Genomic DNA, 112,838 nt, shown 5'->3' on the forward strand with positions numbered 1-112,838 from the left:
CAGCAATGAGTAGAGGGCTTTCAGATTGAAGAAACGCACCTCCTTGATCGCCACATGACTGTAGGACTTACAGGTTTCTTCCATTATGTTGAAGGGCTGCTTGGCACATACAGTCCTGCAGTTATCCTGGGAGATGATGGCCTCCCTCTTAAAGAGGGGGCATGAGGGTGGGGAACACAGTGCTCTACTAGCCTCCCATTGGAAGACTTTGGACAGTGTTCTTGGACCCTGATCCATATAGGCATCAAAGACAGTCATGTCACAGAGGAAGACTGAATGAATCAGGTCTCTCACAGCCATCTGCAACTGCTCAGCATTGCCAGAGGAAAGGGTCCCCCACACGTGCCAGGCTGGCTCCATCAGGTAAAAGACATCTGGGTGCTGGCTGAAAAGCTGGCCCACAAAGGAAGAACCTGAGCGCCAAGAGGACAAGATCAGCACATGCACAGGACCTGATTTCTCTGCTCTACCAGGGCAGTAACTGGGGCCATACAAATACTGGAAGAAGAGGAGGAGAGCAACAGCTTGGAGCATCAGAAGGACTAACAGTCTCATTTTCTTTACCCAGAACATTGTGCAGGAAGTAAGTAGTGAGCCTGGTGGGGACAAGAAAAACAGATTGTATGAGACCGTTGGGTATCCATCCATCTGCCTGCACATCCCCATTCCAGTCAACCTAACCTCCCTCTCTCCAACCCCTACTTTGCCATGGCTCAGCCCCACAATGTCTGAACACAGCTCTACCTTACCACCTTTCCCAAGCATATTCTACAAGATGTAAATATGTCTCTTTGATCTCATTTCTTATAGTAAGAATTCTTAACTTAGAATCTATATATCTTCAAATGGTATAGGGATACATTTCAGGGGATCTATGAATGGGGATCATTTACAAATTTTATCTTTTCATAGAATTGGTTTTCTTTGTAATCTTGTGTATTTAATATATTTAAAATGATTATTCTAAGAAGTGATCCACACTTCTCAGGAAAATCTGCCAAAGGGATCCAGAATACCAAAAAAAAAAAGGTTATCTCTTAGAGTTTAAAGGAAAAATGTCAATCTTGACCGCATTTTTCACTCAAACTCTTGGTAATTACTAATCAGAGATTTTAGATATTATTTCTTCACTTAGTTATCTCATGTGGTGAAAAACCAAAGAGAAGCAAGTGCCTTCACAAATACTAAAACATACCCAAAGTCCCAGCCATGAACCCAGTTTTAAGACAGAAGAGAGATATTGTGCTTCTTGGAATGCTCTGGAATTTGCAAATTCCAAGAAAGGCCATTTATTGAAGACTGCTTTCTTCACATCAGATTTCCCCTTCATTCTTTTTTCTTTTAAACACATCAAAAATAATAATCAAACTAAATATGGTGTAAGTTTCCAAGTACAGTTCTTGAATGCAGCATGTTTGCATTCCGATAAGAAAAAATATGAATAACACAAATTAAGACAAAATATGAGTAATAACAATATGTATGTTTATGTCCCTTTCCAAATCCTGTTGTGTGAGCAAAGATCTCCTTTTCTTGCAACTGGTGAAGATATTGTTATACTAAATATATAAGCTATTCTAATTTTGCTGATCTCACTTTGTAAGCATTTCATACATATTTTTCTATTGTCCTTCACCTTCATTTTTTTAAATTTATGCAACTTTTTCTCATTCATGCTGTCAAAGGTTTTTTTTTTTTTTATGAATCCTGGCTAACCATTCCTCTAAAGTCAGAGAATAGAAATTTAAGAATATGAAAGAAAGAATGGATTTTATAAGAGCAAACAGGAAGAAGACAAAGGAAAATCTAATAATCAGGAAATTTAGTGACAAGATGAGGTAGTCACAAGATTATGACTTTAGTTATGACATGAGAGGTTGTTATCTGACTCCTGAAAAGGTTTGTTTATGTTTAATCTCTTCTTAGACTTCCCTTGGAAATCCCCCCCAACTGTTTGCATCCTGAAGAAATGGCAAAGTTGTAGTCTTACCCCGTTCAGAATATTATAATGATACAAAACTTTACATTCCATTAATTCTAGTATTTTTCACTCATATATTTTAGAGAAATGGAGGAAGACCAATATCTCATTTTTAAAAAGTGAACAGAAAGCCCTTTGTTTGGTTCCCATATTCTTCAGAACCCTAGCCTAACAAGAAAGTCATAGAGAAACTTTTCAAGGGTGTGAAGTCACTAGCAATGATAGAATAAGGAAGAGCTCATCCAAAAAAAGTAAGAAGTCTTTAAAACTCAAGGGTCTTTCCTAAGAGAAATACAAAGAACAAGAATGAGGAGAGAAAACAATCAAGAAAAAGGGCTAGAATGTTTTATATGATAACACATGTATAATTTAGATCAAATTGTTCAGAAAAATGTATGTTGAAAATTGTTATTGCATGTGATTTGGAAAACAAAATGAAGAGAGGAGAGAAGAGGAGAGGACAAGAACTAGAAGGGGTTGGAAAGGAAGGAGGTTAACCTATAAGAAGAGGAGAGAGAGGAGGGAGAGGGGAGGGAAGGGAAAAGAAAAAGAACTAGAAGGGATTAGAGAGGAAGGAGGTTAACCTATAACCCACTGCAATAAACCTATGAAATATAGTAACTGGATCTGTTAAAAGTAGGTGACTAGAGCATTACTCAGAAGTGCTTGAGAGCAAGAGAACCCCTTTTAACTTCTCAGTTCCTAGCCCTGGGTCTTTTCTATTTCAGTTTCTACTCATGGGCTCTCAACCATGCTTACCTGAAGACAATGCCTGGCCTCAAGCTCTTCCTGTGCTGGAGCCTCATCTCCCTGACTATGTTCTCCGATTCATCTCAATTGCCTAACACATCTGACAATGAAGTTTTTCTTTTCTGTTCTTTCTTTCCATAGGCAAGTTCCCTAGCTCCAGTGAAGGAAGACTAAATTCTCTTGATAATTGAATCCTCTTACTTGTCCCTGGCTTCTGAAAAATGTATTGGTGCCAGAAGACTTGTCCATGAGAGGACTTCTCCCAGCCAAATTCTGGGGGAGTCATTCTAGACTTCCCTCTGAGTCTCTCAGTCATCCATCATCAAACCTGGGGGGAAAATGTTTGATGACCTTGCCTAGCCACAGAAGAACCTTTGAAGGCAGAAAAGGGTTACCTTCTAAGCAGAACCTTCCTATGAAGACTTCAGATCAGACCCCTTGCCAGAAGAAAATCCACAGGGCATAGGTGGTCAAATAAACAGGAAACAACTTGGTGTATGTGTGAAAATATTCAGTGGTATAGAAGATATAGGGATATATTAGGGTGCAGGAAATGGAATAGTAGGGCTACAGGAGATGGAAGAGCAAGGAAGATAGGTGTGTCTCTGGTTGTTCCCAATTGAGTTAATTCCCTAATTCATGAAACTTCAGTTAGGTGCTTGAGAAAGAGACGTTGTAGAGATTAGAAAGACTAGAAGTGTCTAAATAACCACCAAATCAAGAAAAGTTTTTCTAGAAATCAGAGATGAATATTTTTCTGCTGTCCTACAATTACTGCTCAGCTGGATTTATAGTTCTCCATAGAATGAAATGAATGAAAAGTACCTTACTCTATTAAACCCCTACGATATGTCAGGCCATTGTGCTAGGCACCATACAACTCTACAAATGAGACAGGTGTAACAATATAGCATTTACAAAGGAGTGGTGGTCTGGGGTGTCAGGGATTTGGGGTAGAGTTGTAAGGCAACTGGGGGAAAGAAGCAACAATGGTCTCTGGAGGTCCAAAACATTAAACTCAAACTCCTACCAGTAGTTTCTGTAAACCTTAAAATTTCTTAGACTTATGAATGTTGGAAATTTCCCCATTGGGAAATTTCATACTTGAAAAAATTTCCTACTGATAGTAAGAACTCTATTGGAATATGAAACTCCTTGGCATGGGAGGATCCTTCTCCTCCCTACCTAAGACTACTTTAGGACAGAAACCTTTTGCTAAACAATGGAAAGGGCTTTGACCTATGCTTAAGCATAGAACAGGAAGTTCTTTGAGTCATGATTGATTTTAGAATTGATACAATAGAGATACTTGGAATGACAGAACCAGGTCTTGGAAACTACAATCTCCACCCTACTCAGAGTAAAAGGATTTAGGAAGGGCTGCAGCAACGATCAAGATTTAATTATTTAAGAATATGACCTTCAATAGACATGTGCAAAGGGGACAGACCTCTGGGCGGTCCTGGGTTAAGCTAGAGCCACCATTGGCACAGGGGAGACATCGACAGTGATTGGTAGATGTGAGAACTGAGGGGAGGGAACTTAGATTGTTTGCTTAAAGATAGCGGGGTCTGAGGACTAAGGGGGAGTTTTTGCTCTGAAGGAGGGCTGAGAGGAGAGAGGTCCTGGAGGGAGAACTCATGGAGAAGTCTTGAAGGAGGCTGTGGAGGAGAACTCAGGAGGAGAATTCTCTGGAAACATTTCTTGAAAGGAGGCTCTCTTGAAGGTGGAGCCTGAGGTTGGCATGAGAAGCCTTACCTAGAGAGATCTTAGGTGAGTGATAAAACCAACTGACTGATTTATCTCTTAGGACTGAGGTCTAGGCCTTATTGGCTTGAGACCCTTCATTCTTATTCCTTTCTTACTTTCTCTCTTTTTCTATGATTAATCAGTGTATTATAAATTAAATTTCTCTATAAAACCCACTTGGCTTGGGCATATTCATAAATTGGGAATATATTCCCTGGCGACCATCTTATATTTATAAACCCAAGACACAGTATAAAACATATTTCAGCGGTCATAATTGATATATATATTTCCCTTGCTCCCAAACATTTCAATTATCACAGTTTATGGCTCCCACTCTCTTATCTACAACTATTTAACGCTCAAAACTATTTTAAATCTAACATTTCCCATATCTTGTTCTAGCCCGATCTACTTTTAATAGGTATATATAAATGGAACCTAGTCCAAAAAAATCCCTTATTGTGCATGCTCAGGGAGACTCTTCATTTTCACTTGGATTTTAGAAAGACAAATGCACACTGTAAAATAGGAAGGTACTCTTTTTCTGCCATGTACTACTACAATGAACCAGAAAGAGAATTGTTTTCTGGGAAGAAAGGAAGGAAATGAGCTTTTATTAAGCATTTGCCATGTGCCAAGAACTGTGCTAAGTACTGAGGATAAAATTAAAAGCAAAAAGATGGTCCCTCCCTTCCCATTTCTCATGTGCTTTGTCAATATAGAACTAAGAAAGTTTATAGCCTATGTTTTACTTCTACAACACCAGGTGAGATTTAGTTCATATAGTTGTTTATCTCATTTTCTGGTTAGGTTAGCAGATTTTCAATCTAAAGAATGTCTTTTTAATCATAGATAAAGTACAGAAAAAGGTAATTATGCAGCAATGCTGGAGTGGAAATCTAAAGATCTGAGTTTAAAATCTCATTTATGACAGCAGTTATGTGACCTTTGGAGAAATCCTTTAACCTTACTGAGGTCTAAATGTTCTTCTGGGTAAAATGGAGATTAAAACACTTGCATAACACCTACCCTATAGGGTAATTACAAAGAAAGTCTTGTTGTAAATCTTAAACCTCTGGATAGGTTAATATTAATAATACTCTGTTACTGGAGTTAATATTGCTGTGTAAATGTTCATGAGAGTTATCATTGTATAAATGTTCCCAAGGTGCCGAGCATCTGGTAGATTGAAAAGGAGAGTTCTCAATAAGTATCACTAGTTATCACTCACCAGTCCAGTTTGATAAGGGGCCATCAAACATCTCTAACTTTCAAAGTCAATTTAATTTCTAGGTAGCTCTGTGGGTAGAGTGCCAGGCCTGGAGTCTGGAAGACCTGGGTTCAAATGAGATCTCAGACACCTCCTAGCTATGTCACCCTACTTAGGTCACTTACCCCAATTGCCTAGTCCCTGCCACTTTTCTGTCTTAGAACTGATACTGAGACAACAGGTAAGGGTTTCATTAAAAAAAATCAAAATCTGAGTGCCTACTAAATGTAGGATAATAAGCTAACTACTTACTGAAGGGGATACAAATAAGTATACAGTCCCAACCCAAAAGCTCATTAGGATCTAATAGAGGATACAAAAAACTCACAATGATTTTAATACTTCAAGAATCTATCATTTTCGTTTGAAATTGAGAGGAACTTATTATTCACCTATCATGTGCCAAGCACTATGGGAAAGACAGGGAGTATGCATTTATATAATATCAACTATGCATCAGGTACAGTGCCAACCCTTTACAAATATTATCTCATTTCATCTTCACAACAACCCTGGGAAGAAGGTGCTATAATGATTCCCATTTTACAGTTGAGGAAACTGGGACAAATTAAGGCTAAATGACTTATAGCAATTAAGTGTCTGAGACCACATTTGAACTGATATCTTCCTGACTCCCAATCCAGAGCTCTAACCATTGGGCAATTTAGCAGCTCCAACTGTGTGCTAAGCACGAGGGATATAGAAAAAAGGCAAAAACAGTCTGTCTCCTCAAGGAGCTCCCAGTCTAATGGAGGAGACAACATGAAGATGACCATGTATATAAGAGACATATATTGGGGAAATTGGAGGTAGTCTCAAGAGGAAGGTATTAGTATAAAGGGGGACTGGGAAAGGCTTCATACAGAAGGTAGGACTTTAACAATGAAAATACAGAGTTAGAAAAGGTAGTAATCTTTTTTTAAGGACAACAAAGAGGCCAGTGTCACTAGATCACAGAGTAGTGGGGGATAGAATGGGGTATATGTGATAAGAGGGAATGGAAACTATAAAAAGACTGAAAAAGGTAGGAAGAAGCCAGGTTATAATGGGCTTTAAAACCCAAACAGAGGATTTCCTACTTGATCCTGGAGATAATAGGGAACCCTGGTCACTGAAAATGACATGGTAGATCTGTGTTTTAAGAAGATCCTTTTGATAGTTGAGTAGAAGATAGACTGAACTGGGGCAGAGACTTAAGGCAGGGAGATCAGGCTTTTGCAAAATCCTGGAATAAAGAGATGAGGGTCTGCACCAAAGTAGTGGTAACATCAAAGCAGAGGAGACATATATGAGAGATGGAATAAAGATAGAATCGATAGATTTTGGCAACAGATTGGAAGTATGGGTGGGATAAGAGTGAGAAATTGAGTATGATGTGCAGATTATGAGCCTGGGTGACTTGGAAGATGGTAGCACCTTCCACAATAATAGGGAAGCTAGGAAGAGGAGAGAAAGACAATGAGTTCAATTTTGGTCATGGTCAGTTTTATGGGACATTTGGGTCAAGATGCCCAATCAATAGCTGAAGATGTGAGACTGGAGATCAGAAGAAAGGTTAGTTTCCATTATGGCTCTATGTGTATGTGTATCATATTATAATAGATCTAAAGATCATCTGCATACAAGTGTTAAAGGAATTAGATCACCAAGTGAAATAGTATAGGGGGAAAAGGGATCCCAAGACAAGGACTTGAAGGAGCCCACAAGTAGTGGGCATGACTTGAATGAAGATCTAGAAAAGGAAACTGAGTCAGGAGAAGTCAGACAGGTAAGAGAAGAACCAAGGGAGAACAATGTCATGAAGACCTAGAAAGAGGGGACCATCAAGGAGGAGAAGATGATTGACAGTGTTAAAGGCTGCACAGAAGTCTAGAATGAAGACTGAGAAGTCATTAGATTTAGCCAGTAAGAGATCATTGATAACTTTACAGAGAATAGTTTCAGTTGAATGATGAGGTCAGAAGCCAAATTGCAGAGAATTGAGAAAAGAATGAAAACAAAGGAGCAGTTAGATGGTACAGTGGATAAAGCACTCAGCTTGGAATCAGGAAGACTATTTTTCTTGAGTGCATATCTGACCTGACATTTGCTAGCAGTATGACCCTGGACAAGTCATTGAACTATTTGCCTCAGTTTCCTCATCTGTAAAAATGAACTAGAGAAGGAAATAGCAAACCATTCCAATATTTTTGCCACATTTTCTGAAACAACTGAACAAGAGAACAAAGAAAGTGAAGGCAGCAATCATAGATGACATTTTTAAGGAATTTATCCTCAAAAGGGAGGAGAGATATGGATAGGTTTTTCATCAAGCCCAGAAATTCCATAAAAGAGGTACAATGTGAAGCACCCTTAGTTAGGAAAGTGGCCAATAATAAAATTTTGTGATTGGGAGAAGAGACAAAGATATTTATCATCGTAGATGGGACATGGAGTCACAATGACAGTCTCTGGGAACCCATAGGAGAGATAAGCACCTCCATAAGGGAACAATTGAGAGCTATTGATTGCTGACATTTTTAATGTCCCTTTTTGACACAACTCATTTCATCTTCACAGTGTCTCTCTGAGGTGGACAGGGCAGATACTGTTATGGTTTACAAATATAAAATTATTCTCAAGTGGTGATTGATATAGAACTTGGAATCATAGAGCTTTAGAAGCTGGAAGGGATCTAAGAGTTCAAATTTTTCACATAAGGAAACTAAGGTCCAAAGTGCCTCCACAGTAGACCCTGACAAGGTCTCCTGCTATGGCTATGGGAGCCTCTTCACTTGTGCGTCTCAGTTTCCTCGTCTGTAAAGGATCCCAGCCAGCTCTGAAAAGCTATTATTCCAGGATTCCAAGAGCTCTCCTTGCTGTGTTTGGAAATAGCTTGCTAAAAACTCAAACAACACTCCTTTCTCTCCCCTCACCTCCATCCCACTCCTCCACGCCCTGCCCCCGGGCACAAGGGAAGCTCTAACTGCCCCGGGGGACTGCCTTGCAGGCGATGGACACAGAGGAGTTGTGTTCTTACCCTCTTCCCCCGGGCTGCTGCTGGCTAGTGCTGGCAGCGGTCTTCCTCTGACTCAGGACCTCCTCTCCTTCACCTTCCAGCCTCCTGCTACATTTTGCATAGCTGTTCCTCAGCGAGCCTCTTTTCTAGGCGCACTTTTTGTACCTTCTGGCAGCCCAGCAATGGCCCTTCCTCCTCAGGCTGCTGCGGGACAGACGGCAGAGCCTGTCAGTGAGCGGTGCTGGGGACAGCTCTGAGAGCCACATGCCAAACAGGGTGAGCAGTGCGGCCACAAGGCTAGCTAAAGCCGGGGGGGGGGGGGGGGGGGGGGGGGGGGGAGTTTCCAGCGCGGAAGCTTCCCTGCTACTGGGCAGGGAGGAGCAGAGGGGGAGGAGGAAGCATTCACTCCCCTGGGCAGAAGGGCGACTAGCTCGCGGACTCCTCCTGGGGCAGGAGCTTTCCCTGCTTCGGGAATGGGTGAGAACAGAAGGAACGTGGGCAGACTGGGGGAATGAGGCCAGCGAGAGGGAAAGCCACAGACCCACCCAGGACATTAGGATGCCCCAAGCTCCATCCTACACTGATCATAGAGAGCTCTTCTCTCCCTGAGATCTTCCCAGAGAAACAGAAAAGGGGAAAGCGGGGCTCCACTCTTGGGTCTACGATCACTGAAGTCTGAGCGGGGAGGAGAGGGGAGAAAGGTTAAAAATCTCCTGTCTTTGGCAGAGTGGAGAACAGAGCTTCTGCCTTCTTCCTAGAAGGGAGGACACTAAGCTCCCTGGAGAGGAGGCAGATTGGGTGTGTTTGGGGCAGAGATAGAAGAAACACCTTATCTGTTCTTACTCTTTTTTCTGCTGCTATTGGCTGATGTCATCAGGCCTAATGAATTGTATTTCACATTTCCATCCCTTTAAGAAGAATCCTGGGTCTTGGAGGAGCTCATTCTGGGTTCACCTTAGAAGCCCTTTTCTTTGGCCTCTATCAATGAAGATTTGGTTCACCTACCAGTACAGGTGTGCAAGCCTCCTCCTCATCAGCACAAATCAAAAGAAGCTGAGGTCATAGTCCCAGTTATCCATAAATCTCATTGGCCAGGCCTCCTTAAGGAGAAGTTTGGAAAACACTCCCTCTTTATTCCCCTTAAAGCTTGTTAACATTTGCTAAACCCCTCCTAGAGTAGGTTAACTTAATTCCCATGTTCCCTATAGAGAAACATTATTTCTTTAAAAGATCTGTTACCTTTCAAGTTTATAATTCAAAGTGAAGATAGACTACAATTCAACTAACTATATGTTGCAAAGGAGAACATGAAGGAGTAGAAGACAGATACCAATGAAATGTCATTCAGGATCTGAGGATAATGTCTGATTCATCCTTTTGTGAACAACTGACCTCAAAATAAATTATAAAGATTAACCTTAATGCCTATGACACCAAAGGTTTGTTAGCTTCCTCTAGTGCTCGCTTCAGAAATCACATCAGGTTCATACCAGGCATTCTAGAATGATTCAACAACAGGAAAACAGTTTTTAAAATGTTGACGTTGTTTCTTTGATAGATACTAACCTTTTATATTTCTTCCTATGCTTTCTGGCATTTTAAATGGGAACAATTGTATCTTATAAAAAGTATTTTCTGCATCCATTGATTTAATTTTATGATTTTTGTTGTTTTGCTATTAAAATGGTCAAGTATGTTTGTAGTTTTCCTAATATTGAACCAGCCATGCATTCTTGGTATACATCCAGCATAGTCATACTATATAATCTTTGTAATAGGTTGCAGTGGTCTCCTTGCTATGTTATTTAAAATTTTCATTTTGAATATTTTATGAATGAATATTTTAAATGAATGAATATTTTAAAATATTCATTAGGGAATGTTGGTTTACAGTTTTCTTTCTTTATTTTGATTCTCACAATCATATTTGTGTCACAGAAGAAATTTGATGGGACCTCTCAGTTTCCTATTTTTTCAAACAGTTTAATATTAAAATGAATTGGTTTTTTTTTTAATATTTGGTAGTATTCACTTATAAATTCATCTGCTCTGGGTTTTTTTTCCCTTTGGGAATTCATTTATCATTTGCTCATTTTCTTTTTCGGAGATGGTGTTAAATTGCCTATTTTCTGACCTGTTAATCTGAGGAATTTATATTTTTGTAAATATTCATCCATTTCATTTAGATTGTCAGTTTTATTAACATACACATAAAGTTGAACAAAATAGTTTCTAATTGTAGCTTTTAGTGTTTCTTCATTGGTTGTGAAATAACTTTAAAAACTTTGATAATAGTAATTTGATTTTCTTTTTTAAATCAGGCCAACTAATGACATCTATTTATTAATCCAATGTCTTGTTTTTGCTTTTAATTTTGTTCATCTTTCCTTTGATTTTCAGGATTTCTATGTTGGTGTTTAATTGGGAGGTTTTAAGTTGTTGGTTTTCTAGGTGCTTTTAGTTACATGCCTAATTCATTGATCCACACTTTCTCTTTTTCATTCATAAAAATGTTTGAAGAAACAAAATTTCCCCTAATGACTGCTTTGGCTCAGTCCTAAAAATGTTGGTATGTTGTTTCATTTAATTGAATTATTTATAGTTTTTATGATTTTTCTTTGACCCATCCATTCTTTAGAATTAAGTTCATTTCTAAGTATATGTTATATTTGCTTCATAGGTTCATTATATTCAATATAATTTTATGGCATTATAGTCCATTAAACATGCATTTAATATTTCTACTTTTTTGCATTTATTTGTAAGATATTTGTGTTCTAATAAGTGGCCAATTTTTTTGTAAAGGTACCATGCACAGCTGAAAAAGAGGTCTACTCCGTATACTCCAGAGGTCTAGCATATATATTCAGATACTTCTTGTGTATTTTGTAGTTAGATTTCTGAAAAGAGTAAATTGAGATCTCCCAGTATTATAGTTTTACTGCCTATTTCTTCCTGTAATTAATTGATCATTTCCTTTAAGAATTTAGATGCTATGTCATTTGGTGCATATATGTTTAGCATCAATATTAATTCATTGTCTTTGTTAGTTTTCATCAAAATGCAACGTATAACTTTTAATTAGGTTTATTTTTGCTTTTACCTTGTCTGAGATCATGATTCCTATATTTACCATTTGATTTCAGCTGAGGCATAATAAATTATTCTATTGCCCCTTATTCTTACTCTGTGTATATCTTTCTGTTTCAAGTATGTTTCTTGTAAATAACATATTGTTGGAGTATAGTTCTACTCCATTCTGTTACCCGCTTCTGTTTTATGAGTGAGTTCATTCCATTCACTTTCATAGCTATGTTTGTTAATTGTGTATTTTCCTCTTTCCTGTTTTCTTCTACTTTTCTTTTTCATTGTTTCCAATCCTGCTATAAGAGTTTATTTTGTCTCAGACCAATCCTTCCTTAATCTGTACTATTTCTTAGCTATGTTTGTTAATTGTGTTTTTTCCTTGATACCCTTTCCTTCCTGTTTCCCTGTTGAGTTAAATGTATTTCTGTGACCAACTGTTATATGTATTCTTTCCCCCTTTGATCAAATGAGATGAAAATGAGGTAGAAATGGCACCCCTTCTTCAGACTCCCCCCTTCTTGCATAGACTTCTATTTGTGTACCCCATTTACATAAGATAATATCCCCCAATATTCCTCTCCTCCCCCAAGTCAGTAGATTACTCTTCTCCTTTTCCATTCTTCTAAGGTAATCACAATATAAAGAATCACTCCCAATGCCTCTGAGTTGGTTGGTTCTTGTCCTTCATACTAGAAGATGACCAAAATGATATCACTGTTGGAGTAAACATACAAAATGTATCCTTCTGTGGCTGAACAGACCAACACAAGTTTGGGAGGCTCTCTGGAGAATCTTCATAGGGCAATAAGATAACCAAATTTATGGAAGACTCACTTTATGTATAAATCATTAGGCATGAATTAACATGGTCTGTGCTCTAAAATTTATGATATCAATGGGGGAAAATACATGAGCTAAAAACTGTTTTTGTGTAGGTTAAAACAATTCTGAGGTACCAATTCACACCCATCAGAGTAATTAACAGTACAGAAAAATAAAATAACAAATGTTGGAAGGGATGTGGAAAAATGGGGACACTAATGCATTGTTGGTGGAGTTGGTAACTAATCTAATCATCCTAGAGAACAATTTGGAACTATACCTAAAGGGCTTTAAAACTGTGCATACCCTTTGATCCAGCAATGCCCATTAGTAGGTCTGTAAAACTAAAGAAAAAAAGAAAAAGGACCAATTTGTACAAAAAATATTTATAGCAGTTTTTTTGTGGTAGCAAAGAAATAGAAATTGAGGGAATACCTATCAATTGGGGAATGATTAAACAAATTAGGATATATGGTTATGATAGAATCCAATTGTGTTTTAAGAAATGACAAGCAAAGTGGTTTCAGGAAAACCTGGAAATTTTTATAAGAACTGATGTAGAGTGAAGTGAGCAGAACCAGGAGAACATAGTTCACTTTTGAGAACAAGATAGTACAATGATGAACTGTCACTGACTTAGCTACTCTGAGTAATACAATGATCCAAGACTGATCCAGTTCTGAAGGAATTGTGATGAAAGAATTGAGGGAGTCTGAGTATAGAATAAAACATACTTTTAAAACTTTATTTTTTTTTCTGGTGTAGCTGACCAGCAGTTACAAAATATATTCTTACATGGGTTGACCACCTGAAAGGGAAGCTAGGAACTGAGGGAATTTAGGTTGAAGGGTTTAAAGATTAAAGAAGGGGGGACAGAGAGAGGGAAATGAGGCACAGAGATCCAGGATTCATCAGCATAGTGTCCAGCCTGTCAAATGCTACTCTGACAGTATGAGAATGAGTGAACTACAGATGGAAGGTAAGGGGAAGAAAGGAAGGAAGGGAGGGAGTACTGGAGGAAGGAAGGAAGGAAGGAAGGAAGGAAGGAAGGAAGGAAGAGAGGGAGGGAGGGAGGAAGGAAGGAAGGAAGGAAGGAAGGAAGGAAGGAAGGAAGGAAGGAAGGAAGGAAGGAAGGAAGGAAGGAAGGAAGGAAGGAAGGAAGGAAGGAAGGAAGGAAGGAAGAGAGGGAGGGAGGGAGGGAGGAAGGAAGGAAGGAAGGAAGGAAGGAAGGAAGGAAGGAAGGAAGGAAGGAAGGAAGGAAGGAAGGAAGGAAGGAAGGAAGGAAGGAAGGAAGGAAGGAAGGAAGGAAGGAAGGAAGGAAGGGAGGGAGGGAGAAACTTTCTAGGTAGAGGGAATTGCGAAAGGCAGAAATGGCAGAGTAATTCTGTATGTGAAAAACTTAATGATAGAAAATAAATTTCCTGTGGAACGAAAGACAAAAGCAATTGGACTAGAAGTTTGGAAGTACAACTATTTCTTGTATTCTTACTGTGTGCAAGTTGCACTGTTGTCTTACTTTTTGGAGATAGACTCTTCCCAAATCCCTCTTGTTCCTCATATTCACAAATTTTTCCTCAGGTCTAAGTTGGGTTCCTCCCTGTGGACACGTGCTCTTCTCTTCATATTGGAAGGGAGGAGCACTGGCCAGTGGCTTTTCACTAGCCTGATCTAAATTCCAGCTTGGGAAAGGGAGAGAAAAAAAATAATGAAAGAAGGAAGCAAGGAACTTACCAGAGGAGAGTGTGAGTTTTCTTTCTCATAGGAAATATTTCCTCATCTTTTAAGTCATAAGGAGACAACTGTCCACATCTCAGGAATATCAAACTATGGAAATCAGGTGTAAATGGACATGATTTTAGTTAGAAGTATAGCTATCATCTATGCTAGCAGCCCATTTCCTCAAATCTTTGAGTCATTAGAGGAAATATTCTGCTAGTCTAAAGAGGGCCCACCTGGTCAGGGGCAAAAGCTCTGATAACTCTGGCAAAGGGTTCAAGCTCATATGGGCCAAAGATGGGCAAATAAAACAACAGAGTCTGCCAAGGTTTCAAGTCTCAGGAAAGGAATAGAATAGATAGGGAAGTAGTTTAACTGGGGAAGAAACTAGGATCAGGATAGAAGTGGGGATGAGCTCTGAAGGAGTTGATAAAAAATATTTTGAAGACCCTAAATGTATAATTAAGTGGACCCTGGGTGACTAGAGCCCTTCAGCATCTACTGCAAGGGGTGTTCCTGTACCTAATGATACAGAATGATGTAACTTGTCTTTAGAATTGCTGGGTAAATGTGTATGTACAGTTTTATAGCCAATGGTGAGACTAGTTCACAATTTTTTCACATCCCTTCCAGCATTTGTTGTTTTTCTTTTCTGTCAAGATGGATATAATGTATCTCCGAGTTGGATGGATATGATGCATCTCAGAGTTGTTTTAATTTGCATTCTTTGATCGGCATTTTTCATTTGACCATTGATAGATTTTATTTCCTCTGAAAACTGCATTTTCATATCCTTTGACCACTTGTGAACTACAGAATGGCTCTTATTTTTACAAATTTGCCTCAGTTTCCTATATATTTGAGAAATGAAGCCCTTTATGAGAAAAATTACTGTAAAATTATCTTTCTGTTTACTGTTTTCCTTCTCATTTTTGGTTATATTAGGTTTGTTTGTACAAAAGCTTTTTAATTTCATGTAATCAGAATTATCTATTTTACCACCTATAATTTTATCTCTTGTTTGGTTGTGAACTCTTCCTTTATCCATAAATCTGTCAGGTACATTTTTCCATGCTATTTTAATTTACTTATGATATCACCCTTTCTGTCTAAATAATATAACTATTTTGATTTTATCTTGGTATATAGTGTGAGATACTGGTCTATGCATAGTTTCTGCCACATTGCTTTCCAGTTTTCCCAGAAATTTTTGCCAAATGTTGACTTCTTACCACAGAAGTTTGGATCTTTGGGTTTATCAAACATTAGATTACTGTGATCATTTACTATTGTGTTTTATGCACCTAATCGAGTCCACTGATTTATTACTCTATTTCTTAGCCAGTCTGTAACAGTTAAATTAGTTTCTCTACTAAAAGTATTATATTTTAGAGGTTTATTAAAGATTATTAGAATTAAGAATTAAAGAAAATACAAAATAAGAAAAAGTGTGTCTAGGAGGGCTGAAAAGCCCATTCACAGCCACTTACTCTACATCTTGAGAGCCGTGTGTGCTTTGAAGCAGAAGCAGAGAGAGCAAGTAGGCGGTACAGTTTAAATACCCATTTTCTTCTCTGCCCAGGTGAACACTCAGGTGAGATTTGGGGGAATTCTGGGAACTACCAAGGACTTCTGGAAATTGAAGTCCTAGGTTCAAATCTCCATTTTTACAAGTACCAGATTGTTTTTTATAATAACCACTTTGTAATATAGTTTGAAATCTGGAACTGATAAACTACCATCCTTAATTTTTTTTATTGATTCCCTTGATATTCTTGACTTTCTGCTCTTCCAGATTACATATGCTACTATTTTTTGTAGCTCTATAAAATAATCCTTTGGTAGTTTGATTAGTATAACACTGAATACTTAATTAACTTAGGTAACATTGTCATTTTTTATTATATTGGCTCAGCCTACCCATGAGCAATTAATATTTCTAGAATTATTTAGATCTGTCTTTATTTGTGGAAAATGTTTTGTAATTGCGTTCATATAATCCCTGGGGTGTCTTGGCAAGGAGATTCCCAAGAATTTTATATTGTCTGCAGTTGTTTTAAATGGAATTTCTCTTTCTGCTTGGTTTTGTTAGTTGTATATAGAAATCCTGATGATTTATGTGGTTTCATTCTCTATCCTGACACTTTGCTGAAGTTGTTTCAACTAGTTTTTAGTTGATTCTCTAGAGTTCTCTACATAGGCCATCATGTCTGCATAGTGATAGTTTTGTTTACTCATTGTCTGTTTTTATTCATTCACTTTCTTTTTCTTGTTTTATTGCTAAAAGCTACCATTTCTAGTATAATAGTGATGATAATGGGCATTCTTGTTTCATGTCTGCTCTTACTGAGAATGCTGCAAGTTTATCCCTATCACAAATCCTGGTTACTCTTAGTTTCAGATGGGTCTTACTTATCATTTTTTAAAGGGCTCCATTGATTCCTATGCTTTGTAATATTTTTTAAACCCTTACCATGTGTCTTAGCTGTCTTAGCATTAGCAACTGAACAAGTATCAGTTCCAAGGCAGAAGAGCAGTAATGGTTAGGCAATTGGAGTTAAATAATTTGCACAGTCACACAACTAGGAAGTGTCTGAGGCCAGATTTGAATCCATGTCCTCCTAACTCTATTCTATCACCTGAGCCACCTAACTGCCCTTTCTAGTGGGTTTTTTAAAAAATAGGAATGAGTGTTCTATTTTATCAAAGACTTTTCCTGCATCTATTGACATAATTATATGATTTTATTGTTTTTGACATGGTCAATTGTGCTTATACTTTTCTTACTATTAAACCAGTCCTCCATTCCTGGTATAAATCTCCCTTAGTCATAGTATATGATCTTTATGATATATTGCTATAATCCAGTTGCTAATATTTTATTTAAATGTTTTGCATAATATTCATTCAACACACTGGTCTATAGTTTTCTTCCTCTGTTTTTGCTTTCCTGGTTTAGGAACCCAAATTATTTTTGTGTAATAAAAGGAATTATTGGTAAGACTCCTTTATTTTTTCAAATTGTTTATATAGTATTGAAATTAGTTGTTCCTTAAATGTGATAGAATTCATTTGTGAATCCTTCTGGTCCTGGGAATTTTTTTCATGGGAAGTTCATTGATGGCTTATTCAATTTCTTTTTCTTAAGTAGGGTTATTTAAGTATTCTCTTTCCTCTTTTGCTAATTTGGAATGTTTATTTTTTTTTAAATATTCATCCTTTTCACTTAGGTTATCAGTTTTGCTGGCATATAATTAGGCAAAATATCTCCTAAAATTGCTTTAATTTTGTCATTATTGGTACATTCACAATTTTTGCTTTTAGGACTAGAAATTTGGTTTTCTTCTTTCTTTTTTAAAAATAAAATTAACCAATGGTTTTTATATTTTATTGGGTATTGTTTATAAAACCATCTCATAGTTTTATTTATTAGTTCAATAGTATTTTTAGTTTCAATTTTTAAAAATCTCTTCTTTGATTTTCAGGATTTCCATTTTGATATTTAATTTGAGTTTTTTCATTGTTTCTTCTTCTTTTTTTGTTGCATGCCCAATTCATTAATCTGTGCTTTATTTTATTGAAATATTCCTTTCCCCCCCAAGTACTGGTTTGGCTACATTCCTCAAATGTTGGAATAGTATCTTGTATGTAGTTTGTGTTATTGAAATTACTTATTGTTTCTGTGTTTTGTTCTTTGTTCTACTCATTCTTTGAGATCAGATTATTTTGTTTTCAATTAATTTTAACAACATCTGTTTTATTGTATTTTTATTTATTTTGTTAAATATTTTCCAATTATATTTTAATTTTTTTTAATTCATCATTTACTTTTGACATTCTTTTCTCTTTAAATTTTGAGTTCCAAATTCTCTCCTCTCCCACTCTCACTCACTGAGAAGACAAGCAATATGATATTAATTGTATATGTGAATCATATTCACAAACTGTATTTCCATATTAGTCATATATTTTTTAAAAAACAAGAAATTAAAGAGAGAAAATTATACTTCAATTTGCACTCAGAGTCCATAGTTCTTTCTTTGGAAGTGGACAGCATTCTTTCATTATGAATCCTTTGGAATTGTCTGAGATCCTTATATTGATCTGAGTAATCTTTCTCCATTGATCACAGCATTTCTGTGACTATGCAAAACAATTGCCTGGTTCTTCTCACTTCACTTTACATCAATTTATATTCATCTTGCCATAGTCTGAAATCAACCCCCCCTCACTATTTTCCACAGCACAAAAATGCTCCATCATAGTCATAGATCACAATTTGTTCATCCATTCCCCAATTGATTAGCATCCTTTCAAATTCTAATTCTTCTCATTGGAGAAATCAGATCTATAGAAACCATACTTTAGTGGTAGTATGTCTTTTATTTCTTTTGAAGTGATTATATTCATTTTGATATGTCTTGTATCAAGCTTAGCTTCATTTGGGAGGACACTCTTTAGGCTCTTTTAATCCACAGTATTTACTCATCATATTTTTTCATTTCTTCATATCTTATTTTTCCTTCTCTGAGAGGCTATTCACTTTTGAGTATCCTTATTTGTTCCCCTTCTTTTCTCTTAATTATTTGGGGAAACTTTTACTCATTCCTGAGGGGGACTGAGTGGGAAATTGAGATTTGGTACTTTATGACCTCTCTCTTCCATTTTGTCTGCATGCTGGTCAGAACTTCTTAGAACAGGAAAGTCAATGGATCTTTCATTGAATCTACTTAGCCACCAAATTAGGGTAGTTGCCTCTATCATTTCTTTATTCCATCATTTGGCCCCAAATTACTTCACTGATCCTTGAATCAGTTTAAATTTATGTGTTATGATATTTCAGAAAATACTCATTCCTGTATTTTAGAGATGATAGTTTATTCTCTGCCTCAGGCATTCCCTATTTGCACCTTCAGATTCTGTTTTGGTTCTATACACATCTTCAAGGCACTCTGCCTTCTTCCCACATTTAAGTGCCCTTGTATATTTTAGGGATACCTTAACTTCAAACTCATTTCCTGCTTCTAATTTCCCCTGCTTATTTCACTCAAGGTTCTTGACTGTTGGAATTCAAATGCTTCCTAGACTAAGGATTATCTTCAAATTGTTTCTGTAAATCCCTTGGAAAGATCAAGGATTACATTATTTTTCAAGTTTTAAATTGTTTCCTGAAAGATGTTTGTTCTCTAAGAACTTCCTCTTTAGTCAGCAAACCTTCATGGTCAAGGCAGGGTTGACTTACTGGGTGTGTGCTAATCTTAGGGAGATCTATCCTAGCCTTCCAAATAAAGAAAGATGTACAGATATTGACCTTTAGTTAAAAAGAAGGTTTTGTTTTGTTTTAAATTGGGATCAAACTATCTCATTGATATATGCTATATTAATGCTTGTGGAATAGTCTCAGACAGTATAGATACCTACCATTTGGGGAGCACCTCTCTCAGGATATCACTGTTCTTAGGGAAAGAAACATAGAGATCATCTAATCTAACTTTATTTTACATATGATGAAATTAAGGCTCAATGTAAAATTTGAACTTGGGTCTTCTAACTCCCAATCTAGTATTCTTTTCTCTATACAATGTCATCTCCCTCTTAGAGGTATACTTTAGAACTGCTTGCTCTTCGGGGCAGCAGGACGGCTCAGTGGATTGAGAGTCAGGCTTAGAGATGGGAGATTCTGGGTTCAAATGTGACCTCAGATACTTCCTTGTTGTGTGATCCTGGGCAAGTCACTTAACTCTCATTGCCTAGCACTTGCTACTCTTCTGCCTTGGACCCAATACACAGTAGTGATTCTAAGATGGAAGGTGAGGGTTTAAAAAAACACACAACTCAGGTTTCACCTCTCACCCATCAGATCATCAAAGATGACAGAAAAAGAAAATGGCAATATCTGGGGGACTCTGGGAGCATGAGTCATGCAAGATCCTGGCATGGGGTCAGTTCAGTTCCTAGTAGCCAGAGTAAGGGACCACAGTGCTTTGATATAAAATATATTTAGAATAAATGATTCATTAAAGTATTTCACCAAGAGGTTGGTCCTCTTAATTACCAAGCCAGAACTGGAGTCCTAGCTAGGATATTCTTTAAAGTATGAAGAAAAACCATCTTCTCAGTGCCATCTCTCCACATATCATATTGGGACCATTTCACTGCCATACTCAGTCATTTTTAAGCTTAACAAAAAACACCATTGTCCAGTGAGAGAGTGGTGTAATGGGAGTATAAAGTTCTAGCCGGAAAAGTCCTCTACTGTTTACCTGGAGAGGAGGGAAAAGAGGAAGAGGAAAATCACCTTTGCATGACTATTTGCCTTTGAAACCAAGGGATCAACAATCATGTCAGCTCCTCTGCCTATTGTAGATATCTATTCTCTTGGAACTCTCTCCAACTGACTCTTTGTCCCCCATTTTCCCAACTGCAAGCAGTGAGCCACTGAAAGATTTCATATTCTCTCTTCCACAAATCACTGAGACCTGCTAATCAATCTTCTCCTCAGGAAACTATCTCTTCTAAGTTTCTGGAATCTTTCTGGAAGATTATATGCACAGGAAATGGCATAAAGAATAGCTCTGTGAAAATGTATGATCAATGAAGAAAGAGGGTCAGTCTACGTACCCTATGGGAGCATGGTAGAGTTGGATATCCTGAATGCAATTTAATTGAGGGACCTTGGTATCACATGAACAGCAGGAGGGAAGACCAGTAACTTTCTCAACATCACTTAAATTCTCCAAACAATTTTCCCCACAAGTGAATCTGTCAACTAAAATGATAGATAAAGCCACAGAATAATAAGAAGACAATCCCTGACAAGGTTTTTACCTTTCATATAATTCATAAAATCCTTTATGAATTAACACCAGAGAATTATAATACTTAGAACGCTTACTAAGCACTCCTCTCCTACCAGTCTTTCCTCTACCAGCACAAACAAATTAGCAGCTCACACAGGGAACAATTCTATGGTAGGGAGATTCTGTGCCTTCAATGATATTGAACAAACTTCCCTTTAAACACATAAGAAATGGCAGACATTGACTCAGCCCAGATACATGAAGGAAAGGAGAATAGAGGAAGAACTGGGAAGCCTTAAAATATATCATTTCCTGACCTGGGCACAGTTTTAGAATAAAGACTACCCCCCAAAGCTGAGCTGAGGCTCAGTGTTAGGCTAAGAAATAGCCTAAGTTCAGAGAGGTTCAAAAGCAGGCTTAATTGCAGGCTGTTGAATTTTGAGCTCTAGTAGTTCCTGGAGACTATTTCAATTTGATGGAAGAAGTGATCACACCAATTAAATCACTGGTATTTTAAAGAATTATGATAATAATTAAAATACTTACCTACTCCACCTCTGTGCCAAATAGGTATTTGCTCTTTTATCCTTAAGTCTGTAAAAATAGACTCGAAGTCAAGAGGGTGTGAGATGTCACAGCTCCCATCAAAATGGAAGTTAGCAACGAGTAAGTCCTTAGTCTGGTGATTTTGAAGAAAGGCATTATCTTTGAAGAGGAAGACAAGCTTTTTGTTTTGTACAAGGGTAAATTTGTAGAAGGGACTAAAGATGTCAAGCTTAATATATCTACTTCCTGTTAACCAACTTTTATTATAGACAAGAGTAAGTCAGTCAAGCTTTTGTACATAGCAAACCACTTTAAGCTTTTAGTAGCCACTTCCTCATGCCTGTGAAGGTTTCAGAGAGCTAATATCGTGAGATCGTTTTTCTTAGAGGCTCCTTTTCTAAGTTTAATAGGTTTCGGATTATGTGCCCAGGCATCTTAACTGGAAGACTGGGTTGATTTGGATTCAACTGCTCACACCACCTTAAGGTATACTCCTTTATATAGATACAAGATTCTCAACCATTGTCAGTTTCCCAACAAAAATAAATTAGATCCTAAATAACTTGGGGGGAGATCCCAATGGATTTCAGACTCAGTGTCTTTTGGAAGACAGAAGGAAACTTGATTTTACCAGAAGTGCATTCACGACCTTTTTCTATTCCGTATCTTTCATAAGGACTACTGAGAATGTGTGTGTGTGTGTACACATGCACATGCATGTGCATGGGCTATCTGGCTTCCAGACTCATCTAAACCAATAATATATAATAATAATATATATTATATATATTATATTAAATATGATAATATGATATAATATGATATAATATGATATAATATGATATAATATGATATAATATGATATAATATAATATAATATAATATAATATAATATAATATAATATAATATAATATAATATAATATAATATAATATAATATAATATAATATAATATAATATAATATAATATAATATAATATAATATATATAATGCTATAAGGTCACCAATGATCTCTTTATTACTAAATTCCATTATCTTTTCTAGCTTCCATCACAAATCACTGCTTTTATAGCTACAAATAGCAGCTTTAAGGATTGCAAAGGGCTTTACAAATGTTATCTCTTTATCCTCACAACTATTATTGTTTTACATTTTATAGATAAGGAAACTAAGGCAAGCAGAGATCAAATTACTTGCCCAGGTTCAAACAAGGATCCGAGACTGGTCTTCTTAACTAAAGATTCAGATGTTCACCCATACCATTTAGCTGTTTCTTGTACACTAAATTTATGGGATAGGAAAAATAACAAATAATAGTACTATTTTGATAGTGTTCTACATTCCTGCAGACATTCCAATAATTACTAACCTCTGCTTTAAAAAACAAAAAACAGATACTAATTAGCATATTAGTATATGGTTTTCCCAACTAGACAAACCCATCCTGCCTAGACCATTATTCTATCATGTGTGCAATGCAATACATGCACAAGGACACTATGGAACCCATGCTATGATCAATTCAGTGAGACGATTTTGGACTGCACCAGGAATATCCTCATATGCCACAAGAGTCTGTAAAAAATGTAAAATTTGTATGCAGTTCAATCAGGGAGTTTATAAGACCAAAGGGTTAGGAGGTCATCCCTTAGCATATACTCCATTTGAATGCATACATATAGATTTTATCAATATGCCAAAAGACAAAGGGCTTAAGTATTACCTTGTCATCATAGACAGACTGACTAGATGACCAGAAGTTTTTCCTGCCAAAAAGAACAATGCGGTATTTGTGGTCAAAATCCTATTAAAAGAAATCATACCTAGATTTGGGATTCTCACAAAATTGGACTCAGACAGTGGGAGTCACTTTACTCAATCAATATTAAATGAAATTTATAAAAAATCTAGGAATACAAGCAGCATACCACACACCATATCATCCCCAAAGTTCAGGGCAAGTGAAGAGATTAAATAAAGACATCAAAACATTGATAGGAAAACTTTGTGCAGAAACACACCAAAAATGGACATTCTACCATTAGTTCTGTTCCATCCTAGAACAAGATCCAGTAGAGATCTGCACATCTCTACATTTGAGGTGCTAGATGGACATGCAATTTGGCAAGGAAGGACTGGACCACATGAAGTATTGCTTACTATCCCGACAACTATAAAAATTGCAGGGAAAGACTCATGGTTCCACTGTTCTCACATAAAACCAGAAAAATTCAACAATCACTGTAACAGACATAGAAGAAGAAGAGAGTTACACAAAAGATCATGCTGAGAAATGAAAACAAAAACTGAACAACATCAAAAAGTACACCACAAAGAAATAATAGTGACACATAATGTTTGAGACAAGATCCCAGCAGTCAAGCATACCACAGCAACAAGGAGAAGATAACTTTCCAGCCCAGAGGAAAAGATTTTAAGGCACCTCATAGGAAAAGCATCTAGAGAGAAGAAACAAAGAGAAAAAGCTGAAATGGACAGCTAAGACTTTGAACTCTGTAAATGTGTTTATATAAGAGGACAGACAGAAAACAGGGCATATATGTAAGACTGAGTGTGGTGAAATCATAAAACAAAATCAATTTCACATATTAGGGAAATAGCATGCAACACTACATAACTTGGAAGAAAGAAGAGAGCCATCAGTCAGCATGAGAAGTGGAAATCTGAAGAAACTTGATAAGTATTCATTCAACACAACACTATTAGACACAAAACACAAAATCACAAACTGAAATATATTGGGAGACCTCATGTAAATAAATAGATGAGTGTCTGAAATTGCATTTATGCAAAATGTAAATATGTATATAGTTAGTTCCATAAGGTCTTCGGCAAATAGAAAGATCAATAGATATTTCTATTTGACTAACATCAGGATGCAGGAAAAATGTATATTATTGTATTATATGTAAATAATCTGTATAAATAATGTATATACTATAATTAGTTTAGTAACATAGTGATAGGGTCTGTAAATATGTAACAGAGTGTAAAAAATAGACTCAAATACAGGACTACAATCCCCATGAGTCTTTGCTCCACTTCCCCAGAATGCCTTGTAATCTCACCTGGGCCGAGGTCGAGAAGGTATTTAAGCTGATCCAAAGGCTTTTGAGGGGCTCGGGCTCTTGGACTTCTGCTTTGGGGCAGGCGTGGCTTTTTTTCATAATGTAGGTGAGGTTGTGTCTAGGCCTTTCTATGGCCTGGACACGTGTCTCTTATCCTGTATTTTCTTTAATCCTTAACCTTCAATAAACCTTTAAAAAATATAATACTCCTTGCAGAGAGAAACTAATTTCTACCTGCCTCAGATGCCTCAGTCTCCCCATATTCCTAAATTTTAACTGTTAGAAGAGCACATATATATAGATAGATATATGTTGTACATAAGATTAGGTTATAGATTAGACTAGGGACTTAGAGAATAGTTATAATCAATAGGGAATAGATTATAGTAAGTTAAGTTAAACATAGCATAGACTTATACTTAGGAATAGACGTAAGCTGCATTTGCAGATAGTAAACTTTTAATGGTTTTTGTAAAGCTGATGCTGAAATTGTGTTTAATAGAAATATATAGATAAAATAGTTTGCAAATAATCATATATAAAATAGGAAAATGTTTGTATTAGTTTAACTTAGCAAGAGTAAGTAGTATTAGCACTAAGATTCAAATTTCTTTGTAATGGTTCAAACATTTATTGTACTGAATTTATTCTAAAACCCTAAAACTACCCTTACCCAAACTTTCCTGCATAGAATCCCTTAGAATAGATAAAGATAGCAGAGAATAGTGATAGTAATTGAGGGAAGTTTATTTGGGGGGAAATAGTTAGAAATTAGATTTAGTAGCTTGGTAAGTATGATAAATAAAAGTGGCCTTGGAAAGGTCCCCCAAAAAAAGGGGACAATTGTGGAAAGGAAAACTGAATCAAGCTCTGGACTTTCTGCCACTAGAGTTGGAACAAATAGCAGTTGGAAAGTAGAGGGAAATTGATGGACAGTAATGATAGTTGGTGGAGGTAGGGGCAACTTGGAGAGTGACAGTTGCTCTTGAAGGTCTCGCTCTTTCCAGGCCCTAGGACTAGAAAGAGCACTCTCTCCCTGTCTCTGTATAGAAGTACCTCTATTCCTGGATTTTCCCAACTGTGTGCTCTACCTGGATTCCTGTGATTGTGTCATCGAACAAAAGGATTTAAGGGGAACAGTTTGAACTGTAAGGCCAGTCTTTAGGGACATCAGCCCGAAGAGACAGGCCCAACCAGCTCTGAAGATCAGAACCTTTTCTTCCTCTTGCGGCCTACTGCTAAAGACTTTGAACTTAAGAAAACTAGCACATATTAGCACAGACAGGCATAAAAGAAACCTCTACCAGCCTGCGAGGCCTGTCCTCAGCTCAAAAGCTGAGACTCCAACCCAATCTAGGGAAATCCTGGTTCCCTCTTCCCAACACAAACTTGTTATTAAATTCATCTTGAGTTAAATAACCTGCAGTCAGATAAGAGGACTGTCATTTCATGGGGACATAGAGGGAGCTGAACCTAAGGACAGCCATCCAACCATAAACGGTCCTTATCAGACCCCTGCTGGGCGACCTTGGTCTTGGATGTAAACCTTAAAATTTCTTAGACTTATGAATGTTGGAAATTTCACCATTGGAAAATTTCATACTTGGAAAAAATTTCCTACTGATAGTAAGATCTCTATTGGAATGTGAACCCCCTTGGCACGGGAGGATCCTTCTCCTCCCTACCTAAGACTACTTTAGTACAGAAACCTTTTGCTAAACAATGGAAAGGGCTTTGACCTATGCTTAAGCATAGAACAGGAAGTTCTTTGAGTCATGATTGATTTTAGAATTGATACAATAGAGATACTTGGAATGACAGAACCAGGTCTTGGAAACTACAATCTCCACCCTACTCAGAGTAACAGGATTTAGGAAGGGCTGCAGCAAAGGATCAAGATTTAATTATTTGAGAATATGACCTTCAACAGACATGTGCAAAGTCACAGACCTCTGGGTGGTCCTGGGTTAAGCTAGAGCCACCATTGGCACAGTGATTGGTAGATGTGAGAACTGAGGGGAGGGAACTTGGATGGTTTCCTTAAAGATAGTGGGGTCTGAGGACTGGGGGGTTTGAGAGGTTTTGCTCTGAGAGGTTGCTCTGAGAGGAGGGCTTGCTCTGAAGGAGGCTGGAGGTGGAGGCCCCTGAGACTGTTTCTCCATTTTGGTCACATGAGTGATAGGGACTGATCTCTTTTCTTTGCCTCAGCTATCTAAGGGCTTGGGCCTTTTGGCCCAGCCTAAACAGAGGGAGTATTTAAGCCCTATTCCCTTCTCTCTCTCTCTCTCTCTCTCTCTCTCTCTCATACCTTTCTTCCTCCTGTTTGTAATTAAAAACTCCATAAAAGGTTGACTTCAGACTTGAGTTTTCATTTAGGAATTACATAGCTGAATTCCTTGGCGACTTTAAATTAATATATATCAGTCTTTTAAAGTGATTTCCTTGTCACATTGTGGCTGACCACACGGGAGTCTAAAGAATTCTCTCAATAAACTTCTGAAATTCCTTGCCTTTTTACTCTACCTTCTCACCACTTAGTCCCTTTTAACAGCAAACTTGTCTTAAAGACATAGCTGCTAGAACATGTGAGTATAAAAAACTTTTTCTCTCTTCTCTTTTCTCCTTAAGTTAACTTGGAATCAGCAGTTTTTCTTTTTCTTCCCTTTAATCTTAAGGGACAGCTGGGTAGCTCAGTGGATTGAGAGCCAGGCCTAGAGACAGAAGGTCCTGGGTTCAAATCGGATCTCAGATACTTCCCAGCCGTGTGACTCTGATAGTTAGATAGAAAACAGCTGTTTTGAATCTCAGCAACAGGACCCTAAAGTCCTGGCTGGAAGAGCTGTTTCTAAATATCCTTTCTCTTAAGGAAGAACTTCCTAGATTAGAAAAAAAAGCCTGTGGAAAGTTTGTTGCTTTGCCCTGCTCCCCACGTGTTTTGTGAAGACTGTTAGAGAAATAATTACAAAATATATATATATATAAATGAGTACTACATTCTTTGACATTTATATGGCAGCTGAAGAATTAGGGGCATTGAGGAATGCAGGATACCTCCAAATTTTTATATTAATAGGTACTGTCATTTTTGTACTCCTCAATACTATATTTAGAGATGCTAAAATAAAAAATATTGAGGATAAAATAGAAAAAATTGAGGATAAAATGCAAGCCCAATTAGAAGATCTAAAAAGTTTCTTACAGGATCAATTGGCAAACACCCACTCTACCAGAAACAGACTTGTTTCTGAACCTTTGAATGAGGAAATTTCCTTCCCTGAAATAGAGATGGAAAACACCTTCCCTATAGCCCAGTTAACAGACTGCTTATCTCGTGCAGTGCAAATCTTGACTGAATTTAATCCCCAAAACCCTTCCCCTGCAATCCCAGTTTCTCATGTTCCCTCTCCTACAGAAAACCAAATTCCAACTCAAAGGAGATCTTGTCCTCCTAGAGGAATCCTTGTCCTTGTCAAACTGTCCCACAGGTACAAAATTCAACTAGAAGCCTGTTTCCTCTAAGAGAAGTATCTGAAATAGGATGGAATGGGGATGTGGTGACTTTAAGATATAGGATACCGTTTACTCCCCAAGAAATAAATGAATTTACATGAAATATCCCCACATATGAAAAAGATCCTTTTCTAGTAGCAAAAAAGATGGGAGACATATTTTTTCAGTATAATCCGTCTTACAAGGACGTTGAGAACTTGCTACAGGCTTTTTTAACTGAATGTGAAAAAAATAAAATAATTGCTCATGTCAACAAAACCCGGGGGCGTAATGCAGCACATTGGCCATCTCAGGATCCCAAATGGGACTATAACAATCCTGAGGATTATCTACAACTATACCTTTGTAGAGAGGCCATCCTCACGGCCATGAAGGAATGTGCAGACAGTACAGATAAGTGGATGGAACTGGAAAAAATTAAGCAAAAGTAAGAAGAATCACCCTCCAGATTTATGGATAGAATTATCGAGTTTGGGGACAGATACTTAGATTGGGACCTAACTAAAGAGAGTAGTTTAAGACAAGTTAGAAGGATCTTTGTAAATAACTCTTGCAAAGCAATTAAGAATTATTTTAGAACACAATGCCCAAGATGGTCAGATATGGACCTTGAAGAATTGCAAAAAACAGCTATATATGTTTTAAAGGGAAACAAAGAAAAGGAGGAAGAAAATAATGATGACATGGAGGAAATGAAGAAAAAAATGAGATATTTAATAGATAGGATAACTAAATTAGAAAGTGGGCATGATAATGAACCAACGACAATTGCCCCTCTCCAGAAATCCAATTATCAATCCATTGCTTGCCACTTCTGTGAGAAGAAGGGCCACAAAATGATGGAATGTAGAACCTTTCTTAAGATGATTGGAAGGAATACACAGTTTAATAATAGCTTTAGAAATAATAACTATAGAAATGATGATAATGGTTATAGAAACCAGAATTCTAGAAATTATAATAATGACCATGGAAATAACTATAATGAATATAGAAATAAGAACTTTAGAAACCAGAATTATAGAACTAGGAATTGGGAAAATAATGACAATGCTCCAAATGAAGAAAATTATAATGATAATGAACAAAAACAATATATGAGAAATGGTGCTCATACAAAAAATACTCGAGGTACTAATGACCCTCAGAGAGGTGCCCTTCAGGGGGGTGCCCAAGGAATATCCCAAACACAATGATGGTGTCCGGGTGAGGGGGGGGCTGGGGCACAGGAATCAGAGGATACAACCTTTGATTTCCCAGACCCTGATGTCCTACTACCCATTGTCCCTATCCACTGCCCCCCCATACTAATGAACCCCATGTTACCTTAAAGGTGAGTAACACCTATTATGATTGTCTATTAGACACCGGAGCTTCCTGGTCTGTATTAAAGAGAACACCTGATTTACAATGTTATTCTGTTGGCTCAGAGAATATAATGGGAGTATCAGGAATAACCCAAAGAGTTAAAAGACTTCCTCCTAGAATGGTGTCTGTAGAACCCCTAGAGGTACAACACTCCTTCCTTTTGATGCCTGACTCCCCTTTAAATTTGCTGGGGAGGCACCTTCTATGCAAACTCAGAGCCACAATAACCTGCTTCCCAGATGGTTCATTATCATTAGAAGTACCAGAGGAATCTTTAAATTTACTCCCTGTAATTCTCTCAGAGAGTCAGGAGAAAAAAGAGCATCCTGTCTTTGCAATACCTAAAGATATACCAGAGTCTCTTTGGGCCACATCTTCTTCCGATGTAGGTTTACTTAAGTCAGCTGTTCCTGTACAGACAAAAACTAAATCTAGCCCACCTCCTTCTATCCCTCAGTATCCCCTCTCAAAGTAGGCAATTGAGGGTATTACACCAGTTATTAACTCATTAATAGAACAGGGAATAATAATCCCTTGCAAATCTGAATACAACACGCCCATCCTGCCAATTAAAAAACCAAAAAGAGGGCCCAATGGCAAGCACCTCTATAGATTCGTACAGGATCTAAGGGCAGTGAATAATCACATTATAAAGAGACACTCCTTAGTTTCTAACATACATACTATTATTTCATCTATTCCTAGCACAACTACATACTTTACTGTAGTAGACGTGTGTTCAGCTTTCTTTTCCATACCTATACATGAGAACTCCAGGCATATTTTTGCTTTCACCTGGAAGGGCTCACAATATACCTGGTGTTGGCTTCCACAGGGTTATGTCAAAAGTCTGAGCTTATTTGAGCAAATTTTGAGCCAAGACACAGACAATATAACATTTATAAATAGCAAATTAATCAAATATGTAGATGATCTACTCTTTGCTTCAACAGATGCAAAAACATGTCAAGTAGCAAACACCTTCTTTTGGAATTGCACAAAAGAGGACATAAAATCTCTAAGGATAAAGTTCAGTGGTGTCTCCAAAAAGTAGAATATTTGGGATTCATCTTGACTGCGGGTGCTCATTATATTTCTCCAAAACGAATTGAGAATATTCAAAAATTGAGTGCTCCTACCACTAAGAAACAGCTGAGAGCAATTTTAGGAGCAACAGGGTTTTGCAGACAATGGATTCCTTGCTATGGGGAAATTACTAAACCCCTTATAGCATTAACAAACGATTCGGTTCCTGAACCCCTCAAATTAGAGCCTGAACATCTGTCAGTTCTATCAGATCTAAAAAAGGCTATCATATCTGCCCCTGCTCTAGGCATCCCAGATTACAACAAGCCATTTACTTTATATGTGCATGAGTGAAGAGGAGTAGCCTCTGACGTGTTAACTCAGACTTTGGGACCTTCTCAGCGCCCAATTGCTTATTATTCTGCCCAACTAGACCCAGTAGCAGCAGGAGCACCACCATGCCTTAGAGGAGTAGCTGCTACAGCCTTACTAGTAACAAAAACCGTTGATTTAGTATTGGGATGTCCATTAACAATAATGTGCCCACATAAGATAGAAGCATTATTGTTAAAACATAGAACACAGGCATTCTTGGATCAGAGAATTACAAGGTATGAAATAACCTTATTAAATAGTGAAAATATTACCTTGAAACGCTGTTCAACTCTTAATCCTGCCACCTTGCTTCCAGATTTACCTACTTCAGGAGAACCATTACATAACTGTGAAACATTAGTGTCCATGGCAAAAAAGCCTCAAGATAATCTCTTGGACACTCCCTTAGACAATGCAGATCTGATTTTATTTACCGATGGTTCCTCTTTTATGAGGGATGGCATATGTTACACTGGAGCTGCCGTAGTCTCAGAATTTGCCACTGAATGGTCAGCTTTACTACCTTCTAACATTAGTGCTCAAGGAGCAGAACTCATAGCTCTAAAACAAGCTTATATAATTGCCAAGGATAAAAAGGCAACAATGTATACGGATTCTAGATATGCTTTTGGCATTTGTCACTCAGTTGGGATGCTATGGCTCCAGAGAGGATTTTTAACCTCAGCTGGAAAATCCATAGCTGATGCAGAAATTATTAATGAAGTTCTTTCTGCTCTCCAGCTTCCTGAAGCCCTAGCTGTAGTTCATTGCTCTGCCCATACAGGTGGCTCTGACCCTGTCTATAGAAGAAATGACCGAGCAGATGCCGCTGCAAAACTAGCAGCCATAGAAGGACCTGGATTAATTTTAACATTAACAACCACTGATAATTTAATTTATCACTTTCCTATAATGAAAAGGAAGTGGAAAAATGGAAACAAAAATTTAAAGCAAAACAGATTAATGGAGTATATGGGTGTCATCTGAAGGAAAACCCCTGCTCCCTAGAAGTTCCTATAACCAAATTTGCCAATCTATTCATAAAAATGGTCATTTTGGCACCCAGGGCATCGTGGACTCTGTCAAGAGACTATGGATAGCCCCTGGTATAACTACTATAGCCTCTAAAGTATGTTCAGCCTGCTCCATTTGCCAGGCATATAACCAACATGCATATCGTGGAAAAGCCTTTGGGGGACGTCCTCTGGCTTACACACCTTTTGAACATCTACAGATAGATTTCATAACGATGCCAAAGGCTGGACGTTATAAATTTTGTCTAGTAATTGTAGATCAACTAACCAGATGGCTAGAAGCATTTCCTATGACCCGAGCCACAGCAGATTTTGTTGCAAAGATACTTTTAAAGGAAATTATTCCTTGTTTTGGCCTGCCAGCACGTATTGACTCCAATAGAGGGAGTCATTTTACCCATTCTGTCTTAAACCAAATATATTCTTGCTTGGGGATAACTCCAAAAGTCCATGTTCCATATCACCCCCAGAGCTCACGCCAAGTGGAGAGGATGAATAAAGAACTTAAGACTATGATTGGCAAATTATGCACTGAGACCCATTTAAAATGGCCTGAAATTCTCCCTCTGGCCCTATTTTATCTTAGAAGCAGGCCTAGAGGAGACTTACATATTTCACCATTTGAGATGCTTTTTGGACATCCGCCTATACAGGCTAAGCCTTTCTCCCTGGCTTATACATCGCTATTAGGGGGAGATATTACTATTGCTTCCTATATACAGGAGTTACAGCACAAACTACGTGAACTTCATGAATCCGGAGCTGCAGTATAAGCTGGACCATTAGACTTTTCTCTGCATGACCTGAACCCAGGAGATAAAGTTTATATCAAGAATTTCAAGCGAACTGGAGCAACTCAACCTTCATGGGAAGGACCATTCCAAATATTATTAACTACTCCAACATCTATAAAGATTGGAGAAAGGGATTCTTGGATTCACTGCTCACATGTGAAGAAAGCATCTTCTGCTGAGACTGATTGACTCTATCCTATCATATGAATTGTGACTCTATCTTATCATATGGAGATAATAATCCATAGACAAATGGATGCTGTTTTTTCAAGAACATATTGAATTACTGATTTTTTTCTCCTAATTTTATTATTTCTTTTATTTTTTTATCAGAATATTTGATTTTTTTCTCATTTTTTGTACTGAAGGCACACATAATTAATATTAATATTATTTTTTTCCTGCAGTAATACAAGTTAATATATATATTCTTACTATAATATCAATATATGCCTAAAAGCTTTAAACTATGGGAACCTGCCATTTATTGATAAAATATTATAGGACTGTGATTAATGTTTGTGTCTGATTCCAAGAAAAGGGATAAAAACAAGGAGCACAGACTAAACCTGAATAGTGCCAATAGAGCACACAAGAAATATTAAAGTGAGACTCGAGGTTGGGACACTTAACTTATGTTTAAGTTGTAGGACTTCCTTGTATCTACACTCTTTACGAAGTACTCAAACAAGTACAAAGCTTGACTATCATGCTGGCTCCCTATATCCCTGAAGAAAAAAAAAATCAGACAAGGGAATGACATTTCCCCATCAAAATAGAATTCTAATTCTTTTCTTCTTATATTATGGCAACTTCCTGTAGTCTTGGCTACAAATGGCTAAGTGAAATATTACTGCATTCTGTCCTACATACTTGTGGGTTAGAAATTACTTTAAACTGGACCTATACAAGGCCTATTTTGAATTTTTCTTATGTTTTTGATTATTTTTCTATTCTTTTGATAATTGACACATACACCCCCATAACTGAACATTGCATTCTGAGCTAAACTTGATATTTTTTAATATTTACTTCAGGGGGGATTGTATTTTAATTTAAAATCTAAGAATTTTTGAGGTTTTTTTTTAAGATTGTATTTTTATAAAAATCTAAGAATTTTGATTTTTGTTTAAGATTTTACTGTTATAAAAATTCAAGATTTTGATTCTGTTCAAGAAAAGATCTTCAAGAAAGAAGCTTGAAACTTTTATATCCAGAGAATGAACTGTTGCAGAAAGATGCCGAAAACCTACACTTCATCAAGAAGATCAAGAATGAACTTTGGATATGATTGATTGGACTGAACTTTTGATTGAACATTTATTCTAATTGTACACATTTATGCCAAAAGGGACTGCCCCTAATTTGGCTTTCTGTCAATGCGCCTAGCAAAACATTGGTTTTGCTTTCTTTTCTTTTCTATTTCCTCTCTCACTATTCTAATTTCTCTTAGAAAATTGAATACTGTATATCTATAGTTAGAAGTGCATTTAGAACTACAAAATGATTATGTTAAATGATCAATGGGGAGACTAGTCTCCCAATGATCATCAGGGGGGATTGTAAACCTTAAAATTTCTTAGACTTATGAATGTTGGAAATTTCACCATTGGAAAATTTCATACTTGGAAAAAATTTCCTACTGATAGTAAGACCTCTATTGGAATGTGTTACAAGGGAATCACTTTAAAAGACTGATATATATTAATTTAAGGTCGCCAAGGAATCAGCTATGTAATTCCTAAATGAAAAACTCAAGTCAGCCGTCAGCCTTTTTTTGGAGTTTAATTACAATAGGAGCAAGAAAGGAATTAGAGATATATATAGAGAGAGCAAGGGGAGAGAAGGGAATAGGGCTTAAATACCCCTTCTGTTTAGGCTGGGCCAAAAGGCCCAAGCCCTTAGATAGCTGGGGCAAAGAAAAAGAGATCAGTCCCTATTACTCACGTGTCCAAAATGGAGAAACAGTCTCAGAGGCCCCCACCTTCAGCTTCCTTCAGAGCAAGCTTCCCCAGAACCCAGGAACCACACCGACCCAAAAACTCCATCCTCCTCAAGTCTCCAGACCCTCCTATCTTTAAGGAAACCATCCAAGTTGCCTCCCCTCAGTCCTCACATCTACCAATCACTCTTCATCAATTTCCCTGTCAATGGAGGCTCTCGCTTAACCCAGGACCGCCCAGAGGTTTCTGGCTTTTGCACATGTCTGTTGAAGGTCATATTTTTCAAATGATTAAATCTTTACTCTTTTGTTACAGCCCTTTCTAAATCCTGTTAACTTGAGTATGGTAGAGATTGGAATAATTAAATTTTGATCTAGGCTGCAGCCCTTACTCAATCCTATTAGGACTGAATAGGGTGGAGATTTATTCCAAGTATCTCCATTGTATCAATTCTAAAATCAATCAAGACTCAAAGAAATTCCTGTTCTATGCTTAAGCATAGGTCAAAGTCCTTTCCATTGTTCAGCAAAGGGTTTCTGTCCTAAAGTAATCTTAAGAAGGGAAGAGAAGGAACCTCCCATGCCAATGGAGTTCCCATTCCAATAGACTATCAGTAAGAAATTTTCCAAGTATGAAATATCCCAATGGTGAAATTTTCAACAATTATAAGTCTAAGGAAATTTGAGGTTTACAATCCCCCCTGATGATCATTGGGAGACTAGTCTCCCCATTGATCATTTAACATAATCATTTTGTCAATGTTCAGTTATGGGGGTGTATGTGTCAATTATCAAAAGAATAGAAAAATAATCAAAAACATAAGAAAATTTCAAAATAGACCTTGTATAGGTCCAGTTTAAAGTAATTTCTATCCCACATGTAGGACAGAATGCAGTAATATTTCACTTAGCCATTTGTAGCCAAGACTACAGGAAGTTGCCATAATATAAGAAGAAAAGAATTAGAATTCTATTTTGATGGGGAAATGTCATTCCCTTGTCTGATTTTTTTCCTTCAGAGATATAGGGAGCCAGCATGATAGTCAAGCTTTGTACTTGTTTGAGTATTTTGAAAAGAGTGTAGATACAAGGAAGTCCTACGACTTAAACATAAGTTAAGCGTCGCAACCTTGAGTCTCACTTTAATATTTCATGTGTGCTCTATTGGCACTATTCAGGTTTAGTCTGTGCTCCTTGTTTTTATCCCTTTTCCTGGAATCAGACACAAACATTAATCACAGTCCTATAATATTTTATCAATAAATGGCAGGTTCCGATAGTTTAAAGCTTTTAGGCATATATTGATATTATAGCAAGAGTATATATATTAACTTGTATTACTGCAGGGAAAAAAATATTAATATTAATTATGTGTACCTTCAGTACAAAAATGAAAAAAAAATCAAATATTCTGATAAAAAAAATAAAAGAAATAAGAAAAAATAAGAAAAAAAATCAGTAATTCAATATATTCTTGAGAAAAAAAAACAGCATCCATTTGTCTATGGATTATTATCTCCAATTCATATGATAAGATAGAGTCACAATTCATATGATAGGATAGAGTCAATCAGTCTCAGAAGATGCTTTCTTCACATGTGAGCAGTGAATCCAAGAGTCTCTTTCTCCAATCTTTATAGATGTTGGAGTAGTTAATAATATTTGGAATGGTCCTTCCCAGGAAGGTTCAGTTGCTCCAGTTCGCTTGAAATTCTTGATATAAACTTTATCTCCTGGGTTCAGGTCATGCAGAGAAAAGTCTAATGGTCCAGCTTGTACTGCAGCTCCGGATTCATGAAGTTCACGTAGTTTGTGCTGTAACTCCTGTATATAGGAAGCAATAGTAATATCTCCCCCTAATAGCGATGTATAAGCCAGGGAAAAAGGCTTAGCCTGTATAGGCGGATGTCCAAAAAGCATCTCAAATGGTGAAATATGTAAGTCTCCTCTAGGCCTGCTTCTAAGATAAAATAGGGCCAGAGGGAGAATTTCAGGCCATTTTAAATGGGTCTCAGTGCATAATTTGCCAATCATAGTCTTAAGTTCTTTATTCATCTTTCCTACTATTTGGAGAGGAGAGAAAAAAAAACTGAAAAAGGTTAATTAATATCAACAAAATCAATACAATCTAAGAAGAATCATCTTTATTATACTGGGAAGTTCCCTGGGCACCCTCCTGAAGGGCACCTCTCTGAGGATCATTAGCACCTCGAATAATTTTTGGACGAGCGCCATTTCTCATATATTGTTGAGTATTATCATTAAAATTTTCTTCAATTTGAGCATTGTCATTAAATTCCCAATTCCTATTTCTATAATTCTGGTTTCTAAAGTTCTTATTTCTATATTCATTATAGTTATTTCCATAGTCATTATTATAATTTCTAGAATTCTGGTTTCTATAACCATTATCATAATTTCTATAGTTATTTCTAAAACCATTATTAAACTGTGTATTCCTTCCAAACATCTTAAGAAAGGTTCTACATTCCATCATTTTGTGGCCCTTCTTCTCACAGAAGTGGCAAGTAATGGATTGATAATTGGATTTCTGGAGAGGGGCAATTGTCGTTGGTTCATTATCATGCCCACTTTCTAATTTAGTTATCCTATCTATTACACATCTCATTTTTTTCTTCATTTCCTCCATGTCATCATTATTCTCTTTCTCCTTTTCTTCATTTCCCTTAAAAACATATATAGCTGTTTTTCGCAATTCTTCAAGGTCCATATCTGACCATCTTGGGCATTGTGTTTTAAAATAATTTTTAATTACTTTGCAAGAATTATTTACAAAGATTCTTCTAACTTGTCTTAAACTATTCTCTTTATTTAAGTCCCAATCTAAGTATCTGTCCCCAAACTCGATAATTCTGTCCATAAATCTGGAGGGTGTTTCGTTTTCCTTTTGCTTAATTTTTTCCAGTTCCATCCACTTATCTGTACTGTCCGCACATTCCTTCATGGCCGTGAGGATGGCCTCTCTACAACGGTATAGTTGTAGATAGTCCTCAGGATTATTATAGTCCCATTCGGGATCCTGAGATGGCCAATGTGCTGCATTACGCCCCCGGGTTTTGTTGACATGAGCAATTATTTTATTTTTTTCACGTTCACTTAAAAAAGCCTGTAGTAAGCTCTCAACGTCCTTGTAAGACGGATTATACTGAAAAAATATGTCTCCCATCTTTTTTGTTACTAGAAAAGGATCTTGTTCATATGTGGGGATATTTCGTGTAAATTCATTTATTTCTTGGGGAGTAAACGGTATCCTATGTCTTAAAGTCACCACATCCCCATTTCGTCCTATTTCAGGTACTTCTCTTAGAGGAAACAGGCCTCTAGTTGGATTTTGCACCTGTGGGTCAGTTTGACAAGGACAGGTTTCTCTAGGAGGACAAGATCTCCCTTGCATTGGAATTTGGTTTTCTGTAGGAGAAGGAACATGAGAAGCTGGGATTGCAGGGGAAGGGTTTTGGGGATTAAATTCAGACAAGATTTGCACTGCACGAGAGAAGCAGTCTGTTAACTGGGCTATAGGGAAGGTGTTTTCCATCTCTATTTCAGGGAAGGAAATTTCCTCATTCAAAGGTTCAGAAACAGGTCTGTTTCTGGTAGAGTGGGTGTTTGCCCATTGATCCTGTAAGAAACATTTTAGATCTTCTAATTGGGCTTGCATTTTTTCCTCAATTTTTCCTATTTTATCTTCCATATCTCCCATTTTATCCTCAATATTTCCTATTTTATTCTCAATATTTCCTATTTTATCCTCAAGTTTTTCTATTTTATTCTCAATATTTCCTATTTTATCCTCAATTTTTTCTATTGTATCCTCAATTTTTTCTATTGTATCCTCAATTTTTTCTATTTTATCCTCAATATTTTCTATTTTATCCTCAATATTTTCTATTTTATCCTCATTTTTTTCTATTTTATCCTCAACATTTTCTATTTTATCCTCAATATTTTCTATTTTATCCTCATTTTGTTTTATTTTATCCTCATTTTGTTTTATTTTATCCTCATTTTGTTTTATTTTATCCTCATTTTGTTTTATTTTATCCTCAATATTTTTTATTTTTTCATCTCTAAATATAGTATTGAGGAGTACAAAAATGACAGTACCTATTAATATAAAAATTTGGAGGTATCCTTCATTCCTCAATGCCCCTACTTCTTCAGCTGCCATATAATTGTCAAAGAATGTAGTACTCATTTTTATATGTATATTTTGTAATTTCACAAAACACGTGGGGAGCAGGGCAAAGCAACAAACTTTCCACAGGGTTTTTTTTTTTTTTTAATCCAGGAAGTTGTTCCTTAAGGGAAAGGATATTTAGAAACAGTTCTTCCAGCCAGGACTTTAGAGTCCTGTTGCTGAGATTTAAAAACAGCTGTTTTCTGTCTATCAGAGTCACACAGCTGGGAAGTATCTGAGGTCCGATTTGAACCCAGGACCTTCTGCCTCTAGGGCTGGCTCTCAATCCGCTGAGCTACCCAGCTGTCCCTTAAGATTAAAGGGAAGAAAAAGAAAAAACTGCTGATTCCAATTTAACTTAAGAAGAAAAGAGAAAAAGTTTTTTATACTCACGTGTTCTAGCAGCTGTGTCTTTAAGCCAAGTTTTTTTTTTTTAAAAAAAAGGACTAAGTGGTGAAACAGTATAGTAAAAAGGCAAGGAAAAAGTTTTATTGAGAGGATTCTTTAGACTCCCATGTGGTCCCTTCGTGGTCGCCACAATGTTACAAGGGAATCACTTTAAAAGACTGATATATATTAATTTAAGGTCGCCAAGGAATCAGCTATGTAATTCCTAAATGAAAAACTCAAGTCAGCCGTCAGCCTTTTTTTGGAGTTTAATTACAATAGGAGCAAGAAAGGAATTAGAGATATATATAGAGAGAGCAAGGGGAGAGAAGGGAATAGGGCTTAAATACCCCTTCTGTTTAGGCTGGGCCAAAAGGCCCAAGCCCTTAGATAGCTGGGGCAAAGAAAAAGAGATCAGTCCCTATTACTCACGTGTCCAAAATGGAGAAACAGTCTCAGAGGCCCCCACCTTCAGCTTCCTTCAGAGCAAGCTTCCCCAGAACCCAGGAACCACACCGACCCAAAAACTCCATCCTCCTCAAGTCTCCAGACCCTCCTATCTTTAAGGAAACCATCCAAGTTGCCTCCCCTCAGTCCTCACATCTACCAATCACTCTTCATCAATTTCCCTGTCAATGGAGGCTCTCGCTTAACCCAGGACCGCCCAGAGGTTTCTGGCTTTTGCACATGTCTGTTGAAGGTCATATTTTTCAAATGATTAAATCTTTACTCTTTTGTTACAGCCCTTTCTAAATCCTGTTAACTTGAGTATGGTAGAGATTGGAATAATTAAATTTTGATCTAGGCTGCAGCCCTTACTCAATCCTATTAGGACTGAATAGGGTGGAGATTTATTCCAAGTATCTCCATTGTATCAATTCTAAAATCAATCAAGACTCAAAGAAATTCCTGTTCTATGCTTAAGCATAGGTCAAAGTCCTTTCCATTGTTCAGCAAAGGGTTTCTGTCCTAAAGTAATCTTAAGAAGGGAAGAGAAGGAACCTCCCATGCCAATGGAGTTCCCATTCCAATAGACTATCAGTAAGAAATTTTCCAAGTATGAAATATCCCAATGGTGAAATTTTCAACAATTATAAGTCTAAGGAAATTTGAGGTTTACAAATGTGTGAATTTTAAAAGTCTCCATCTTGGTATAGCACCCAAAAATTGTGCACACCCACACTACACGGGCATGTGCTAGTCAATGACAAATCAGAAATAACTAACTGCCCACCTGGGCTGTCCTAAGCCAAGCTAGAGCCAACCATTGGCACTTGTGAGACACAGGAAGTGAGGTAGGGAACAGCCTCTGAAATTTGCTCACTTCCTGTGGAGAGAGCTAGACGGGAGTTCGTGTTAGAAGCTTGGACAGGGAGGATGCCCGCAGACAGCTTTCCTTCAGATCACTCACGTGAGTTAAGGACTGATTCTTTCCACCTTGGCCCCTTGGGCCTAAAACTCCCTCTGCCTTGGTCAGAGGTTGAGTAGCCCCTTTCCCTTTTCTCCTCTCTCCTTCTCTCCCTCTCCTTTCCCTACTCCCATTGTGATTAAACTTCCATAAACTCCATTCTGACTTGAGTGTTTCATTTTAGGAATTTCATAAGTAAATTCCTTGGCGGCCATTGTTCAATATTACAACAATCTTAAAAGGGTGAAATTTTCACCATTACAAATGTGAACCCCCTTGGCACGGGAGGATCCTTCTCCTCCCTACCTAAGACTACTTTAGGACAGAAACCTTTTGCTAAACAATGGAAAGGGCTTTGACCTATGCTTAAGCATAGAACAGGAAGTTCTTTGAATCATGATTGATTTTAGAATTAATACAATAGAGATACTTGGAATGACAGAACCAGGTCTTGGAAACTACAATCTCCACCCTACTCAGAGTAACAGGATTTAGGAAGGGCTGCAGCAAAGGATCAAGATTTAATTATTTGAGAATATGACCTTCAACAGACATGTGCAAAGTCACAGACCTCTGGGCGGTCCTGGGTTAAGCTAGAGCCACCATTGGCACAGGGAAGACATGGACAGTGATTGGTAGATGTGAGAACTGAGGGGAGGGAACTTGGATGGCTTCCTTAAAGATAGCGAGGTCTGAGGACTGGGGGGTTCGAGAGGTTTTGCTCTGAGAGGAGGGCTTGCTCTGAAGGAGGCTGGAGGTGGAGGCCCCTGAGACTGTTTCTCCATTTTGGTCACATGAGTGATAGGGACTGATCTCTTTTCTTTGCCTCAGCTATCTAAGGGCTTGGGCCTTTTGGCCCAGCCTAAACAGAGGGGGTATTTAAGCCCTATTCCCTTCTCTCTCTCTCTCTCTCTCTAATACCTTTCTTCCTCCTGTTTGTAATTAAAAACTCCATAAAAGGTTGACTGCTGACTTGAGTTTTCATTTAGGAATTACATAGCTGAATTCCTTGGCGACCTTAAATTAATATACATCAGTCTTTTAAAAGTGATTTCCTTGTCACAAGGGGGAGGCTTGTCCCTCAGAGGGGGGTCTGTGCTTACCTGCCCTGGGGTATATTCAACATCAATCAATAGAGAAGACATCCCCTCAGGCTATCATAGTTGGCCCATTTCTCAGGAACCCCATTTTTTCCAAAGATAGCCTCTCAGCAGGGGATATCGCTCTTCTGTTACCTCACCAGCATCCATATTCCCTCTATCCCTTCAACTCCTCCATTCTGTTACAAAACCTTCTTTATCCCCTGTACTTCTTCAATCCTCAACAATTCCTTCAACTATTACACCAGTAAAGCTTTCCTTTTCTGTACTAAGGGAAATTATGATTGTTACACAATCTTCTCATGCCCCTAAATTGTTTTATCGGTCTCAAAATGTTATCAAGGTATAAGCTTTAACAAAAAACTACCATTAAAAATTCTTTTGGGATAAGATTTTTGTACTTGTTAAAATCAACAATCAATTAAGTATGTGAACATGAGAATAAAGTACAGTTATTTCAAATAAAGGAAGTAGAGATCTAAGCATAAAATTGAAATTCTGTATATGATTTTTAGGTATCATGGTCTTCAGCATAAATCTATTGGTAATCAATAATAAGACTTTCATTGAAAAATTCAATTGAAGTCCTGAGTTCTCTTTTTAGTAAGACTATGTGTCTCATGGTTACAGAGGGAGGTAGGGAATAGGCTTGAGTTGGGCAGAGAGAGTTAAGTCTATAAACATGTCAGAACAATGTATAAAGAAACAGGATCCTTTCAGAGAAAAGTGAAAAAGATGGGGAAAATTTTTTAAATATATTTTTATTTTGTTTTTATATCACTTCCATTTCTCAATGTGTACAGGTATCCCTTACAACAAATGAAAAAGGGGGAAAGACAATAAAATCAAATTAGTCTGGCATTATAGATAGCATTCCACATCTCTTCAAAGAAGGGTGGGAGAAGGTAACTTCCATTATCTTTTGTAGGTCAAGCTTGGTCATCAACATCTTGGAAGTGCATTCAGATTCCATGGTTCTGTTGCTGCTACTCTCATTTCCATTACTGTGGTCACTATTACCAATTTCCTATTTCTGCTTTTTTCTCAGTGTTCCCCAGCTTCTCTGGATTCATAATTTCTTACAAAGCAGTAATACTCCATTGCAAATAATGAACCATACCTTGAGTCATTCCTTGAATGATGAGCATCTCAGTTTCTTGTTCTTTGTTACTACAAAAACTGCCACTTTATTTTTATCATGGTATCTTTTATCATTATTATCTATTAAATTTTTATCTTTTTTACTATCAGCTACTTGAGAATAAGGGCTATCCTTCGTCATTCTTTCTATCTCCAGAGCTCAGCACTAGGCCTGGCACACAGTAGGCACTTAATGTTAGTTGACTTGCAGCATATTCCTAGCAATGTAATTTATTGATAAAAGAATATGGGCATTTTGGCTAATTTCTTCATATTCCAAAATTGCTTTCAAAAACTGTTGGATCAAGTTACAGTTAGGTGGGTGATTTCAAAGAAGTCAGGAAATCAAATTTTGTTGCTGTTTTCTTTGGTAATTAGCAAGATGCAGGAGTTTATTAGTTAAATCTTTATCAAAGGTTCTTAAGGTGGATCTATGGATTAATTTCAGGGATCTATGAACTGGGATGAGAAAAATATTACATCCTTATTTTCACTAACCTCTAACTGAAATTTAGCGTTTCCTTCAATTATCAAAAACATTACTCTAAGGGCAGGTAGGTGGCTCAATGGATAGAGATAGAGCCAGGTCCTGGACTCAAATCTGGTCTTAGACACTTCCTAGCTGTTTGACCCTGGGCAAGTCACTTAATAGCAAATGACTAGCCTTTAGCACTTTTCTGATTTGTAATCACTACTTAGCATAAATTCTAAGGTAGAAGGTCAGGGTTTAAAAAACAAACAAAAACTGCTCTGAGACATGGTTCAAAGGCTTTACAAGACTTCCAAAGGTGTATATGTAGCAAAAAAGATTAAGAACCCGTGGTCTTTACCAATTGAAGCCTGTAAGAACTAAGCAATTTTTAAAAGGCTTTTGATGTTATTGGGTTTTCAAAGATTTAACTAATTTATATTACCTTTTGCCAAGGGACACTGTGGTACAGTGTAAGGAACACTGCCTTTGGAGTAAATCCCACCTCTGACATTTATTACCTGTATGGCTTTAATCTCCCTGGGCTGCAGTTTCCTCATCTGTAGAATGAGAGGGTTGAAATAGATGGCCTCTCAGATACAAAATCTCCTTGGGTTTTTCCAAGTCCTACATCTAACAAAGGTAGTTGATCCCTACCCTCTCCTTCATTACCCCCCACCCCCACAGTAGCCTATTACTTTTTTTTTTTTAATGAGACTATTACCACATAATGGATAGTGCACCAGACTTGGAAGTTAAGAAGACCTGGATTCAAATCTTACCTCAGACATTTAGTAAGTGTGGGACCCTGAATAAATCACCTAACCTCTGGGCCTCGGGATCTTTTTCTATAAAATAAAGAGACCAGAATTGATGGGTTGGGAGATCCCTTCCATTTCTAAATCTATGATCCTATGAATCTATGACTAGGCAGAACACACGCTTAACAGTTTAGAGGTTACCTGTTGTTGGTCATTTTTTATGTAAAATGTAACTTCACATTTTAATTCCCAGTTTTCACCAAATGGACTTCATAAATACTTAACTGCCACTACCAAAATAGCACTAGATTAGTATTCTTTGAGGAACAGAGATTATAGGTTAAAATAAGCTGAAATTCTTACTTAAGACTTTACACTAATAAATACTTCAAACAGTTCTTGGAAGACAATGTATTATAGTAGGAAAAAAGCTGGACATGAGAGCCAAGTAAAATGATTCTGGATATTCTACCTCTGATACCTAATTCTAAGTATTAATGGGAGGGTAAGACTCTTAATTTGATCTTAAGTTTCTTCTATAGTGATAAAATGACAAAACCACCCAACTCATGTGACTAGTGTAAGGACCAAGTCAGAGGGAATAGATGTAAAAGCATTCCTGGGACCTTGAAGCATTACATGGCTATCAGGTGTCACCATTTTTTTTCCTTCAGATTTCTCTGCTTTTTATTTTCTTACATGGTCACATTTGCTACCAAATTCTACATAACAGTGCAATGCTAGTACTGGTTAGTAATCATCAGTCTTTCCCATGCCCCATCCTCTATAAATACTCATTCTATGAACCCTAGAATCTGGCCTTTCCCTGACATCTTGACCTAATTACTTCTGAATTCAATCCTTCTTGCTACATTCTTAGCACCAAATTTTTTTATCAATTTACTTCTGGTATTCTCATCATCTTTCTGCAAATCCACATCATCCTGTCGGGTCCAGATTGGATATCCATCAGACCTCTGGCCTGTCTGCAAGAAAGAACAAGTGGCCTCCAGTTCTCCACTATTCTTCAAGAAAGCTTGTGTGACTGTTGCTAGATCCACACTAAATTCCTCCATTAAATGTCTGATGACTTTGATGGCAGCTCCCACATCAGGAGAAAGAGAAGAAGGGCTTGAACTGCTTTCCTCTGCTTCAAGCTGAGTTTCCAATACAACAGCATCTTCAATGACCTCATCATCCTTTGAAGCCTCTTTTGAATTAGAGTTATTTTTTCCAGGACTAGTCAGTTCTCCATTCTTAATCACAATTAATTCAAGGTCAGGGGTCTGATCATGAACCTAAAAGTAATGAAATAAGAAAACTGAGATATTTCATATTACCTAAAACTACCAAAGGAAAAAGGTACTTAGTACCTCCAAGCAGTTGTTATAGGATATTACAGCTAAAAAGGCAAGTCAGAGATGACCTGGTACAGTCTCTGTTACACATCAGAGGCCCACATGCAAAGTGATTTGAATCCCAGATCTTTAGTTACTAGCAGAATCAGGAAAAAAGCAGATTCTCCTAATTTCAGTTCAATATTCCAAATCATACAGCCACTTCTATTTGAAATCTGTCATGACTACAATAGGGTGGAAAAATCAATGTAAACTACACATGTGAAAAAGTATTAAAGAGTTTCTATAGTGGAAATAGAAAGTCCAAAGGCAGATCACTAGCTGGTAAAAAGCAGCTAGTTCTCATAGACTTAATTATTTTATTCAATTATTTTTAAAACCCTTACCTTATACTGTGTATTGATTCTAAAACAGAGGAACAGTAAGGCCTAGGCAATGGGAGTTAAATGATTTGTCCAGAGTCACAAAGCTAGGAAGTGTCTGAGGACAGATTTAAACCCAGGAGCTCCCAATCCATTGAGCAACAAAACTATTTAGTTTATTTTATAGCTATATTTTATGTGTGTGTGTATGTATATGTGTATATATATACATATACATATAACTAGTTTATTTTTTAAATTGATTTAAAGATATATATATTTTTTGTGTCTCAAAAATAAACTAGTGGGATAATTTTAATTACTAATATTCAGTGTGATATAGTGGATATACAGCAATTCTCATAGATAGGATAGATCCACCTCTGACACATGAGGATGGCTGTATGATCTGAGCACTCAAAGCAATTCTCAAAGACTAGGTCCTAGTCTTTGTCCTAGTCACTAGGAATTGCAAAGAATGTGATGCTCTATGTTGGTAAAGGTACCTATGTCAATGAAAGCTTAGGTCCAGCCCTATCCCTGTCCCTTATCTGCTTCACTTTCAAATTCTTATATCTTTCCACATATTATTTTCTAATTTGCCATATCAATACATGTTTGAAATAATACTGAAAATGACAAACAACATATAAAGTCTTTGAGCTGAGCAGTAGCTCAAAGAGGATGACTGGGAGGTGGAAAAAAAAACACTCTCTACAAACCTCACACTCCTTAACCTCCTGGTTTTTGGAGCATAAAACGTCCTCCTCTGTTATTTCACTGTCTTGCACTTGCTCTTCTGGACTATCTTCCTCAGGTAGATCAGGGTTTTTTTTCTTTTGTGGTTCTATAAAAGACAAAATAAAAAACAAAAGAGACCCCCCCAAAAAATGAGCAGTTATTAGCTGTTTTTGCCCAAATACAAAATGTATTTTCATCCAATGTGCTTTGATCCAAGGATTGATCCCACTAATTTCTTCCAATAGAATACATCTTTTGATTCAACTGATACATGAGGAAACATATATAACAGCAAGGACGGCTACTCATACTTCTGAAAAACAATAGCCTAGAATGGTACCCTTGACTCTGTAATACACACCATAGTCTTCTATTTAAGTAAAGGCCTAGAAATAAAGTTTCTTAATGTCAATTTTCTCAAATAAACTAATCATTTTAAAGTCAAAGTTTTTCCAGAGAACAAAGTTCTCTAAAATCCTTCCTTAAACTACTGAGAAGTTTAGACATACTGGAAATCCTTTTTATAAAAAAATGTAAAATCCTTGTAGCTTTTCTTATACATGCTATAATATCACCATCAGGCAATGAGGACCCAAATAGTCTTTATAAGCAAGAGGCTAGAAAATGTGAGTGTTCTTTTGCTTTGACCTCCCAAGTTTGATAGCTTCTTTTAAGGGATAATGATTGTCCAAGTAGCTTTTTAGGGCTGGAATATAAAAGTTCCCCCTTAGGGGGTTCACCACCAGCTTATCTGGGGTGAAAAAGGAAAAAAGTTAGTTTTTACTCTGGGGAATTTAACCTTGAGGCACTAGTGATTGTTACTGTTTTGGGTGATGAGTTAAAACATTAATAGGATAATCTTATAGTTGCATTGAGCCATAACTTACTTTTTAAAAGTCCTTTCCAATACACTACCTCATTTCATTCTCACAAGCCTCTGACTTAAGCAAAAAGACATGTTTTTTATTGTATTGCTCATAAGAAAAATGAGGCTTGGAAGGGCTAAGAGATTTACTCAATGACACATAACTCACAGAACTAAGATCTCCCCATTCTAAAGCCAGTGCTCTTTCCACTATATCTCATGTCAAATGGATAAATATATATATCTACATCTATAGAGAATTTTAATTTTCAGTTTTTATGGCTTGACCTGCTTCTCATAGATATTAATTCCCCTGCAAAGTCCTTCTTTCATCGCCTGCCCCCTAGTGGAATGAGGAGTAGCAAGGCTAACATCTGGAGGTTAAAATAGAAGGGCAGTTGTTCCACCATTCCACAAACTCCACCTGGGAGTTAATGACTTATAAATCTCTAAGACTCTTGGTTGGTTCTAAGGCAGTAAACAAAACAAACAAAAGCAACTGGGTTGAGTAGTTTTAAAAAAATGGAACTGATTCTATTCTTGCTGTCGTTTTAGTGGCTGCCTTAGGGTAGAGTGACAGATTAAGCAGCTCCTTTAATGTTTAAGACAAATTAAGATTCCTGCTAGGGCATTTATCAGCAGGTATTTCTGGGTAGGCAAAAGAATAGCTATAACACAACTCTCAGGCAAAGCTGGTTGTTTGGCTTGCCTGTGGGTCACAATGGTAGTAAAAGTCGCACAGCACGGATCCAAACCTGCTTCAATTTTGCCCTTTCCTCCCACTTGGAATCATTTATTTGCATATTTTGTATGTCATATTCTTCTTCAATTCCTTTATAAGCTCCTCACGGAAGGAATTCTTTTTACCCTTACCTTCCCGCTTGGAATCAATACTGTGTATCAGTTCCAAGGCAAAAGAGTGGTAAAGTCTGTTAAGTAACTTGTCCAGAATCACACATTTTGGAAGCATCTGAAGCCACATTTGAACCCAGCACTTCCCATTTCTAGGTCTGGTGCTCTATCCACTTAGCCACCTAGCTGCCTCTTTCTACCCTTTTTTTGTGGCCCTGTGTACTACCTGACACAAGTGTTCTGCACACAGTGCAGAGGAATATTTGTTGAGTTTGGTTTGGAAATCTTAAGGAGTGCAAAGTGGCTTGGAAGAACTTGGCTTCCACAGAATCAAGAGACTAAAAATTTTACCTCCCAAAAAATTAAGATTTGCTTAAAGTTACCCCCAAATGGATCTTTGGTGGGAATGAGGGCAAAATCTGGATCTGTTTCTTTCCAGTGCTAGCTGACTGGCATTTCTGCCCGGGGAGGGCACTGTCCAGTAAAAGTGGCCATTACCCCAGTCTGCAGGTTCTGTTTCATCTGCTTTTCTCTTGAGCTTCTGGCTCGGGCTGGCAGGCTCTTCCCCCTCAAGGTGCTTGTACTCCAGCCCCTTCAGGTGCTTTAGATAGCGGTCTTTCATGGCCTGCCAAGGATGCTGTGTGAGGGCGGCCTTTTCCAGGGCCTTCCACAGAGTATTGCCGGTTTGCGAGCTGGGGGAGCGGGAATTATCCTTCACATATCGGACGATGGCCAGGTCCTCGGCCTCCGTGAAGGCATCCCCAGGCTCCCCAGAGGCTGGCTCTGGGCTCTCGGAATCCCTACGGCCCAGGCGGTAGTCCTCCAGCTCCAGTCGCTCGTTGCGCTCCACGCAGTCGGTGATGTACTGGGTGGAAATGAAGTCCCCCGAGGCCTCAGCCTGTAGCTCCCCAGGCTGCGCCAGGAGCACAGCCTCGGGCTCCTGCACCCGGCACAGGCTGCCTCCACCATGCAGGATGAGCGACGACAGCCGGCGCTTGGCAGGGCCCGGCCGCACGTAGAACGAGATGGAGCTGCCGTCCTCCCGGACGAACAGCGACCGCGAATGGGTTGAGTCATTAGGGTCCTTACCCATCTCTAGGCCCTCGGTCATGGCCCTCTCGGTCCACAGGGCCGAAGGCTGAGACTCCGAAACGCCCCCGGGGATGCCGGTCAGCCCCTACTGCGGATGCGACTTCTCAGCACTTTAGCTCCCTCAAGAAGCCACTGCCGCGCGTGCGCACTCACTCCACAACACAAGAAAACAGATCCTCACCAAGGCTTCCCTCAACCATGCCCATCGCTAGCTCACGGGAAAACGGCTTCGGCGCGTGCCTCGCTTCTCCAAGACCTGCAACCAAGGGAAGCTGAGGCACTGAGTGGGATATAGATGACCTAACGCGGGGAAACGTCCAGCAAGCCTCTAAAAAAGATGGGGGTCCTCCGTACGCAGTTAAGAGATGGAATGGGGCAGGTGAACGTAGCCTGGAAACCTCTATCCGGAAGTTGTAGGCTTGCTGGGAGTGGCCCGGAAGTAGATCCTCGACATCTTTTTTTTCAGGTTGGGCTTTCCGAGTAAGGTGGCTGTGGTGAAAGGAACAGCTGTACTTGAAGATAACACCAGAACGGAACTGAGGGCGAATTTAGGGAATAAGCGCTGCCAGGTGAGACGTTAGGGACTGTGAAGTCCGTATGGTCTGGAACTCGGAGCCGCTTGGGTTTGGGATAGTCTGGCCCGTGCTACTTTGAAGGAGCTGCCTTCGCCGCTGGAAACTACAAATCCCGTGATGCTCGGTTGTTTGGCTAGAGTTCGTTCTAGGAGATTCCGCTTCTGGGGCAGCCCCTCCTAAAACCTGGTCTTTACCTAAATTCGTTTCTTATATGGTGGGAGTGGAGAAAAGAACTTGGGGAAAATGGACTGTGTTCTTTCGTTATTGAATTAAGCTTAGAAGATACCCAAGTGAGTCTTAGAGTTCACGAAGTACGGGTTTGAAAAGATAGAATCATTGATCTATCGAGGATCCAGACAGGATTTCTCCTAAAAGAAATGTTGAGGTTATTCACTTTTTTAAAAAACATCCCTACCATAGGTCTTAGAATTAGAACTGTGTATTGGTTCCAAGGCAGAAGAGTGGTAAGGGCTAGTCAGTGGAAGTTAAGTAACTTGTCCAGGCTAACACAGCTAGGAAATGTCTAGGAATCTAGATTCGAACCCAGAACCTCCTGGCTGCAGACCTGACACAATTCACAGAGCTACCCACCTAGTTGCTCCCAAGATAGACTTTTAACAGTAGGATAAATGCCATATTTTTCAAAGCAGCCCTCAATAAAGGACTATAAATGAGCATAAAATCTCTAACTCTTCATAATTCATTCCAGTTTGCCGTAGAGGCATTTCTGGGCCACAAATGTAAAGAAAGTGTATCGTTGAGCCATCAGTTACTACTTTTAGTTTTTCCTCTTGCTTGAGTGCTAATTTGATGAAAAGATATCAAATTGAGAGGTAATCTCTTATATATTCAAGCTTAGTCACATCCATTGAGTTTGTGTGTAGCATGTTGGCTAACCATTCTTTACTAAATTAGAAAATTATATGAATTGAATCCAAAAACAGTTTCTTCCCAAGCTTTCACAAATTTTTTTTTCTTATTTATCCTATTATCTTTAATCACTAAATAGATACTCTAGTGTTGAGGTAGAGGCACAGGGGTGATAATTTCCAAAAGACAGTTTCCCTCAGTGTGGCAGGGAAGACAGTGGAGAAAGATAGTTTCCAAAAGTTTCTCATCTTTAATTTGTTATTGAACTATAACTTGATTGGATTAGTTATTAGTTGGCCTCTCTGGAAAGCCTAGGACTGAAAATTACTTTGTGGGTTGGAGGGAGCAATACGAGTCTCCTAATACCAGAATGAAACTTTGTTTATGCATTCACCAGGTGCCCCTTCTGATTTACCATGTTTGCGTTTTCCTTTAGGCAATAGTAACCATTAGCCCTGGGGTGTTCTGCCATGTTGAAGCAAGCTGTAGGTAAGCTTATATTGGGATCTCTGCACCAAGCTCACTGGACAAAATGGTGTCAGAGGGAATTTCGGCTAGGTCAACTTATATCCGTCACCCCACTTCACAAGGACAAGGTCCTTTCTGATAAAAGAAGGTTGGTGTGGTTATTACCTTTTCTGTTGTCTTATGAACAAAACTGAACTTTTCTGATTTGGGGAAATCTTAGGCTGTCTAGGCCCATTACAATAGAAAAAGAAGTCTTGTTGTCAACACCAGAAGCTTAAGGAATTCAGATTTTTTTTTTTCTCCCAGACCTCAAATTAACTGTTTGGGAATACAGAAGGTTTTGTTTTGGGGGTGACTCTGAGATCATTATTGCCCTTAGAAGAAGAAGTAAGTGTTTGTCAAGGTGATAGTTGTGGCTTTTTCTTTCCTAAGCTGCTACTGAGGGCCTTCTTATTCTCTGCTTAGACATTTTGTTTTTAATCTTATTACCAAACCATTAGAGAAGTTCTTTAGGAGTATCTTCTTCTTTTTTTTTTAAACTCTTACCTTCCAGTTTAGAATCAGTATTGTTTATTAGTTCCAAAGCAGAAGAGTGGTAAGGGCTAAGCATTGGGGGTGAAGTTACTTGCCAGAGTCACACAGCTAGGAAGTGTCTGAGACCAGTTGAACCTAGAACCTCCCATCTCTAGACTTGGCTCTCAATCCACTGAGCCATCCAGCTGCCCAGAATATCTAGAGGGGGAAGTTAAATTTTCTTCATAACTTAAAGGAAAAGAAATTAAGTCCCCAAATGGCAGTTATCTAAAATGGAGCATCATAGAAGTCCACAATTGGTGGAGAAAATTGATATCTTGAGAGTAATGTGGTATAACCAATAATTAATGGGAAGAAACATGGACTTGGAATCATCATTCAGTTTTCCTTAAATGTAAAGTGAAGGGTTTATATTAGACTATTAATAATATCATTTTTAACTTTAGCATTCTGTGATCCTATGAATCTGGCTCTACTTAAAAGATATTTGCTTCACATGACAAAGTAAATGTTCTCCAGTAGAATAGGTCATATATATATATATATGCATATAGATTCAATCACTGTACCCTGCAATTGAAAAATCCAAGCCTGGATAAATGTTTTACTATGGCTAAAGGCTTAAATTACCTTCTAAGTAAAGACCTCATTCTCTGTGATTTTGAAAGGAAAATGAATTCTATCCTGCATTCCACTGCAAATGGGATGGAACTAAGAGTAATGCCCTGCTTAGAAAATGTCTAGTTTTCTTGCAAAGCCAATTTCTCTTGGTGGATGGAACTCCTTTTTGGAAATACAGAGGTAAAGGACTCACTGAGCCAATCTTGGCTTGAAATAATTTGAGGACTGCTTTAGTAGAAAAATCTATTTATTTAGATTTGCAGCTCAAAAGGACCATGGGTTTCCTTTGCTTTGTTTTCTTGGTAGGTTTTAGCTAAGTACTGAGAACTAAATAGCTTCTTATCTTTTTCAAATCTTTTTCTTTCACACACTGGTTGCTTGGTCTAGACTTTTTGTGGTTAAATGACTAGATTGTTAAACGATATTGTTTCTGATAGAAGACTGCTGGAGTGAGAGTGTCTTGGAAGTAGATGGTATAGTAGAGTATAATATGGGGTGATATAAAATGCTTCCTTCTCTCAGGCAACTGCCACAATGATTTTTGTTATCTCCTTTACACAGTGAGCTGAAGAGACATTTGAAGGATGAGAAGCAGCTGAATCAACCACCTGTCTCTAATCACTCTATTGATGATGAGCTGCCCACTGATGAGGAGAGCCTGGATCCACATGTGAGTTTCCTAAACTCCAGCTCACTAGTGTTAGAACTGGCCACCTCTCTTATTCCATTCTTCCAGATAAGTATTTTTTCTTTTTATCTGTTCTTGGAAATCCTGAGAAAGATTGGCCCAGAGAAATAAACAAAAATCTTTTTAACTTGTCATTGGTTCCTTGAGATATTTTTAAGTCCATTGATTGGATGAATGATGGACATTTATTAAACATTTACTTGGAGGTGTAATGGATGGGGAAATGGAGCCACCCACTATGTTTACTTTGAGGTTAGATAGTGAGAGAGATGGAATGGAACAAGAAGGTGGAGAGAAGGGATGGATTGTTCCTCCTCTCTCTTTTCTTAGTAAAGCCAGCACTAGTTGTCTTCAGAATTACAGAATATATCTCTTCAGAGACTGGGTTGAATGTAAAGTCAAGGACTGAAACTGATTCTTCTTCCTTGAGGAGAAAGTAGAGCTCTCCTCCTCAAACTTGAGGTCTCTCACCCTGGATATTATGAGGCAGGCCCTTGATCTAAGGAATAACTATTCTAAAGGGCCACACATAAGATAGGGTAAATAGGATTGTTGGGTAAACAAGTGGGAAGTAGGAGAATCCCTAAGGTTAACAACTGACCCCCTTTCCAAATCCAGCCTGACCCTCCAAGGTCAGTTGTGAGAACTGTCTTGACTTCTGTCTATGTTGGTTGTAGTACAAAGTTCGAAGACAGACTTTAGGAGATTAGAGAGGAAAATCTTCTTTGGATGGATGGCTTTATAATAAAAGTCCTATCCACTCCTTTTCTCATTAGCTGGATCCAAGGGGTTTGAGTTCACAGAGAGATGGTCAAATACTCAGAAAGTCTTTTTGCTTCAGAGATTTCTCTTAGACCAACCACCCTTGAGAAGCTCCCAAAGAGAAATGAAGTAACTGCTTTGAATCTCCTCAGCTCTTCTGTTCTTTTCCAGAATTCTCTGTCTTCTCTTGCTCCTCCCCCGCTTAGGTTACTTTTCTTGCATGCTGAGTCTTATTTTACTCTCTTACAGAGGGGAGGAAGTGTCCTATAGAAATTAACTGACAGAAATGATGTCCCAGAATATTTTTATTAATTTACCCAAACTGAACTTCATGTGATTAAGATTAATTCTGTTCTCCAAAATTAAGGGCTTTTTCCAGGACAGGCAGTTTTTCTCTCTTGGTCTGTAAATAAACCAAGACACAATAACTACTCAAAATGGGGATCAGTGATTTGTTTGTTTTTGTTTTTTTTTTCCATAATTGGTAGAAGATTTTACCACCAAAAAGCAAAGGGACTGATGGTGTACATAGAGGATAGAGTAGAAGGTTAAGAAGGAGAGAAGCACAAACTGAAGAACAGGCTAAAGCTATATGAGTTTTAGAATTGAAATAATGACTCTGAGATATGAAAGGATGCCCATAGCAATCCATAGAAGAAGAGAGTTGAGAGTTACTGATCTTAATAATAAACTTTTTTTTTTTTAACCCTTACCTTCTGTCTTAAATCAATACTAAGTGTTGGTTCTCAAGCAGAAGATCAGTAAAGGCTAGGCAATTGGGGTTAAGTGACTTGCCCGGGTTCACACATCTAAGAAGTATTTGAGGACAGATTTGAATCTCTTGACTGCAGGTCTGGTACTCTGTCCATTGAACTACTTAAATGTCCTTAGAAATAAATATAATAAATGATGGGGGCAGCTGGGTGGCCCAGTGGATTGAGAGCCAGACCTAGAGACTGGAGGTCCTAGGTTCAAATCTGGCCTCAGCCACTTCCTAGCTGTGTGACCCTGGGCAAGTCACTTGACCCCCATTGCCTAGCCCTTACCACTCTTCTGCCTTGGAGCCAATACACAGTATTGACTCCAAGACGGAAGGTAAGGGTTATTAATTAAAAAAAAAAAAGAAAGAAATATACCCTTTGGAACAGAACCAGGAGAACATTATACACAGAGATGGATACACCATGGCACAATCGAATGTAATGAACTTCTCTACTAGTAGCAATGCAATGATCCAGGACAATTCTGAGGGACTTATGAGAAAGAGTGCTATCCACATCCAGGGAAAGATTTGTGGGAGCAGAAACATAGGAAAAAAACATATGCTTGATCACATAGTTCAATGGGAATATGATTGGGGATGTATACTCTAAACGATCACTGTAGTACAAATATTAATATGGAAATAGGTCTTGATCAACAACATATGTAAAACCCAATAGAATTGCTCTTTGGCTATTGGAGGGGTTAAGAGGAGGGGAGGGAAAGAGCATGAATCATGTAACCATGGAAAAATACTCAAAATTAGTTAAATAAATAAACTTAATTAAAAAAGGAAATATACCCTTTGGTGGACCCATGAATGAACCTCAGGGAAGTAGTTAGTGGAGAAGAGAGAACCCATGAGCACCAAACAGAACCTGAGTTGCTTGAGGATAGGGGCTCCCTCATTTCTATATTTGGCGTCCCCTACCACCTGGCACATAATAGGTAGTTCCTGCTGATTGATTGCTCATAGTGTGAGCTTGATTTAAATAAATTTAACTCGGAGCTGGGTTCCTTTCAGTAGGAACAACTTTTGTCTTGGTTCAGGCCCTTATCACCTTTCTCCTGGACTATTGTGGTAACCTCTAGTCTCTTCTCAAGCCAATCTGTCATCCAATCTGCCACATTTTTCCTAAAAATATCAGACCACAACATTTCTTATGTGCTGATCATTAGGGATAAAAATACAAAAGTCAGTTTCTGCATCAAGGAACCTCTGCCTGCTGGGAAGCTATAATGTGTTCCCAGATGAGTAAATACTAGATAAATATGAAATACCCAGTGCTTTGCAGGTATTTGGAGTATTAATAACTGGGGAATCAGGGAAAGCCTTTTGAAAGAGGGGGTATCTGAGCTCAGACTTGAAGTGAGCTCTGAGTTTCAAGAGGCAGAAAGTAAAAGAGAGAGAACTAATAGCCTCTGTAAAGGTATGAAGACTAGAAACAGACAATGCCTTGGGTGGTCCAGGCTGGCTGCAATGTCACATGTGGGCGAGGGAAAGGTGGAAGGAGGCTTTCCAAAAAACTTCTAGTGCCAAACAGAGCAATTTATGCTGTCTCTGAAAGTCAATGGCCAGGTCACACTCTTTATTCAGAAATCTTTGGGTGATCTCTTTCCTCTAGGATAAAGTACAAAATCCTTAGTTTGGCATTTAAAGCCCTCTGAAACCTGACTGATACTGACCTTTCCAGTCTTATACCATGTCACACCCCTTTGTATTCTGTTACCAGTAAATAACATTTCGTCTCCTACCCCTCAGCCTCAGAAGGTCTTCCTTGTGCTTGGAATCCACTCTGTAAGGATTAAAAAAGGGGGGTTTTGTGTCAATAAAGAGTTATAAAGTAATATTGTGGTCGCCATTTTCAAAATATTATAGCTTAAGTCAAAATGACTTTTAGCAGCTATTATTTACAAAGAGGTAGAAAGAGTGAAAGTGGTAAATGTAGATAAAGAGACACTCTTAACAAGCCTTCTAGCTGGAAGAGCTTATCCAGCAAAGTAAAGTCCAGTTCAGCACCTTGGCAGGAGGCTTCCTCAGGTCTCAATCTCTGCATGGAGTCTTCAGTCAGAAGTCCACCAACGCAGCCTCCTCTATAGCCTGAGCCACTCATCTAGCAAGCTGACACAGGACCCAGGGAAAGAATCTCCTCCAAGGCCAACGCAGGAATCTCTGGAACCAATCACTCTCAATGCCAGGAAAGGAATGGTAGAAGACCATCCTGGTCTCTTTCTTTTCCACATCATTTCCTGTCTCTCTCTGCCTTTTTCACAGAAACCAATTGCAGTCTTTCAGTTTGCTTAGTCCTACCCCCAGAGCTGGGCACCCTTTGGAGGTGAGAGTTTTTGACTTGTGAACTCTCTTTTAAGTGTTGTGAAAAGTGTCTCTCCAGCCTCTGACCCTCACCTGACACCCAGCTCTCAATTGTGGCTCGCAGTAGCTGCTAGCATGCAGCAGCGGCCACACCCCAGGCAACAGCTTTGACAGGCCGGCTAAAACTTGTGAGGGTAGCCATCGGGTCGTAGACCCCTGGTGAACTAGGGCTTTGCTCACCCAGCATGTGAAGACTGTTTCGGCGGAACAGGTGGAAGAAACCAACAAGAAGGTTCAACGGCTGAGATGGCGACGCAGCAAGGCACTGTGGAGTGCTTAGGGCATGTTGGAGCACAAAAGACAACACAGTCATCCAATGCAGCTGAGGAAGGCTCCAGGAAAACGACTTTTCATGCCAATGGGCCCAGGCTTCCAACACCGAGAGAGTGGGACTATCTCTGTGCATCGACTTTTCCACTTAAATCTTCACGCACAAGTATCTTTGTGCACACTCATCTATACACCATAGATGAAAACGCACAAAGACAATCATCATCCTCGGTTACTGAGAGACTACTACACAAGGTGCTTTGAGTTCTTGATTGATTGAATTAAAGGTTGCTGATTGATTTCATTAAATAGACAAAGAGAGAGAATTCTATCTTCCCAACTCTCTCCTCCTACCTCACAGAATTCTTCTATGCACAGTAGGAGCCACCTCCTGCCAGTAGTCCTTTCCAGACCTCCCTAGTTTGAAGCCCTGTGGGCCTGCTTGAAATACTTTATAATGATTCATTATGCACCTGTACCAACCCCCTATCCCTGGCATAATGTTTATTGCTTCAGCATATGCTCAATGGCTTGCATATTGGCATTAGTATTTAGTGAATTTTGGATTGAGTAGTTAAGTGTCTTGAAAGATAGGGTCTGTAAGTAACCCAAGATATATTAATTCTGTTGGGTTCTAGTTTTTTTTTTTTTGCACTAATTTATGTAGAAACTCACAGAACTATAAAATAGGAGGTACTGGTGCCTCATAGGAAAGTTAGAAGAGCTATTTACATATGTCAGGTATACTTAGAATAATTTAAAGAGGAAATATATTTGTTGGAGCAAAAAGAAAATGTATAGACGGTACATATCTAAGAACTGAAAGAGTGAGTCAGGAATTTAAGGAGATGCCCAAAGCTGCCCATAGCAGAAAAAGCTCAGGAGTCCCTTATCTTATACTGTATTGTCACACTGAAGAATGATGACTTCTGGCTCTCAAGGGAATGGCTGGGAAAGAAGATAAAGCCTATCTATAAAGAGTGATGACACCTGACTATAAAACACTCCAGTTCAGCCCACACCCTCCCACAGGACATCAGAGAAAATATCAGCTATTTCTTTGGACAAGTTGGGACCAGACCATTTGCTCTTCATCTCCTTGGCTACAGCTTCAGATTTGTCCACCTTATAGATTTCCTTTGGTAGTGATGTCTTCCTCCCTTTCCAACCGCCATGCGTTTGACTCTTTCACCAAACCAAACCATTCTCCATCCACCTCACCACCACGGAAACTCACTGTGTGCTCTTATATCTATATCTCTGATGTTCCTCTACCTAAAATGCCTTCTTCACTCTCGTGACCTGTTGCAAATTCACTTTATACAGACTAATTCTAAGACCCTTCCTCCTGGGTGGCCCTCTTCCTAATCTCTTCTACTATTAATGATTTCCCTCCTCAGACCTCATATAGCTTCATGTTGCATGCTAGGTGAATTGCAGAGTGCTGTTAAAACTGATGTTCTCATCTCCTGTTAGCTCCTTGGGTACAGCAGCTGGGGCATATCTAAACTTTTTATCCCCGCCTCCCAATTTAACATAGTGTTCTGTATCATGTAGTAAATGTTAGTTCTGTTTGTATTTTGTATTGGTATGAATGCCCTCCGTTTTCAACATTGGGTTGAATTCATTCAATAAAATTGTGAAGAGTACAACTTGAATACAGACTCTTCAAACAAGTGCTAGTTTATGGGCAGCCTTTATGCTTTGAAAGGAAGTAATGCTTGATAGAGCAGACAGTAAACTTAAGGAGTTCATTACTTTAAGAAAGTGTAAAATCTGAAAAGAAGTTCAAGAGCAGCTGATGGATTTTCACACAAAAGTAGATATGCTTAGAACGAATCCCAAACCTTTTAAGGTTGATATTATGGAGAGCAGCTATGCTCAATCATAAGCTCTAACTTGATGCTCTTAAGGAAGAGAAAACACTGGGCTAGGTAAGCCTTTTGTATCACAGAATGGGACTCATCTTGGGCTCTTATGTTTTATCATAGCAATATTATAAGATCCGCAGCCAAGCGATCCAACAGCTGAAGATCAATGGGGACAACCCTTACCCACACAAGTTCCATGTGGATGCTTCACTTGCCCACTTTATCAAGCAGTACAGTCACTTGCAACCAGGGGACCACCTGACTGATGTCACCTTGAGAGTTGCAGGTAGATATTTCTCTCCTGTCAAGTAATTATATATTCTGAATTCCCATTATGGAGGCAGGTGGGCCATTGGTTGCATAGTGTGCAAAGTGCTAGGCTTAATCAGGAAGACCTGAGTTCAAATCTAGCCTCAGCTAATTACTAGCAATATGATCTTGGACAGGTCCTCTACTAGCCTTCATTTCTTCAATTATAAAATGAGGATAATAGTAATACCTACCTCATGATCAAATAAGATATTTTTTTTAAATACCCAGCATTTAAAAGAGGCTATATAAAGGTTTATTCCCTCTCTCCCATTTTAAAGTGCTGTGACCATATATTGTGGACACAGTAGAGAATATCTCTCCCCTGGAGTTTCCCTTATAGTCTAAAGACTAATTTGGAGAAAAGAAAGGATCTGTGTGCTGGGATTATCTGTTTCCTTACTCTTCATAGATGAAGGTAAGGTAGTTCTAAGGGATCAAATTATGTTAAGAGAGGAAGTGAAAAAAAGGTATACAAATGAGAGCCCTAGATCCATGGACAGGGGCATTGTCTGTGGCAAGCTCATTGCCTAACACATGATGATAGTTATCCTTTTATGAGGAATTATGTTCATTAGTGAGACGATGGGCATTTTATACCCTTTAGATCCAGACATACCTTTAATGGCTGTAGTTTATGAGAAGTGGGACAGATTGATTGGTACAGCCTCTAAATGAGACTAGTATCACTGGTTGTGTTGCTTCTAGGTAAGAGCAGTTGATACTTGCCTTAACATAAGTGAGAATGCTCCTGTAGGACCTCAGAAGGGGAAAATGTTCCCCTCCATGTCATGTTCTGCAGGGAGAGGGAATTCTTTGAAATTAAGGTCACAGGATAGACTTGGCTTTTGTCAGTGATGGCAATAATGAGACAGTAAGAATTTTCTTCTTACAGGTCGTGTCCATGCAAAGCGGTCTGCAGGGAAGAAGCTGGTCTTTTATGATATTCGAGGAGAGGGCAGCAAGCTGCAGGTCAAGGCCACATCCAAGTATGTAGAGCAGTCAGCCCAATACATGGGGGGCTTGGAGGTACTCTTGGTCTTATGTTTTCCCATCCTTATTCTTTAAAACTATGGTAAGGTAGTGTTGGGTAGTGTAAGGGTTAGAAATGTGAAGGGTTTTACAAAAGGTTGGACTGGATTATTTAAGAATAGGGTCTCCAGGAATTTAATAAATTCCAAAGAGACTTTGGCACTTTATTTATAAAATATAGAAAGAGTGAAAGTAAGAAAATCAGAGAGAGGATAGGTTAAGATATCTAGGCTACCCACTAAGTATTTTGCTCTGGCTCAAACCAGGCAGGGCTAATTACTCCTTAGCCAGAGGGGCCTCGGCCTTGACCTTGAGCTGAAGACCTGGGGATTCAGGGAGCCTCTCTCAAGAGGGTAGGTCTCTCCTGAAACTAGTACCTTCAGAAAATCCAGGAAAGGGAGTCAGCCTTTTTCACTCACCACCTGTCAGTCCAAAGGGAAGCAGTCTGAGATCTCAAGCCCAAGCTCCTCCAAAGTCGAGTTGAAGACTGAAGAGAGTAGAGCGCTCGCTCTCACAGGAAGTTTCTTGCATTTTTAAAGATCATTTCTTTTCATCACTTCCTGTGACTTCCTTCATTTTGACACGTACCAATTACAGCTAAAGCTTTGCTTAGGACTGCCCAGGGGGCAGTCAGTTGATTCTGATTCATCACCCACTATCACACACATGGGTCACAGACCTCCCCCACTCAATTGTGAGTGGGGTGTATACACTTTTGGTGATTAAATCTAAAAATGGGCAGGGAAGAGTTAATTTAATCTTCACAGTAGTCAGAGTTCAGGTTATTCAGTTAACTGGAATTTATTGGATACCCAGATGGAGAATCAGTAAACAGTAGAGGGGAAAGTCCTGGCTTCACTTGACTATAATAATAATAATGATAATAATGCCTGGCATTTATATAGCACTTTAAGTTTTATAAAGCACTTTGCAGAAGAATACTACAAGGGATAGCCTTACATGTTTGTTTAGAATTTTAGTGAGGGGACCTAGGGTGAAAACATTGAACTTGGACTATTGTGTACTAAATTTAAACCTCTCTTCTACTCAGGAATTATAAATCAGAAGAAGAATTTTTTCACATAAATAACAAACTTCGACGGGGAGACATTATTGGAGTGCAGGGTAATCCAGGGAGGACCAAGAGGGGAGAGCTAAGCATCATTCCCCATGAGATTACACTCCTGTCACCATGTCTTCATATGTTGCCTCACCTTCATTTTGGCCTCAAAGACAAGGTGAGCTCTTAGTGCCTCCTCCCTCTGAATATAGCCCTCCTTGATGCCTATTTTGTTCTTTTTTTACCACCTCTCAGCATTTATGTTCTATAGGTCTTTGGTCTCATGTCTGCATTTTATGGATCAGGATATGACTTGCTAATTGCTGTGTTTATTTCTTAAAAGGAAACACGGTATCGGCAGAGGTACTTAGACTTGATCCTGAATGACTTTGTGAGGCAGAAGTTTATCACCCGCTCCAAGATAATTACCTATATAAGGAGTTTCCTAGATGAATTGGGCTTCCTGGAGGTGAGGATGGATTCTTTGTAACATCTATTCAGGCATTCCCAATGTGCATGTTCTCCACCATTTCTGCTCTTTCTTGAGGATTGCTCTAGGTCAGTAGCCTCTTAGTTGCCCCATGTTTCCATAATTTCCCTAGTACTAGGACAAGACCTGACTGCCAGAGTGGCCTTCACACAGGGAATAGGGGTGCTGGCTTAAGAGGTGACTGGTGGACATGCTAAAAGGGCCTACCCTGACTTTCTCATGTATTAGGAATTCCCATGCTAAGATGTTAATGGCATCTTGAGTTCTTCAGCAGGAAGTAGAAAAACATGTATACAGGGTCCATGAAGTTTCTTTTCTAACTCAAGAAATTATAAGTTTAGAATTAATAATAAATGTCAAATACCTGTGATCTCCTCTAGTATGGTGGTCAAGTTTCTCTTTCTCTTTCTAGGTTGAAACTCCTATGATGAACTTCATCCCAGGAGGAGCTGTTGCCAAACCCTTTATCACCTACCACAATGAGCTGGACATGAACTTGTATATGAGAATTGCCCCAGAGCTCTACCACAAGGTCAGAAGAAAATAGCCCTTCTTCTTTAATGAAAGGGCTAGCAAAGCCTGGACAGGTAGTTAGAGAGTCAGTTAAGAAGGCAGCTTGACCAGAGGGGTATCTAGTTTTGCAAATAACTCTCAGACCTCAAATGCCATCACTGTCTCTCCAGAGATTAATCTTGAGTCCCTGGCTACCTAAGGAACATTTCAGAGTAGATCTCGCTTATGCTTCTCAGCATGTCCAAAGTAGAATTCATTCTCTTCCATCTTAAATCTGCCCCTCTTCCTGACCTCTGTTTCTGAGGAATACCTCACTGTCCTTCTAGGCATAGAAGTTTGTTTTCTTAAAGTCATCCTTAACTTTTCATTCTCCCTCACCCTAATGTCCAATCATTGTCAAGCCTTGTCAGTTCTTCTTCCAGATCTCTCTCACATCTATGCACCTCTACTTACACAGCCTCTGTCCTTGTTCAGCCTCTGCATCAAGCCTCTTTTTTTTTCCAATCCATCTCCCACATGGCTACCAAAGTGATAGTTCTCAAACACATCTTACTGTGCAGCTCCCGCATTCAGAAAACTTTGGTGGTTCCTTATTACCCCTAGAATAAAAGAGAAACTGCTCCTTGTGGTGCTTAGAATCCTACCTCTTTCTAGGCTTATTACACATGATTTCCCTTCCCCTTTTCTATAGTTTGTAAGGGTTAAATTTAGGGGTTGAGACTGAATATAATAATTATTGGTCACCAAGGATTTTATTTATAAAATCCTAAATGAAACACCCAAGTCAGAATGGAGTTTATGGTGATTTAATTACAACAGGAGGAAGAAATTAAGAGAGGGAGAGAAGGAAAGGAGTTAGTTCAACTGCTCTGACTCAGGCTGAGCCGGAGGCAGGAGTTCAAGGATTTGGCCTGGGAGCCAAAGGGAAAGGGAAGTCAGTCCTTATCACTCACCCATGTGACCTATTGAAGGAAAGCTGTCTGAGGGGCTCCTCCAAGCTCGAGTTCCAGGATCGAACTCGAGCTCAGCCCTCTCCACAGGAAGTAATGAGAACTCCAGAGGCAGTTCTCTACATCACTTCCTGTGTCTCACATGTGCCAATGGTGGCTCAAGCTTGGCTTAGGACAGCTCAGGGGGGCAGTCAGTTGTTTCTGATTTGTCATTTGCTAGCACATGCCCATGTAATGTGGGTGTGCACATTCCTGGGTGCTAGACCAAGCAAGATGGAGAGAATTTAAAATTCACAAATTCCAGATCAGTAGGCTGATTTTGAGTTTGTTCTCCAGCACATTCCATCTCCTATGTGGGTATAGGCCCAGAATTTCCTCTCTTACCTGCTCCTGGATTCAGTGACTTCTTTCAGATCTTAGCTACCTTCCCCTCCCACAGGAGGCTTCCTGAGCCCTTCAGCTCCTGTCGTCTTCTTAATCCACTTCAATGACTTTAGTTATGCGTTTATCCTTTCTACATCAGAGGGCTTAGGGATGCAGTGTCCCCCACAATCTGGAAAATCTACATAAAATTTTTTGGCTCTCACTCTGTACTAGAGGGGAAGTCTAATTTTTTTCTTATCGTACCTTATTGTAAATTTGAGTTTAGTATGCATTTCTGAGTTTCTAAACTTTTTAATGGTCATCTGCTGGCCTTCACTTATCATCTGCAGCTTCTGCAAAACTCCCCTCAGATTTCCATTTAACTTCTTATGCTGATCTGATATGTTAAAACAACAAAGCAGCAAGTCACAATGTGGAAGAGTTGGATATATTTTGTTATTTAAATGCATTCGTGGTTTTTCTTGACAAAGTGTAGGTTCCTTGGGGACAAGGCCTGTGAAGATTTTGTCTTCATATTCTCAACACTTGCCTGCCACATCAGAGGCAATTGGTCAATCCTTGTTGATTGTTTTATTGATTGAATAGAAAACAAGAGTTAAGATAAGAATGGTTTCTAGGGAAAGGAAGAAGAGATCTATATCCTTTTTTCCTTAAAATCTGGTTTTTGCTTCTCTTCCTTGACAGCTTAGTTCGTTCTCTTGCCTTACCTACCTGGGATACCAAATGGGCTAATAATAAATATGTTTACTGCTATGTCTTTTCCTTTGGAGCTCATTTTAGTTTTGTGTTTTTTGTTTTTTTTGGTTTTTTTTTGTGGAGAGGATTTATGTATACCAGTGTATCTCATCATCTTAGATAATATCTTTAAATCCCATGCATTTTTAGGGGGAAAGATAGTACAGATCAGTCAGTAAATACTGATTCAATGCCCATGGTGTGTGTACCAGTCATTAGATATTCCAAGTACAGAGACTTCTCTCTATAAACTATAATCCTGTTCTATAAAAAAATATTTATTCTGAGCTTTGTAAGCAAGTAAAAAAGATCTTAAAATAATTATTGAAAATACATTTTATTTTAACTTCCATTGACAAAAGGTTTCAGATATTTAAAAAAAGAACACAAGAAAACTCTGCAAAGAAAACAAAAAAATATTATGCACAGCTATCAACTTGTGAATTATCGATCATTTTTTAAAAGATGTCTATTGAATTTTACACAATAATAAACTGTTATTTCTACTCCTCTTATAAATTTGTCTTATGTAATGGATTAGTTTGCTGTTTTTATGTAATTTGTTTTTATATTTTGGGAAGTTCTCTTTTTCCACTTTATATCTTTTAATATAAATCTTGTAATTAAAAAAAATCTTTATCATCACCATTTCTTTTTTTTTTAATCCTCACCTTCCATCTTGGAGTCAATACTATGTATTGGCTCCAAGGCAGAAGAGTGGTAAGGGCTAGGCAATGGGGGTCAAGTGACTTGCCCAGGGTCACACAGCTGGGAAGTATCTGAGCCAGATTTGAACCTAGGACCTCCCATCTGTAGGCCTGGCTCTCAATCCACTGAGCTACTCAGCTGCCCCCATCATTTCTTAATGATGCAGCAATATAGCAACATTTCATTGCATTCATATTCCAAGAGGTGACGAGAGCCCAAACTAGAATAATTATGATGCAAGAAGATGGATATGTTAGGAGGGATATACTGGAGGTAAAACAGACAGGACTTATCAACTGATGAGGTATAGGGATTGAGGAAGAGGGAAGAATCCACTCTTTCACAAACAGTAGGGCACATTCCTCCCCCCCCACCCCACCCCCCCAGTTTTCTTGCTGTTACAAATAGCAATCACTGAACTCCATTTGCCAAGCCCTTCCCCTTCTGTCTTAGGGATATTACTAGATTGGAAAGTAAGGGTTTAAAAAAAAATAGAAAAATCTTTTTGTACACATAGATCTTATTACTAATTATATTATCTTTTGAGCTCTAATTCCAATAGTAGGATCACTGGATGAATAGGCATAAACATGTTTGTTTGTAACTTAATTTTACAGTTCCATATCTTTCCCAAAATGTTGATCAGTTCATAGCTCCACTAAAATTGCACCAATGTACATGTTTTTGGTTTTGTTTTTCACAGCTTGAAGGATATAAAGTGATAGCTCAGAAGTGTTTTAATTTGCAATTTTTATGAGTTATATATTATGAATGCTGTTTCATATGGTCATCAATAATCTGTTTCTTCTATTGAAAATTCTCAGGCAGAATTTTTATATAGGGCCACTTAACCAACCCTTGCTGTGATTTTTATTCATATTTAGATGCTGGTGGTGGGTGGCATTGACCGAGTTTATGAAATTGGACGTCAGTTCAGGAATGAAGGAATTGATTTGACTCACAATCCTGAATTCACAACCTGTGAGTTCTACATGGCATATGCAGACTACCATGATCTCATGGAGATCACTGAAAAGATGATATCAGGTAGCCTCTCCACCCTACCTTTGATGTTTGCTCTCAAGGTCTTATGCCCCTCATTAGGGGGAAGGGGCATGTGGGATTTGGGCAGATCCTCTTTAAGGAGCAGATTTCTCTCTTAGGAATGGTGAAGAACATTACAGGAAGTTACAAGGTCAGCTATCATCCAGATGGCCCAGAGGGCCAGGCCTACGATATTGACTTCACACCACCCTTCCGCAGAATCAGCATGGTGGAAGAGCTGGAGAAAGCTCTTGGAATGAAGCTTCCTGAGACCAGTCTTTTTGAAACAGAAGGTAAAGACGTTACTCCAGTTTGTTCCTTCTTGACCATAGCCATTGAATCAGAAACTAGGTTGATATCATTATGAATAACTCAGTTTTATTTACATAACACTTTAAAGTTTACAAAGCCCTGTAGTTCTGCTCCAGTCACAAAATTCCTTCCCAGGGGTTTAGGAGCCCTCCCCTCATTTTGTTTATGTGGATAACAGAAACTCGTAAGATTCTTGATGATATCTGTGCGGCGAGAGATGTGGAATGTCCCCCTCCCCGGACCACAGCCAGGCTTCTCGACAAGGTAAGTGATTGTGACTTTGGGGTTCTGGTCCTTCTCATCCAAGGATGGGTGGCTCCTTCTGTTCCCTGTGAAGATAGAGGAGAGTCCAGGGTAGACATCTTCAGAGGATTCGATAGATAGGAAAACCCTGAGCCAGATATTCAGAAGCAATATTGGTATTGTAGCCTTCCTTTGGCTGGCGTCTTGGTACTCTTTCAAGGATTGGGACTAGGAAAGCGTTATTCAAATTTGCTCTCTAGCCACATGTTTTTTTTTACTGTTCAGCTTGTAGGTGAGTTCCTGGAAGTGACCTGCATCAACCCCACTTTCATCTGTGACCACCCACAAATAATGAGCCCTCTGGCCAAGTGGTAAGATACAGCATCTCTGTCTTGGAGAGGATTAGATCTTCAACCAGTTCAGGTCAACAAATTTTTTTATAAGTGCTTCTGATGTACCAGACCCTGTGCTAGGAGTTGGGGATGCCAAGACAAAACAAATAGCCTCTGCCTTTTAGGAGCTTCTGTTATACTAGGAGGATATGGGGATGGGGGAAGGCTAGGGAAATGATCAGGCACTCATTAAGCTCTTAATACAAGCCAGGGGCTATGCTAGATTCTTCACAAGTGTTTAATATCTATATATATACAGACATGTAAATATAGTTTCATGAAGACAAGAGTTCTGATAACTGGGGGATCTGCAGAAGCTGCATACTGGAAGGAACAGTTTATAAACTGAGTTTAGGATGAAGTGAGGAACATTGCCGGTGGAGCTAAAAAAGGGGTATATTTTAGATTGGGGCCACAGAGTAGCTGTGGAGAGGGAGGGCATTGTGAACATCAGAGAATATGTGATGGAGAATCACAAGAAGCAACTAGAAAAGCATATAGGAGCAGATTTGGAACACTTTAAATGCCAGGATGAGGATGTTGTCCTCTCTCTGGAGGCAATAGGAAACTCTTTAAAATTGGGGGGGGGGGGGGATGTGACATGGCCAGATCTGTGTCAAAGGACCATTAGTTGGGCTGCCTGGATGAACAAAACTTGAGGTAGAGAAAACCATTAGAAGGCTGTTGCAGGCTGTTCCAAGGTGGTTGCAGCTACACTGGGCTGAAAGTTCTGGGGGATAGGCAGCATCTTTTCCATGCTTTGTACTCAGTCCACCCCAAGTAGGGCAGCTCCCTCCTACCCCACCACAAAGCTGCCAATAGCTCCTGGAATGGAAAGGTTCACCAACTTCCCTGCCTTCTTGACCAAGCCCATAGACTTTGGTGGGTGATTTAGCCAGATTGTCTTTTCTGCTGGGGTCCAAGTGGAAATGACCATTAAAAGACAGGCAACTGGAGAAAGGGCCAGCCATCCCTGTCAACTGTCAAACAGCTGCCAAACACCAGCAGACAAGCTAGCCTAGTGGAAATAGTAAGACCCCTGAGGGAAAGACAAGTCAAGTCACCTTGATCACCCACTCCTCTCAGACCATCTGATGGAGACAGCCCAGGACTCCGAGAGCTTTGGGTATAGCAGTGCTTCCTACCCAGAGTCCTTAAGTCTTCATCCTGGGAGTATCCGGGGAGATGCAGCCTGGCAGCTGTTCCTGCAGGGGCCAGAGCCACTGAAGTCTCAAAAACAAAGTTCTTGCCACCAGAGTCCTTGTCCCTGTGGGTGAGAACAGTGCTGCTGCTGCACACAAGGACATGGGGCTCTTCATGTGGCATTTGAGTGTGAAAGGAGAAAACAGGTATTAGTCATCAGAAGAAATTGAAGATGAGATAGAATAGTTAAAGGAGTGAGCTCCTGGGGAACTGGGAAGGGCTAGAGGATCAGAAGTACAGGAAGAGGAGGTTCCCTGGGCAAGGAGAATGCCTCTTCATTAGAAACTGAAGTTAAAAGGATAGGGACTGGAGAGGAAGAGGGAGACAAGGCCTTCTGCTGAGAGGGTTGAGCCAGCAGGGTACAGGTTTGGAATGGTCAGCTGTGTAGTCAGTTAAGAGTAAAAAGATACTTATACAGCAATGAGGCCCCAGTTTGGGGTTGGATGATCTAAGTTTGTAATGAACCCGTGTGTTCAGGGTTGTGTAGCTCTCCAGGAATCAGCAGCACATGAGTAGGAGAGAGTAAATGGTGCCAGTAAACCATACCTGATGTTAGAACACACTTGATAATAGGATAGAGTGCAAGACGGAATTCAAAGGTATTGATAGTAGATAGTAGGGGATTGGTTAGCTGATAAGAAAAGGAGGTTAGGCTGATAAGAGAGGGAGAAGGGTGATGACTTGGGAGAAGAGAAAGTGATAGAGGCCCAGGTGGCACAGTGAGAATGAATGTAACAAGTCAAGAAACATGCAGTAAGTGGCTACTGTATACTAGGGGTTGTGCTTGGGAAAAGATGCTCCCTGCCCTCACAGGCTAATAGAGACAACATGCAAATAGCTTTACATAAACAAGCTGTGTTCTGGATAAATGGAAGATGATCTCAGAGGGAAGGCACTAAGATGAAAAGGGATTGGGAAAGTACTTGCAGTAGGACTTCTGCTAGGAAAGCAAGGAAGCCTAGGTGAAGGAGAGCATTTCATGCATAGGGCATGGCCTGTAAAAATGGCTAGACTTGGCAAATGGAGTGTCTTGTGGGAGGAACAGCAAGGAGGCCAGAGTCACTAGATCCAAGAGCATGTGGAGAGGGGTAAGATATGAGAAGCCTAGAAAGGTAAAAGAGGAACAGGTTATGAAGGATTATTTAAAAGAAGATTAAATCTATTCCCTATCACTTCCATATATTACTACATTTGATAATGATCAGTTTTAAGAAGGGGCCCCTTTACCCTTCCCCCTAAACACAACTTAAGTCCTTTTAAAGAAAACAGAATAAGATACAGCAGTTAACAGACTAATTTTAATTTGCCAGACACACATTCATGGCTCTTTTATTTTTAAAAACCCTTACCTTCCATCTTGAAATCAATAGTAAGCATTGGTTCCAAGACAGAAGAACAGTAAGGGCTAGTCATTGGGTCTAGGGTCACATGGCTAGGAAGTGACCGAGACAAGATTTGAGTCCAGGACCTCCCATCTTTAGGCCTGGCTCTGTATCTACTGAGCCACCTAGCTTCCTCTTATAGTTATTTTATGAAAAGATAATGCAAAGACCAGATTCCTATTGATTCTAAGTAACAAATGAATTTTCTAATTGTCTCTTTCTCATTTAATGTCTCCTCAGGTCATAGCTTGCTACTTGCAGCATTCTTTCCCTTACCTTAGGAGTACTTTGGGTTAGAGCCTCTTTAGTCCTTATAGGAAAGAATAAAAAGAAGGAGAAAGGAACATAAATGGAGCTCCTGCCCAAAATAAGAGCAGGTGGCATTCCAAATGGTTTGTTTACAAATCGACTTAAGAAGAGTAAGATGCAAATAGAGTTGAAATGAGGTTATGGTCAGAGAAATTTCAGAATTCTTTTTTTTTGTTGTTCCTCTTGTGCCATACATTTAATAACCCAACTCATTTAGTGCTAAAATGAATAGTTGTTAGGCCAGTTATCAAACCTGTTAAACCTGTGTAGTATTTTTTTTATCTTTTTTTTTTATTTTTATTTGGTCATTTCCAAACATTATTCATTGGAAACAAAGATTATTTTCTTTTCTTCCCTCCCCACCTCCCTCCACCTCTCCCACAGCCGACACGCAATTCCACTGGGTATCACATGTGTTCTTGATTCAAACCCATTTCCATGTTCTTGGTATTTGCATTAGTGTTCATTTAGAGTCTCTCCTCAGTCATATCCCCTCCACCCCTGTAGTCAAACAGTTGCTTTTCGTCGGTGTTTTTACTCCCACAGTTTATCCTCTGCTTGTGGATAGTGTTTTTTAGATCCCTGCAGATTGTTCAGGGACATTGCACTGAGACTAATGGAGAAGTCCATCACCTTCGATTGTACCACAATGTATCAGTCTCTGTGTACAATGTTTTCCTGGTTCTGCTCCTTTCGCTCTGCATCACTTCCTGGAGGTCTTTCCAGTCTCCATGGAATTCCTCCACTTTATTATTCCTTTTAGCACAATAGTATTCCATCACCAACATATACCACAATTTGTTCAGCCATTCTCCAATTGAAGGGCATCCCCTCATTTTCCAATTTTTGGCCACCACAAAGAGTACCGCTATGAATATTCTTGTACAAGTCTTTTTCCTTATTATCTCTTTGGGGTACAAGCCCAGTAGTGCTATGGCTGGATCAAAGAGCAGACAGTCTTTTATCGGCCTTTGGGCATAGTTCCAAATTGCCCTCCAGATTGGTTGGATTAATTCACAACTCCACCAACAATGAATTAATGTCCCTACTTTGCCGCATCCCATCCAGCATTCATTACTTTCCATAGCTGTCATGTTAGCCAATCTGCTAGGTGTGAGGTGATACCTCAGAGTTGTTTTGATTTGCATCTCTCTGATTATAAGAGACTTAGAACACTTTTTCATGTGCTTATTAATAGTTGTGATTTCTTTGGCTGAGAACTGCCTGTTCATGTCCCTTGCCCATTTATCAAACTGGAGAATGGCTTGGTTTTTTGTACAATTGATTTAGCTCTTTATAAATTTGAGTAATTAAACCTTTGTCAGAGGTTTTTATGAAGATTGTTTCCCAATTTGTTGCTACCCTTCTGATTTTAGTTACATTGGTTTTGTTTGTACAAAACCTTTTTAATTTGATGTAGTCAAAATTATTTATTTTACATTTTGTGACTCTTTCTAAGTCTTGCTTGGTTTTAAAATCTTTCCCTTCCCAAAGGTCTAACAGGTAAACTATTCTGTGTTCACCTAATTTATTTATAGTTTCCTTCTTTATGTTCAAGTCATTCACCCATTCTGAATTTATCTTGGTGTAGGGTGTGAGGTGTTGATCCAAACCTAATCTATCCCACACTGTCTTCCAATTTTCCCAGCAGTTTTTATCAAATAATGGATTTTTGTCCCAAAAGCTGGGATCTTTGGGTTTGTCATAAACTGTCTTGCTGAGATCATTTGCGCCAAGTCTATTCCACTGATCCTCCTTTCTGTCTCTTAGCCAGTACCAAATTGTTTTGATAACCACTGCTTTATAATATAGTTTGAGATCTGGGACTGCAAGTCCTCCTTCCTTTGCATTTTTTTTCATGATTTCCCTGGATATCCTTGATCTTTTGTTCTTCCAAATGAACTTAGTTATGGTTTTTTCTAATTCAGTAAAGAAGTTTTTTGGTAGTTCAATGGGTATGGCACTAAATAAGTAAATTAATTTGGGTAGGATTGTCATTTTTATTATGTTAGCTCATCCTACCCATGAGCAATCAATGTTTTTCCAATTGTTTAGATCTAGTTTTAGCTGTGTGGAAAGTGTTTTATAGTTGTGTTCATATAGTTCCTGCATTTGTTTTGGCAGATAGATTCCTAAGTATTTTATATTGTCTAGGGTGATTTTGAATGGGATTTCTCTCTCTATTTCTTGCTGCTGAGATGTGTTGGAAATATCTAGAAATGCTGATGACTTATGCGGGTTTATTTTGTATCCTGCAACTTTGCTAAAGTCGTTGATTATTTCGAGTAACTTTTTGGTTGATTCTCTAGGATTCCTTAAGTAAACCATCATATCATCTGCAAAGAATGATAGCTTGGTCTCCTCATTGCCAATTTTAATACCTTCAATTTCTTTTTCTTTTCTAATTGCTACTGCTAGTGTTTCTAGTACAATATTAAATAATAGAGGTGATAATAGGCATCCTTGTTTTACTCCTGATCTTATTGGAAAGGCTTCTAGTTTATCCCCATTGCAGATGATGTTTGCTGATGGTTTTAGATATATACTCTTTATTATTTTTTAGGAAAGGCCCTTCTATTCCTATACTTTCTAGTGTTTTCAATAGGAGTGGGTGTTGTATTTTATCAAAGGCTTTTTCTGCATCTATTGAGATAATCATGTGATTTTTGTCAGTTTGCTTGTTGATGTGGTCAATTATGTGGATGGTTTTCCTAATATTGAACCATCCTTGCATTCCTGGTATGAATCCTGCCTGGTCATAGTGGATGACCCTTGTGATGACTTGCTGGAGTCTTTTTGCTAGTATCCTATTTAAGATTTTTGCGTCTATATTCATTAGGGAGATTGGTCTATAGTTTTCTTTCTCTGTTTTTGACCTGCCTGGCTTTGGGATCAGTACCATGTTTGTGTCGTAGAATGAATTTGGTAGAACTCCTTCTTGGCCTATTCTGTCAAATAGTTTGTTTAATATTGGGATTAGTTGTTCTTTGAATGTTTGATAGAATTCATTTGTGAATCCATCTGGACCTGGGGATTTTTTCTTAGGGAGTTCTTTGATGGCTTGTTCAATTTCTTTTTCTGAAATGGGGTTGTTAAGGTAATGTATTTCTTCCTCTTTTAGTCTAGGCAACTTATATTTTTGTAAGTATTCATCCATATCACCTAGATTGCCATATTTGTTGCCATATAATTGGGCATAGTAGTTTTTAATGATTGCCTTAATTTCCTCTTCATTAGAGATGAGGTCTCCTTTTTCATCTTGGATACTGTCAATTTGGTTTATTTCTTTCCTTTTTTTTAATTAGACTGACTAGTACTTTGTCTATTTTATTTGTTTTTTCAAAGTACCAGCTTCTAGTCTTATTTATTAAATCAATAGTTCTTTGACTTTCGATTTTATTAATTTCTCCTTTGAGTTTTAGGATCTCTAATTTAGTCTTCATCTGAGGATTTTTAATTTTTCACTTTCTAGTTTTTTAATTTGCATGCCCAATTCATTGACCTCTTCCCTTCTTAATTTGTTTATATATTAACTCAAGGATATAAATTTCCCCCTGAGTACTGCTTTGGCTGAATCCCATAGGTTTTGAAAGGATGTCTCACCATTGTCATTTTCTTCAATGAAGTTATTAATTGTTTCTATGATTTGTTCTTTAACTGGTTTTGGAGAATCATATTATTTAATTTCCAATTAATTTTCGATTTACCTCTCCATGTTCCCTTACTAATTATTATTTTCATTGCATTGTGATCTGAGAAAGTTGCATTTATTATTTCTGCTCTTTTGCACTTGTTTGCAATGTTTTTATGCTCTAATACATGGTCAATTTTTGTGAATGTACCATGTGCTGTAGAAAAGAAGGTATATTCCTTTTTGTCCCTATTTATTTTTCTCCACATGTCTACTAACTCTAATTTTTCTAAGATTTCATTCACTTCTCTTACCTCTTTCTTATTTATTTTTTAGTTTGATTTATCTAGTTCGGATAGGGGAAGGTTCAGATCTCCCACTAGTATAGTTTTTCTATCTATTTCATCCTTGAGCTCCTCTAGTTTCTCCTTTAAAAATTTGGATGCTCTGCCATTTGGTGCATATATATTGAGTACAGATATTTCCTCATTGTCTATACTGCCTTTTATCAGGATGTAATTACCTTCCCTATCTCTTTTAACTAGATTTATTTTTACTTTGGCTTTGTCGGATATCATGATTGCGACTCCTGCCTTCTTTCTGTCAGTTGATGCCCAATAGATTTGGCTCCACCCTCTTACTTTCACCCTATGTGTGTCTACCTTTCTCATATGTGTTTCTTGTAGACAGCATATGGTAGGATTTTGGACTCTAATCCACTCTGTTATTCACTTGCGTTTTATGGGTGAGTTCATTCCATTCACATTCAGAGTTATGATTACTAGCTGTGTGTTTCCCAGCATTTTAATTTCTGCTCCTTTTCCTGCCCTTTCTTCTTTCCCTATTTCCTTCTACACCAATGTTTGCTTTTGAACAGACCCCCTTATTCCCACCCTTTTTTTACTTCCCTTTCTACCCCCTCCCTATATATCCCCCCCCTTATTTTCCTTATAGTCTTTCTAAAATTAACCCCCCACTCCCTCCCTCTCTTGTACTGCTTCCCTCCCCACCAGACCATTTGTTACCCTTCTAGTCCCCTATAGGGTGCAAATCTGTTCTCTGCCCCCAATGAATTGAATTGTTTTCCCTCTTTGAGTCACTTTCAAATCACGTAAAAGTTGAGTATTTCCTGTCTCTGACCTCTTTACCCTTCCAGTGTATTGATGTTCTCCCCCCTCCCACCATGAGCTTCTTTATGACATATAAATTTACCCCCATTTGTTTCTTTTCCCATTTCTTTTAATATTCACCTATTTTAAGCTCTAGTTATATATATATATATATGTATATATATATATATGCATACTTATGCATATGTATTTTTTGCATGCATATATCTATATACCTATTTATGTCTTGTCCTTTCATCCTATACAGTTTGTTGCTGTTCCCTCTAAGTATACTTCCTTTTGCTGCCCAGGTAATAACAACAGTTTTTAGGAGTTACCAATGACCTCTTTTCTTATAGGGATACATATCATTTTAACTTATTGAGTCTCTTAAAAATTTTTTTATTGTTTTTCTTTTTCCCCTCTTTTTTTTAATTACCTTTTGATGATTCTCTTGCTTAGACATCAAATTTTCTGTTCAGGTCTGGTCTTTTCTTTACGAATTCTTGAAATTCTTCTATTTTGTTGAATGACCAGACTTTCCCCTGTAAGAATATAGTCAGTTTTGCTAGGTAGTTGATTCTTGGTTGTAGACCTAGTTCCCTTGCTTTCCGGAATATCGTATTCCATGCCTTTCTTTTTTTCAGTGTGGATGCAGCCAGATCCTGAGTTATCCTCACTGTGGTTCCTTGGTATCTGAATGACTTCTTCTTGGCAGCTTGTAATATCTTTTCTTTGGTCTGATAGTCCTTGAATTTGGCTATAACATTCCTGGGTGTTGTCAGTTGGGGATTAAGTACAGGAGGAGGTGATCTGTGGATTCTTATCAGTCTCCACTTTTCCCTCTTGTTCAAGGATTTCGGGGTAGTTTTCTTTAATAATTTCCTGTAATATAATGTCCAGGCTTTTTCTTTTGTCATGGTCTTCTGGTAGGCCAATAATTCTTAAATTGTCTCTCCTTGAACGATTTTCTAAATCCTGTTTTGTGAATGAGATGCTTCATATTTTCCTCAATTTTTTCATTCTTTTGGTTTTGTTTTATAGAGTCCTGCTTCCTTGTGAAGTCGCTCGATTCTAATTGTTGTATTCTGGTTCTTAAAGACTGGATTTCATCCTTAGTTTTTTGGTCATCCTTTTCCTTTTGGTCGGATTTTCTTTTGGAGGTCATCTTTCATCTCCTTTGCCTCATTTTCCATCTGGTTGATTTTGGCTTTCAAGACACTATTTTCTGTTTCTAGATGACTTATCTTAGTTTTTAAGTTCTTTTCCCAATTGTCTTCAGCCTCTCTTAATTGTGTTTTGAATTGCATTTTGAGTTCTTCCAAAGCCTGTATCCAATTCGCTGGGATTTCTGATTTTTTCTTTGCTGGGTCCTCCCCCTCTGTTTCATTTGCTCTTTGCTCATTACCTGTGCAGAAGCTGTCTATTGTAATTTCTTTCTTCTTTTTCTGTTGTTTGCTCGAGTTTACCCCTTCTTTGCTCCCCGTATTTGGCTGTGCTCTTGCTCCTCTCATTTTGTTTTGGTTTTGGGGCTGTCAGTCTCCCCCCCTTGGAGCTTTGTCAGATCTCTTGGTACAGTCTCTAGGGGAGGAATGTTAGCTTCCCTGTCCTCTGGAGGCTTTTGATTGGATTGAGTTCAAGTGGGCTGGGCTGTATGTGGTATGAAGCTCTGAGGCTCTGAAGACTCCTGGAAGGCTGGGCCGCCCAGGCTCTCTCCAGTTCTTTCTAGCTGTTTCTCCACTGTCCACAAGTGCCTTTGCCCTCCTCCCTAAACTCTGAGGAGTTCTGATTGAATTGGCTGGATTGATCTGGTTATGCCCCAAGGCAAAAGTGAGGCTGGAGCCCGATGGAGGGACCCAGCTGTGGCCCCCTCTCTCCCTGGCTTCCTCCCTGCTGTCCAAGCTGGATTCTCTAAGCCCGGCGCCCTGCTGCTCACAAGGTAGACCCTCCAAGCCAGCACCTTTGGCCGCTCAAAGGTTCCCACTGCTGTTGCTGCGGGCTCAGTGCTCTGGGGTGTGGGGGAGGGGTCCTGGGATCTACCCTCTGCCTTCCCCTTCGCCCTGAGTATTCTCGGATTCCGGCTTTTGGGGGGCGTACCTTTTGATTTGAGTCCAGAAGGAGGGTTCCCCGCTTCTGTCCTGTTGTTCAGGTTGGGTTTCGGCGCCCTAGGAGCATTCAGTCTGTATCGGTAAGGAAGGGTCTTCCACAAGGTCTGAACTTTTGCTGCTTGCTAAGCCTCCATCTTGACTCCGCCCCCAAAATTTCAGAATTCTGGATAATGGAGGTCTAAAAATTCTAGGTAAAGGTCAGATCAAGGGTATCTCAATTGTCACTGAAATGAGAAAACCCAAAGCTGAAAGGACAGCCTGGTAGTAGAAGTTAGAAACGAGTATTACCACTTTCTTGATCTGCTGCTTTGGGGTGGGATGGTAGGCATGAGAGCACCACTATTAATAATATAAGGGTATTCAGAGCTATGATGGGAAGATACTAGGAAGAACCAGGTTTCTGATAGCCCATAACAATGGAAAGAATATGAAGTAAAGAGATCTGTGGCAGAAGAATCTTGTTAGAATGGAGAATAACCAGTTCATCGGTGGCCTCTATCTGCAGGTTCTGTTATGATTAACCACAGGATCAATGCAGACCCTCATTGCCTCTGGCTCCCAAAGGACCAGAATCTGTTTTACTTATGGTAGCTGTGAAAGAATAAGATGGCGGACTTAAACTGAGCTCATATTTCCTCATAGTGCCACAGTGTCATCTCAAGGTAGTAGAGATAAGATACACTCAGAGTCCAAGGCACTTGGCTCCTTTATTTGAGTTCCTGGAAACACTCCCCAACCTCCAACACATACACACAGATACACATAATACCCTAGGTGCATTGAGGCTCAGGATATGAAATAACTTGGGGTCCCCAGTTCTTAACCTGGAGTCCATGGACTTGTTTTTTTTAATATAATAACTATTTCAGTATAATTTATTTCCTTTGTAATCTTAGTGTTTCATCTTATGCATTTGAAAACATGGATCTAGTCTTCCCCAGACTGCCACAGGGGCCCACAACACAAAAAAAAGTGTAGTAGCCACAAGCTAATGGCACCAGGGTCTGTCCTGAAATTTGTCACATCTCTGCATTCTTCATTGTGGGTTTCCTACAAGGTTTAGTTGTGCAATCCTTCTGTTAATTCAGTTGTTGAATTACTGATGGACTTAGAACTTCAGGGCCCCTCTCTGAATTGGGCAAGTCACTTCTGTGGGCCTCATTTTCCTCATCTGTAAAATGAAAGGCTGAACTAGATGACCTCTGAGGTCTGGTTCCTGACCAGCAAAATGCCTTGCCTCTGATCCCTGCACTGTCCTTTGGTTCCCATTGTCCAGGCATCGCTCCAGGGATGGCCTTTCTGAGCGCTTTGAGCTCTTTGTGATGAAGAAGGAAATATGCAATGCCTACACAGAGTTGAACGATCCTGTGAGGCAGCAGCAGTTTTTTGAAGAGCAGGCCAAGGTAGGGAGGAGTGAGTGGGCAACCTCCTCAGTTACACAAACTGTAGTCCCTTGCAGATTATTGCCTGCTTTCCTTTTTTACTATACTGGTCAGCAAATAGCAGTGAGTATGTTCTAAGGAAAGACACGTATGGAAATAAAGACCTTGATGGAAAGACCATTAGGAAGTGAGGGGCAGCTTAGAATCCCTGGAAGCAGTCCTGCTAAATCCCAGGCTCTGCATCGTAGGCATGGTTCTGTTTCACAGAGAAACTTACATTCACACATTCACAGAGAATGTGAGAAATGGATTTCTTCCATGCATGTATCTAGAAGTTATAGGGAAACTTTGTTCCATAATAGTCTGTTGAGAGTTCCCTAGAATGGTAAGCTGCCCCTGAGCACTTTGTGCAGATGGATACTAAAGGGTATATGCAGCTTGTCATCAATAGACTCACTTTTTTTTTTCTCTCATTAGGCCAAAGCTGCGGGTGATGATGAGGCTATGATTATGGATGACAGTTTCTGTACTGCCCTAGAATATGGGCTGCCACCAACAGCTGGCTGGGGAATGGGCATCGACAGACTCACCATGCTTCTTACAGACTCCAGTAATATTAAGGTAAATTGCCCTTCCCCATCTCCTACTAGAGGACATATTTTCTGTGGTTCTTTTCCCCCTAACTTAAGGCTGAAGAAATATTAAGTTCTTTACTTCCCCAGTTAATAAAAAAGCAGAATTAATGCAAGAAAAAGTCTGTCCTTTCCATCTATTTTGTAAAAATTTCTGATTTGGAATGACTCAGTCCCCCTAGAGTAACAGCTAAAGGCAAAAGGAAACCAAGTTATTTCTGCTTTCTGGTGTCCACTGGACACCTCCCTGCAAAGTTCTCTAATTCCTGATTTCTATTCTGAAAGAGAACAATTTATGGTGGAATAGTGGCATTAGAAGAATTTTACACACAGCTTCATATGTACGGACATATTTCTCTCTTGTAGGAGGTTCTTCTCTTTCCTGCCATGAAACCAGAAAACAAGAAGGTGAATCCAACAAATACGGCTCTACCAGAAGACCCATCAATTGTCACCATCAGCTAGACGGTAACTCGTGCATCATGGCCAACTTTTCTGACTGTCATTTGTTCAACTTCTGCAACACAGTCCATTCACTAAGCACATATTAAGCACTTAGGCTGTGCCAGGAATTGTAGTGGCTGTAGGGGGTACAAGGACAAGAATGAAGCAAACCCTTTTCTCGAGGAGAAACTCCAGGGTCCCACTCTGCCATTTGACATGTTACTCAAATGAGACAGCACCATGAGGACAGCTGGCTGCATCTTGTTCCCCAGTCAATCATACCAGTCTCACTGTTCTACTTCATTTCCTCTTAACCTTGGAATACCTCCATTCCAGCCAAATCTGTACTTTAGCAGGTGTGGCTGCTTTCTTAAACTTCACTTGGGACCCAGTGCTAGCAGTGCTCAGAAAATGAACCTTTTTACTGTGAAGAGCCATATTGAGAGTGAAATGCTACCATTTTGAGATTCTTTTAAGGAAAACAGGAATCATCTGACAGGAGGACACAGCATGGTTAGAGAGATGACAGGATTTGGAGTCTCCTGGTTGTGGATGCCCTGTCAGCTCCTTACAATGGGACAGTATCTGGTAAGTAACTCTAGGCATCATGGTCTTCAAATGAGAAATGAAGGGACTGTCCTCAAGCAGCTCAGACCATTTAATTTCAGCAAGACATTCTTGAACACCTATAGGCGGAGGCTAAGCACAAGGGGAGAAAACACTTTCTAGTAGAATTGATACATGGGCTGAACCTGGAAGAAGTCTTGGGATCTGAGAGACAGGGGTCAAAGGGAGTCTGTCCCACACTTGGCGATCATCTGGGCAAAGATCTAGGGGCAGAAGATGAAATGCCAAGTTTGGAGGAATGGCTCAGTTTGATCAGCTGCCTAGTAGAAGGCATCTACTTTTATTTTAAAACCCTTTCTTTCTTAGTCTTAGTAACTCCAGGCCTAGCTCTCTATCCACTGAGCTACCTGATTGCCCTAAGGTAGTTTTAAGCATTTTTGTGTGTTTAAAAATTTTCCCACCAGTGATGACATATTTTTTTTCTTATTGATGTATCTGATAAGTCAGCAGATATATCATTTACAATTTTAATTGACTCAATGCGTAGGATTCATGGTAAAATAAAGGGTTTTTTTTTTAACACATTTAATACATTTTGTTTTTCAGATTCATAGTCCTGGGCCTTAGAATTAGAAGGGCCTTGGTCCTTCTAGTTCAACCCTTACCTGAAATGAGAATTCCCACCATAGCATATCCAACAAATGGTCCTCCACCCTCTGCTTGTAGACCTATAAGGTTTAGGGAACCTAGCAGTGCTGAGAAAGAGCCCATCTTATTTCTAGGCAGCCTCCACTATTAGGAAGCTTTTCCTGAGGTCAGACCTAAATTGTATGACTTCCTAGTTTTGCCCTCTAGAGCCAGACAGAATAAGTCAGATCCCTCTTTCACAGGGCAGAGCTTCAAATATTCCACATCATGTTCCCTAAATCTGCTCCAGGCTAGCCTTCCACCATTTCTTTAAGTCATTTCTCATGGCATGCACTTCAGTCCCTTCATTGTCCTAGTTGGATTTCTCTGGTTACTCTTCCAGTTTATTCATTGGTCTTATACTGAGGCACCTAGAATGCAGCACAGTACTGCAGATAGGGTCTGATAAGGGCAGAGAATTCCCCTTACCTCCTTGCTCCTGGTCTGCTTCTCAATGCAGCCCCAAACAAATGAGCCAGTTAGCTGCCATATCAATGCATGCTGACTCCCCCAGTTTGCAGTCCATTGACTCCCATGTCTTTTTCAACCAAACTACTTTCTTCCAAGCTTCTCCCATTTTCTGTGTGTGAAGCTGGGGTGATTCTGAGCCGACCCTTCCGGTTGAGCTAGCACAGGGCCCAACTCATTGAAGTGGGCCCTTCTCAGTGCATGGTGTTGATGGATTGGTGACTAAAAGGATTATCTAAAACATTCTCCAGGGTGTGGTTTAACTCAGGAATGCAGAGGAATAGGAGTTCACTTGTATCACACAGGAATGAGTGCCAGGAAGACTGTCAAAAAGCAGAGAGAAGAATTTGAGGAAGATTCCATGTAGAATTTCACAAACATTTTGTGTTCTGTGTTGGGCTAGGGGAGTCAACCACTTCTAGATTAAACACATAGCATCACTGTAGCAAAGGATGTTTCTGTGTGTAGAGTTACAGCAGCAGATATGTTGTTTAAATGACCCAGAGTTTTTGTCAGAATCCTTTTCCCTAAAGTCTCTCTCTTCCCTCCTTGCATAAGTATTCAGTGGAGAATGCCAACTTTGGTATAGCCAAAATATGTATACTATCAAAAGGGTAGGAATGAAAGAACAAAAACAAGCATTTATTAAGCTCCTACTATTTCAGACACTGCAAGGCACTTTGCAAATTTTATCTTTTGACCCTCAGAACAACCTTGAGAACTAGGTCTATTATTATATCCTTTATTGCTAAAGAAACTGAGGCAAATAGTCAAGAAACTTGTCCAGGGTCACACAGCTATTAACTATTGTTATAAGCAAGAGAGGGTTAGAGCATCTGGCATCTGATTGTGGGATCAGGCCTGGGCCCTTTTGGATCTAAGACCTTCCCTGGGGCCTATCAGGGACCCTTTCCTTAATATAAGCTAAGGGGGGTTTAGTTTTAGTTTTAGCCAAAGTCAGGAACTGGGGATTTAGGCAGTTAGGGAGGACTAGAGTAGAGAAAAATAACTGAAGAAATCTCTGTGAAGAGATATTAGATCCTGAGTTATTAGTTAGACAAATTAGCTATAGGTTATCTAATACCCTTTGACCTTATTCTTTTATTAAATCTACTTCCCATTTTATTTGAGTGGTCTGTATATGTCATTTTAGAGTCAGGCTCTGCCTGGCTTGGTTTGTAGGCCTTCCCAAAACCCTGTTAATCTTCTGATACTGGTCCAAACCTATCCATCTGGTCCCATCCCCAAACCACCCTCCATTACAGTTTGGCTGAGCCAGCAGGTTTGAGCCTAGGTTACTTTTGGGCAAGGCTGAAAGGGATTTTTTGAACCTGAGTATCAGTCATTTTACAAACAGTTGAGAGGGAACTCTGAGCTGAAGAATTTTCCTGAAACTGTCACTCAAGTGCCACCTGGCAGTAAAATTCTAAGGGGCTTGCTTGAGTGAAGCTGCTGTCCATTCAGCACCACAGTCACATGTCAATCAAAACTAGCTGCTGTCTGCTGTCCAGTGCTGAAGTCAAGAAAGTTCTTTAGTAGAGGTTTACTTTTTCATGGTGGCTTCTAATTTTATAATACCAATTTTGTTTTATTATTAAGTGTTGTTCTCACATTATTCTTGTATGTTCTGTGTTAGAGGGAATAATGAAAGTGCTGTATGCTTGTTTGATGTTGATACCTTTTGTATTCTTGATTGTGATACCAGAATTTTTTTTTGCCAATTGTTAGCTTGGAATGTAATAAGACCTGTGATGAGATTAACACTGCAGAGAGTGTGTTTCTACTTAATTATGATTTTGTTGGCTTTTGGTTGTGCATACAAATTTTATTGGATTTTTATTGTTACTCTATATAAAATCAAGGGTGTTTTTACTTAGATATTCCGGGATTCTGAGATGAAGCCGATGTTGATATTGATGCAAGCAATGATTGATATGATGGAAAAATGTTATAATGCAACTCTTGTAAATACCACTGTAAATAGGAAAAGTACTGGTTCTGAATTTTAAAATGCTGATGTGAATGGTATTAGGTAATCAGCAGAGGGAAGTGATATAACACCAAAGACTCCCTGTAGGCTAGAAAGGGAAATTGAGGCATTGGATAAAACACCTGCTTCATTGTTTCCTTTAAGAGACTCTGCCTTTTGTTACTCCAGACAGGGGGATTATTCATCTGAAATCTCATGAGAAATTCTCATCTGAATTAGATGCCATAAAGAGGAGAACCCCTAGATATTTTGATGAACCTCATAAGGTAACTGTGAGTTCAAGGGGGTGATTAAGATCTTTGACCCTGATTATGCTGATTTTTCTCTTTTGTTGTAAGAACTTCTAACTAGAAGAGAGAGGGAACAGTTTATAGAACAAACCTGAAATAATCCTAATCTAACACCATGGCCAGAGAATTATGAGGAAATTGGCTTGGATTCAGTGTAGAGCTTTGAAGCAAGCAAGCAAGTCTATCATTGAAGTAATGAAGAGAAATTCTAGGAGACCTGACAACTGGTCAAAATTTGAATGCATAAAGCAAGATAATAGGGAGTCACCTACAACATTCTTGGACAAACTTATGGAAGCTGCTGAGTTGCAATTAGGTCTCGATGTACTATCAGAGGAGATTATTTCTCACATCAGGAGGCTGTTTGTTAAAAATTCCTGTGCTGTGGTGAGAAATTTTTTTCTGAAACTGTCCAGATTGGGAGACAGTTTTTGGTCTTGAGGAATTTAAAAGGAAAGCTTGTTATGTAGTTGCAGCTGACAAAGATAAGCATTCAGACGAAAAAGATAGTGTTATAGAAGATCTGAAAAAACAATTACAAGAAGCTTACCCTGCCAGCCAAACCTGAGGATGTTCTCAGCTTTTCTCCCACTAGGGAGGATCTAGAAGCAAAACCCCAGCAGGGGTCTTGCCTCAGAGTGGGATGGCTCAAATGACTATCATTCTTGTATTATATACCCTTTCAAAACTATATCAAGAGGCTTGGCAAGATTCTGACTGATTTATGAATGGTTTAATAAAGGATCTTGGGTAAATTGGGTGAAGGAAGGAGGGGATTGGTTACCCTATTGTCTCCTATTCGGTCTCTAGCCTGAATGGTGTGAACCTCACCCTTTCAGGTTTCACCAACCTGTCCCAGCTAAATAATTCCCTCTATTAATTTATATATCTATTTGGCCTAAGAGACCACAAAAGGAATAGGTGCAGGAATGCAGGAAAGGGCAAGAGAGCTGGACTCTCCTTTCTGTGGATCCACAGTCCCCTGTAAGGGTTTGAAATATCTTCTCCTTAGTTCAGAGGTGGTTGGAGATGTCCGATTGAAGAAAGATCTCTAGGAAGCTTAAATGTAGGAACAGGATTCTCTCAGATGGCTTTCAGTAAAATCCCCAGTCTCAGAAATAGGTCTTCTCAGGTCAAGGACTTGGCTCAGAAGCCCCCTAGAACCTCCTTAGAACTTTCCCAGGTCAGTTTCCTTTCCCAGAATCCTTTGCTCTCCAACCGACACTGACTCTGCCTCAGCCCTGATGTCAGGGTTCCAAAAATCCCTTATGCACCCATCCTTACGGAAGGTGTATCCAGAGTTCTCAAGTGCTGGATGAATCAATGCAAAATGGATTTAAGGTTAATGGTATTGGAGGTAATGAGGATAATGTTAATGAACCTATAAATAACATAAATCTGAACTTCTGTTTTGATGATATTAGGAAGTATATAGGGTTGTTGTTAGATTAAGTTTAGGGTTGATAAGTTAAGGTAGAGTAGTGAATTACATTACAACATATATTATAACATATAGTACATAGTACATATTATATACCACAAACATGTAAATAGATATGTAAATATATATAGTATATATTATAGTTAGGGTTGAAAATTGTATTATAGGGTATGTAAATGTGTACATAAATATTTGTATGTAATGCAGGTAAATTTTGTATGTATTAATATATTTATATGTGTATAGCATACATTTGTATATTGTGTGTATTATATGTGTATATGTGTAAAATTATGTTTGAGCTTAATATTTGATACTAAGCTCTTTAGATGAGATAATTAGAAGCACAGCTCTATGTAACACTTTGAGTTTTGTGTAATAATAAGGGTTTTATTTAAAATAAGATTGTTTGAAGTTTCATCTACTTTGGAATGTATTTTGCATAAGTAAGTATTGATGGATTGGTTTGATTTTTTGGTAAAAATGTATGTAATGTGTTTATTGTACTTTTTCTAAAAATTTGTTATTTTCTGTTTTATACATTGCAATAATTTTGATAGGATTTTTTGCATTAGTTTATAAGAATAGTATTTTATTACTTTATTGTCTTGCATGAAGTTTTGTGTTAGTATTTCTTTTTTGATGTTTTGCCTATGCACATATTTGCTTTGTATTTTGAACTTTGTAACTGTTCATTGTAAAATTTTTCCCCTTTTCCTTTCCTTTGAATCCATAAGGCAAGGTAGTGTTAGATCGGATAAGATTATCCGATTATTAAGTGAGTGTAAACTGTTTTATTATTTTGGGTAAGAATTTTAGTTTAGGTGAGATTTAAGTTTGTTGGTACACAAATGCCAAAACATTGTTTTCAGCAATATTTTGGCTTTGTGCAAAGGGGGGGGGGGAGGGCACTGTTATAAGCAAGAGAAGGTTAGAGCAAGTTGCAGAGGCATGAGACTAACGGAGAGAATTCTAGAATGGAAAAGTAAGGGAGAGACAATTAACTGAGGTTTGGGAATCTTTCTCTGGTTTGACCTGGAGAGTCAGGCTGCTTTTCCTTTGGGCTGATACTACCCTATATTACCCTGAATTCCCTATTCTGTTTTGCTGTCCAGTTACTCAACTGCTCTGCTACTCTGCCTGCTTTGCTGATTGGTTTTTTCTGCAGTTCCTGAACTGTGATCCTGAACTATCTGGCATCTGATTGTGAGATCAGGCCTGGGTCCTTTTGGATCTAGAACCTTCCCTGGGGCCTATCAGGCTTACACAGACCCTTTCCCTAATATCAGCTAAGGGAGGTTTAGTTTTAGTTTAGCCAAGGTCAGGGACTGGGGATTTAGGCAGTTAGGGAGGAGTAGAGTAGAGAAAAATAACTGAAGAAATCTCTGTGAAGAGATATTAGATCCTGGGTTATTAGTTAGACAAATTAGCTATAGGTTATCCAATACCCTTTTACTTATTCTTTTATTAAACCTACTTCCCATTTTATTTGAGTGGTCTGTGTGCATCATCTTAGAGTCAGGCCCTGTCTGGCTGGGTTTGTAGGCCTTCCCAAAACCCTGTTAATCTTCTGATACTGGTCCAAACCTATCCATCTGGTCCCATCTCCAAACCACCCTCATTACATTATCTGAGACTGGATTTGAACTGAGGCCTTCCTGATTCCAGACCCAGTGCTCTGTGTACTTAGCTGCCAATAGAAGAGAAGAGGTTTTAATTAATTAGGAGCTCATAAGTTCTCTAGGATGAAGGACTCTTTACCCCCAGGAGAAAGAAAGGCTATCTGAAGAGGTTGAGATTTGAAATAGTTTGGGGACCTGGCTTAGTGGATAGATTGCTGACCTCAAAATCAGAAAGGATATCTTTTGAATCCTGCCTTAGATTCTTACCAGTTAAGTTGCCTACCTTCTCTAATCCTTAATTTCCACCTCTCTAAGTGGGAATAATAATAGCATCTGCCTCACAGAATTGTTATAAGGATTGTATAAGATAATATAGAGTGCTTTGCAAACTTTAAAATGCTTGTAGGAAGAAAGCTATTCCCAAATAGGAAAATGAATTCTTCCCTTGTATAAAGGAGGTATTTATGAAAACATATTCTTTTTAGTTGAAGATTTCACTAGATAGTCCTGGATAGCTGATATAACCTAGTCAGGAGAAAGCTTTGGTTTTGGAGTAAAGAATATAGCACTAGTTGTATGGGAATTAAAATAAGATAATCCAGTATACTTACAGAAGGAGAACATCCCCAGAGTAACTGTGCCTGAGATAAAGAAAAAGTCACAGTAAAATATTGTGTGAAATAAGAGACCCCAGATTATGCAATATGGAAGTTACTAAGCCCAATCATTAAAGTACTGAATATCAAGTTTTCAGTCTCAAATTCTATTTGTAAATGAACATTGGAAACTGAAAGAGCTCTAGAAAAATGCTTTGCTGGTGCTTTTCTAGCTCTTAGACCTGGGTGTATTATCTATGTGGCCAGACCAGCCATCATAAACATGTGTAACTTGCCTCTGGAGACAGAGAGGGCCTCTGAGCTCTGAACTGGCCGGTAAGAGCAAGAGCCAGAGCCTGAGGACACTGCTGAGCTCTTAAATTAGCTCAATGCTCCTTTGCCTAGAATTTATGACCACATCAGCCAAAGCCTTGGTAGACTTGCGGGTCCTTTATTCTCTCCAGGACTGACCGTCAGTGAACCAACTGCATGGAAGTAGATGAGACCAGGAGCTTGAAGGGGAATTGAATGAGATGTGTTAGGTCTGTAGGAATTCTGTGTCTCCTGCCCCTCACTTGGGACCTAGCGATAATTAGCCTATAGAGTATGGTTAAACTTAAGAATGTTGAGGAGGAAATTCTAGTCTCCTGATTCCTCCTGTCGGCATTCTCGGACATACCTGCTCTCCACCAGTCAGCAGAGCGTGAGCTAGGATGTGAGGGGCCCTTGTATCCTCTGCTCTCTTGTCCAATTGCTGCTTTTGCCCTGACAAACACCAGCCCCGGCTTACCTTCATTATTTGCTACCGAAGCTTTCTGGAGAAATGCTTGCTAAATGACTTCATGACAAAATGATGTCATCTAATCTTTACTGGGTCCTTCTGTACAAGACCACTTTTACTGATTGGCCTGATCTACTACAGGTGGAAAGTGCACTGGACCACAATCAGCTAGACCCGAGTTCACATCTAACCTTGGCCCCTTCCTCACTGTGTGACCCTGGCACGTCACTTTTGTTGGCCAAGAGCATCTGCCTCCCAGGGTTGTTGGGAGGATCAAAGAGAATATTTGAAGGATGCTTTGCAAACCATAAGGGCTATATAAATGCCCCTATGCTTCTAAGCATCCATCGCGACGATACCCTGACACAAAATGGCTCTTCCTGTTCCGGAAGTTCCCTCTTTTCAGACAGCTCCCCTCTCCCAAGCCATCAAGGACCAGGAGAACTTGGAGCAGGATCTCCATAGCCTTAGCCTCCTCTGTGCGCCTACAAACCAGAGGAAAGGTTCTAGGAAGGGTGCAAGTACAGCCTGAGCCAGACTTGATTCATTAACGGATTTTTAGGAACATGTCAGTTTATACAGTGAGGCATACCAAAATTTTACCTGACTTTTGATTTCCTGTAAAAAAGATTATAAAAAGAAAACTACTGTATTTCAAAAAATAAAATTTGGTGCTTGTGGATGGAAGTTGTCAGTATCCAGGGCGTTCCTGAATGTGGAAGGGCCCTATTTGTTTCCAGTGACTGGTGCTTTGATAGAATGTGGATGGGGAGGGTTTTTTCCCTGTGTGCATGTTTAGTGACATTTATCCACAGATTCTTATGACTGTGAAGCATCTGGTGAGCATAGCCGAGGCTGGGGCTGCTGTGCTGTACAGAGAGCTGGGCATGCAGTCAGGTGAGCCTCAAACGATGAGGCGCCTCCAGCTAGATTCTGAGCTCTTGCTCAGGGAAAGCTGGCCCATCAGACTCGTCAAATTAAGACAGGCCGCCTGCCATCGAGTCACGTTTTTGTAGGTCAGTGACCAGCGCCGAGTCTGGGAAACCTTATGGCCATCCCTGGAGGTCAGGTAGAAGGTTTCATTTCCCAAACCCTGCCTGAACGGAAGCCAGGTCAGGTGCTGAGGCAAGATTTGCAATCCTAAGAAACTGAATCCCTGAAAGGCCTGGACCAGCGGTTCTGGGCCGGATCCTCGGTGCGCACTGCACAGGGCTGTCCAGGTGCTGTGCAGCCTCATAGATCTCCTGTTGGCTTGGGCAAGTTGCCTTCATCAGACAGGAGTAGCGCCTATCCTTCATTCAGCCTGCCCCACTGCTGCCCCGTGAGATACGACTGTCCATCACAAGCCTATCTTGGGCATTCTTGGGAACAGAACACAGCCCGGAGGTCCCACGCCAGGTGGAGAGAAGGGTCAGGGAAGGGAAGAGGCCCTGCAAGCTGAAGAAGCCAACATGGCTGTAGAAATGTCTGGCCATCTCCAGCCCACTGAAGGCCTGTTTATTACACAAAGTCTTGCATTCAGACCCACAAATGGCATCACCTCTCTGAGAGGCACCACCAGCCAGGGAGAAGCACAAAGCCCCGCTCGTCTCCCACACGAAGGCGTCAGTTTGTCCTGTGGATCTGGGGGCCAAGCAGCTCCCAAGGACAGTCGAGTCACAGAGAATGATGGAGCAGACCAGATTCTGCACTCACTCCTGCAGCACAGGAACCTTGATCCTAAAGAAAGCCAGCCACATGGGCCAGCAGGGCTCTATCAGGTAGAAGGAGTCTCGGTGCTGCCTCAAGATTTTCCCCATGACAGGAGCAGCGCCTGCACCTCTCAGCTTCGTCACACTTCGACCAGTGCTGGGAAGTTGGAAGAAAAAGATGGTGCCGGCTGACCACCAGGCCAGAAAGAAAAAGAGCCTTGGCTTGTTTTCCAGAAGAACTGGAGTGCAGAAAGCCTAAGTCCAAAAAGATGTGCTCTCAAACGTCCGGGTCAGGCTCTGCCCTCCCTCCCCATTTCTCTCTCTCCTTTCCCAGACATTCTGTGAGGAGCTGGTCTGAACCTAGCCATATCTGACCCCAACTTCCCTTTCCTTGGTGCATTCCTCCATCCCAGGTCCTCTGAAGTCCTCCCTAATTCTGCCTTCCTCTAGTTCTACTGTACCACAGGAGGGTTAAAAGTGCCTGATCCCAGCGCTAAAGGCTCATTTTTGTCTCTTTCCATATGACCTCCTTCCCTGCGTAGCCTATGAATATGTCCTGGTCCTCAGGCCATAGGACTTCAGCGTAGCTTCCACACACACCCCAGTGGAAAAGTGAAGTGTGTCCCCACTTCTCCCTCCAAACGTGGGTCCTTCTGGTTTGTGTTCTTATGACATAAGCAACCGGGAAAGAGTGACGTCACAAAGAAAGTCAGCATGCCGTTGGCCTCACGTTGGAAGGCGGCCAGGGCTTTCCATCAAGTAGGAGAGATTCTGGTGGGAGCTAAAAATGTGCCCAAGATAACATCTCTAACTTTGGTCACGTAGTAGGAGTTCTTCAGTCAAATCTTCCAGTTAGAGTACAAAAGTAAAAGGCAAAATAATTTTTGGTAACTCCTGGCTCAGAATCCATAGCCCTGAGATCACATGGACCAGAGTCCTTCTTAAAGGCTTTCACTAGTGATTTACATTGCTCTCATCCAGGACTCAGGCCCTGGAAAGGTCTGAATTTGATTCATTTCTATTCCTCTCCTATAATTCAATTCCCTTGAAAGTTTCTGAGGCCATCCAGACAAGGAAGTTGAGTCAATAGGATTTCATTTCCCACCTCCTATGTGGTGGACACTAATCTTTAATCACTGGCGTTATAAAGAAAAGCAAAAGTAATTCCTGTGCTCAAAGAGCTCAAAATGTAATGGGAAAGACAACGTGCAAGCAAGAGAATAGATTTAGTATAAATGGAAGGTAGTCCCAGAAGGATACAAGGAATAAGGGAGGCCAGAAAAGACTTCTTGTAGTAGGTGGAATTTTAGCTGAGACTTAAAAGAAGTCCTGGGAGTCAGAGGGTGACCAGGGAACCCAGAAGGTAGAGATGAGGAGGGAGAGCATTCCAGGCTGGAGGAACAGCCAGGAAAAGTGACACATGGAGATGGGAGCAAAAGAGGTCAGTGTCACTGTATCACAGAGAATGTAAAGGACAGGAAAGATTCAGATGAGAACAGTCAGGAGCCCAGCTGCCCCCAGTATATTGATTTATTAAGCAATGAATGACAATTGCCCAACAAATTGACTCAGTTGCCAATTTCCCTTCCTCAGTTTAGGTTAGACCCCAAATATAGGGGAAAGTAGACTTTTAGACAGTAAAAACAATCAGGTAGGACCAATTAATTAAAAAAAGATATAGATATATAACATTAGGGTTATGATTTCTAGTTGTGTGAAAGACTAAGGCCTGGGGGCAGTTCAGCTCAGTGGAGAGCCAGGCTTGGAGATGGGAGGTCCTGGGTTCAAATGTGGCCTCAGATACTTCCTAGCTGTATGACCCTGGGCAAGTTACTTAACCCCCATTGCCTAGCCCTTACTGCTCTAATACCAGTACAAAGCAATGAATATATGGGTTTAAAAAAAAAAAAAGATTAAGGACTTTCCAAGTTGGGAGAGGGAGAGCAAACAGGTACAATTCCCTGAATTCAGGAAAAGAAGTTTCCCATTCTTTCCCAGGTATCTGTAAACAGTCAAAGGAACATGGAAACAATAACTTATTGATCCATGTGGGGCTAGTTTTTAAATAAAATGGATTGAAAAGTCCTTATCTCAGTCTTTGCATCTGACAGTGCTTCTGGTCAACATAACCCAAGTCCTTGGTTAAGGGTCTCTACATAGATGTAGACAGATGATCCAGTTTCCTACTTATGCAGGCTAGGTTTGAGCAATGCCATAAGGTTTGCTCTCAACTCCTACTATTAAATAACTTTTCTCACTAGATAGAATCTAGACTATGCCCATAATTGAATAGAAAGAGAAATAAGTTAGCTCAGGAATTGAGTCATAAAATGGGGTCAGTGTGTTCATTTAATTCCCACAATTAACCATTTCCTTTCTAATCCCCTTAATTTTCTCAAAATTAACCCCCCTTTTGATTTGGGGGGAGTTCCCACTCTCTCTCCATGGATCACTTATCTCATAAGCCCAAAATCTATAAGGTTTTTCTTATATTCATACTCAGAATTACTTATCAGCTTATGGATCAAACAACTTAAAGGCTTCACCATTTTGAGAAGAGAGATTTACATGTCACCAAAGTAACCAAGAAAACTTGAACATATGAACATCATGGAACAAAAAAAAAATACATATCACCTAATTCAATAGTGTATTGTTTAGTCCTATTAGGAGCATTCCTTGGTCCTGTGCTGTCAATAAAAAATCTATCCAAGGGAGAATCTAAAGATGTCTAATTATTGTTAGAACCTATTTTTTGTCCCCACCATCTTCAAAAAAAACCTTAAACTTAGTCTAAACCTAAAACTCCAAACTCTAGGGCTGCCTCTCTAGGGGCAAACCTAAAATCCAGGGTCCATCTCTCCAAGGGCAAACCTAAAACTAAAACATTTACCAAATCCAAAAGCCCTTGCCAAGACTTAATGGGAAAAACCAAAAAACTAAAACTAAACTTTACCTTAGCTGAGAAGAAAGGGATGGGGAGCAACAGGCTGATCTCCAGAGTCATTCTGTGAGAAAAATCTCCCAGTGAAAGATTAACCAGAAGAGCTCTAGGGAGTTTTTCTTGAAGGTTGTCAGCAGGAGGTCGAATTTCTGACTCGACCTAGCTAGCTCTGCCAAAATTGAAACAAGCAAAAGACTAAATGATTGAGGAAATGAAGATTTGGTCTTCTGAGCTTATTGATGTATTAAGCAATGCGTGCCAGTTGTGCAACAAACTGGAACCAAGCCCCTTCCTCAGTGTAGGACTAGACCCCAAAGACAAGGGAAGACAGACTTTTATACTGTAAAAGCAGTTAATCAAATTAGACCAATTAATAAAAAGGAAACAATACATTCGAGATTCTGATTTTTAGTTGTATGAAAGATTAAGGGCATTCCAAATTGGAACAGGTCCAATTCTCTGAATTGAGTAAAAGGTTTCCCACTCTCCCCATCCCTAGTATCTGTAAACAATCAAAGGAATGTGGAAACAATAATCAAGTGATCAGTATGGAACCAGTTTTTAGATAAGGTTGCTTGAGATGTACAGTTATGAGAAAACTCTTTACATTGGTCTTGGGATCTGATTGTGTTTCTGGTCAACATGGGTCCTCAGCTAAGGGTAAAGGCAGTTACAAGTGATCCAGTTTCTCAGCCAGATAGGACTAGCCCAATCCTCCCAATTCCCTCCAAATCAACAGGATTTGGCAACAGATTGGATCCAAGCAAGGAAGGTGGGAAAAAGAGAGGAGCCAAGAACAGCTTCTAGATTGTGAGTCTTCGTGTCTGGGAGGATAGTGTTGCTCTTGATGATAATAGATAAATTAGGAAGAGGAAAGTGTCTACGGGGAAAGAGAATGAGTTCAGTTTGGGGCATGTTTAAGATGTCTATGGGGGTGGGGGGGCAGCTGGGTAGTTCAGTGGATTCAGAGCCAGACCTAGAGACAGGAGGTCCTAGGTTCAAATCTGGCCTCAGACATTTCCTAGCTGTGTGACCCTGGGCAAGTCACTTGACCCCCATTGCCTGGCCCTTACCACTCTTCTGCCTTGGAGCCAATACACAATATTGACTCCAAAACGGATGGTAAGGGTTAAAAAAAAAAAAGATGTCTATGGGGCATCTAGTTCCAGATGTCCATTTGAGAGTTGGAGATATGAGATTGGAGGTCAGGAAAGATTTCAGTTTGATAAACTGATCTGAGGATCATTTGCATACAGAACCTGAATGTGGAATACGGAACAAGTTTATTACAACTAATCAGTAAAGGAAGTCTGAGCCCATAGTCAACATAACCCCTTTTGAAGACATCATCTTGCCCAAGGACCTATTGATTCTGTCCAGCCTTAATGCTTTTAAAAATAATTTAAAGATTGTTGACTCAGTTAAGAGTTTTCTGTAAGTGTGTAGATAAACAACATTTTTTATACAGCCATCCCATTTTGTTGACAGTTTTTTGTTGAATAATGGAAAAGCCTGAGAGAACAGTTTTATGTGTAGTGTACACTCAGTTCTGTCTCAGCCACTCCTGAGTCACACCAGCTCCTCCTCCTTGAAAGCCTTTTAGAAGACTCTCCTGACACTGACCAGCAATATGGCCCTGGGCTAATGGATCATTTCACCTCCTCTGGATTTATTTCCTTATCTACAAAATGGGGTTAATCCCTGTGCTTTATAGAATGATTCTGTGAGGTAGAAATGTTAAAACACTTTATGAATGGCTTCTTGATTGTTAAGATAGCACTGTATACAAGGTAAACACTAGCAAATGTTTGTTGAATTGAGCCATTGTATCTTAAAAGTGCCCCCACCCCATCTCCTTCTGGTTCCCCATCTGGCATATATTGAGATGATTGCACCACAGCCTCAATGAGTGAGTGCTCCAACCTTAAGGCTTGTTTTCTGCCTGTGGACACCAGAGCCATAACTAACATGGGCAACCAGAGCACTGACCTAGGATGCCAAAATTATTCTATTCACCTCCCAGTGATGGGAGATCACCAGGTCCTCTGCTGGTCAATTCTAGAATCATGAGAGTACAGGGGGCAGGTCATTACTCTTTTAGACCAAGTATGGCACCAACCAGAAGGGCAGTATAGATTCTAGAATAATTTCAGGGATAAGTGACAGGAGGAGACATGATCTACAGGATTTATAAAGTTCTTTAAACTCAAAAGATTCCATGAGCTTATGACTTGAAACTGTGCCAACCCCAGGAACAAGACTCTCAGCCCAACATCCTCTCCTCTTCTCTTCCCTATCTTCCAGCCCAGAGCTCTTGGTAAGAAGAGAATGGTGAAGTAAAGAAGCTTTAAAAACCAGAGAGGGTCAAATATACTGGCTCCAGTTGCCCTAAACAATTCCAGTTCTTGTGTCAAGTTTCTCAATTTAGAAAAGAGACCAATCCACTTTGTTGTGGAAGAAGACACATTCTGCTCTTTTTCACTGTCTATTTTCTGCCTCTCTGAAGCAAAGCACCAGCAACTGTTTGTAGTAATGCCAACTATGTTCATATCATTACTGCACACACAAAGGGGCATGAAATATATTCCCTATCCTTAATCATCAAACAATCTAATGGAGGAAATAGTGCATATATGTAATAAGATCCATCATATACCAGTTGAAAAATGAGTGAGATAAACAGCAAGTACTCTTCTACCATTACTTTGCACAGTGGAGGACACTAAGACGCAGTAACTAGCATCGCCATACTTGGGCAACCATTGTTTTGAAACAATTTATAAGTAAGCATGCAGAACAAAATGGTGAGGAGTTTTTCCCTAAATTTCTCCAACCTAAAAACTTTACCAAAAAGAAGTTTACATATGACATATAAAATAACCAAAGCTGAATCCACAGGATAAGAAGACAGAAACACACTGTGCAAGATAAAAACACAAAATAACAAGATAATATAATACCACACATACGGTATCATATCACATCACAACCCTGGAGGAAAAAATTAAATACTTAGCATTTCCACTCTATGTCCTCACCTTTGAAATCACTTAGCATAGAAGGCACTGAGCACAAGCAACCACCCTAACAGTGGAAAAAGAGGGAAAAAATGATTTGGAAAAAATATTAGAGACAAATTGGAAAAATAATAACCTTATTCTCAAACTTTGAGGTGAATAGATTAAACAATTCAATAAAACCAAAAGTGGTATTTGATTTTTTTTCTTAAATCTCTTGCTTAAAAGAAGTACTTTTTGAGAGCAAAAACATGCACAGAATAAAAATAATGGGCTAGAAAAACATTACTATGTACACCAAATAATTCTCAAATAAGAAGGCAAAGCAATAACAAGCATTCAAAACAATAGGGATAAATGAAGAATTACTTTTCCTGTAAGCCAATCTGATTAAAAAGGAAGAGAAGCAAAAAATCAAATGAGGGGGCAGCTGGGTAGCTCAGTGGATTGAGAGCCAGTCCTAGAGATGGGAGGTCGTAGGTTCAAATCTGGCCTCAGACACTTTCCAGCTGTGTGACCCTGGGCAAGTCACTTGACCCCCATTGCCTAGCCCTTACCACTCTTCTGCCTTGGATCCAATACACAGTATTGACTCCAAGAAGGAAGGTAAGGGTTTAAAAAAAAATCAAATGAACAAAATTGCAAATCAACAAGTGAAATTACAACAAAACTCAAGAAATGACTAGTTGAATCTAATATGTAAGTTCTATGCTAACAAAACCAAGAGCACAAAAGAAACAGAAAATCCCCAAACTTACAGTTTCACTAACTGGAGATCTTCAAACATCTCAGGCCCAGAAAAGGAAATAGAACTCAATGGGACAAAACTACAAAAGAGAAAGAAACTAGCCTAGACAATTCCATCAGACTTTTAAAGAACAACTGGTATCCATACTATATAAATTCTCAAAAATTGAGAAAGACGCCCTATCAGAATCCTCTTATTACACTTCCAGGTAACCATGGTGGCAGTCTAGATGCAGGACTCTTTCTCTCCTCACTACCTAACCATACAGACTACCTCAAAAAGCCCCCCCAAAAAAATTCATATGAATGAAGGGACTCTACAGTAGGGTGCAGCATTGAAGGTACATGGGATTTTGGCATTTCTATACCATTAGGGCATGAAAAAGCTTCCACCAAAATGCTCCCCCACCCCACCTAACGGAGCCAGAATCAGAGCCAGCACGCGCTAGGATCGGTGAGTGAGAGGCACCTCTGGGTCCTTGGCTACTGACTGAGACCACCAAGACTACCCCTGAGAGCAGCTAGACCTGAGGCCCCAGCAGGCTGATAAGCACAGACCATGGGCACCAGCAAGGAGATAGCACAGAGAGGGGGCAACAAACAGCAGAAGCTACAGAGGCTCAAGAGCTGGCCTCAGCCAAAATCCTTGCTCCTTAGCTCCATACACAGAGAGCCTGCCCATCTCACTCAGATTTCTAACTGGAAAGGAAAGGAAAAACCACCACAGTAATGGCAAACAGTGCCCAGGAACAACTTCCCAACACCAAAAAAACAAGAAGGGGTTGACCCTGGATAATTTTTACTAAGGAAAAACCCATGCTACAGAGGAAATAGAAGAGGAAATACAAATAAATGCACCAAAACCTTCCCCCCTCCAAATGGAAATTGTCCACAAGCTCTTGAAGAATTTAAATTGGAGCTTATCAAAAAGATGGAAACATTCTGGCAGGAAAAGTGGGAAATAGTTCAAAAAGAAAATAACAGTTTAAAGGACAAGAGCTTCCAATTGGAGAAACAGCTAGATGCTATGAAAAGTAGGATAGACTAAACCAAAAAGGAAAACCAGTCCTGAAAGGCCAGAATTAGGCAATTGGAAGTCAATGATCTTGCAAAACAGCAAAAATTAATAAAGCAAAGTCAAAAGACTGACAAAAGAGAAGAAAACATAAAATATCTCACTGAAAAGATGAGGGATAAGGAAAACAGAGCACAAAGAGACAATCTGAGAATTATTGGTCTACCTGAAAACCCCAAAAATAAACAGAAATCTTGATATCATACTAGAAGAAATTATCCAAGAAAACTATCCTGATGTTCTTGAACAAGAGGGCAAAATAGACAATAGGCAAATTGACAAGAGGGCAAATAGACAAATAGGCAAAATTGAAAGAGTTCATAGAACACCCTCTACACTAAATCCTCAAAAGACAACTCCCAGGAATGTAATTGCCAAATTCAAGAGCTTCCAAGCTAAGGAGAAAACTTTACAAGAAGCCAAAAAGAGACAATTCAGATATCAAGGAACACCAATCAGGATTACACAAGATCTGGCAGCTTCCACACTAAAGGGCCACAAGGCTTGGAATATGATATTCAGAAAGGCAAGAGAACTGGGTCTTCAACCAAGGATCACCTATCCATCAAAACTGACTATATACTTCCAGGGGAAAGTATGGGCATGCAATAAAATAGAAGATTTCCAAGTATTTGTAAAGAAAAGACTAGAAAACCCAAAGAACTCTCGCATTTTCTGTTGCCGTGGAGTATCCTCCCGTGATCCCCTTTACAAATGGGCTCTGTGGCCTAACACCCCGTTCTCCCGAGCCAGGTCACCAGTGATCGTCCGCCACAGACCACTACTTGACAGGGGCTGCTTGGGAGCCGCCACTAAGATTTACATCATCACAAGAAGAACAAGCAACATGGCAGCAATCCCGTCCAGCAGTTCACTTGTAGCAACCCATGACTACTACCGAAGGCGTCTGGGTTCCACTTCCAGCAACAGCTCCTGTGGAAGTGCTGAGTACTCTGGGGAAGTGATCCCCCACCATCCTGGTCTTCCCAAATCAGACCCAGGCCACTGGTGGGCAAGCTTCTTCTTCGGGAAGTCAAGTCATCCATTCATGACAACTGTATTGGAATCCCCAGAGAACTCAGGAACTTTCTAGGTTGCTCATGGCACGATCATCTGTGACCTGGCTCAGGAAGCCATGAGGAAGCAGCATGTCAACGAGCCCAGCAAAACCACCACCAGGCCTTCTGCATGAGCAGCAGCACCTTCCTGCTGCTCCCCACCACTTCTGAAGTGCACTAGGCATCAGAGCCCATTTCCCCTCCTCTCCCCTCCCTTTCCCTTCCCTTTTCATCTCCCACCTTTTCCTTTAGATTGGATTGGCTGCTTAAGCATAGAAGTAGTTGTGCTGTGTGTGTGTGTTTTTTAAAGAAAACAAAAGCAAAACACCAAAAACAAAAGCAACCACACTTGTTACTTTTTTTTTTAATATCCAAATCACCTATGTGCTTTCCAGCAGCCTCAGTAACTTTGTTTACTTTGTTACTCAACAGAAACTAATAAACTCTGAGCAGCTTTTTAATGAAAAAAAAAAAAAGAAAAGACTAGAACTAAGTGGAAAGTTTGATATTCAAATACAAAAATCAAGAGAAACATGAAAAAGTAAATAAGAAAGAGGGGAAAGGAGAAAAAATGTTTTTTATTCAAACTTTCTTCTTTAAGGGCTTCAATAAGATCAAATTATTTACATTAGTATATGGGGGAAATGTTATTTGTAACTCAAAAATTATATTCACTATTATAGTAATTAGAGGAATCATTCACAAGAAGAGATTGGGGTAATAAGTGCTATAAGATGACATGCAAAAAAAAGGAGGGGAGAATCGAGATGGCACCAAGAGATACTTGAAGAAATAAAATATATACGATAATCTTTATCACACAAAGATACACATGGGAAGGGGAGGGGAAGAATACTCTTATAAGAAGGAGAGGAAGAGAGTGCTAATAGGTAATACTTAACCCTTACTGTGGAAGAGAGAAATTGGAAAGGCATGCAGTTAGACAAGAAACAGCTAAGTAAAGACCTGTCAGTCAAATGAGTGTATTCTGACTTGGAATGTTACTGGGAAAGGCAGTTGGGAGCCAGACCAACTGTGGGGTTACCTGGTTGATCCTGGTGGCCTTTTATCAGAGAAGGAAGAAGCTGAATTTCTCTCTTGAACTTTGGAGAATCAAGCTGGAGGTGGCCTGGTGACTTTGAAGGCAGAAGAAAGGACAATATTCCCTTATTATTATCTATTACATTAGTCTCAGTGAAATCAATTCTGAGAGGGAAGAGCATCTAGATCCATTGGGGTATTGAATTCTGTCTTACCCTACAGGGAAAGAAAGAAAACTAAGGGGGCTTTGGGGGCAGGGAGTACAAAAAGGGAGGGAAAGAGAGGAGGGAGGGAACTTAATGGACCCTGAAAAAATAAGAAGGGAACAAAAAGGGAGGGAGGAGAAAGGGAAGATTATTAAGGGCCAGGATTAGGGAGACTGATTAAAAGCAAACCACTGGTTTAAAAGAAGAGAGGACAGAACTAGGAGAGGATATCAAAATGCTGGGAAATACACAAGTGGCAATCATAACTTTGAACATGAATGGAATGAACACACCCATAAAATGAAAACAAATAGAGTGGATTAGAAACCAAAATCCTACCATATGTTGTCTGCAAGAAACACACTTGAGGCAGGAAGACACAAGGTTAGAATTAAAAGTTGGGAGCAAAACCTATTGGGCCTTAACTGATAGAAAGAAGGCAGGAGTTGCAATTATGATAACTGACAAAGCCAAAGTAAAAATAGATCTGATTAAAAGGAATACGGAAGATAACTACATCCTGATAAAAGGCAGTATAGACAATGAGGAAATATCAGTAATCAACATGTATGCACCAAATGGTATAGCATCCAAATTTCTAAAGGAGAAACTAGTGGAGTTGAAGGAGGAAATAGTAAAACTATACTAGTGGGAGACCTGAACTTAGCACTATCAAATTTAGATAAATCAAATCCAAAAATAAATAAGAAAGAGGTAAGAAAAGTGAATGAAATCTTAGAAAAATTAGAGTTAATAGATATATGGAGAAAAATAGAGACAAAAAGGAATACACCTTCTTTTCAGCAGCATGTGGTACATTCACAAAGATTGATCTGCAAACAAATGCAGAAAAGCAGAAATAATAAATGCAACCTTTTCAGATCTTAATGCAGTAAAAATAATGATTAGTAAGGGTACATGAAGAGGCAAATCAAAAATTAATTGGAAATTAAATAATATGATTCTCCATGCATCGGCTGGGGGTGGGGGGGGGGAAGAGGAAAAGAAAATGATCTTTGTTTCCAATGAATAATGTTTGGAAATGAACAAATAAAATAATGTTAAAAAAAATAATAATATGATTCTCCAAAATTGGTTAGTTAGAGAACAAATCATAGAAACAATAATTTCAATGAAGAAAATGACAATGATGAGACATCCTTTCAAATTCTATGGGATGCAGTCAAAGCAGTACTCGGGGAAATTTATATCCTTGAGTTCATATATTAACAAATTAGTGAGGGGAAATTTTGGTGAATTGGACATGTAAATCAAAAAACTTGAAAGGAAACAAATCAAAAATCCCCAGATGAAAACTAAATTAGAGATCCTAAAAATTAAGGGAGAAATTAATAAAATCGAAAGTGAAAGAACTATTAAACTTATTAATAAGAATAGAAGCTGGTATTTTGAAAAAAACAATATAGACAAAGTACTACTCAATCAATTCCCATAGTTTAAAGCTTTTGGGTATGCATTGATATTATAGCAAGTATATATATGTATTAAATTTCTATTACTGCAGAAAAATATTAATTATATGTACCTTTAGTACAAGAAATGAGAAAAAATCAAATATTCTAATCAAAATAAAAGAAAAAGCAATAATAAATAAGGGAAAAAATCAAGAATTCAACGTGTCCTCAAAAAACAGCATCCACTTGTCTATGGATTATTATCTCGAATGCATGTGATAGGATGCAGTCAATCAGTCTCAACAGAAGATGCTTTCTTCACATGTGAGCAATGAATCCAAGAGTCCTTCTCTCCAACCTTTATAGATGTTGGAGTAGTTAACAATATTTGGAATAGTCCTTCCCACAAAGGCTAATTTGTTCCAGTACACTTGAAATTCTTAATATACACTATATCTCCTGGGTTGAGGTCATGAAGAGAAAAGTGTAGTGGTCCGGCTTGTACTGCAGCTCCGGATTCATGAAGTTCACGCAGTTTGTGCTGTAATACCTATACATAGGAAACAATAGTAGTATCTCCCCCTAATAGTGATGTATATGCAGGGGAAAAAGGTTTAGCCTGTATAGGTGGATATTCAAAAAGCATCTCAAACGGTGAGATGTGTAGGTCTCCTCTAGGCCTGCTTCTAAGATAAAATAGGGCCAGAGGGAGAATTTCTGGCCATTTTAAATGTGTCTCAGTGCATAATTTTCCAATCATAGTTTTAAGTTCTTTGTTCATTCTTTCCTACTATTTGGAGGGTAGACAAAACTGAAAAAGGTTAATTAATATCAACAAAATCAATAGAGTCTAAGAACTACCTTCATTATATTTGGGATGATCCTTGGGTATCCCCCTGAAGGGCACCTCCCTGAGGGGCATTAGCACCTTGAGTATTTTTTGGATGAGCACCATTTTTTATATATTGTTTTGGGGCATTATCATTTTCTTCATTTGGAACACTGTCATTATTTTCCCAATTCCTATTTCAATAATTTTGGTTTCTAAAGTTCTTATTTCTATAGTCATTATAGTTATTTCCATAATTTTGATTTCTATGATATAATTATCATCATTTCTATAGTTATTATTTCTAAAGTTGTTATTAAACTGTTATTCCTTCCAATAATCTTGAGAAAAGTTCTACATTCTATCATTCTGTGGCCCTTCTCACAGAAGTGGCAGGTTACTGATTGATCCATGGATTCCTGCAAAGGGGCTATAGTCTTTCCCTTATTTTTCAATTGTATTTTTAACATTTCAATTTCTTTCTTTAAGTCTTCCACTAACATATTGTGTTCCTCAGGTCTTTTTACACGACCCTTATAAACATAGGTTGCTACTCTCCTCAATTCTTCAAGGTCCATAGAGTCCCAACTAGGACAGCTAGTTTTAAAGCAGTCTTTTACCACTGAACAACAATTCTCAACGAATTGCCTATGTATTTGCCTAATGTCCCTTTCTCTGGACAAATCAAGGTCCATATATGTATTTCCTCCGTCAATAAGTCTGTCCATAAACTGGGAGGGGATCTCATCAATTTCTTGTCAGGTTCTTTCAAATTTTGACCATTTTTCAGGTCTATCAGAGCAAGCTCTCATGGCTGTCAATAATGCTTCTCTGGCCTGGTTTAGTTTTGTGTGATCTAATTCAACATTTGGGATCCAATGTGGATCTTCAGTTGGCCAATAATGTCCTCTTCTACCCCGCTTTGATTAGCCAGAGAGATGATATTGTTTTTGTCTCTTTTTGTCAAAAATGTCTCTAACAAATTTTCAACATCCATCAAAGTGGGGTCAGAAGTTCTGAATATGTTCTCTAATTTTTTTTATAATTAATATTAGTTCTTCCTCAAATGATGGAAGGTCTTTCTTAAATTTATTTAAATCCTCAGGGCTAAAAGGTGTGTGATGTCTTACAGATACCAAGTTCCTATCTTTATTAAAAGTGGGTACTTCCCTTAAAGGAAATAACCTGTCTGAATTATTTGGTACTCTTATTTCTGTTTCTAGGCTTCTTAATCCATTCTCAATGGGGTAGGTATGAGAAAAAGAAGGGTTAGGCACATTGAGGGAGAGGGTTTGTTGTTGTCCCATAGTGCCAGAAGGATCAGAGGTAGGAAGAATATGGGAATTAAATTGGGCAGGGTAGGAAGGAGGGGCAAAGGAAGAAGGGTCATTAGGTGGGGGGAAGGATGCAGAGGTGTTAGGGTTGGATGAATGAGTAGGGTGTGAACTTAAGGTGGAGGCATTAGGATGGTCAGTATAGGTGGGGTGTGAACTCAGGGTGGAGGTGATAGGGTTGGAAGGATGGATGGGGTGTGAACTTAGAGTGGAGGGTGTGGGATCAGAAGTATGGGCAGGGGGAGGGGTGGGTTGCTTAGAAGCAGGGTTCTCTGAGGCCAAGGGGGAAGGGGGAGGGGTGGGTTGGTTAGGAGCAGGGGGTTCTAAGAGTTGGCAGTGGGGAGCAGTGGGTTGGCTAGGAGGGTTAGTATCCAGAGCAAGGTGGGACAGAGATTCTGATAATGTTCTTAACTCTCTTTTAATGTTTCTCATAAAACCTACAATATCCCCCTGACTTTCCTCTATAAGCTCAAGCCGAGTATTTATTTCTGCATTTTGTTGAATAGTAGAAGGAACACTCAGTTGGTTTGACTGAGAAGTGGGTTTTATAAGGAAATACAATATTACAGCTATATCAATCAAAATCCCAAGGGGGAGTAGCATGTCGATTATACTTTGCCATAAACTCCATGGGATGAGCAATTTCAGAGAGGCAACAAATACGAATTTTACAAGTTTGGTCATGGAGCTGACAAGCCAGTTGTTAAGTATGTTGTGAACTGGCTGTATCCACATATTTCTAAAGTAAATACGTGGGGAGCAGGACAAGGACAAAAGCTTTACCCAGGTTTTCCTTAATCCTAATTTAGGCAGTTGTTCCCTAAAGGAAAGGATATTGAGAAACAGCTCTCCTAGCCAGGACCTTAGGGCCCTGTTGCTAAGATTTAAAACAGTTGTGTTCTATTTAATTTAAGGAGAAATCGAAATGGTTTTTACTCACCCGCTCTTACAGCTGTATTTTGAAGCCAAGTTAGCACATTTAAAAAGACTGACTGATAGAGCAAGTAATAGAGAAAGGAAAGAGATTTCACAGAAATTTTTGAGGGTTTTCGTCTGCCATAAACTGTAATGGTTCTCCTGAAGTTGGTAAATCTGGAAGCAAGGTGGCAAGGTTAAGGGTAGTACAGCATTTTAAGGTAATGTTTTCACTATTTAACAAGGTTATTTCATGCCTTGTAATTCTCTGATTTGAGAATGCCTGTGTTCTATGCCTTAGCAACAATGCTTCTACCTCATGTGGGCACATAATTGTTAATGGGCATCCCAATACCAGATCGACGGTTTTTGTAACTAGTAAGGCTGAAGCAGCTACTCCTCTAAGACATGGTGGTGCTCCTGATGCTACTGGGTCCAGTTGGGCAGAAAAATAAGCAATTGGGCACTGAGAGGTCCCAAAGTCTGAGTTAAAACACCTGAAGCTACTCCTCTTTGCTCATGCACATACAAAGTAAATGGCTTTTGTAATCTGGGATGCCTAGAGCAGGGACAGACAGTATAGCCTGTTTTATATCTGATAGAGCTGACAAGTGTTCTGGCTCTAATTTGAGGGGTTCAGGGACCGAATCCCTTGTTAGTGCTATAAGTGTCTTAGTAATTTCCCCATAGCAAGGAATACATTGTCTGCAAAACCCTGTTGCTCCTAAAATTGCTCTCAACTCTTTCTTAGTAGTAGGAGCACTTAAATTTTGAATATTCTCAATTCGTTTTGGAGAAATATAACAAGCACCAGCAGTCAGGATGAATCCCAAATATTCTATTTTAGGGAGACATCACTGAACTTTATCCTTTGAGATTTTATGTCCTCTTTTGTGCAATTCCAAAAGAAGGTGTTTACTATCTTCTTGACATGTTTCTGTGTCTGTTGAAGCCAAGAGTAGATCATCTACATATTTGATTAATTTCACAAAATCACCCTAGACAATATAAAATACTTGCCAATCTTTCTGCCGAGACAAACAAGGAACTATATGAACACAACTACAAAACACTTTCCACACAATTAAAACTAGACCTAAACAATTGGAAAAACATTAACTGCTCATGGGTAGGACGAGCTAACATAATAAAAATGACCATCCTACCCAAACTTATTTACTTATTTAGTGCCATGCCCATCAAACTACCAAAAAACTTTTTTGCTGAATCAGGAAAAAACATAACAAAGTTCATCTGGAAGAACAAAAGATCAAGGATATCCAGGGAAATAATGAAAAAAAATGCGAAGGAAGGTGGCCTAGCAGTACCAGATCTTACACTATACTATAAAGCAGTGGTCATCAAAACAATATGGTACTGGCTATGAGTCAGAAAGGAGGATCAGTGGTATAGATTTGGGGTAAGTGACCTCAGCAAGACAGTCTATGATAAGCCCAAAGATCCCAGCTTTTGGGACCAAAATCCATTATTTGATAAAAACTGCTGGGAAAATTGGAAGACAGTATGAACAAGATTAGGTATGGATCAACTTCTCACACCCTACACCAAGATAACTCAGAATGGGTGAATGACTTGAACATAAAAAAGGAAACTATAAGTAAATTAGGTGAACACAGAATAGTATACATGTCAGATCTGTGGAAAAAAAAAATATTTTAAAACCAAGCAAGAGTTAGAAAAAAATCACAAAATGTAAAATAAGTAATTTTGATTACATCAAATTAAAAAGGTTTTGTACAAACAAAACTAATGCAACCAAAATTAGAAGGGACGTAACAAATTGGGAAACAATCTTCATAACAAAAACCTCTGACAAAGGTCTAATTACTCAAATTTATAAAGAGCTAAATCAATCGTACAAAAAAATCAAGCCATTCTCCAATTGATAAATGGGCAAGGGACATTAATAGGCAATTTTCAGTTAAAGAAATCAAAACAATAAGCACATGAAAAAGTGTTCTAAATATCTTATAACCAGAGAGAAGCAAATAAATGTACCACCTCACACCTAGCAGATTGGCTAACATGACAGCAAAGGAAAGTAAAGTTGTGACATTAATGCATTGCTGGTGGAGTTGTAAATTAATCCAACCATTCTGGAGGGCAATTTGGAACTATGCCCAAAGGGCACTAAAAGACTGTCTGCCCTTTGACCCAGCCATAGCACTGCTGGGTTTGTACCCCAAAGAGATAATAAGGAAAAAGACTTGTACAAGAATATTCATAGCTGCACTCTTTGTGGTGGCCAAAAATTGGAAAATGAGGGAATGCCCTTCAATTGGGGAATGGCTGAACAAATTGTGGGATCTGTTGGTGATGGAATACTATTGTGCTCAAAACTGGAGGAATTCCGTGTGAACTGGAATGACCTCCAGGAACTTATACAGAATGAAAGGAGCAGAACCAGGAGAACATTGTACACAGAGACTGACACTGTAGTACAATCGAATGCAATGGACTTCTCCATTAGTGGCAATGCAGTGATCCTGAACAACTCGGAGGGATCTATGAGAAAAACCACTGTCCACACCCAGAGAAAAAACTGTGGGAGTAGAAATGACAAAGAAAAACAGCTGCTTGACTACATGGGTTGAGGGGGATATGATTGGGGATATAGACTCTAAATGAACATCCTAGTGCAAAACATCAACAACATGGAAATAGGTTCTGATCAAGGACACAAGTAATACCCAGTGGAATTGAGCTTGGGCTATGGGAAGGGTGAGGCTAAGGGAGGGAGGGATAGAATATGATTCTTGTAACCAAGGAATAATGTTCTAAATTGACTAAATTAAATTTAAAAATTTTAAGTAAGTTTAAAAAAAAGAATCTTCTTATGAGACAAATAGAATCCTTACATCTAAACCAAGGAAGGATGAAACACAAAAGAAGAATAGAATATCAGTAACATCAAGTTTAAAAAGTTTAAATAAAATCCTTTCAAATGCATTACAGAAATTTATCCAAGAAATTCATTATGACTGTGTTGGATTTATACTAGGAACACAAAAATGTTAAGAAAAGTCAATCATCTTAAAAACAAAAACATCCCAAACCATCTCATTATCTCAATAAATGCAGAAAAAAAGTACAAGACTCATTTATGAAAAAAACAAACACCTATAATGTATAAACATAAAACCCCTTTTTTTATTAAAAATATCTGTCTTGTGGAGAAGAGAGAAATTACAAGAAAATGCATGCAAGACAGAAAGCTAAGGATGGATCATCTGTCAGTCAAATGAAAATTCCATTTTGGAATGTTATGAGGAAAATCAATTGGAGCCAAGCCAACTGTTGGACTGGACTAAAAGGCTTTTCCTTCTGGCTGATGGTGGTGACTGAAGCTGAAGGCTTTTGCTGACTGGCTGAGGTGAAAGAAGAAGCTAGTTGTATCTCTGGGACTTGAATTAATCAAACTTGGAAGTGACCTGGCTGATGAAGAAGAAGAAGAAGAAGAAGAAGAAGAAGAAGAAGAAGAAGAAGAAGAAGAAGAAGAAGAAGAAGAAGAAGAAGAAGAAGAAGAAGAAGAAGAAGAAGAAGAAGAAGAAGAAGAAGAAGAAGAAGAAGAAGAAGAAGAAGAAGAAGAAGAAGAAGAAGAAGAAGAAGAAGAAGAAGAAGAAGAAGAAGAAGAAGAAGAAGAAGAAGAAGAAGAAGAAGAAGAAGAAGAAGAAGAAGAAGAAGAAGAAGAAGAAGAAGAAGAAGAAAGAAGGAAGAAGAGTGGTCCTTATCTCTCTCTCTCTCTGACTGACTCTATTTCATGCTTGTGACAGAATTGCCATTTCCCTCAATATCCTCCAAACCAGCACTCATTGTAGATAATAGGGAAATCCTACTCTTCTTACCCTTACCCTCCTTTACCCTTGTCCTGTCTTCCCCAAATAAACCCTTACTTGAGAAAAGAAAAGAGTATTTCCTCTGAAATCTCATAGCTCGCACTGAGTGACTTGAGGGAGATGGAAGAAAGGGGAGAGGGGAAGCTGAAAGGCTTCTGAAGAGGGAGGAGGGTAGGCAAACCTTGATCCATTAGTCATTTAGTATACCATCTATATACACCCTCAAATTATCATCTATTACAGTCTCAAACTAAAAGTAAGCATCAGATACAATGAGAATGTCCTAGAACCTTTTCTAACAAATACAGGAGTATTATTCATGCCCCAAAACTCTTGGTTGATCTCCAACCACTCATCTTCCTCCTGAATGTTCAGTAGACATCTTGGACTCAATATGTCCAAAATATAACATATTATCTTTCCTACTCCTGTAAAGGACAATACCTTGAGACTTCACTACTTCTTATCTCTAATAATAAGCAATAGCTTGCTAGGGATCTGCCTACCTCAGGTCTTTCCCTACATCAATCCATCATCCTATTCAGACACTAAAATTATTTTCCTAAAACTCAGATTCCATTCCAAGAGACAATAAAAGAGAGGGAAATCTCATTCCAATAATTACTAAATGTATAAAGTACCTGGGGATCTGTCTGCCAAAGCACACAAAAAACTTCTATAGAATCCATTCCAAAATAGTCCTTAAAAAAATAAAGAACAATGTTAATAACTAGAGGAACATTCAGTGCTCAAGGCTGGGCAATATCAATATTATAAAAATGACAGTATTACCAAAGTTAATTTATGCTTTTAAAGCTCTAGATGAATCAAATTCTCAAAGGAATGCTTTATAAAACTTGGTAAATAATTCATTTAGAAAAACGAAAGATCTGGAATGTCAAAGGAAATGATTAAAAAGAGGTAAGGATAAAGGGGAATATCACTTCCATACCTCAAATTGTCTTGGAAAGCAGTGGTTATTAAAACCATCTGGTACTGGTTCAAAAATAGTGAGAAAGATCAGGGGACCAGACTCAAAAAGGAGAATCAGAAACAGTGGAACTCAATTACCCATTGTTGGAGAAAATGGAAAACAAATTCCTTAGGGGGAAAAAAAACCTCCCTATTTGACAAAACCTGCTTGGAAAACTGGAAAGCAATCTGGCAGACATTAGCCCAACATTGCATACCACATTTCACAATACATCCTAAATGGATATATGACCTAATATTAAAGATTATACTTTTTTAAAAATTAGAAGAGAAGCAGATCATATGCCTGTCACAGCTATGGCATGAGATATAGTCTTAAAACAATGGGATAGAGGCATTTACAAATAATAAAATCAATCATTTTGATTATATAAAGCTGAAAAGATACATGGACAAAATCAATGCACCTATAAAAGGGAAATCATAAGAAAATTTTTGTATTCAAATTGATGTGAGTTTGGTATCCAAGATATACAGGATAAATAAGATATATAAACAATTATCAGATTATATATATGTATATATATATAATTGATTTTACATATAATAGACATATATTTGTGTATATGACAAATAGCCTTTTCCCAATAGATAAGTGATTAAAAGATCTGAAAAAGCAAATCTGAAAAGAATTGCAAACTATTAATTACCACGTAAAAGAATACTTCATGTCACTAATAATTAGAGAAATCCAAACCTCACACTATAGATTGGAAAAAATGACAAGCTATGAGAATAGTCAGTGGTGGGGAGGTTCTTGGCCAATAGGCACAATGATGACTTGTTAATTGAGCTGTGAATTGGTACAACCATTTTGGAAAGCAATTCATAATTGTGTAAATAAAGTGACAACTTTCCATATGCTTAAGCTAGAGATTACATTACTATGCTTATATCCCAAAGAAGCCATTGATAAGAAGAAAAACCCAAAATATTAATTGAAGTATTTTTTGTTATAGCAAAGAACTGGGGGAGAAAAATAGATGTTCGTTGTTTGGGGAATTAGTAAACAAATTTTGGTATGAGAATGTAATAGAATGTTATTGTGCTATAAACAATTATAAATGTGATAAATATTGAGAAGTATGGAAAAATCTATATAAACTGATGTAGAATTAAGTTAGTAGAGTTGAAGAAACAACATATGCAATAACTACAACAATGTAACTGGAAAGAACACACACATCAAAAGTGAATATTATTGCAAAATAATAAAGAACAAGTATGGCTTTGAAAGAAAAAAAAAATGTGAGATGCTCCTAACCCACTCCTTTGTAGAAATGAGAGGTTCATGGATATTGTCTATTGCTCTTATTTTCAGACTTTTTTTAATGCATAGCTTGATTGTGCTGATTTTTTCCTCTTTTTCTTTGTTTTGTCTTTTAAAAAATAGTATTTGTAAGGTAAGGGTTTCCTGAGACAGGGACGGGGAAGGATACTAGGGGAAATTATGTTGATGTAAAAAACAAAAGGCATCAAGAAAAACTTATTTTAAAAAAATAAGGGATTAAAATTTAAATCAGTTCAGAAATCAGAGCTCTACAAAGCAGAATGCAAAAACCCAATCAGCAGGATACTGAATTTAGATGACACAATGAATGATCTCACCAAAGAAGTAGAGGATCCAAGAGAGAGAATAACATATTTTGAGTTCAAAAATAGGAAAGTAGAAGAATAAGAAAAAAAGAAAACTTCAAAAGAACATGTGATTTCAATATGTAGCAACCTCTCTGGGGTTGGCCTCCCAAATTGGAACATAGAGGTTGGAATCCCCAGAAGATGGTTGATGATTCTTCTTTACTATTCTTACCGTAATCCTGAGGGATTATGATTTCTAAAGCTATTTATTGCTATTGCTGCGTAATTCCCATTATCAATCAGAATCATTTGAACCTCACTAGTTTTTATAAGAGGTTTATACCAATAAGGCAATGCCATAGTTGGCATTACCAACCAACAATTGGTACAAAATTGTTTTTCCCAGATTGAAGGGTATAATTTTTTACTTGCACAAAGTCTCTGGGGAGAGTAGACTTAGAGATAGTGAGGCACATGTCTAGGCTGCAACATTTGTGGTAAAGTGCTTCCTCACCACTCCTGGAAGTCCTGGAAGTCTTGGAGTCTTCTTGAAGACTCCTTAGCTCTAACTTGCTGCTGGGTAGGTCATCCAGTACTGGCCAAAACCAAGCATGTTGCTTGGATGCTGACTGGGATCAGCTCTTTTTGGGCTGGACCAAACCTCTGGTTAAGAATTTGAACACAGCTCCTCATCAAGCTTGGCTTCTGCTGCCATTGCAATTTCATCAGACTGAAATGTCCCCAAGGTCACTGCCTGGGCACATCCATCTCAAAGTTGGTACTCATTCATATCCCAACTCCTATGACGACTGCTCCTGCACCTTTGAACTTTGCTATATACTAGAGTGATGGAATCTCAGGATCTCCTGAATTCACAAGATTTCCAGCTGAACAATTCCATTTCAGGACATCCAAAATCAAGGAAGGATAAACACACACACACCAAAAACAAACACATTCTTTTTCTGCCCTTTTCTGCTATTTCTATGTCATATAAAACAATCCTCTCATTTCCCACATCTCTTCCCTGAACACTCCACCACTAACTATGGACAGGGAGGACTCAGAGGTTGGTGTTACCAAGGAAGCTGGAACTAGACTCTCTGATCCCTGGGCTGCCCTCTTCTTTGGCTCAATCTTTTCTGACCAATCTCTCTTCTGCACAATTCCATGCCCCCTCGACCCTAGATTTAACACAGGCATTAGAATCCCTAATTATGACTCTAAGGGGACAATAGATGTGGGCAGTGAATATCTAACCTAGTGCAGAGGGATAAACTAAACAGACAAACCAAAAATAAAGGTAAATAGATTAAATAATACAATTAAATGCAAGAGAATAGCAGAATGGCTCAAAAAACAAAACCCAACATTTGTTGTGTTTTAGAAATCTGTCTAAAAATGGGACATACAGAATGAAAACAATAGGCTAGAACAAAATTAAAACCCTAAAAAGAAAAAAGATATCTATATAGTATTCACGATGGCCAAACAAAATTTATGCCAATAATTTAAGGAAGGGTTTACATTAGAAACATTACTTTAAAAGCAATCACTCCACTCCAGATCACATGATTGTATAAATAAATGCAGAAAAACCTTTGACAAAGTACACAAATGCTAAAAACTAGGACAAGAATTGGTATCTTTCACAGTTGTGTGTAGGGGAAGAATTATTTACAAAGCACGGGTTAAAGGAAGTCAAAGATAATTTTGACTACATGAAATTTAAAAGGTTTTACATAAATAAAATCAATGCAACTAGAGAGGGATGCTGTCAAATGAGATGTTAACCCAACGATCATTGATTTCCATCAAATATCTACAATAAGGGTCTAATAAGCAAGATGTGTAGGGCTAATTAACATAAGAACCGTTCTCCAATAGCTCTCAAAGAATATGAACAAATGATTCTCAGAATTGCGTATTATTCAC

At 38.9% G+C, this 112,838-nt stretch overlaps 3 protein-coding genes across 8 annotated transcripts in view; 1 reads left to right on the forward strand and 2 right to left on the reverse strand.

Moving 5' to 3' along the window:
- CHST4 (carbohydrate sulfotransferase 4) overlaps positions 1 to 9,728 on the reverse strand; it is a 13,634-nt gene extending 3,906 nt beyond the window's left edge. The window contains exons 1-3 of one of the 2 annotated variants that reach the window (XM_007477387.3): positions 9,595 to 9,684; positions 8,773 to 8,955; positions 1 to 596 (exon numbers count right to left, since the gene is read on the reverse strand). The exon at positions 1 to 596 is cut by the window's left edge and continues 3,906 nt beyond it. In XM_007477387.3, coding sequence (XP_007477449.1) covers positions 1 to 573 — 573 coding nt within the window. In that variant the 5' untranslated portion in view covers positions 574 to 596; positions 8,773 to 8,955; positions 9,595 to 9,684. Of the gene's footprint in view, positions 597 to 8,772; positions 8,956 to 9,594 lie in introns of both variants that reach the window. The other variant, XM_007477386.3, reaches the window with a different exon arrangement.
- A 33,455-nt stretch (positions 9,729 to 43,183) lies between these two features.
- Positions 43,184 to 50,024, reverse strand: TERF2IP (TERF2 interacting protein). Its single transcript, XM_007477391.3, has 3 exons — positions 49,001 to 50,024; positions 46,767 to 46,891; positions 43,184 to 45,622 (listed from the first exon to the last, which is right to left on the reverse strand). Exons 1-3 carry the CDS (start codon positions 49,611 to 49,613, stop codon positions 45,164 to 45,166), a joined length of 1,197 nt encoding a protein of 398 aa, XP_007477453.1. The 5' UTR covers positions 49,614 to 50,024; the 3' UTR covers positions 43,184 to 45,163.
- Positions 50,025 to 50,027: 3 nt separating this feature from the next.
- LOC100029003 (lysine--tRNA ligase-like) lies at positions 50,028 to 99,216 on the forward strand. Of its 5 annotated transcripts, none has more exons than XR_008917837.1 (16): positions 50,028 to 50,163; positions 51,476 to 51,655; positions 53,224 to 53,332; positions 59,510 to 59,675; positions 60,594 to 60,687; positions 61,782 to 61,968; positions 62,134 to 62,259; positions 62,693 to 62,812; positions 66,455 to 66,617; positions 66,734 to 66,907; positions 67,105 to 67,190; positions 67,455 to 67,540; positions 78,580 to 78,706; positions 79,163 to 79,306; positions 79,684 to 80,349; positions 80,935 to 99,216. XR_008917837.1 is itself a non-coding variant. In XM_001378844.5 (15 exons), the coding sequence occupies exons 2-15, from the start codon at positions 51,510 to 51,512 to the stop codon at positions 79,780 to 79,782; spliced, it is 1,827 nt and encodes a 608-aa protein (XP_001378881.3). In that variant the 5' UTR covers positions 50,028 to 50,163; positions 51,476 to 51,509; the 3' UTR covers positions 79,783 to 99,216. The 5 variants fall into 5 exon arrangements, 3 of the variants coding, with proteins under 3 accessions (XP_001378881.3, XP_056680416.1, XP_056680405.1); XR_459592.2 differs by having other exon boundaries at positions 88,345 to 99,216; XM_001378844.5 differs by having other exon boundaries at positions 79,684 to 99,216.
- Positions 99,217 to 112,838: the final 13,622 nt, after the last annotated feature.

Source organism: Monodelphis domestica, chromosome 1 (assembly GCF_027887165.1).
Source record: "Monodelphis domestica isolate mMonDom1 chromosome 1, mMonDom1.pri, whole genome shotgun sequence".
NCBI lineage: Eukaryota > Metazoa > Chordata > Mammalia > Didelphimorphia > Didelphidae > Monodelphis > Monodelphis domestica.

Bases quoted from the DNA above. Each gene is read 5' to 3' on its own strand.
- LOC100029003 (XM_001378844.5), top strand. From the start codon at position 51,510: ATGTTGAAGCAAGCTGTAGGTAAGCTTATATTGGGATCTCTGCACCAA. The intron at 60,688-61,781 runs GTATGTAGAGCA...TCTTCTACTCAG, and splicing joins CAGGTCAAGGCCACATCCAA to GAATTATAAATCAGAAGAAG. The intron at 62,260-62,692 runs GTGAGGATGGAT...TTCTCTTTCTAG, and splicing joins ATGAATTGGGCTTCCTGGAG to GTTGAAACTCCTATGATGAA.
- TERF2IP (XM_007477391.3), bottom strand. From the start codon at position 49,613: ATGACCGAGGGCCTAGAGATGGGTAAGGACCCTAATGACTCAACCCAT. The intron at 46,892-49,000 runs GTAATGGCCACT...TGTCTTTTATAG, and splicing joins AACAGAACCTGCAGACTGGG to AACCACAAAAGAAAAAAAAC. The intron at 45,623-46,766 runs GTTTGTAGAGAG...CATTACTTTTAG, and splicing joins AGGAGGTTAAGGAGTGTGAG to GTTCATGATCAGACCCCTGA.